Source organism: Lepidochelys olivacea, assembly GCF_965140295.1.
Source record: "Lepidochelys olivacea isolate rLepOli2 genome assembly, chromosome: 2".
Lineage (NCBI taxonomy): Eukaryota > Metazoa > Chordata > Testudines > Cheloniidae > Lepidochelys > Lepidochelys olivacea.
Window position 1 is genome coordinate 56,477,459 of NC_140412.1, and position 144,179 is coordinate 56,621,637.

General features: G+C 40.4%; 1 long non-coding RNA gene across 1 annotated transcript; it reads right to left on the reverse strand.

Moving 5' to 3' along the window:
- Positions 1-214: 214 nt before the first annotated feature.
- LOC311517154 lies at positions 215-95,301 on the reverse strand. The gene is made up of 5 exons (XR_014710617.1): positions 95,255-95,301; positions 76,479-76,530; positions 5,736-5,835; positions 937-1,024; positions 215-400 (listed from the first exon to the last, which is right to left on the reverse strand). It is a non-coding gene; the product is annotated as an uncharacterized lncRNA (long non-coding RNA).
- Between the last annotated feature and the right edge of the window lie 48,878 nt (positions 95,302-144,179).

A 144,179-nucleotide genomic window follows, 5' to 3' on the forward strand; every position in this document is an offset into this window, starting at 1 on the left:
CTTCATTCATCCCTATGTTAGAAACACTCCCCCTCAAACTTTGAGTTCATAAACATTCTGATACCATAACTAACAAATGTGGCAGATGTAGGTCAGGTAGGAGCACAAAGTGGGTCCATAGCAATGGCAGACAACATCATATTTTATTAAAAGACAGCAAGTTAGTGAACTCATTGGCAAAATGTCCTATAGGGACACATGTAATGCTGGCTAAACCTCAATAAGTTTAGAGGTTCAAATTCTGACAAGCACCCACAACTTCTCTGAGGCTCTTGGGGTCATCAAATGTTTTAAAAACATGCTCTCTTGTAAAATTTCTGCTCTTTTTGCTTCGAGTCAGTCCAGAAATGCCACAAGAGGTGCTGTCTCTCTCATCAGAACATCTGCTTCTGTCTGTAACCTGGAAGTGGAGAGGGGAATAGAAACACAATAATGAAAATAATAACGGGGGGATTTAACTATACATTTTTGAATCTGCAGAAAAGATCTGTTTCATGTTTCAGGTGAGGATGTAGACTGACTCTTACTATATTTAAACACATTTGCACCTACCTAATTAAAATCTTAGTATTCCAAAACATTAATAAGTATTGTAGCTAATCTGGGCCCAGTTCCTACTCCCACTAAAGTCAACGACAAAACTCTTATTGGTTGTATGGGGGGCAGGATAAATTCTTTTTTTCTGTGTGGAGGAACCTGAACTTGTCACATTGAATGCACTTACAAATTGTTTGCAGGCATATATTTCAACACATCAGCTATTGGTTTTTATAACCCAATCCTGAGGAATAAATCAAGGCGATTTGGGGCCTAATAAATCAAGGCGATTTGGGGCCTAATAAAAAATATTGGAGAATATGAGAATGTAGGATGTGATTTTTAATGTAGCCAAAGGGGGTTAGGCACCCAACTCCCATTGCAATTCAATGTACTCACCTAACTTCCTTAAATCTCTGCTGTAAGGTATCAATATCCATATTTCAAAAGCCTTCGGAGACCATAATGGTGAGTGTGGTCTGAAAGTCTAGACAGAGAGAGACGCAGTTAATAGGAATAGAAATAACTGAAGCTATTAAATAAACCTGTTTTCTAGGAATTTCAGTGTTACAGTCAGGATGGTAGAAATATAAGGCACCATTAAAATATGTTCACAGTCACAGAAAAGCTATGAAAACACTATCAAATGGTAAATAATGTTAGTGAAAAGAAATTGCTGAGCTGTATTTCTCACAATAAGCACTAGATGGCCATATGGGCTTTTTCTTGCCTTTGTCATCTTTTAGAAGATAATGATTAGCAAGTCTTCAGGACGACCATAAATAATATTGTATTAGGAAATTCCTCTCAGGACATATAATGCCTGTTGTGCTGATTGGTGATATAGCAGGAATTATACAATTGTATACTGGAGCTGAGTATTACATACTGTGTCCCACATGAAATCGAGCAGAAATCATTCTTACGAATATCCTAATATGGAGGGAAAAAAAAAGTTTAAAGAAATATCTATAATTAACCTTCCAAGGTACATCTTGTGCTGAGACATGACTGAGAGATAGTTTTATGGCATGAACAAATGTCCATAGCATATTGGTAATCTCTCTCCTGAAAGGCATCTTAGAACATTAACTCCATATCAGGAGCATGGATGCACTATGGTCATTGTAGTTCAAAATTAAGGGCATTCTTAACTGGTTTCATTATGCTTTATCACATTAAGCAGCCTGTATAATAAAACCAGCTTGCCCAACAACTGACAATACAAATTGGTTTTATTTTGAACGTCTCTTTTTTTTTTGTTTTTTCACAAAGACTGAATTCAATTATTTTAAATATTTCAAATGTCTCGCGTGATTATGTACTATGATCTTAAATATAGTTTTTAAAGTTAATTATTTTAAGATTAATTTAACATAACAAGCTGAAATCAAACAATGTCCTACTACTGTATCTAGAATTTCTCATAATGTTCAGTAAAAAGAAAACTGTTCCCTTGAGCACAAGGAAAAAGGTATCTAATCTGACATTTGACCTACTGTTATTTAACTCATAAAAACCAAATGCAAATAAACACCAAATAAAAACTGATTTAAAAATAAGGATGTATATCTATGAGAAGAGGAAATTAATGAAACGTGTTTTTTAAAATTTCTAACACACTGAGGGATAACAGGGAGAAAACCACCATGAGCTAACCTCCTGCTCCACAGAGTTTAAACAAGTCCTCAAGACATTAAGAAAGCACACTCGGTGTTACAGTTGATGGTTTATTTTTTCATGGGGTAACTGAGCTGTAGGGAATACTCAGGGGATGAAATTGGTTCTGCTGCACTTTTTTGTTTCTTTTATAATCAGGAAAAGAAGCATCATAAAATGCCATAACTTTGACCTTAGACTGGTCAGAAGCCTGGCTGCTCTAATTAAAAAGTGAATGTTCCCAATGTTTTACCGAATAAAGCCCTTTTATAACAAATAACCTTTTGATGGGGAAACCACACTGTTTGTACACCAAAAAGTAATTTCAAGGCTTATGTTGAGTCAGGGCCATGGTAAACACATGCTGGAGCTTCTTGCCCTTCCCCTCTCTTTACCAAAGAATCAAAACAGATGTATTTCAACAGCTTGTACAAATATTCTACTGTACATTTAACTATCGTTTGGAGAGACAACATCTCTTCTAATGATACATTTTTAGAAGTACTACACATGCTTACATTCTGGTGCAGTAGTTAAGAACTCCATAAGTAAGGTTGTGACACATTTACCACTATTAACCCAATTTTTTCACCCCTTTGTGTTTAAATTTCACAGAAAATCTCCCTTAGGCCTAAAATGTCTCATACTTATTCTTAAATCAGAGAGAAGCAATTTTTTAAAAGTTTGAGGTTCCTCAGTGGAGTTATTTTTGAGTTAAGAAACTCAAAAAATACATGGCTATAATCTTTTTTGAAGAAACAAACACACAAACAACTAATGCTAGTAATGGCTCTGGTCCTGCTCCAAAAGAAGCTAATGGAAATATCCAAACAGTATCAGTTCCTAGGTGCTGCTGTATTTATCCCAGTAACCAGGACAGTGCCAGTGCATTGTAACAAAGATTTCAATCCTCTGTACCATAGAAACTGCAGCATAGCAACTTGCAAGCCTTAGTAATGTAATATATATTATATTGCATATATTAATATAATGAACAAGCAAACCTATTTGAAATGGCTAGCCATGACTCTAGGTATTTTATACCATTAAAACATATTAATTTTTTTTAAATATATAAAGTTCTGTCTATAGTTTATTGTAATGGATATGTAACCCACACCCCTTCTGGGTGTGGTGTTCTGTCCCATCTAGTGGCACCAAGACCACTTAGAGATTAATGAGTGTGCTCTATACTACAGCCTTAGCTAAAGGCAATATAGCATTTAGCTCATGCAGTAGACAATAGAGGCACATGTATTTAACTGAAAAGTTCCCAGGGTTGATGCCGACAACTGGGGGTCTGTTGGTGTTACAAGTGCGGGCTGGTCCTTGTTATATTCAGCCCTGGGTTACACCAGAAAGAGCAAATACACCTCTCCATACCAGCACAGCTCCATCAGCTGATTTGGAAGAGCTCTATTTCTTTGTACCACATTTGAGGAGATGCTGGGATCTCCTGGAACTTGTGCTCTGGGAGGGCAATAACCAAGGACTGGGATTATAGTTAACCTCTGTGCAGAGGTGCCAGGGAACTAAAGGGTAATGCTGCATGTGTTCTTTCTCTACTCGTGCTCCTTTGCAGTGCATGGCAAAGTATGACATTTCAAGCCCCGTTCCACAGACATTCACCCATTTGAATTGAATGAGACTACACTTGTGTGTAAAGTTATGGACAACTTATAGGTAAGCATTTGCAGAACAGGACTTACAGGCAAGGAACTATCACTATACATGGAATGTTATCTGTGCTCCTAAACTCCACTCAGTGGTGGGACGTCAGCCTTTCAGCTTGTAGTCCTCATTCATTGTAAATGTTGATATAATACATTGGGGATGCATGCAGACTTGTACTTTCACTGGGATCAGAAAGACCCAGAAAAAAATGATCCAGAAAATAACTAAAGAACAAGAAGGATTGTCACTGAAATTATTTTTTTTTCTTTTACGATAAAGTTCTCATCCCCTAGCAAAGGAAATTGAACACAAACTAAATTGTTAAAATAACAGTAAGGACCTTACTTAAACATACACACATATGCATAAAAATCAGAGTTAAGAAATTTGAGACCCTGTTGTTTGACCTTACATGCTATGTTATATGTAATCTTATTTTAATACTTGGAACAATAGTGTTAATTAGGGGCAGCTTGGGAAAATGTAACTACATTTCCTGGCTTATGGGAGACTTAAAATCAAATTCAATATACTTTCAGCTTTGTTTGCCTCTGCATATACTTGAGCTTAATTGATAGAAATGGTACTTTATGAGTTTTGTATATGAAAAGTTTGTACAAAGTAATGTAGTGGATCGCTGAAATACAAATATTTTAGTTACAGGCATTTACTAATGAGTATAGACATACTGTATAAATAGACACACAGATTGCAACTACAGAGACTTAACATAAGTAATTATTCACTAAATAGACTTTTATTATAATTTTAGGGCTCAATTCTGCTCACTTTATGTACACTGAATAGTCTCATTGACCAGATTTCTAAAGGTATTTAGGCACCTAAATATGGAGATAAGAGCCTAGTGGGGTTTTCAGGTGTTAGAGACTAACTCCCACTGAAATTAATGTTGCACCAATGCCCTTCTAGGCGGTTTTCAAAAGCCTAATAGGCACCTATCTACACCAGGTGCCTAAGTACCTTTCAAAATCTGGCCCTTAAACTTCAATAATTTCAATGAAACTTGTGCTCATAAGTATTTTGGGCCAATTTTTTAGACGTATTTAGGTGGATAGGAACCTAGTGGAATTTTCAAAAGTGCATCGGCACCTAACTCCCATCAAAATTGATAGAACTTATATGCTTAGGTGTTTTGTTTTTTTTTAAATCTATTTAGGTCTAGCCGCATCATTAGGTACCTAAACACTTTTAAAAATCTAGCCCTTCGGAACTTATGATAATTTCACCTGTAGACACCTAAATATGGATTTAGGAGCCTAAATTTATGCTCCTATTTTTGAAAAATTTGGCCAGTATCAGGAAATACCTCCTGAGAGTGAGATCAATAAGACAGTGGAATAGTTTCCCAGCTGAAGTTATGCAATATTTAAAATTATATTGGGCAAAGCACTGTTTTGTAAGGAACAAACCTTTATCGTTAGGGGAATGGACTAACTCTAGAATTTAGAGATGGAAAAGACTGATGAGAGTGGGATAGGAAGATGTCATGGCCAACATTTCTCTTGAATGTTTACATTTGATATCTTCAATATTCTATGTCTCAGTTAGCTGGATATTATATTCTTTGTCCTTACAAGTTAGCAAAAGTGTAAGGGTCCAGTCAAGGTACTGACAGCCTCCTTGAGGTCCATGGAAGTCATCATCTTTTAAGAGGCACTCCGCACCTTGCAAGACTGAACTCTAGGTTAATTAAGGAGAGCAATGGTCATACCACTAAAACAGACTATTGCTAAGGTCAAGTGTACATCATTTCTAATTTGGTATGTTGGGGATACACTGCGAAGGTTTGGGTAGACCCAGACTTAGAGGTAGCCCACAACTCATAATATTTATATACTTCTCACCTTTCTGAAGAAGAGGTCCATTTCTCTTACAGAGCTGTAATGTAATTCCCAGAAACAAAAATGCAGTAGGCAATAGCGCCAGTGATGTTGATTTGGCAGCCTGGTGAGTACATGGGTATAAGGGAAGAGGTTGCAGCAGCAAGTATTTTAATATCCACACATCTTTATATGCTATTGGATTTCACAGGCTATACTGCACATTAAACTTCTGATGTCTTATTATCATGACAAGACAAAAATTGAAAATAGCACAGAACTGCAGGTAATCCATTTTCATGACAAGTTTGCAATGTGAATGAGGAATAGCAAACATGAGCCATTCTCATTACTGTCCCAAGTCTGTAATCTCGTTGTCCTCCATAGATGTCATACCTGGGGCAATCAGCTTAGTTATTTTTTTAAAAGGATCATATTTCATATTTCTAGATGTTCTTGAGCAGTCCAGTTATCAGTTCCAGCTACTTCAAAAGTGAATGTAAACTATTCTTGCCCAGACTGTTCAAGAAATGCTTGTCAACAGTGAATAACAGTTATGAATATTTATGATACATCTAAATACACCAGAAAAATTAAAGCTATTCTGTAAAAGTTAGATTATTCAGATCACATTTTGATGTACATGCAAATAAGTATATATCGATGCTATTGTAAAGCATGTTTTTTTTAATGAATTGCAGAATATACATATAAGCCATAATTAGAACTCTTGGGAGCTTCAATACCTAAATCTAATTTGCTGACATGCCAACCATAAGGTCAAATGAGTCTTTAAAAAAAATCCTCAAGTAACTTGAGGTCAGAGACTTGAATATTTTTTTTCAATTTTATACAATTACATATTCAATGAGACTTTGAGAAAGAAACTTATCACTTTTTTAAAATGACAAAGGTGGCTGCAAACACAAGTAAAACCACTGGCTGATGAGGGGTTTTTCATAAATTAATAGATATTTTAAATGTGGTCTTGGAGTTATTTTTGTCAAAACCCTAAAGAAAAATCAATTTCAGGATAAGAGAGAGAAACCTATAAATTGCTAGCTAGGCCCTGCTTCCGATCACTCTTCTGCACTGACAGTTATGAAGTAAATAATTCTCAAGGACATTTCTCATGCAGCTCTATTCAGTTCATAAAAAATTACTCATTTCCTTCTCCTTGTGGTTGCTGTTTATACAGGTTTGTGTTGATAGTGATAACAACTATGGCTATTGAGTATGTAGATGCCTATGGCTATACTGTACAGTGACCACTTTTTGGCAGAGTTGCTTTTTCTTCTGATTGTGGGATCTCTTACTTCAGAAAACAAAACTTTGCAATGTAATTTTCCTTGATTTCCTGTGTGTTTTGCCTAACAAGTCTCTAGGTAAAGTCTGGAAAATTCTCTTTAGGAAAACATTAAGGAATCTAGGTCAAAAGTCTTTAAAAAAATGGTATTTTCCACAAACAATACCACAGAGGGTTGTAGTTCAATTTAGCAGCTGAAAAGGGAGCTCTGAGGTAAAGCATAGAATGCAATTACACAGAAATACTGCATGTTAACATTCCAATTGCACAACCAATAATTATGCTGAGAAATGCTGAGCTGGCTAAAGTCTAAAAAGATGTCAATAATACAAGTTTAAGATTTGGGATTAACAATAGTTCCAGATAGTGGTAGTGAATAAAAATAATGGACCCTTATGTTCTGTTGTTGAGGTATTCACAGCAGAAGATGTTCTTGATAACACATGGAATCAATTGGGTTTACCATTAATTTATTTATCTGGAATATACCGTGTAAATATCTGACATTCAGAATTCATTCACAGCCCTTTTGAATTTGGCAATTGTCACCAGTTTAGAACTTTAGTTTAATAGTTTTCTTTTTAGCATTTTATTTGTTTTACAAGAGTGCCTGTAGGGTCCAGCCAAGATCAAGTTCCCATTATGTAGGGACTGTACAAACACATAGTAAGAGAGAATCCCTGTCTCAAAGAGCTTACAATTTAAATTGGCAAGACAGACAATAGGTGGACGGAAGGAAGATAGTACTACCCCATTTTACAGGTGGGTAACTGAAGCCAAGAGAGATTAGGTGACTTACCTAAGACCACATAAGAAACTTGTGGCAGAGGGGGAGGCTGAAATGTGGAGACTAGCTCAGAGGTTCGAGCAGCCAGCAAAGCACCCCACAGAGAACACAAACAGTCTGGTAAGTTCTGTAAGGGATGTCTATTGTTTGTATTTTAAGTTTCATGGCTGAACATGTTAGCCAGTTGGGATAAAGACATTGCGAGCACTGTGATCTTCCCCATGTGGTCTTGCAAAATCCATGTATTATTTCATCTTTATTTAAAGGATTTTCTGTACTGTGAATGGTTTTTATTATGAATAAACCCCAATAAAAAGCCAATGATAAAGTTTTAATGAAACCAATTAAAAATAATTATCTTTATATTTGGAAATACATTTAACTAACCAATTGTGGTGGATAATCCTGCCCCACACTAGGCTGGAAAGGGTTAACCCCATACTAAGGACTGAGCAGGTCACACCCTTCTCCCCTGTGGGCATACTCCAAATGGAATCCAGTATAAAAGGGAGCAGCTCAGCTCAGTCCGCCGACTAGAGAGGAGAGAGAATGTATGTTGCAGGCTCCTGTCCAGGAGCTGTCAGAGCCCTAGACCACAGAGACCAGACACGCTGAGACCCAGGTGAATACCCAACTGTCCATGGAAACCCACGAAGGGAAGGAGTCGTCAGGAACTTTGCCTTGCGACTACCCCAGAGAACTAGAGGACCTGCAGACTACAGAGCAGGAAAGTAGGGTAGGAAGTTGCCCAGGGGAACCAGACATTGATCCAGTTGCGGTTCTGCGTACAGAGTCAGTGCGTTTCGGAGGGATCCCCACTGACCCAGTGGCAGCCCACCCCCTTTTTGGCCACTAGGCCATACTGCCCAGTGCTGAAGGGCTGGCCTACTGAATCTGGCCAGTAGGCCATACTGCCCGATGCTAAAGGGCCACCATACAGATGTAGGCCATTAAGCCTTGTTGCCCTGACTCTAAGGACAGACCCTCTGTCTCTGACCATTAGGTCATACCACGTTGAGGAGAAGAGCAGTTATTTGGAGTTGGCCGCAGAGCAATAATGACCCACAGGGGTGTTGGGGTATACCTAGGGCACAACACCAATCTATAAAATAACCAACTATATACAAACTTTTAATGAACACAGCAGTGCAAACAGAACTCCAAGTACAACAGTAAGAACATTTCAAATACACCATTTTGGGTGGGGGGAGAGTGGGGCATAAAGTTACAGGTGAGTTTACACCCTGCCTTTTCTTGTCCACATGGGTTCTGGGATAGAGTGCCATGGCTCAAAATTGTCAGGCGCACTGCAGAGCTCAAAGGAGCTGGACTCCCACATGCAAGTGTCCTCAGTGCCCAGAGGTTGGATCTGAGAGGTGAATGGGAGCCACTGATAGCACTGCTGGGTGTATGTGGCAGTTAGGGGTTGTTGCTGGTTCCAGTAGCTAGCATTGTCCAGGGGCTGAAAGACAAGTCTGGGCCCCAAATTACAGGGCCTGCTGGCCTTGCAGGAGCATGTTTTGCAGGACGGCATTCTGACTGAGGGTGGCATCCATGAGCTGCCTCAGCATCTCTCTCCTTTTCCATGCGCTCCTTCACCATGATGATGTTCTTAGTCACTGCCATGCTTTCCCTGTCCATCTAAAATTTTGGATACAGACCAATAAAGGATCACTGTAATAAACAGAGCATGCTGAAGAATTCTCTACCCTCCCTAAAATTAATCACATTACAATATCACTCAATCATTTCACATTTTGCAAGCTTGGCTGACTTTTACTTTGCTACCCCTGTAGCTATAGATCTAAGGGCAAAGTATTTCAATGGTTAAGGCACTGACCCAAAGCAGACTGGAATGAATGGGAGACTTTCCATTGCCATCAGTGAGCTTCAGGAAGGCCCATGTTATAACTGTCCTGCCTACTATTTCAGTGTTTCATTTAACACGCTCACAACTTCTTGAGTGAAGCGCAGTTCCTTACTCTAATGTGTAGAAATATCTTTTCAAATCATGGAAATATATATAAGATGAGACACAACTTAGCAGTCTAAAAAGTTTTGACGATCAAGAAGAAATTGTTTTTAGATGGAAATGCTATCCCAAAAACAGTGTGGCTGCCTAATGAGTTCCTTAAGAGTAATTTTGACGGATTCAATTTGATTAAAACCAGCATTGTGAAACTAGCCGCATTGCTGAGATAATCACAGTGGTTGAAAGCTGCAGGCTTCCTGTTAAATTACTGTTCATTATTGTTACATAAAATATTTAGAAAAGGAATGCTGCTGAGCCACAGCATGGACCTGGGAATTCTCTGCAAAGCAAAGGTAAAATTCACCTCACCAACCCACAAATCTCCACCACGGTACTCCTCATTTCTTTATTCCAAAAGTATTTACATTAGCTGCACTGTATTTACTGGACTTGGGTACAATTAGGTATTTTTAAAATGGGTAGGCTGATGTGCTGTTTCGTTGAGCTGGTGTGTGCTGTCAGTATGTGGCTCCAAATAGTACCGAGGCTATTCAGCTAAAGGAAAAACTGACAAAACTCCCAGCAAGACAATTGGGACACTTTTCCATTTCTCTCCTCCTCCCACTGCCATCAGCATAACTGCTTTTTACACATGGTTTCAGGAGCACTGGAAAATTCTCCTCGCATAACTCCTGGCAATTGGATTCTCTGGTTGGTAGCATGGATAATTCTATTTGGATTGTGAACTCTGAGGCACTCAAGAAGATTCTTGTGAGGTGCTGTCAGAAGAATCTAAGGGAGATCTTGTTCTCAAAGAGAAAGTGGGGCAAATGCGACGTAGTACCTGTGATAGGACTAATATGGAAATCTATGTCTCTCAACAAAATATGGTGGGAGGAATAGTTCTCTGGGTGTATTTCAGAGAGTCCTTGTAGCATTGCTATAAATTTGGTTTATGCTTTACAGCAAGGGTGGTGGAGGTGGGAAATAAACTTTCTGGAGTTCTTTTTTTGTAAAAACTTACTGAAAAGAGAATTAGTGGGGGGCAAGTAGAACTTTGAAACGTTACTATGGACCATAAAATAAAGCACCATTCTAGGCCCCAATCCTGTGAATACTTACATATGTACTTGCCTACTGCGAACAGTCCCTTTACCCATGTAATCTGTGGGAGTAGAGAGTGTGCATTAAGAGGGAAGAATCTGACCTTTAGTAAGTATTATTTTAATGACATAATTGAAAAATGGCTATATCTTTAACACCGACATCTCTGACTTTTGTTTATGTCATTTTTTTTTATGGCCCAATCCCATCTCAAGGTTGCAGCAGCAACCCATGCATGACTTTCCTGGAAAACAGAACAAAAGTCCCAGATTTGCAGTCCTGTAGGCCAGCTATCTGAGGTGACAGTCAGGTTAAGTGTATTGTTTTAACAGCTTTAGTCGGAGAGAGAATTGTTTTATTAATAAACACAAAAATAGAAGTTTTTAGCAATTTAAAATGAGAATATTTCTGAAAAACAATCCTTATTCAGGGGGAAAAAGTACACTATCTGTTATACATGGCATATAACCTTAGAAAGGATGCTGTCAGATCAGGCCTGATAAAATATAGTTTATTATTCTTATTTGTTAGATGCCAACACTGTGCTTTTGATAGAACAAACGAAAAGGACACATAAAGATCTTACAGTTTAAACATGCAGACAAGATCAATCAATCCCAAAATGCACTCGGATATCCACAACAAAGATCTATCAAAGTATGCTAGTTATTATTTGAGTGGATGACAGGATTTTTACTGACATGGATTAGCATTAATGGACTTCCTGACGTGAGTTTTAAGAAGGTCACTGAATGAAGAGAAGCAAAATGGCACACAGGGCTAGTTCTAACGGCAGATGGCTGCATGGAGGGTGCAAAGAAGATTATACAAGCCACTGCCTTGCACAGAGATATTAAGTCAAGTCTTCAATTGTACCCTTGCATGCAAAATGGCACCCTCTGTACAGTGTGACTTTGCGTGCACCATATATGCGAGAACATGCTGTGTGGAGAACACCATTTTATTTGTGCAGTTAGGGACCAAACAGCATCATTGCATGTGCACAGCTAGTCCTGGGGCATGAATGCATGCCTTGCATATGATGACGGCATGCCACTGATGCAAGGGTGGTGAGGATTCACAGGTGAAACAAAGGAGCTGATATGAGTTACAAGGGAACAACAATGGAGAATAGGGTTGATGTTGAGGCTGAGAAGGTTGAGCTTGATGTGAAAGGCAAGAGGAAGCCAGTGAAGGGAATCCAAGGGGAGAGTGACAAGGGCCTAGATTCACAAAGGTACTTAGGATTGTGACACTCAGGAACATACTGCGATTCACAAAGCCTGAGTTGGGCACCTAAAATGAATGTGGAGAGACAGACATCTTAAATTGTGATTCATAAATACCAACATGCTTAGGGAGCCACCTAAGCTAGCTAGTGGGAAGAGTATTACCTAAGCCCCACTCCTGTCAGAGCTAGGTGTCTAAATCTGGGCTGCAGAGAGGCACCTATCTTTGCTAGCAATTCTCAACTGCAAACCCTCTTTGGAATGGGCACTGAAAGTATATTTTGCAAGAAGTCAGTGGGGAGGAGGAACTCCATCATCACTTTTATCCCAGTGGCCAAGGTACTCACCTGGGAGGTGGGAGCCCCTCCGGTTCAAGTCACCCCTCCACCTGATGAGAAGGGTGCTCTGCCACCTCTCAGATAAGAGCCCTCGCCATCAGGCTATGGGATATTCTGATGTGGGATTTCCTCAGTCTCTCCTGCTGAAACTGTTCCACTGTGGATAAATCATTGTAATGTTATTGGGGCAGGGAGACTGGATCCTGGTCCCAGGTGAGTGCTCAAACCATCAGGCTACAGAGTCATTCTCATACTTGTTCTCTCTCTGACCCAAAGGGCCAGTGTTTGTCCACAGAGGAACAGCTTCAACACGAGAGAGTGATGGGAGCCCCACATCAAAATATCCCATAGCTCAGTAGCTAGTGCACTCAATAGCGAGGTGGCAGAACTCTGTTCAAATCCCTTCTATCCCCTCAAGAGGAGGGGGGAGTTGAGCCAGAGGCCTCGCACATCCCCAGTGAGTACCCAAATGTTTGGGATAAAAGTTCTGATGGAGGGCCTTCCCACTCCCCTCAGCTGTTTCGTGTGACCCGAGGGGCCTGATACAGTGGATGGTCTCTGAGCACACCTTCTGGATTTCTCCCCTCTCCCGCCACCAGTTAGATATCCAAACACCTATCCTTCTCTGGTTCCTCTGGTTTGTGTTAGGCAGGTGTTAGGTGTTTAGATACCTGGAGTGAGGCAGCAGTGCACATGTCCAGAGGCAGAAACATAAGCACCTACAAAAATTTAGGCGCAAGTTTAGGCACCTACAGTGTTCAGCAGAGAGGAGCAGTGGCTCTGTTTGGGGTTCTTGCTCTGTGTTCCCTGATTTTCAACCTTTGACCTCACTCTCATTCCTATTTTTCTCCTCTGTTGTGCCCACTAATCAATAGTAGCCTGGGATTAGTGGTTCCTTTCTTTTAACTGAGGGGGCAGGTCTTTAGTCTTGGGTAGGCCTCGATCCACCTGACCCAGTGCTTCAAATAGTAGAGAGTGCAGCAGGAGTTCTGTGAATCACAAGGTAACCTAAAACTGGGGCTTAGCCACCCAAGTCTGGGGTTTATGTGAATCCAGGCCATAGTCTTTGTGCTGGATGAGAGATCTGATTTTAGTCACTGGATTCTGGATAGACTCGAGGGGAAGTTTATGGGGGAAAGAGAAGAAAGAAAGAGTAATCCTTGTAGATATTACCAAAATTCTCTGTAGATTTTGATAGTCTCTGGTAACGATCAAGTTATTTGAAGAATCGTGACAGTATAATATAGTTATAGGATGGTTAGCAGATGGTTTCTGTGTCAACAAGGAAGTAAAGTATTTGTTTTGTGTACCCTGTAAAATAAAATAATGCCAAGACATCTAACCTACGGCCACAACATTACTTAGGTAATGTTAGAAAAATGGCAGGGGGTTGTTTTTATTGGCTGCCATCATGGAGTGGTTCATGAAGTTATAATAAATTCTATCCCCAAATGCCTTGAAAAACTGAACTGTGGCTTAATCTAGTTTAAGGCCATTTTTCACTCCTGGTACATGAATTAAAACATTCTTCCAATTAGATAAATCTATTCCTTTTACTTTTCTTATGGAACCATAAGTTATAAACCTCCACTGGTTTTAATAATTAATATTATCTTTGAAAAGCTGCAGGTGAGCAGTCAAATAAAGCCAGTTTTATTAAGAAGAGAATTAATGATCAGTGATTACCACTGTTATAAACTATATGCCTGGGTCTATGCCATAACAACTATCATGTATTAAGTTTCTGTGGTATGACTAAGGCACCTAGTTTAGAAAACAGATTGTTCCCTAGCTATTAATAAACCTGGGGCCACTCTAATTGTTTTTGACTGTCATTACTGTAGTACTGAATGCCTGCTGTGTTACAGTCAATTTCATTTTAAGAACAAAACTACAATTGCTTAACTGAAACCCCAAAAGAAAACAGCAGTTTCAGGCTGAATCTTTGTTCTTAAAAAGTGGATTAAAAGGAAATAGCATGACATTGTACCACAATGGTGTAACAACATAGTGGGTTTACATCTATGTTGTCATGACAGATGAAGAGGATTTTCCCTGTCCAAATTAATGGGGCCAAACGAACTAACCCTTGCTCAGCTGAGTAGTCTAACTGAAGTCAATAAAGCTCCTTGTGTAAAGATTAAATCATGTGAGTAACTGTTGGATTAGGTTCTAAATTTGGGATTTAACAGTTTGCAAGCTTCAGTCTAGGAGAGTGAAGACAGACCAAAGTGTTGTAGCAGGCACTTAGTAGTGCCTGTTATATTTCAGGTTTCAGAGTAACAGCCATGTTAGTCTGTATTCGCAAAAAGAAAAGGAGTACTTGTGGCACCTTAGAGACGAACCAATTTATTTGAGCATAAGCTTTCATGAGCTACAGCTCACTTCATCGGATGCATACTGTGGAAAGTTTAGAAGATCTTATTATATTATCATACACAATGTAAGGAGAGTGGTCACTTTGGATAACCTATTACCAGCAGGCGAGTGAGTTTGTGTGTGTGTGGGGGGGGGGGTGAGAAAACCTGGATTTGTGCTGGAAATGGCCCAACTTGATTATCATACACATTGTAAGGAGAGTGGTCACTTTAGATAAGCTATTACCAGCAGGAGAGTGGGGTGGGAGGAGGTATTTTTTCATGCTTTGTGTGTATATAATAAGATCTTCTAAACTTTCCACAGTATGCATCCGATGAAGTGAGCTGTAGCTCACGAAAGCTTATGCTCAAATAAATTGGTTAGTCTCTAAGGTGCCACAAGTACTCCTTTTCTTTTTGTTATATTTCAGATTACAGAACAGTTTTTCATTGTAGTTCCCTATATGAAACTTTCATATTAGGGGCCAGATTCTGATTTCACTTACACGGGTGTAAATCTGGGATGACTCAAATCAACACAGCTGCTTCAGATTTGTGGTCATGTAACTGAGATCACAATCTAGCTTTGCTCTCTGGTGGAAGGGAACATCTGTAGAGATGTTTAAGTTTCAGGAGGCCAGGCTGAACTATTTTTGAATGCATATTTGTATAGTGTTTATCATTGATTTCATTGCTGTCTTCTCTAGATTGTCAAATAAGATTTGGTTTATTAAGGTGCTTTTGGACCATTCCCCCTCCCTGGAGTGGAAGACACACTTTTGAGGACGCCACCAGCAGCCTACTTCTCCACTTCCTGTGGTGTGGGATGTCAGTGGCAAACATCTTTCCTGCTGGGAACCAGGTTTCTTCCTGCAAGATGCTCCCTGTAAATATTCCAATTAGAATGCTGCATTTGATTTCATTTTGTAACAGGACATTTTTAGTGTGATTTAATATTTATTAATTTTATCATCCTACATTGCAACTGCTGGTATTGGTTTAATTAGTTCTCTGAATGTCTGTATGTGAAATATACTTAAGCAAATCATCAAGTCCTGTGTATATTCTGGATTCAAAGGGGAGGATACTAAATGTATGAGTTTTTTGATAGAATGTAAGTCCTGAACTTATATCAAAGTATAAAATAATAAATTATAGAGTCAAAAAAGACTACTCGGATCAACTGTGTTCATCACTTGCATTTAGAAGGATTAAGTCCCTTTATAATTCCTTCTAATGTCTTCTAGATCATGTATACTAAGGCAAAATATCTCTTATGTCTTTGAAGTCCAGGGAGGACTTTTATGCTAGTTTGACTATCAAACTTCATTTTGTATTTGTTGCTATAGCTATATTTTCAACTAACGCTAAAAGCTTGCTTTGTCCACCTGATGCTTAAGGGTTGTGTTACCCTTAAGTGTGTGACCATTGCCCTACATAGTTTCTTTAAAAGGGTTTTTACATATGGTGCACATCTGAATCATCTGTTTACAGAGGTTTCACAGTTTAACCTGCTTAAACCCAAGAGAAACAGAGAGGCATTGTGGTGATGTGTGGCACAGTGTTATCAACTGAAATTTTAATCAAATCAAAGGTCATAGAGTTTCATTCCCTTATACGTATTAATTTATTTGGAAAGGGTGATGTCAGTGCTACGGAGCATGACTGCAGTGTTGAAAAGAAATGTAGATTGAGTGAAATATAATAAACCAACTATGTAACTTAAATATTTACAAATTAAGGGTGAATTTTCAAAGGCATATGATGTTGACTTAACTCTGGTCTCATTGATGGCAATGGTCAAACTCTGCTTGATTTCGATGAGAGCACAGTTAGGATCAATGCTGAGTACTTTTGAAATCCCTATGCTTAGGAATAATTACTACAGTTACTTTATAAATTCAAGCTTTCTGCTTTCCTAATTATTACATTTTTAGTTATTTAGTGCCTCATTGCCCACAATGTAGTTGGTTACTCATTTTCCATCTTCACTCTCATTTAACTAAGGGATAAGTCTGCAAATAGCAATCCATTATTTTCAGTTTTTTAATCTGGGGCTGAAATTTCCCATGCTTGAACTCAACCCAAAAGTGATATTTTGTCAAAAAAATGGTAGTATATTTTGAGGAAATATTAAATCATGCTGTTAAAGATCACACTGTAATGCACACATGCAGGGGGCAAGTGTAAAGACTGAACAAATGTTCATCCTGAAATCTGTGTTTGACTTTTGTACATTCAACTGTACAACCTTAATTTTATGTTGTCATTGGGTTCTGATCTTGCTGCTGTTAAAGCCAATGGAAACCTTATAATTGATTTCCATGAGAGTCGGTGGATTTAACTGAAGGCAAGATTTGGCCTAATGGGTTAGGAGTGGAATAAGTGTTGGCAACAGTAATCAAATGAATTAGTACTATGCAAAGTGCAAGTAGATAGAATCATCATGCCTAGCATTTTCAGTGCTGTGTATAGACGGTATTAGACAGCAAAAGTGTGTTTATATTTCAACACCCAAATATTAAACATACATAAAAAGATTGCTGCTTTTCTTAGAAGATGACATGTCATTTATTTTCAAAGTTGGTGCATACACACTTTTATGAGGCACTATTTGGGACAATTCACATTTTATTTTTTAGCTATACTCATTTAGTAGAACCATTCTTGGTGTCCAATAGAACACAGAATTATAGGGTTTCCAAACTAATATTTACTTTTCTCCAACATAGATTTAAAAAAAAAATCCTCACAATATTATTGTACAACCTATGATTTAATTGGGGATTGGTCCTGCTTTGAGCAGGGGGTTGGACTAGATGACCTCCTGAGGTCCCTTCCAACCCTGATATTCTACGATTCTATGATTCTATCTCATGTAAAATAAATATTAGGTAATGAGCTACACTGTGGGGTACACCTAACCAAGTTTTATACTAAGAATATATATCTTGGGTCAAGAACTTCATTATAAGGACACCATATGTCAGTAGAGGATTTATTATCGCTTTCATGTTAGGAAAGGTTACAAATCAAGGTCCATCCCCAAAATTTGTTCTCACTTGCTCATAATTTTCTTCAAAATTTTCCTTTTAGAAAAAAGTTTCCATGGTTGATGTAAGCCCAAAGATGAACATTATTTGAAAGTTTGAGCAAAACTGAGTTAGTTTTAGTTAGCTGGAAGAGTACATTTTTCCAAATACATTTTTTCCTCCCACAAGACTTAAAATTAGTCCACATAAATAACACTAAAACAGCTGAATTTAACATCTCAAACTTTGTATGTGGCCTGCCATCAGTGAAGAATAATCATATGAAAACTTTGAAAAAAATCCATCCATCGATTCCCATAGGGCCTGATCCTGCATCACCCAGTGGAAGATGATGAGATTTTTGCCATTGTTTTCAGGTGAAGCAGTCACTCTGTTGTATGTCATTACTCCCAGATAAGGCCTGATCCTGATCCTGCTAAGTTTTAAACAAGCGCTTAACTTTAAGCATGTGTATTCTCACTGAAGTCAACTTTAAGTATTCTAAAAGTCCTATTGACTTCAGTGGGACAACTCATGTGCTTAAAGTTAAGTACCTATGTAAGTGCTCACAGTATTGGAGCCTACATTTGCACATAAGAGCTCTCTTTGTTGTCAAAAAGGAGGCTATGACACACAATAAAGTGGAATGAATGTTTTGAAATGCTTCAATGCCAGAGTCTCTAAATACCACAGACCTTGTAAGTGCAGGTATATCTGGGGGATGTGGTTCAAGTACTTTGTTCCCAACATTGTGCTGCCAGCAGATATCAACTTTTTTTGTCCTTTAGCTTATATAAAAATTCATGTACCATCTTCACATTAACAGAAAAGTGGAGTACTAGACTAGTCAGTCAATCTATCAATTTGCTTTCCTGTTAAACGAGAAGCACTCTCATAACTCTGATCCGGGAAGAAGGTTCCTTAAAAATATAGAGTTTATTGATAGGACAGCACAAGGGTCAGCTTGTATAATTTGAAATGGGGAGTGGAAGTGTAGATCTTTTAGGGGATCAGACTGTACTCTCCCCCAAGTTATTTTTGATAATATCATTCAGTACAATCTGGTGCATTCCAAAGGCAAAAAAAAAAAATTTTTTTTAGAAGAGTTTTTATGAGTATCAGGGACCAACTGCTGGTAAGAATAGTTTTTACTATCAAGGGAGTATAAATTCTACTGAAGCCAGTAAAATTGTCCCTATTTTTCTCTTCAATTTAGTGGCAGAATTTTAACAAGTTGCTTCCAGGAACCCCTGCGAGCTCCCTTCAGTCCACCATTCTGTTAAAGCCTTGGATGTATCCAAGCATGGACCACTGAATTTAAAAGAAAGTTATAAGCAATTTAAAATTATCCTTGGTGCATCCTCAGTGTACAATTTCTATTAGTTTTTGAGTTATGTAATTGCCCTATAGCACCATGGAGTTGCTTAATAATAAATTTGCCATTCTACAGTGCTCAGGGAGGGGATAAGGCTGAGAATAGTAATATATGATAAAACTATATTCAATTGCTTGTTACTTTCTTAGAAAGTTTCCTTTTTGGCCTGTGTTGTTTTTCACATTAAGAGCAAACAGTGCTTGTATTCAATAGTCTTTTTAGTCAAACATCATATAACTTTAACCCCATGGAAACCAGAGCTACCTGGGAGTTGCAGCTCTCTACTCTGCCTCTGCTGCATGCAGCTCCCTCTTCTAATATGGAGGGTGACCTTTCTGTCTTCATGTTCAAGGCCCTTCATGGCTATCCCCATGCTACCTGTTATCTCTCACTGTGGAGATGCTGACATGTGCCTCTGATTTGTCAATTATGCCAGCTTTCGTTCTCCACTTATTACATTTTCCCACAAGCACCTTTGTGCTTTCTCTCATGCATGGTAGAAGTTCCAGTAAATTTACAAAGGGCCACCTCACTGTCCTCGTATAAATCCCTCCTTAAAACTTTCCACTGCTGTGATGCCTATAAAAGGGTTTGACAATGGTTAGGCAATTGATATCCTGAGACCACTGCAGATCATTCTGACCAACATTGTCTCATTGTGCTCTGCTACCTGTCTGTATCCTCCTGGTGTCTTGTCCCAAACTTAGATTGTAAACAGAGCTGTGCAGAAAAAGGGAACGTTGTTTCAGATTTTGATATTTTTGAAATTTGGTTTTGTTCAGCATCTGAATGAAAACCAAAAATTTCAAGTTTTCCAGGAAACAGAATGGAGCCCTGGCTCCAGAATGGTCCACTTAGTGAGCTACCCACAGTCACAGCCTTTGGAAGCTCTGGAATTCCTAACTCTGGGGCAATCCAAATACTGGACTGTGTAAGAGCTATGGATCCTGGAAACCCTGGGGTCTCTGAATCCAAGGCAGTATGAGGGCTTCCGTGAGCTGGCAGGAAATGAGTCAGGTTTCCAATGATAATCTGGGTTCCAGAGGAACTTTGTTGAAAATGAATCACCTCAGCAAAAACCTTAGATTTTAAACAGATCAGCACATTTTGACAATGTTTAGTCAGAATTTCTCAGACCAGCTCTTGTAGTAGGAACTGTGTTTTATGTTTGTGCAGTGTGTTGCAAAGTAGAGTGGTTCTTTGTTCATGACTGAGGCTTACAGCGATTACCTGTCATATCTCAAATAAATAATTTTAACCTCTGCAGCCATGCCCCACATCCTTACATAATAATAGCTGCTCCCAACACAACCTAAAAGTGACATTTCCTGGGAAGGTTGAGAAGAATTTGTTGTATACTTTTTGCATGTTGCAGTGATACATCATGTTTGCGCATGCACAAGTAAGAGAAAACACAAGGGAGTAACTGGCAGGTATTGAATGGGAGCTGACGTTATGCTGCCCAATTCTGAGGCACTTTAAATTATGAATCTTAATGTCTGCCTTATTTATAAGCAGCGGATAAGAGGTATCTCATAGGCATGTTGAGGAACTTGACTTATTAATGTCTAAGATGCTTTGAAGCCTTTGGAGGAAAGTTGCTAGAGAGGACAGATGACTATCATCATGCCTAGCTATGTAGATAAAATGTTCTCTTTGCTAAGATAAGAAGGATTACTTATAAAGGGAAATACCTCTTACCTACCAAGTAAAATATAAAAGAAAACGTTGGGAGCAGATTGGCAGTTGGGAAGGAGGCATATACTGACTCTGTAACGGGATTCCTCTAGGCTGGGGAACCCCCAGCAGGGGCTTGTGGATGGCTTTCATTTCAAGTGGAGAGAAATGAGGCAGAGAATCTTCCTCATCAGCTATTCCCACTGGACAGTCATGAAGACATTATGAATAGCCAGGGTATATAGCCCTTCAGATGTATTGTAGTGGTCTAACGTTCTCGAGTTGTGGACGTCTTACTGTTTCTTAATCTTTCACTGGTCTGAGTAATAGTAAGAGCACACATAACTTTTTAGTTTAAGAGTTGAATTAGTGTCAGGATCAGAACTGCATTCCTTGTGCAGTTAAAACTTACATTTAATTTGTGGTACTTCGGTGCTGAAGGAATACCATATTAGCTCCAATGATGATAAAATTTGGACAGCTGGCAGATAAGGTTGAGGGCATAGAATTACATACTGATAGGTTAGAGAAATGAACTGAGGGAGGGGCAAGGAGAGGAATTACAGGCCAAGGAGGCAAAAATTGAGAAGGCCTTTACAAATGTTAAATGCATACTAAAAGAAAAGAAAAATCCTCAAGTCAGACTGGAATTCCTGGAAAAAAATCAGATTCAGGCTTATGTGTTGGTAGAGTGGTCCTTCTGCAGGGTGAAGAAGTTGCAAATCCATACAATTGGTGAGGTCAAGGCAAGAAAGAATGGCTTCCAAAGCTGGTGCATTCCAGTGTTATTATAGATACACAATTTGTAGAGTAGATAAAGAATTGGTTATTTGAAAGGATCTAAAAGGAGCTAGCAGAGCTATTATGTTTTGACTGTCAGATCTGAAGGGTACAGACAGTTCTTTCTAAAGCTCAGAAGAAAAAAGGAAGTCAAGTGTAAGAGGAAATCAGATATTTTTTTCCTGCAGTCTGGCCAAACATCCAGTTGAAGGGGCAGAACTTTATTCCAGTAAAGATTTTTTTCCTGCCAAAACTGGAGGTGGCTACCTAGCTCCCAGCCAAACTGAGGATGAATTATGAAAATAAAAAGACAGTATATCTACTGGGACTCTATGAGTCATTTGAAGATCTGTTGCAACATGTTGAAAGCAACTGAATTCAGGAAGATCTGGTTTCTAGCTCATGCTTAGAAGGAACCTGAGGACTTTATGGTTTCCTTTTCCCTGACTCCCAATCAAGTTTTATAGCCCCTATTCCTAGTAAAACAATGTTTTTTTAAGTTTGTATGTTTCATGGGAGTGTTGCCTTTAAGAAGCTATTTTAGTTAAATGGCAGCAGACAGAGTGTTCAGTTTGTGACAGGACTCCATTGTTTAGTTTGAAATTATGTTCTTCATTTGATGGCTTCATGGTATCAACAACTATTCAGCAGGCATATCTTCTTGTGCTCCCCCTCAAAAAAAAAAAAAAAAAAAAGAAAAAGAAAAAAAGCAGGCAAAATGCATCTTGAATTGATTTTACAATTTACTAATATTAGATATCAACAGGAAGAGTTTCTTCAACCTGATGTTTATTATTATAGACAAGAGTATGACTTTGGCCCCTAACTGTGAAAACATTGGCTGGCTGGGTCCTTTTGACTATGTCACAGCCATGCACAAACTTCAAAGATGCAGGGGTAGAACCTCATCACAAAAAAAGGCTACATTTTATGAAATACTTAGTGTAACAGTTTGGGACACCTTTTAGTTTATGAATTCTTTTGTGTTTTATGAAATATAATTTATGATTATAACCTTTGTTTTTATTAATATTTCCATTATGTAGCAGAAACAGACTATGGCTGAAGATGACATGGGGCCATCTTCATTGAATAGTTCTACCTTGGAGAGACAGCCAGGGTTCTATCAGCAGAACTATTGACTTAACAACTCTCTGCTCAACAGCTGATGGGGGGTTGGAGCATGGAAAATCTGTTATGGAAGAAGAGAAACAGAAAAAGGTGTTAGACTGCTTTTAAAAGTAATATGCTCTAAACGGAAGAGGCAGTCAATCATCAGAAGTATAAGACACAGCTGAAGGAGTTTGTTTTGTATATTTTTGTAACTTGCTTGTGCTCTCGAAAAATAAAGTATGTGTTTAAGAAGTTCCTTTGCAAAGTCGTGTGACATAAGGGTGACCATACTGGGTCAGACCAATGGTCCATTTAGTCCAGGATCTTGCTTTGACAGTGGCCAATGCCAGACGCTTTAGAGGGAATGAACAGAATAGGACAATTATCTAATAATCTACTCCTTGTCAACCAGTCCCAGCAACTGGCAGAGAGAGGCTTAGGGATGCCCAGAGCATGGGGCTACCTTCCTTACCATTTTGGCTAATAGTCATTGATGGGCCTAACCTCCATGAACATATCAAGTTCTTTTTTGAACACAGTTATCATTTTGGGTTTCACAACATCCCCTGACAATTTGTTCCACAGGTTGACTTTATCACATGAAGAAGTACTTCCTTGTTTGTTTAATTTCATTAGGTGACCCGTGGTTCTTGTGGTATATAAAGGGGTAAATTACACTTCCTTATTCACTTTCTCCACACTATTCATTATTTTATAGACTTCTATCATATTTCCTTTAGTCTTCTCTTTTCTAAGATGAACATTATCGATTTAATCTCTTCTCATATGGAGGATGTCCCAGATCCCTAATCATTTTTGTTGCCCTTCAATATACCCTTTTGAAGTCTGATATATCTTTTTTGAGGTGAGGCAACCAGAACTGCACGCAGTATTCCAAGTGTGGGAATACCATGGATTTATATAGTGGCATTATAATATTTTCTCTTATTTTCTACCCATCTCCTCATGGTTCCTAGTATTCAGATATTAATTTTGACTGCAGCTGCACACGGAGCAGACGTTTTCAGAGAACTATCCACGATGACTCTAAGATCTTTCTTGAGTGGTAACGGGTAGTTTAGGCCCCACCATTTTGTATGTATAGTTGGAATTATGCTTTCCAATGTGCACTAATCAACATTGAATGTTATCTGCCATTTTGTTGCCCAGTCACCCATTTTTGTAATTTTTCACAGTCTGCTTTAGAAAGACAGCTAAAGCAAGGCACATAGGTCCCTGAGGCGCTAAACTGATTAATTAGAGAAGCTATCATCAGGTGTGACTTGGGGAGGGTGCACAAAAGCAGCTGGAGAGGCTTGGGAGGTCTCAGCAGTAGCTTTGGGGCCTACAGCAGATAGAATGGCAAATCTTTCATTCCAGAAGGAGTGCTAGACAAGACCCTAGGACAGTGCCTTAGGAGTCCCACAACTGGAAGCAGTATCTGGACTCTGTCAAGACCGAGCTGGCTGGGATACATGTGGGAACACAGAGGTTGGGTCTGTTCAACACAGTTTGATGACTGTCCACTAGGGGGACTCAGGCAGGGCTTTGACACCTTTACTTCAGACTAGAGCCCTGCAGCAGGACTGAGATCCCATGGCTCCTGCAGGAGTCCGTCCCTGCCATAATAACGGGAGCGGGTAAAATATACTTTGTTGTGGGCAGGATTGGGTGGGCAAAAAAACCAGACTGGTAATTTGTGGGAAAACACTAAATCTTTTTTTTTTAAATAAAGGTATTCATACTTAAATTTAAGTGAGAGATAGAAAGATCTGATGTCTATTATAATAGGAGTTAAAGTATTTTTACGTGGTTTAAGCAAGATTTATTTTATTATTTTAGTGGTAAAAATTGTGTCTGATTTCCGTTACTATATATAATATATTAACCGACTGTTTTTTTTTTGTTTGTTTGTTTTTGTAGCATGGGGGAATCTGTCTCTCTTGTGGGATTTGTGGGATCTAAGGTTTTTGCAAGTGGGAGCAGGATACAAATGCAAGCAAAAATGGAGGACTGGTGGGAGCGGGTATTGCAGGGTGGGATGGGAGCAGAGGGCTCTATGTCAGAATGCTTTTCCAATATAAAGCAATCCTCACAAATCCCACTCTGCTGTACAGAACTATTATTAACCCTATTTTACAAACAGAGAAGATGAAGAATAATGGTTAAGTTATTTACATGTCCAAAGTCACAGAGACAGGATTGGAATTTAGGAGACCTTGTCTTCCAGTTCCAGAAGTGCTTCACTTAAACAAATGAGGTTGAAAAGCTAATAGATTCTCCCCCACCCACCCTCATTGATTTCAGTAGGAGTTAGACACTTAAATATCCTTGATGATCTGGGTCTTTTACCTTGCAATGTTGAGTAGAGCAATGCCTAAATGCCTTTAAAAAATCTGGGCCTAAGCCCTTTACGTCAATTTGAAAGTTCTACCTCGAAGCATTTGGGGCTTTTTTGAACAAAAACTAAAATTTTGTTTTGCAAGCAGAAACAAATTTGGCACAAGAAGCACTCTGAACCAAGTAAGCCACTGCATTCTGCAATAGTTTAGCTCAAGTTTCCAAGTCGTTTTCAAATGTGGCCCAATGTAGAGAGCAGTATTTATATGAATGTGTGACCGAGTTGCAGAAGTAGTTAACTTGTTTCTCTTCAGCTGTCTCCTTCTTGTCTCCAGGACCCTGTTTACATGTAAATTGAGGTAAACACACATTCCTTTGTTAGAGAGACCTGCCTAATCAGGGCTAAGTGGGTTTGAGCATGTGCTAGCAACATGATAAGGGGGAATTCATAACTTTACATATAATGTTGCTACATACATCTTACTATGATATTATTGGCCAAGTTATTAGTTGTCAAATGATACTTCATAAGGCATGTTTTGCTCAAAGATAGTTACAATAGTGTGTAGGGTGTAAATACACAAGTTCATTGGGTCACAATATCCTGTCTTTTTACAGGTATCCCTTAGCAAACCTACAAGAATCCTTACTGCAATGAAACATCATGGGAAGGATCTCCATGGGAAAACTGCACAGTCTGCATAATATTCTAGACCAGTAATTCTCAAAAGTTCTCTGGGTGGAGCACATTTTTATTGTGAGATTGTGCAGTCATGAATGGGAGAGGGAGGCTTGCCCTGTCATTCACTCTCACGTAGTATCCCTGTGATAACTACAGCAACTGCTCACAGGAGCATTGGAAAGTAGGTTTCGGAAAGTATTTCGAATATTTTAAACTATGGTTAAATGCAATATAATGGCTGGAAACAGAGAAGGAGCCACTACCATGTGACAACCTGCTGTGACCACAAGGAAGTGCTCCATGAATCACCAGTGGTCCAGAGACCACAGTTTGAAAACCATTGTATTAAATCAAGTCAAAGTTTTTCCAGCTACCTTTGAGGTAGCCCTTTCTGTTCAGATAGGAACATCAACTTATTAATGATTTATTTTTCAAGTTTAGGAATTTTTTAACCAATCTTTATTACTCCTGTTTGCTTTATTCTCGGCCATTCACCCGCATTGCATTCTGTCGTCTTCTGGTCCTGGAACTATGCACTGATCCTGTACTGCTTTCAACATTTTCTGGGTTAGGTCCTGACAGCCTTCCTTGGCTATCAGATTCTGGGAGTGTCTTTTCACCATGAGGTGGTACTGAGCCTTTCTAAGATGTTCTTTAAAGTCAGGCCCATTATAGTATTACATCAGCATCTACATGATAGCCATATACTGTACTATATAGGTAAATGAAAACAGTGGAACTAGAACAAATAGCACTGCTTATTTTATGTATTTATTGTTTACCATTCCCTCTTTTAATATCTCAGCTGTTTTTCCTCTTTCTTGCAACATAAGTAATCACCTTTCCCCATCTGAAACAAATTAACTCCTGGGGAGGAGATGTTCTGAGAGCTTTCTTATGGTCCCTGTTACCAGGGAAACTACTTCTTTTGTCAGTATGTGTTCTGTAGCTCACAGACAATGTAGATTGCTTTGTAACATCAGATGACAAGAGACAGCAAGGGCCAAATAGTTTGCATGTGGTTTTTGAGTGAAAAAAATAATTAAAGGATCCCACAACACAGGACATTACATATCCCAGATAGCTCTTCAAAACAAAGAGGTGTACAAAACAGTGTGATTTGTCTATGTATTCTGCTTACTGTAGGTTGGGGAAATAAATGTTTTCCTAATAGTATGCTGTGCAAAACATTGCCCAGTGCTGTGGGACCTCAGCTGGAGGATCATGTGTCATGAAAGTCCTGGGCACAACAGGGTGGAACTAAGGGTAATTTGGCAGCCCTCCTTTCCGCCCCAACAGGAGTAGTATGAAAGCAGCATGCCCAGATCCTGGGGGAAGATGGAGTGCCTCATCTCATTCATTTGAGCATAAGCTTTCGTGAGCTACAGCTCACTTCATCGGATGCATACTGTGGAAAGTGTAGAAGATCTTATTATATACACACAAAAAGCATGAAAAAATACCTCCTCCCACCCCACTCTCCTGCTGGTAATAGCTTATCTAAAGTGATCACTCTCCTTACAATGTGTATGATAATCAAGTTGGGCCTTTCCAGCACAAATGGCCCACCTTGATTATCATGCACATTGTAAGGAGAGTGGTCACTTTAGATAAGCTATTACCAGCAGGAGAGTGAGTTTGTGTGTGTGGGGGGGGGGGGTGAGAAAACCTGGATTTGTGCTGGAAATGGCCCAACTTGATTATCATACACATTGTAAGGAGAGTGATCACTTTAGATAAGCTATTACCAGCAGGAGAGTGGGGTGGGAGGAGGTATTTTTTCATGCTTTGTGTGTATATAATAAGATCTTCTACACTTTCCACAGTATGCATCCGATGAAGTGAGCTGTAGCTCACGAAAGCTTATGCTCAAATAAATTGGTTAGTCTCTAAGGTGCCACAAGTACTCCTTTATTTTTGCGAATACAGACTAACACGGCTGTTACTCTGAAACCTGTCATCTCATTCAGTAGCAGCTTCCCTTGTCAGTTAAGGGATATCATTTACTGCTAGATAGGAGAGTTCTGTCAAGCCCTGGCAGTAAGGTGTCTTAAGGGTGGTGCAGATTAAAAAGATTGGGCAGTGGGGGAGGTGTGTGAAGAAAAAAAGACAGATGTTAGTGTATGAACTTGATGTATTGATTCACTCAAGAACTTCTGCCTTGATGTGTTTAATTTCAGAATTCTTTGCTGTTGTCATCACGATTAAACCCCACTCTTATTCATCTGTACACCAGTTTTCATAAAGAAAAAGTTGCCATATTGGGCTGGTAGAACCAGCCAGATTTTCTGATCTGAGCTTCAGTTTAAATCCAAGAAGACCATTAGATCATCTAGTCTGACCTCCTGTGTAACACAGGCCATTATATAGGGGTATCTAGATGAAATATTAGTCTAACAAAAGTCTTTGATCTTAAGGCATTTCAGTCCTCATGAGACTGAACTGTGTGCCGCAGGCAGAGAACAGGAGAGAGCAAGGTGTAACAATGGCCATTGAGTGGCAAGGAATTAGATGTCTTGTTTATATGAAATATACAAAATATTGCTTTTTAAAGTTCTGAACTATCCAGCAGAAACTACATAGTCAAGATCAGGTTGTTGAAGCCCAGTACTAGAGATTAGGAAATCTGGATTTTGTTTCCATGACACAGACAGCAGTGTTGCTATTGACTTGAATGCAGTCAGGATTTTTCCCTTGCTGTGCAACTTGGGGCTAGTCACTTTCACTTCACAGGGCCCTGGTGTACACTACAGAATTAAGTCAATGCAAGGCAGCTTATGTCGCTCTAACTCTGTAAGTGACTACACTAAAATGTTGCTCCTGACGATGTAACTGGCCTGCTTCGCTGACTTAATAACTCCATCTCCATGAGAGGCCTTAGCACTTAGGTCGATGTAGTTAGGTTACCGCAGTATCAGTGTAGACACTGCGTTGATTACATCGGCTGTTGCTGGCTTTCAGGAGCCTTCCCACAATGCCCCACACTGACAGTTAAATTGCTGCAAGTGCTCCTGGGGAGGACACGCACTGCTGACACAAGAAGTGTAGTGTGGACATGCAAAAGCAATTTAACTAGTGCGGTGGCTGTATGTTGATGTAACTTAGCTCAACATAATTTTGTAATGTAGACATACCCTAAGTGTTGCATTAGGCCAGATGTCTCCAGAATCATTCCACTCATGTGGTGGAACAAGAGAGTCAACAACAAAAAATAGGTTAAAAAAAGAAATAAAAATCAGTCAAAGCAGACCTAGCAAAGTAGGAAGTGGATAGCCATGCTGAATGGTACAAAGCTATCCTACTAATAGCAATATTCCTATGTTTTGCTGCTGCTGAGGCTTTTGAAGCATAAGGACAGCAAGATGGCTCCTGAATGTCCGGGAGGCATTAAATTGAGAAGAGGGAAGCTGTTAGAGACAGTCAGCTTTCCTAATCTGTGCCCGCCACCCCAGTTAATGGGAAGCAGAGAAGTCCTTTGCCCAGGCACATTCCCATGTGGTTTTTGAGACACAAATAGGGTCTAGCATGTCTGAGCATGAACTCTCCCCTCCCCCCACCCGAGAGCTGACCCACTTCCTGCTGGTCGGGCTAAACTTCTCCCCACACTGAAGTAGGGAGAGACATTTAGAGGGCTTTGTATCTGGATTTACACCACATGAAATTAGCTAGGTGAAAATGTCAATGAATTTGCAGTGCAAGCTTCAGACTCTCTATTTTACTTCCTAACCAAAAGATGGTGCCTCCACTAGAAAAATAACCCCTAACATCATACCAGGGTATTGGGTCAGAACTGAGTGAATGCAGAGTGCCTTCCAGTCAGTTATCAAAGTCACTGCCTGAAGTAACTATAGGTTCTTTAGAACACCTGCCCAATGCCCTTGTAACAGCAAGAGGGTCCCATCCCTCCTTAGCTTGTGAGAGCTGTGGGGAATCATCAGAGCACCGGGTGGCATGACCTGTCTGTGCACAAGTCTATGAAATAGCCATGCCAGGTGGGTCTGCTTTGGTGATTTCTCACTGAAAATTCAATAGGAGCCATTCCACTGCCATTCAGTAGGTGCTGGATTAATATTGTATATAAAAGAACATAACCTATTTTACTCTTTTGGCCTTCTAAATGTTTTCTCCAAAGAGTTACTTAAAGAAAATGGAAGAAAAAAGTAAGTGCCAACATCATATGAGAATTAATACAAAAGAGAATCAAAAAGTTGTTAACAGTGACTAATTGTGCACTATTACCTCTTCATCAAAATATGGCATGGAAATCAGTGCAGAGAAAACCAAGCTGATGATAAACAAATGTGATGGCATCAGCTCACATATCACTGTCAGTGGACAAGAGCTGGAACTGGTGAAACAGTTCAATTATTTGGGAGCAATCATCACTGATGAAGGATCCAAGGCAGAAATTCGGGCAAGAACTACACAAACAACAGCAGCGGTGGCAAAGCTAAAGCCAATTTGGAGGAATAAGAATATCCCCCTGGAATCCAAACTGAAACTGCTGCACGCATTGGTCATCTCCATTTTTCTGTATGCGTGCGAGACATGGACCATTATGGCAGAACTTGAAAGGAAAATACAGATAGTAGAGACGAGATGCTTCTGTAAAATCCTGGGCATCTCCTACTTCAACCATGTAACTAATGAAGAGGTCCACAACATCATCACGCAATGCGCTGGGTCATATGAAGACCTCCTGACGACCGTGAAAAAGTGCAAGCTGAAGTGGTATGGCCATGTAACAAGATCATCGTCCAAGGGACAGTACAGGGGAAGAGAAGAAGAGGCTGAGAGAAGAAGAGATGGATTGACAACATAAAAGAGAGGACAGGAATGGACATCATGGAGACTCAAGCACTGATACACAATCATCAGAGGTGGAGACAACTGGTTGATTGCTCATCACTGATGGTGCGCCAACAACCAGTGTGGTTGTGGGAGTGATGATGATGATGATGACTTCTTCATCAACATTAACTTTGTCTTGAAAGAAACAGGAAAAAAAAGCAAACATGTTGCTCCAAGCCATACTTTAACAAATAAAGTGACACTGAACTAAATAAAATTAATTCTAAGAAGTCTTCTGAATCCCCGCCCCCCACATACTTTACCTTTTTGGTTTTTGAAAGTATGAACATGTAAAATTTTAACCTTCTCAAGACAGAAAAAAAAGATATTTTTCCCCTATACTTTTTGTTTTGCAACTGGATGACAATTGTGCATCAAACTCATGTATAATATAAGGGGGATGTATGTTTTACTTCCTGATATAATTTAGAAATGGTTCTTACATTTCATTAAAGTCTTCCATTTTATCCCCTATGTAATTGTGAAAGTGAGCCACCAACCAGGGTCTCCCCTGGTGGCTGGGCTTGGCATTGAGGGTCTTCTTGTCTGGCATCCTCTGCCTACAACTGCTCAAGCACAGAAGTGGTCGACTACTTCTCATGACTCGGCCCTCCAGCCAGGTCATGTGCACTGCTTCCGTGGTAACAGAGTCCCACAAAACAATAGCCCAGTGATCCAATGCCATGTCCACAGCCCAGTTCTGGGATAAATGGTCCTTATGCTCATACTTTCATGGCACCTTCCTTGGTGGCAGTTAAGGGAACCTACCACAAGGGACCCCTATAACAAGTAATTAAGGTCTGCTCCCTCATACTCCTTGCTATCTCCCTGGACTACTTCCTATCTCAGCCTGTCTCAAGGCCCTTTTCTCCAGCTGCTTCCTAGGCTTACTCCTTCTCAGACTCTTTAACCCTTCCTAGACTCTACAGAGTTTCTTTCTGCTCTTGAACTGAGCAACTCCTCCCAGGGCTTTCTCCCTGGAAACCCAGTTCCTACCTGCCTCTCCCCAGGCTCTCTGCATGTCTCTTTCCTCCAGAAACCCAACCCTGAGCTGCCTCACTGAGGTCTTACCCTGTTATCAAGGGTGCTTAATCCACTCCTTTGCTCAGTCAATCACAGGTACTCAATCCACTACTGTGGCTTCCCAGTGTCTCTCCAAGGCCTTTGCCAACACTCCCTTTGTGAGAGAAGACCCTCCCACATCATACAATTCTCCTGAGCATCCTTCCTCCCTTCCAAACCCCTGAAGTCACCCCTCTTCTCTCATGTGAAATCCATCCTTAACTCAAACATTCGTCTTCTCCTCAACTGGGTCTAATCCAGTCTCAACTGGGCCTGGCACACCCTCCAAAAGTACTGGATGAACTAATTGTTCTCCAGCTCCAGGTAATTCTTTCTTTGCCTGTGTGGAGTACACACGCCATCACAGCTATGTATTATTTTTTGCGTGATGCAACATTTGTTAGATCGGAAATGTACTCATTCTCTGTTATTTCGTTTATGTCCTTCCAGCATTCAAGGAAAATTCTTTTTGCCATCTTTAATGCTAGAAGTGATTCTTTTTTCTAACAAGGCTCTGCAATTTTCTGTTTAACAAGAAAAAGTAACACCCTGTAAGCCCTTACTAAAAATACAAACTTGCCTTATTTCTAAAATATTTCCTCTTCATAGCACTGTACTTTTGTCACTTTAAACTGCAAACATTCTCGCACATTTGAACAATTTTCAGAGGCTGTATCTGCAACAAAGAATAACTTCAGTGAATTAATGTAAATGCCCATTTATTGTATAAGCTATTTCACCACTGGTTCTTATACACCTTGCTAAATATTTTCAAATGCTTTCAAGAGCCCTGTTTAAGGGCTTGATCCTGCATTGTAAATATGGGAGTTTAAAATTAATTTCAGTGGGAGTAGGACATGCCCTTTAATGCTTCCATACAACCTTAAGCCCCTTTTCTGCCTTGTGACCCATACAAATTGACAGCTTCATCCCCCCACAGATTCATGGACTGCAGGGAGGCTCTATTCTGGTGCAACAGTACACCTATATGGACCACAGTACTGATCAAGACCTTATTTTTGGAGTCCCAAAAATCTGACTCCTTTGTTAAAAGCAATCAAAAAAAATCTCCCCCAAAACAGCACAATCTCCATGCCATATAAAGATGTTGCTAAAGGAGGACAACTCAATATTTTCCCTTATTTCAGCCTGGATGGTAACGACACAATGAGTATATGTAGTATTTCTGAATAGCACATATGGGTTACAGGAAATAAACCTATTCTAATTGTACAGTAGCTTGTCCAAAGATATACCTCTATAGTTATGTGATAAGCAAAAAATGATCTACTTCTGATCTGGTCTTCGATTTTCTTGCTCACAAATCAGTTAGCTTCAAGTGACTCTCTTGCAAATAAAACAGTGGTCCTGACTTTGATCTCACTCCCACCAGTGTAAATCAGTGGATTTAGACTTACAAAAAGGAGAACAGAATCCGGCACTTAAATAAATTTAGTGGGAAATCTTGGCTCCATTGAAGTCCATGGCAAAACTCCATACAATGGGGCCTGGATTTCACCCAGGATCTAGATGTGTAGATCTCATTAAACTCCACTATGTTTTATCAGCATTTGGTAAAAAAATGGCAAGTACTATCTGTGACATTCTGTTCCTTGGGGGAGCACCTGTAACCCCCACATTACTCATTTATATACAATTGTGATATTGCATATAAAGCGTGCCATGTGAGGTATCAGGGGAAAGGTCATGATCTGCTGAAAGTCACTGTTCTATCTAAATATGTATATCATTAATGTATATGAAATTATAAGAATGTGTTGTGTGGTTGCCACTAAAATATGTTGTGAGTTTGGGAAGCCCCCAGATACTAGGTCTCCAGAGAAAATGACAAGGGAGGGCACCAATGCCTGGGTGGGTGCTGAACAGACATCACCAGCTGTTATCCAGGAGAGGAGTTACAATTCAGTGATTCACTCACAGGAGACACGCTGAAGTATTGTATCAGGGGATAGCTGTGTTAGTCTCTATCCACAAAAACAACAAGGAGTCTGGTGGCACCTTAAAGACTAACAGATTTATTTGGGCATAAGCTTTCGTGGGTAAAAAAACACTTCTTCAGATGCAACTGGAGTATTGCTTCACCTTGTGACTCAGCAATGCCCACCAGACATGCCTGGACTTGTGTTCTCCAAGCACATTGACTAAAGGTATAAAACAGAACACTGTGGCCCCACGCTTGGCCTTTCACCCTTCCCCACCTTTGCTGCAAGCAACAAGGATGCTCAGAAGACTGAAGACTCCAACAGAGGAGACTGGCCCAGGTTTCAAGGGTGAAACCTGTGTACTCTGAACTGCAATATACAGTGGGATGAGAAAAGCCGCTTAATCTAGATGTTGCCCAGTCTAATAGGGTTGAGAGTTTAGACTGAGTACTTATATTTTATTTTGGTAACTAACTCTAACTTTTTGCCTATCACTTACAATCACTTTAAAATCTTTTGTAGTCAACAAACTTGTCTTACTGTTTATCTTTACCAGTGAGTTTGCCTGAAGTGTTTGGTAAATCTTCTCAGGTTTACAAAGGCTGGTGTATATCCACTTTCCATTGATGAAGTGGTGAACCAATTAATAAACTTGCATTGCTCGCCTTGAGCAGTGAAAGATGGTATATTCCTGAGGTACAGTGCTGGAAGTTGGGGGAATTCAGCTGGTGCCTTTCTCTGTGTAATTCATGAGTGGCTCTGATAGCATTCATGCAATCTAGCTGGGTGTGGCGCTCCACTTGCTATTGTGCTGAGTGGAGGGGTTTGCTGCTGTCACTAGCAACGCATTGTGAGAGACAGCTCAGGCTGGAGAGTTAAGGTAGCACAGTGGTCCCAAGGTCCAGGCTGCACCCTCGGGATCCCGTCACACTGTCATAAGGAATGAGTACCTACTCTTTGTATTTTTGGTGCTCTAGGAAAGACTTATTGGAAAGAGAAAAAAGGGTATTTTTTAAAATATTCAACGCTGGACCTATCCTTGCAACAAAGCCCGTTGCCAACTGTGTCCACATATCTATTCAGAGGACACCATCATAGGGCCTAATCACATCAGCCACACTATCAGAGACTTGTTCACCTGCTCATCTACCAATGTGATATATGCCATCATGTGCCAGCAATGCCCCTCTGCCATGTACATTGGTCAAACTGGACAGTCTCTACGCAAAAGACTAAATGGACACAAATCAGACGTCAAGAATTATAACATTCAAAAACCAGTTGGAGAACACTTCAATCTCTTTGGTCACTCGATTACAGACCTAAAAGTGGCAATTCTTCAACAAAAAAACTTCAAAAACAGACTCCAGCGAGAGACTGCTGAATTGGAATTAACTTGCAAACAACTTAGGCTTGAATAGAGACTGGGAGTGGATGTGTCATTACACAAAGTAAACTATTTCCCCATGTTTATTTCCCCACTCCCCTCCCGACTGTTCCTCAGACGTTCTTTCAACTGCTGGAAATGGCCCACCTTGATTATCACTACAAAAGGTGTCCCCCCCCCCCAGCTCTCCTGCTGGTAATAGCTCACCTTAAGTGATCACTCTCGTTACAGTGTGTATGGTAACACCCATTGTTTCATGTTCTCTATGTATATAAATCTCCCCACCGCATTTTCCACTGAATGTATCCGATGAAGTGAGCTGTAGCTCACGAAAGCTTATACTCAAATAAATTTGTTAGTCTCTAAGGTGCCACAAGTACTCCTTTTCTTTTTGCGAATACAGACTAACATGGCTGCTACTCTGAAACCTGGTTTAAGATTGACATTGTCAAACTTCTGCTGTATTGAAAAACAAATTGCAATCCAGTTATGAGCTAAAGGAGTTTGGATACCTTTAAATGCTTACTGTACTGAAGAGAGGCTGATCACCAATAGTTACCACATAGTGGTATATGAGATATTTCAGTATTCCCCTAATTTAAAAAATGATATAACTGTGGTGTCTCAGTGTTTTGCTGTTGATTTCATTGGGTGCAGGATCAGGCTTCTGTGTAGTAACTATGGGTAAATGTTGACTTCTTTATGGTGACTACTCTAGGTTGAGTCAGATTATGTTCTGCATGAGAGAGAGAGTGAAAGCGAGAGAGGGAGAGCTCATGCTTTGCTGAATTTTAAACAGGTTCCTAGCCTATTTGTACAGTCCATACTATATTTACAATTTTTGTGAGCTTTGTCATTCTACCTCCCAGCCCTTTGTGAACTTTCCACAATATGACCGTTGGTTTCACTTACTCACTGTGGGTCAGACATCCCAAAGATATTTTGTTGATGTTTTCTTAGGTATGTGGTCTAAAATTTCACTACCTGCCCATCTTTACTGTACCACTGCAGTCTAACCACTAACACTAGGTGTCAGTATAGGGCCATGCATCGCAATTATATCCAGTGTGATAATGCAGTAATTAGGCAAATGTTTTTTAAATTGTTTTTCTTTTCCTTTTTAATGCCTTTGCACCATTTTCTTATTGTTCTCCTGCCAACCCCAGTCTTCTTTATTTTCAGTATTCAGTACTGATGCAAAGTGGCACCCATTGTGTTTTTCTATGTCCCATATGTTGTCAGAGGCAAAAGCCAAGTTGCCAGTGATCAGACTTTCCTTTCACTTGAACTGTATTTTATTACATAAAACTTTCAGCAGTAGGACATGAAAAGGAGACAAGTTAAGTAGACACAAAGAATCCCACTGAAACATATTTCCTGGAAAATATAGGTATACATTCTTCTTTTTTGATTTGGTGTAATAATCTGTTATCTTTTGCCATTCATGTTAAAATGATTTTATGCATGAAAGACTAGATGATTTATTAAGGGAGCTCAATTCATCTTGCAGAGTAGGCTTTGGTTTGAAATTGACATGTTTTTTAAAGAAATACAAATATTTTAGATCACAGTTGTGAAAATATCTGCCAGGTTGCAGCTTTATTAATGGTACTCTTTTAAGAAAACTACAAAAGACCACTTAGTGCTGCTTTATTCACATACTACATAAAAGATTACACTAATGAATGATTCAACCAGGATCATTTTCTGTAGCTCCTGTTCCAGCCTTTGTATTGATTTCCATTATTCAACTGTAATTATGGTACAGAGCATTATTAAACAAGATTTGATTTTGAAACATTGCCTGAAACTGTCTACCCTTCAAAGTTTGAAAAAGTGAGAGTCAATTTAACTACATCAACCTGTCATCAAACTTTTATGTAGATATTTTTGTAGAATTTTTAAACTCATTAAAATATTACTATATTGTGACACCTATGGTTCTGCTCTAATTAACTCCCTTTGCAGTAATGATAAATCACCATTCAGTGCAGTGGTGAGGATATTTCTAAATTGTTAGCCCTGAGTAATTTGAATGCTGCTGCCAAGATACAGCCACACATATTAATGGAAAGCTGATTAATGATGCTTGCTCTGAATAGAAATGGTGAGAGTAGTGGCACAAACCTCTGTGAGTTAATGAGATGGCCTATCTTATTTCATAAAAGTCTTACAATGCCAAAGTCAGAGGTTTTCTCAAGGAACTGGTTAAGATGAAAATAGTGTGTTCCTCTTAAAGAATAGGTCACTGTAAGACGCTAAAACTTAATCCAGCTGCTTTTCTTTTCCTTTTTTAATATTGGGTAGATTTCAGAACAACATGAGTATGAATTGGAAGCTCAAGTGGAAAGGTTGGGTAGTTGTTATGACTCACCCAACCTATACACTTAATTTGTCTCCGTGGGTGGTTGGAAATCCTCAGTCCTCACCTCTACTGCGGTGAAATACAACAGCTGAACTAAGGAAAAGAAACTGCTTTTCATTATTCTATATATTGGACATAGGATGATATTATTTCAAACCCATTTTTGCAAAAAACCAAAACAAAGACTGTTTTTTTCCCTTTCAGTGCATCTAAATTAATCCACAAAGATTTCAACATTTTAAAAATGGCAGGTTTTTGAAAAAAGGATATTTAAGCCAAAGGGAAAAAAAACAAAAATTCTAGGGTTCTAGAGTATGAGCTTTCTAGGATTCCAAAACCCACCCATGAGAGCTCTGAGTGAACAAAGTGGAATAACTGTAAATAACAATAATGGTAATGAATGTAGTGTCTAACAAGTTTTATGAAAGATCACTTTATATAACTGAATTCTTTTTCTAACTTGACTGTTCAGATGTAAGAAATGTTTAATTTATATTTATTCACTGGATAACTGGAATCTGATGAAAATCCAGCTGTCTGGAGTCCATCCCAGCAGGCCAAATTCATCCTTGGTGTAGGCCCATACAAGCTTTAATTTACTTGCACCAGAGATAAATTTTATGGCACCAACATGACTTTTACAGCATCAGCATGCCTTTCATTATTAAATATGATCAGTTCTAAAATAGAAAAATATAAGCCTTTAATCTTAAAGGCTTTATAACTCCACCTCATCTTATACACACACAGACCTATTATCCTACCAATTTAATTGATCTACAAGACATTCAAAAGCCTTTCCAAGGAAATACACCTGGAGCATGCCAAGTGTGAGTCCTGGAAGACTGCTGGAGGGAGCAGAGGCATGGGTCCTGTTCCACTGAGAATATCCTGCCATCAGCCCTAGAGAAGTCCACCTGAACTGGCAGCGAGAGTGATCCAGTGGTTCCTAACTCCTGAAATGGGACAGAGTCAGAGATGAACTTTTACATAACTGGCAATCAGGCAACTGGGGTTTTTAATAACCAGCATCTTGAATTGCGGTTGGACATGAACAGGTGCCAAGAGTACACCACAGAACATTTGTGTTTTACACTTATAGTGAATTGCCCCAGTGAAGAGAAGGGTCACTACATTCTGCGCTAGTGGAAGCTTTTAGATACTTTTCATGAGTAGTCTGCAAATAGGGTGTTTGCAGTCCTCTGGCCTGGAGGATATAAAATCCTGGATCCAAGTGAGGTTAGCATCGGAAAGGTATGGTTGAAGTCCCTACACCAATGATATATTAAAAAAGAGACACTGTGCCACAAGCTGATACTTGAAGTTTCACTCTGACCTCAAGGTGGCACGCTGAACTGACAAAGGCTGAATATACACTATAACACAAGGTGTATGCACCCCTGAATGCAGGTATAAAGGGTGTAGCTGCTCCCAACCACCTTCAGTTCCTTCTTATTGGATAGACTCCAGCAGAGAGGGGAAGGAGGGAGGGCCACGGAATGGACATGTGCAACACTCCTCGAAGAACAACAGTTACAGAAAGGTCGGTAAGCATTTCTTCTTCCTCAAGTGATCATACATGTCCATGCCACTGTAGGTGACTCAGAAGCAGATTGATCTGGTGGTGGTCCCTTTGTCTATTTGAACAACACGCCCGAATCTGGCATCATCCCTCGATTAATGGGCTATAGTTTAAAGAGAAGCAAACATGTGCACTGACAACCCAAATGGGTGCTTTGTAAATGTCCAGAACAGGAATTTGAGCCAGGAAAGCTGCAGATGATGAATGTACATGAATGGACACAAATCAGATGTCAAGAATTATAACATTCATAAACTAGTCGGAGAACACTTCAATCTCTCTGGTCACGCAATCACAGACATGAAGGTCGCTATCTTAAAACAAAAAAACTTCAAATCCAGACTCCAGCGAGAAACTGCTGAATTGGAATTCATTTGCAAATTGAATACTATTAATTTAGGCTTAAATAGAGACTGGGAGTGGCTAAGTCATTATGCAAGGTAGCCTATTTCCCCTTGTTTTTTCCTACTTCCCCCCCCCCCCGACGTTCTGGTTAAACTTGGATTTAAACTTGGAGAGTGGTCAGTTTGGATGAGCTATTGCCAGCAGGAGAGTGAGTTTGTATGTGTGTGTGTGTCCCCGAAAAAAAAAAGGGGGGGGTGAGAAAGCCTGGATTTGTGCTGGAAATGGCCCAACTTGATGATCACTTTTGATAAGCTATTACCAGCAGGAGAGTGAGTTTGTGTGTGTATGGGGGGGGGGGGTGAGAAAACCTGGATTTGTGCTGGAAATGGCCCACCTTGATTACCATGCACATTGTAGGGAGAGTGGTCACTTTGGATGGGCTATTACCAGTAGGAGAGTGAGTTTGTGTGTGGGGGGGGGAGGGTGAGAAAACCTGGATTTGTGCTGGAAATGGCCCAACTTGATGATCACTTTAGATAAGCTATTACCAGCAGGACAGTGGGGTGTGAGGAGGTATTATTTCATGGTCTCTGTGTGTATATAATGTCTTCTGCAGTTTCCACGGTATGCATCCGATGAAGTAAGCTGTAGCTCACGAAAACTCATGCTCAAATAAATTGGTTAGTCTCTAAGGTGCCACAAGTACTCCTTTTCTTATTTGAATGGGCTAGCCCTCTAGCTGATGGAGTGATATTACCCAAATGGTAACACAAACTAATACACGAAGAAATCCAGGAGGTATACCAGGTGACCTTTCATTCTCTCTGCCACCACAACGAACAATTATGATGATGACCTAAATTATTTAGTCTCATTCAGATAAAAGGCTAAACCTCTTCTGACATCTAAAGAGTGGAGCTTTTCTTCATGTCTTTGAGCATGAGGTTTCGTGATGAAAGTCAGCAAATAGATTGTCTAATTGATATGAAAGTTGGAAACCACTTTTCTCATGAACTTTGGCTGAGGGCAAACGTAAACCTTGTCCTCATAGAAAACCATATATGGAGCCTCTCTTACCAGAGTTCTCAACTCACCCATTCTCCTCACCAGAGTAATTGTGATAAAAAGTGCCACCTTCGCAGAGAGGTGGAGTAAAGAACAAGTCATGAGTGGTTTGGAGGGTGGCCCCATTAACTTTGCTAATACCAAGTTGAGATCCCACAGGTTCTTATACTTCTGAGTATATTCTGTCCAGCCCCTTCAAAAACCTGATAGCGATGAGGTTGCAAAAAGGAGATCTGTTATTCACTGATGAATGGAAAACTGAGAGAGCTGCCAAATGAACCTTGTTACAGCTCACTGCTATACCTTCATGCTTTTTCAGTACAGGAGATAGTCCAACATGTGAAGGATGGGGGCTTGCTCTGGATGAACACCTTTCTGGCAGAACCAGGTGGGGAAAAGCTTCCATTTAGCCAGGTATATACTTCTAGTTGAAAAGGCTTCCATTTAGCCAGGTATATACTCTCTACTATTTAGAAATACTTCTTGCTTGTCCTATTAGCCAGGATGGGCAGGGATGGTGTCCGTAGCCTTGGTTTTGCCAGAAGCTGGGAATGAGCAACAAAGAATGGATCACTTGATGATTACCTGTACTGTTCATTCCCTCTGAAGCACGTGGCATTTGCCACTGTTGGAAGGTAGGATACTGGGCTAGATGGACCTTTCGTATGACCCAGTATGGCCATTATAATATCATTATGTTCCTATGTTCCTTGAAGCAAGCCTTTTCTAATAGTGTTAGCCAAGAGGCATCCATGCTGTCAATGGTGGGACTACAGGCTCAGGTGGAGGAGGCGGCCATGGTCCTGGGATGGACCCATCTGGATCCAGTGGGAGAGAGTGGAGATCTTACTGACAGGCGAGGAGGGTTGAGATCCAGTGCTGCTTAGGTCACACAGATGTTATAAGTATAAGGTGAGCATGGTTTTGATTGATCTTAGATAAGACTCTGGAGAGCAACAGGATCAGAAGGAAAGCTTAGAGTAGGGTGTTCTTCCAGGGAAGCAGGAATGCTTTTTTCAGTGAACCTGGGCTGACTTTCTGTTCATCCTTGTTGTAAACAGGTCCACTTGGGGAATCCCCCACAGTCGGAAAATGAATCTGGTCATATCCGGATGTAGTGACCATTCATGGTGATTGGTGAAGGACCTGCTCAACTGAGATTCTGCATACTTTGTGCCCCTGAAAGGCAAGCAGCTCTGAGGTGAATGGAGTTGACTATGCAGAACTCCCACAGGAGAATTGTCTCCTGGCACAACTGGGTGGAACACACTCCTCCGTGTCTGTTTACATAAAAAATAGTTGCTGTGATGTCTGTTAACACTAGCAGATTTTTTTTTACTCGATATGTGGAAGGAAGGCTGAACACACAAGATGGACAGTTCTCAGTTCGCCGACATTTATATGAGCCTTCAGATACTGGGAAGACCAAAGACCCGGAGTCTGCAGTGACCTCATGTCTGCACCCAACCAAGGGAAGGAGGATACACCTGTGACTAAAATGAGCATTGGTTGCAGGGGAGTGAAATGAACCCCCATACAATCTTTCAGAGGGTCTGTTCACCAGTCAAGGGAGGACAATACTAGCATTGGTAATTGAACCACCATGTCTAGGCGATGTCAGCCTGGGGAATACACCTAAACTAACCATCCTAGTAGCCTTTTGAGGTGCAGTCTGGCATGCTGCATTACATAGGAGCATGTTCCCATGTGCCCTAGGTGCTTGAGGCAGCTACATTCTGTGATGACAGGATGTGTTTTTTGTTCCCAAATTAAGCCCCACAGCATTTTGAACCTTGATTGTGGCAGAAATGCTATAACCTTTGTAGATGCCAGGACTGCTCCAATAAATTATATTCTCTGTACTGGTTTCAGAATTGATTTGTACACATTCACTACGACAGGGGCAGTCAATAGGCAGACCAGGGCCAAATCCAGACCACCAGACACTTTTGAATGGACCATGAAATCTTTTTATTTACGTATTATTATTATTATTACTGTTATTGTGGTGTGAAAAATGTTTCTCTGGATTCTGGACCCTTTACTATACCTTGACAAAGAAATCAAGACTTGAGAAAAAATAATTGACTACACCTAGAATAGAAGCCCCAGATTGTAGAAGGTAGACTGGATCATGGCTACACTGGACAGTACCTGAGACTTGGACCAGCCTCTCACCAGCAAGTCTTCAGGTAAGGAAATACTTCAGGTAAGGGCCTGTCAGCAGCTCCTTATATTTTCACCAAGTGCAGGGATGCTGGACATTTGAAGGAACACTGTGACTACCACCATGCACTTGGTGAAAATATAAGGAGCTGCTGACAGGCCCAAAGGAAGCACTGTAAATTGGTTGCAGATCCCCATTGACCATGAACCTGAGAAACTTCCAGTGGTTCTGGTGGATTGCCATGTGAAAGTAAGCATCTTTTAAGCTGAGGGCAGCATACCATTCCTCTTGCTCCGGGAAATGAATAATAGAATCTAGGATAACCATAAGGAGTTCTATTTTCTTCAGGAATTTGTTTCACTCTTTTAGATTGAAGATAGACTTGAGATTGCCTTTTGCTTTCAGAATAAAGATTCCCCTCCCCTAGAGGAACTTCCTCTATGTCCCCCACTTGAAGGAGAGATTGGCTCTCCCAATGATGGATGGTCTTATGAGATTGGTCCCTGAGGAGGGATGGGAAAGAGGAAAAGAAACAAACGACTCCGTATCCCAAATCCACCATACTTAAGACCCACTAATCTGACGTGATGTGGGACCAAGCACTTAGAAACTGGGATGAATAGGGGGGTAGGAACAGATAGTAATCTGTGGACTGGTAGATTGGATTTGATCTATGCATCAAAACTCTTGTTTGGATGAAGTCACTGGATGGGAGGAATCTGCGGTTACAGAAGAGGAGGGAGGTGGTGGTGACCTCCTATAATTTCTGCCCCTTTTCTCAACAGATCTTAGGATCGAGGTCTAAAACCAGATATCAGTGGGTCTACTGTGGCTGGAGCTTCTTGCATTTTGTCAATGGTGTATAGATTCCAAGCATTTCAGCATTTCCATGGAATCCTTTAGACTATGGTGACTATCAATTGTCTTGTCTGAAATAAGAGAAACATTTTCAAATGGGAGGTCTTGGACGATCTGCAGGCCTTTGGAGGTAGGCTGGACAACTGCAGCTGTGAACTTCTTCTCATAGTTATGGCTTGAGCTGCTGACTCAGCTGCATCCAAGCTGGCTGGAAGAGCTGTTCTGGCCACTAGCTTGCCCTCTTCCACCATCGTAGTGAATTCCGGTCTGCAATCATTCAGTAATCTGTCCCTGAACTTCAATACGTTATTGCACAAAGGGAAGTCATAGTGACCAACGAGTTCCTACTAATTTGCAATCGGAAAATGCAATCCCCATGTAGAACAAAGTTTTCTACCAAAAAGGTCCAGATTCTTTGAGTCCTGTTCTCTTGGTGCCAATGCCTGGTGCCCCTGCCTTTCCTGCTCATTAGCTGTGGCAACTGCTCAAGAGCCCGGAGGGGGATGTGTATATATGTGCTCAAATCCCTTAGAGGAGACATAGTATCTCCTCTCGCCCTTTTTGCTGTGGTGGGGAGGGAAGATGGGGTCCCAGTACTGAATCTTATAACTACTATTACCTTAACTATAGACTATCTAAAACTCTACCTATGAGACTACTCTAAATAAAACTGGGTATATTTTACAAGAAATGAGGAAAGACCTTGCAGTAACAAGGCTGTAATTACTCCAACAACTGTTCCAGGCTGTAAGAATGAACTGAGGGAGAGCAGCAGGGAGTGGCTCCACCCTTTATACCTGCACACAATGGGACACGGAAGCAGATGGCACTCAAACCATCCTGATGGGTACCTCTGAGGGAAAAAATCTCTGACAACCATCCACTGGACATGCACTCACTTGCAGTGGAATGGACATGTGCAATCACTCAACGAAGAATTTGATATTCACTGGAAAGCCACGGCAGTGTGTGGAGCACTGTGCTGATGTGCTCACCTAGACAGGTGTTGCTTTCAAGGAAGACCACAATCCTGTCTGAAACCTCTTCAGGGACATCACATTCATTCCAAGATACACATTAAGCCTGAAGATCACAGAAGTGTTAGACTCTGTGACCAGGTCAGAGTCTGTTAGGATGAGGTGCTGTCTTTTAGCTAGCCTTAAGTAGAAGGCAGCATTTTTGACAGCTTTTGCCAGATGGTACAGTGAAGAGTTCAGAAGAACCCTAACTGCACCCTATCTTGAAAATGGAGGGAGTCTGTCCCTTAATCAAGGTTGACATCATAGTGTTTTCCTTTGCCTACCAACATCACCTTCGTTCTCACCATGTTTAGTTCAGCCAGCTGTTCCGAGTCCTAGTGTGAATCTCTCTTAGGCTCTCAGACAGATGAAATGATACTATATTATTGTATGAAAAGTAGATGTAGAGCTGAGTGGCATCATGTCTTGCTAGCATTTCACAATTTCCCACAGCAGTTTCCCATAAATGTTGAATATAACAAGAGGGAAGACAGAGCCTTGCAGATTTCCACATGTGAAAGCTCTAGAGATGCTTCTGTATTTCCACTCCACCATCTTGGAACTGATGGGCAGTTGCGGCTATACTTCTGGCAGACAGTGATGACTAATAGATTGGCAAGATTTTTGGCATCTTCCTCGTCTGGTCCCAGAGAAGTTTCATATGCTGTAGCATTATTTAATTAATTATCCTTCAGTTTTTGTATTTACATTGATAACTAGAACGTATAATATAATTACAATAAAATAGGCTTCTTAAATTTCCCTGTATAAACACAACTTAATGAAAGAACATTCTCTAGATGGCACATCAAGTCGATAGAGGTTAAGTGCCAGGGAGGTTTAGCATCATCACTAAGAAGAGATTTCTGCTTTCTTCATCCACAGACGCAATAAATTCAGAATTAACAGGAGATGAATTGCAATTCCTTCACATGCCATCTAAATTACATCATCAGCTTAGGTTTGTCCTCTCCTGGCTCAGGATGAGGTCTGAACCCAAGCAGAGTAATCTTTAAACATGACAGAGCCAAGAATTGCCCCCACTGTGTAAGATTCAGTAGCATTCTCATAATACCCTGGATCTGAAACTGCCTTAAAGATAGGTTGCAATTATCTTGCTATGAAGCCTGATTTCTGTGAAGGAATTTGGTGCTATGACAAAACAGTATAATACACCTCTGCCAACTCCCTGGTATTGAAACCTTTTACCTAGTTGTTAAATTGTATTGCCTGTGCAAGTGTATGGACTGAACCATGTCACTGACTTACACTGATTAGCAAATGAAAACACTCCACGGAGTTGCTGCTTCTTTTATTAGCGAACGCTTTAAGTCACTGTGCATTCTTTGTTTAGCTTTGTTCTTCTCTTCAAATTACGCATGAAATGTAAAGCTGCTATGCAACCAGATATATTCTGCAAGACAGTGTCCTGCTTATAGCTCTGTGCAACCCAGCGGGATGATGTAATGTTGTTGGATTGTCTCGTTTCACTAGAGTGAGACAGGCTGGAACTGCCCCAGCTTTCAAAGATTTTTGGCCCTTTGAAATGCACAGACAGGACAGATTCATTTGGAGACCAATGGCCAGTGCCTCAGTATTGTCTGGAACAATTTGTTTCAGTTGTTTGACGAGCAAAAATTAATAGCTACCCAAATTCTAAGTGTAACCAATGCCTCAAAACTATATGATAGTCTATACTAGCAGAAAAAAATACTGGATAAGGGGCAGTGCACATCTGCACAGCCCCAAGAGTGGACTAAGGTGAGAAAGCAATTGTGGCTCTGAAAGTGGAGGAAGTAATTTGCCACCGATCTTTACCAGTAACGGATTCCTTCCCCTCTGGTGCTGGCTCAGCACTCTCTAGTCCCTGTAGATGCCCACTCCAAATCCACTTCTGGGGGTCAGGGATTAGTGGCCCCACAGAGGCTGCTCTCCCTTTCTGCCTGTCCTATGACCTATAGTGAAACTTTTGCCCCCTTACTTCCCTCCACAGGTGAATAGGCCATCAACAACTTTGCCCTTAGACACTGAATATATGAAACCACTATACACTTCTCATCTCCAAGGGGAACAAGGCATGTGGATGGGAATTCTATCAAATGGTATTTTCAGAGAAGCAGGTAAGTAACTATTCCTCTCAAAGATGCCGTATCAACTGGATTCAGATTGTTGGAGGCAAGAAGCTAAAGGGGAGATTCCACAAACCCACTGGTAATCTCCAGTCATGGAGGGAGACAAAGTTACTGCAGAAATCTGAAGTTTATTCTAAAAAGACTTTACACGAACAAATGATTAGGATCTTCAAGAAAAAACTATAAGAGCCATGGGCTGTGTTCCATTCTCCAGTCCTGAGTGTTCCATTTCCAGGTGTCCAAAGTCAGCCTGCCAAATATCAGGAGACATAAGAGACTGAGAGACGCCGTATCAGAGATTTGAAAGGACTGAGACACAACATCAACAGCATACTCAGAAGAATTTGCTTGTCTGGCAAATGTAAAGGGAAGCTTCTAGCTTTCTCTCTGGATCCCAACAATAATGTTCTTAATAATACACTGTGAGTGTATGTTAACTTTCTCAGTCAGTCTCTCGAAGAATGGAGGCAGAGGCTTGTGTCAGCAACAAATACGAACTGAATTTGCTGGAATAAGCACATTTTTAATAATCGAAAGAAAGGCTGTGTAGAACAGTTTATGCCATTGTTTTGAAACTCAATAGCATCTTATCTATGTTTACATTTAGGGAGCATAATGGCTACCTGCTAGTCAGCTGGAAAATCAGTCCATGAGCATAGCCTACTGGATTTTAGAGAAATTGCACTGAAAGAAATTGATTTTTAAAAGATTTTTGGTCTATAGACACTGATATGAAGTGTTATTTTTTTCCCTCTTGATTCATTTTTCACGTTATCCTAATATAAAATAAAAAATGAGCTGCCGAACACCCAATTAGCAAGCCAGCTCCATCAATAATTACTATACCTTAAATAAAAAAAAAAGTAAGTGTGGTTTAAATGAAATTTGCTTGTTTTATTAGAACAAATAACAGCATGATTTGAGTAATGCATCTATACCAAAGCATCTTCCAATGACCCTATGAGCTCAAAGATCAACTCAACTGTTCTGTCACAGTGCCTATTAAAATAAACTAAGAATGGTAGAGTGATCCACAAACCAAGATTCAGGATGAGAGCAGTAAAAGTCAGACCAATATAATCTAAATAAATTCATTATTAAAGGGAAGTGAAATTGTTAACGGAACCCTAATTCTATTATGTGGCCAAGACTGTAACTAAATTCACTGTCTATGATACTTAAATACAAACACAGAGTATGGAATATAGTGATGTTAGTTCAGAAGTTAGGGATCTGCCAGGATCAGCCTTTGATTTAGAAAGACCCCTTTCTTCTGTGCATGTTTTCTGGGATCCTTCAACTTTGGACATTTCTTAATTCATCCCCTGGGTGAAGCTTGCACTCAGGTAGAGCAAGCTTAGAAATTAGCAAGAAAAGAAACTTCCTCTGCTTTTGAGATGCAGTTTGACCCATCTTGCCTTTGTGATCACGGGTCCTTGTGTTACCCACTATTATCTCTCAGTAACTCCTTGTTTCTGTCTTAACAAACACAATTTAAGGGCCCTATTACCTGTAAGAGATTCCATTGTCTGTTTTAACACTTCTGGAAATTTCTCAGGTGCATCTCAGCTACTGTTTAATGAATATATTGTCTGCTGAGGTGGACATCGTGTACTGTGGGAAGCACAGCCTCAGAAGGCATGCAAATAAAAAGGCAATGGAGGCAGGGGCGATGTGGGCCTCACTGCACCAAACACTAAGAAGACAAAAGAACAGGAGTACTTGTGGCACCTTAGAGACTAACAATTTTATTTCAGTATAAGCTTTCGTGGGCTACAGCCCACTTCATCGGATTTATAGAATGGAACATATAATAAGAAGAAATATATATACATACAAATAAGTTGGAAGTTGCCATACAAAGTGTTTTAGAGTAGCAGCCATGTTAGTCTGTATCCGCAAAAAGAAAAGGAGTATTTGTGGCACCTTAGAGACTAACAAATTTATTTGAGCATAAGCTTTCATGAGCTACAGCTCACTTCATTGGATGTATTCAATGGAAAATACAATGGGGAGATTTATATACACAGAGAACATAAAACAATGGGTGTTACCATAGGCACTGTAAGGAGAGTGATCAGGTAAGGTGAGCTATTACCAGCAGGAGAGTGGGGTGGAGGAGGGAAACCTTTTATAGTGATAATCAGGGTGGGCCATTTCCAGCAGTTGACAAGAATGTGTGAGGAACAGTAGAGGGGGAAATAAACATGGGGAAACAGTTTTACTTTGTGTAATTACACATCCACTCCCAGTCTTTATTCAAGCCTAAGCTAATTGTTCATATGAACTGTGAGACGCTAATTAGTTAAGATGAGCTATTATCAGCAGGAGAAAAAAACTTTTGTAGTGATAATCCAGATGGCCCATTTAGACAGTTGACAAGAAGGTGTGAGGATACTTAACTTTAGGGAAATAGATTCAATATGTGTAATGACCCAGCCACTCCCTGTCTCTATTCAAACCCAAGTTAATGGTATCTAGTTTGCATATTAATTCAAGCTCAGCAGTTTCTCATTGGAGTCTGTATTTGAAGCTTTTCTGTTGCAAAATTGCCACCCTTAAATCTTTTACCGAGTGGCCAGAGAGGTTGAAGTGTTCTCCTACCGGTTTTTGAATGTTATGATTCCTGATGTCAGATTTGTGTCCATTTATTCTTTTGCAATAGAGACTGGGAGTGGTTGGCAACTTCCAACTTATCTGTATGTATATATATTTCTTCTTACTATATGTTCCATTCTATGCAGCCGATGAAGTGGGCTGTAGCCCACAAAAGCTCATGCTCAAATAAATTTGTTAGTCTCTAAGGTGCCACAAGTACTCCTTTTCTTTTTGCGGATACAGACTAACTCGGCTGCTACTCTGAAAACTAAGAAGACAGTGTAGGCTGAGGGAGCCAGACATATCAGGGAGAGGAGGTATGTGTGAAAAGGGAGACCCATCCTATGTGTGGGGGTTATCAAAAGGTTTGAATAGCTCATCTAAACAGCTAGATGTTTGGGGTGGTTGTCTGAATTGAGCTAGTTTAACATATGACATTTTGTAGAGTTACTAATGCTTAAGCCTAAGAGAGCTATAGTGAATTTTATTTCATTCACAGAGTACTTACTTGAACCTTAAAGTTGTTCATATACTATAGAAGTAAGGACATATGCTTATAAAAATAAACCGTCTCTAGATGTTAAGGGACAGAATTACATACTAACTAAAGGACATTCACAGCTTATCAAAACTCTCAGATTGGATGGGAGGCTGATAACATGCTGGTTGTCTCTGGCTTGTTTTATTTTCCTTAGTTTCAATCTTGTCGCTGATCTCCAGCAGCTTCTCTGCTTGCAATTCTTATTTGACCTTTTTGTTGCGAAGTTATTGTGGAGGCTTTAAATAGTTCTTTATGAGATCTCAGTGGGCATTTCAATCTGAAATTCAGGAAGAGTTCTTGTTATAATCCTAAGAATCAGCATATACAAGCTGACCTGCAGTTTAGTGTTCATTTCAGTCCCAAATGTCTATTGTCTCTCACAGCAGGTACAGAAGAGCACAGTATAAGGAAAAATACTGTTTATTAAAACTGCTGTGAAACAAGAATTAGGGGTTTAGCATGAAACTTCAAATTCTTAAACCAAGATGTCCTTGCCATCATTTTAAACTTTTCAGCTAGTACTAATGCTGTAAAGATGAGGATTCTTTCTTTCAAACCTTTTGCCTATCTCAATTAATACGATATATTTTAAATCTTTTATGCAATTGTTTCTAAATCCTTGCAATTTTGGTAACTGAAAAACATGAATGGATCCTGATTTTGCTTATAGAATAGGGATTATTCTGTATATTGAAAATGAATTTGTGCTAAGTGGTAAACTAAACATATCCACAAATATCCAATAAGAATCCTGCTTTTATTTTATTTTGCTCACAGTGGGCCAGATTCTGTCCCTCGTACTCCCATTGAGTAGTAATTTACTGGGCTTGATTCTGAGATTTTTACTCATGTTCAGTAACACCTTACTCTGTCCTCACTATGAACAAGGTTATTAGAATCTGGTCCATCGATTTCAGTGGGCCTACTCATAGAGAAAGGTATTACTCAGCCTGAGTAAAGGTGGAGGAAGAATATAATCATAAATAACAATATCAAATATTAGTCAAAGAAAAAGAAAAGACACAAGAAGACCCAGATATTGGTCTACATTTTCAATGGAGACTGCTAAAATTAGCATATATTGTGAGAGTTTGTTCTTTTAGCAAAAAGATTCTGAAAACCCATATTTCTGCACAGCAAGGTAGATGAGCTCTGTTATACAAATAATTGTTGTTGTTGTCACTCTCACCATGTTCCCACTTTTATTTTTATTTTTAAATTGACACCTTTGCTTTTATGTTTCATTCTGTTTCATCTACAGCTCATAATTGCTTCCAATTTAACAGAAAGAGAGAGAAAAAAAATTGTTGTCCATAACAAAAAGTTAAGCTACAGGGATTTGTACTTCTGTTTTGCTCAGTATCGCTTAGACAGAGGCTCAAAGAAATAAAACACAATTTGTATAGAAACATGTATTAGCTCAATATCAGGATGGGATGCAGTAAATATGCTTTCTTAAAGAGCCTTTAGTTCCAGTAGCAACAATGTGAGGATTTCCTTTGCTTTAAAGACCTTCTGCTCTAAGTTTTTCTTTTAGAATTTCTCCCACATATTAACTTAGAAGAGTAAAAACCTTTATTTAACGATTTGCAATGACACAGTGGCAGTGACCCAGGTGCATTGCCCATCAGCTGTGAAATCTCAAATGATTTCAGGGACGATGATGTAATAGGTTGTATTAGCAATGGTCCTTTTTTCCCTGATAATTCATGCTATCACACTTTAAATAGCATTGGGTTATCCAGTGGCAACCACACCCTTAATCGCCATTGTTTTAGCTGCTACAAGTAGGGGTTCTATAACTTTACCAACCATTTCACTTTGTGTTCAAAGAACTCACAGCACTCATCTCATAGTTAAGACCCTCTGATCTATAACCTGGTGCCAAGAAGTTTGAAACTGAAATGCATGCTGCACCCCTTCCCACACATTGTCTTCCTTTCTCCAAATGAGATTGAAAGCACCACCTTTGTGACTTTCTCATTTCTAGCTCCAGACCTGAATTTCCTGAATGGCAGTGCATAATATTATCTGATAGACTTACAGGACAGATTTTATATAGTCTTTAAAATCACTGTACTTTGCAGTTCATTTCTACAGTGATGACCAAAGGGCTCAAAACAGTCTTTGTATACTATAAATTAGCACAAGCTGCCCAAATTTTGGTGCAGAAATGTATGACTAGCAGTAGTGTTTAAACTGAATGACATAAATCACTGGGGATGAGCTTATCAAAACAGGACCATGTGTTCTGCATTATTAACTAAGGGCTGTTTACTCTGATAAGTCAATAGGTAGAAAAAATTCTAAAAACATTTTGTGACATGAAAAGACTTGAACTGAAAATATATTCAAGCTTTAGCTTTCATATTGGTCAACCTTTTGTTTTCATCTTGCATATCAGCAGGGTGGTGGAAATCCCATTTCCCAGATAGCACAAGCTGGCTGAGAGAAATCATTTTCTTCATTTCATTTAATTTCTTGTGCAGAGTGGGCTAAGGATATAGCCTGGAGGCACCCTAGGGTTCAATGTACTAAGATGCCAAAATTGAACAGGAAATTCAGAATGAAAACAAATAGCCACAAAAAAACTATGTGAAATGCACAGACAGTAATTCAGGTATCTTGGAGTACTCAATATTATCTTCTTTCTACCTGATAATAATGTACAAAAAGAAAACATTTCAGCAGCATGAAGGTGGTGAGTTACACCAATCAAAATAATTAAAGATAGTCAAAGGTTATGCTGACACTCACTACTTGTTCTGTTAGATCTACATATTCACCTATATATCAAATAAAATCTCCTATGCTTGGAGATCTCTGCAATCATAGAATCATAAAAATATGGGGATGGAAGGGACCTTGAGAGATCTAGTCCAGTCCCCTATGCTAAGTTGGGACCGAGTATACTTAGATCATTCCTGACAGGTGTTTGTCTAACCTGTTCTTTAAAACCTCCTGTCATGGGGATTCCACAGCCTCCCCTGGGAGTCTATTCCAGTGCTTATAGTTTGAAAGTTTTTTTCCTAATATCAAACCTAAATCTCCCTTGCTGCAGATTATTTCTTGTCCTACCTTCAGTGGCCATGGAGAACAATTGATCACAGTCCTCTTTATAACACCCTGTAAAATATTTGAAGATTGTTATCAAGTCCCTCCTTTTCTCAGGACTAAACATACTCTTTTTTAATCTTTCCTCATAAGTCAGGTTTTCAAAATCTTTTATAATTTTTGTTGCTCTCATCTTGACTCTCCAATTTTTCGTACAATGTAGCACCCAGAAATTGACATAGTACTCCAGATGAGGCCACACCCTGGGTGGAGAAGGTGGTAAGAAGGCACCTTACTCACACTGCTACCCAGGCACTCACTCATCAGCTCCTTTCCACCAACTGTCCTATCACCACACCCCACTCCTCTCCACCAGTCACCCTGCTGACCAATTGCCAGGATGTCTTCAGGTTCCACCACTTAAAACAGCTCTCAGTGACTTCAGCTGTTAGTGGGGAGCCTCACTGCTGTGCACACTAGGCAGTCTCTTGCATCAGAGACACTGTCCCAAAGCAGGTCCAACACTTAGACCTAGATATCAGTGATTTCAGCTCTGCAATGTCTCAGGATGAATCATAGAATATCAAGGTTGGAAGGGACCTCAGGAGATCATCTAGTCCAACCCCCTGCTCAAAGCAGGACCAGTCCCCAATGTTTGCCCCAGATCCCTAAATGGCCCCCTTGAGGACTGAACTGTGTAACAAGACTCTCAATTGAGTCTAAATTAGCTCTTATATTATATAGTGGAGATTGAAATGGTCAAATAGTATCTAGGGCCCAAACATACAAGTACTTATCCCGACCCTCTCTCAACTCACTGGGCTTTAGAAGCAATGTCCCCTGACTAGCGAGTGCTGTTTACTTGAGGGTGAGTCCCTCAATAAGGGTATGCCAAGTACAGTTTGGTTATTAATGAAGATATTGAATAGTATCAGACCCAGGACAGAGTCCTCCCAGATCCCGCTTGATATGTCTCCCCAGTTTGACAGGAAACCATCAGTAACTACTCTTTGAGTATTGTCTTCCAACCAGTTTTGTATCCACCCTATAGTAACTTCATCTAGACTGTATTTCCCTAGATGCTTACACAAATATCATGTGGGACCATATCAAAATCATTTCAAAAATCTATATCACATCTACAGCTTCCCCCTATCCACTTGGCATGATTTGTTCTTGACCAACCCATGTTGGCTATTACTTATAACCCTGTTATGATTTAGATGCTTTCAAACTGATTGTTTCCAGTATCTTTCCAGGTATCCAAGTTAGGCTAACTAGCCTATAATTCCCTGGGTCCTCTTTGTTCCCCTTTTTAAACACATGTACTATATTTGCCCTTCTCCAGTCAGCTGGGACCTCACCCGTCCTCTATAAGTTTTCAAAGATAATTGCTAATATTTCCAAGATTGTTTCAGCTAGTTCCTTAAGTACCCTAGGATGAATTTCATCAGGACTTGCCAACTTGAATACAATCTGAATTTTTAAAAATATTTTAACTTGTTCTTTCCCTAATCTAGCTTCTGTTCCTCCCCCTTTTTGGAATATTAATTGCGCTAAGCATCTGGTCACAGTTAAATTTTTAGAGAAGACTGAAATCTCCCTGATGTCATCCATTACTAGCTCTCCTTCCCTGCTAAGTAGAGAACAATGAGAACATTTTGGCAGAACAGGGATGGAGTGTCACCTTTAACTGAGGGCCTGATTCTCTAACTCTTTCCACCTGTGCAAAATGAGTGTAAAATACTACCAGATTAGACCAGTAATGTTTTACACATACTTTGAATTCATTTTTCACAATATAAATGATGACACGAAGTGTATGGCAGTGGAGAAGCAGGCTGTGAGTGTTCTTGCTTCCATCAACTGGTGTCATATAAACTTGTACTATGATGTAGTTGTGCATTTAACAGTAGCCCTTGCAACACTACCATTTTCTAGGTAGATGACATTTGGAAACAGTGTATTCTGAGGCCAGTCAGTGTATTGGATGAGGGCTCACATCATGGATCTATTGGATGGTTTTGGAAGCTAGGAGGAAAATATTAATCAGGGCACATGTCCAAAGTAGGGGAATAGAAGATGGTTTTGGCAGCTGTGTGGTGGGTGAGATATACATGCTTGGGAAGACAGTGCAGGGACTGGGAAGTTCTGAAGTGGTTTGGGTGCATGGACATTGGAAATCTTTAGCACAGACCAGTCAGGTTACAGCCAAGGGATAAATGAAGATTCCAGGATCTGGAAGTCAGGCAAAATAGGAGTGTATATTTGGGCTGGTAGAAGGAGAATTCTAGCAGCTGAGATGACACCTGGGCCAGGCCAGAATGCAAGTCTATAAAATAGGCATGCTCCAGCAGGAATACACTTGCTGTTTATTGGCATGAATTCAGACAGCTAGGAATGGTCTCACTCACCTATTGGAAGTAGAAGTAATTGGAAATAGGAGAAACTGGAAGATCAGACAACTGAGAGGGAGTGCTCTATGTAAATTTATGATTCTCCTAAGGTGGGAATCCTTAGCTTCTTTCTCATGGTAGCTTCAGAAAGAGGTCTTGAATGGGTAGAAAAAGATAATTTAAAATTGTTTTTTCCAATGTAAAATGATTCGCTCATCAAAATGAAAATGTATGTGGAAAGTCAATCTTCAACTCTATTTTTGGGTTTTCATCAAAAACTTTTGGACCTGGGCTTTTCTGACACAAACCCCCAAAACATTTGAAGACATATTTTGATGAAAGCAAAATCTTCTTTGTTTTCTTTAAAACATTGCACAGGAACAAATCATTTTTTTCCACATGGCTTGATGTAGGCCCCAGTCTAGCAAAGCACTTAAACAAATGCATCATTTTAAGTGTGTAAGGATTCCCATAGACTTCAAGGGGATTTTTGACATGCCTAAAGTGACGCAAATGCTTTAAGTGCTTTGCTGGATCAGGGCCTTAGCATAGACTAGCTTCTGGCCTCATAGTCCACAGGGGATCCAATATTAGTTGAGAACGGATTTCTGATGTATTTAATCTATGTTGTCATTCAATAATATAATGTACTGACAATTAGAATATTATCTATGATTTATTAAAAATATGTGCAATTCCTTCAACAAATCTGTTACAAATATATTGAAAATACATGGTTTTTCATATGGAGGCTAAACCAAAATGTTCTGACAATGTGTTTTTGTTTAAAGGTTTAGCAAAGTTAGGGTTTGTGATAGTAAGTACATCCAGGTACTTTTCAGACAACCATTGCACAAGCTTCATCACACAGCTGTACCAATGTACATCTACCCTCAACACCACCCCTGTTTTACTTCTACACTGGTGAGCAGTTTCTCACGGGAGTAAATGGAACTATGCTTCTGAGTAACTGCTCACCAAACCGATAAATGTCCTAGTGCTGTGGTGGTGACAAGAGCCACCTTAATTCTGAATTCTCTGCTGCAATACTCAAAGTTGTTTCATAAAATTTTCTTCAAAGTTTGCTTTTCTTTTTCTTGGAATAATTTTAAATAATTTTTGTGGCACTTTGTTTGGTGATTTTTTCCTGTTATTACAGACAAATTTTTGAAACAAAATTTTGTTGTTTTATCAATGCGAAAGGGAGCAAATCTAATGGCAAAATGAAATCAAGAGGTTTTCATCACCCTTCTTGTTTATTTTCTATTCAATGTCTCAGCATTATTCTAGTAATAAACACTCCCCTAGTCCCTCTTCTATGTGGAATATACGTTTCAACAAATAGTGGATATGAATGTCTCTCTTTGTTTCTGTGAAGTTTTTGTTTCTTGATGTTTACTTTTCCAGTAAGTTATAATTTATTACCATGGTCACGACTGTACAAACCATTCATCAACTAAGAAAGTCCTATTTATCATAGCAAGAATGAATGTTGAGGTAGTTATGAATGGTAAAGATGAGAAGAATTTTTAGAAAGCATGGAAAATAACTTATTATATCTTATACACATGAATACTCTAAGGGTATTCGATGAGGAAAGCAAAAATCGAGAGACGACAGGGATTTGCATGGGGTTGTAAAGGAAGAAATGATTAACTAGTTCCACTCTGTAAGGAGACTATGGAATATGACACTTGCTTACTCATCAGATCTGTTGCCTGTGTGTATGCAAAGTTGCACCTGCTATCTTTAGGGATAATTATCCATTTTTTGCTCCTCCTAGCCCTGTAGACCCAACGCAGCCATGACAGTGTGAACGGGACACAGAAACAATTCACTAAGTAGTTATTTGCTGTTCACTGAATGCACTGGGAAGCCTTTTCAGGATGCAAAGTCCTATATAATTGACAAACAATGCTTTCAAAACTTAAAAGGTGTGCATTAGTAACAGTATTCATTTAATTACTAATGACCCTGTGATGTGATTTCATATAACCTAGCTGTGTCCCCAGCCATCTATACTCAGTGTAAGGAAGTTAAATTAGAAAGAGCTGACACTGGGGCAGACTAGTGTTGTTTTCCCCCTGCTGATTTGCTATGCTTATCTGAGCTAAGGGCAATAGGGCTCAAATAGCAGATGTAGCCAAGAATGGCTTTATTCAATGCACTCTCAGTTCTCATAGCCGCATGAACCATTCAGGGAGAAGAATTAAATCATGGGCAATAACAAGTGTGCTGCGCTGCTTTGAAGTCTTAGGGAAACAGAGGACTTTTTACCTTTACGTTTCCTTGTTTGATTTTTTTTTATTCCTCCCCATCCCTACAGAAAGGCTTCATAAAGCACACAGCATTTGAAACGTTTCTGTGCTTTACAGCCTAAATCAATGCTAACATTAACTGTAAAGTATTATGTCAAGCAAATTCTTTCTAACACCCTTTAAAATTTCTAGAACTCCGGAGCTGTGCTGTCCCCATCCCAGCCCACCCACCCCCACCCTCTTAGAGAGGGAGGTTGGGAAATAAGTACAAGGTAACTGCCCCATGACAGCTTGACTCCTGAAGAAGGACAAGGGAGGGCAGAGAAAGAGTGCAGAAGGGCCAGCCTCTCTTGGGGCAGAGTGTTCCTTTCCCTGGAGGCCTCCCCAGATGCCAGTCAGAGAACACATATTGTGCCACCTTTATGTCTGTACAGCATAATGGAGTCCTGACCTGTTTGGAACTTCAAGGTCCTACAGTAATACAAGTAACTATAGTGAGGCATGCACACTCATTACACTCCCTGGAACTAGCTGAAGGATTGTGACTTGGAAGCACAAATCCTTCCACTGGGGAGGGCCTATCACATGCTGGTACATCTGCACTGGCATAATTCCTTCTGCACTGACTGTATGAAGTAAAATGTATATTGCACACACAATACTGATAACAGAGAAATAGATTCACACAATGAAAAGACTTACTGGATTGCAATTACTATGTGAGGGTTTAGCTCTTTGCTGCTTCTGACTCAGATTATGTTGTGATTTACCTTAAATGATAGAGGAGAAACAGCTGTCCAGTGTGTGCCCACACATGTCATAGAAAGGGAGGATTCGAACCAAGACTGATTTTTTTCATATTTGCAATTTAATACCTTCCTTGTAAAAATAAAATGACCTTTGGTATAATTGTAAAGGATATAAAGGAACTCACTCGTGGATACTTTTTCTTGGATGTGAGAACATTTCAGAAGTAGGAAGATTTCTTGATAGCCATACCCATGGTACTTGTATTCATTATAGCTGCAGAGATTCAAACTGTGGTGAACAAGGTTTCCATCATTTTCCATCTTTTTCCTTGATTTTTTTCCCATTTCCTTTTAAACCCCACCATGCTCAGGGAAGACACTGTCCTCCAAAAACCAAACAACAACAACAAAAACCCCACCCTCTTTTCTGGTACAAAGGGTAAAAAGAATATTCTGTCTCTGTGTGTCTAACCCTTGTAAAATATATGTGAGAAGATTCTGCCCTGCCATGCACTTACCACCATTAAAAATAAGTCAGTGTTTGATGAGAGAAACCACATCATCCTAAAGAGAATAACATGGTTATATCAGATATCACTTGGTGGTTAGCTGTTAGAAAGTGCTCACTTTTTTTTTTTTTAATTAAAGTAACTACACTGCAGATTCTGCCACTGGAAAAGTAGCACAACACCATTTACTCTATGCTACCTCTGAGGGGAGCAAAGAGGATCAGACTTAAAACAAAGCTACTGCTGAAAGGCAGTGACTTTGGGCTCAGTGCCTTGGACTTACAGGCAAGGGGTGAGGAAGAATATTTTCTCTGAACCCCTCTCCAGTGCAACAAAGTAGGCATGTCGCTCCAGGGCCCTTTGCTTCAGGGCCTATAAGTGCCATCCAACTTCTGACCTCCTTCACTGGGAGAAATGCAAAGAAGTAGCAGTGGCCCAGTGACTTGGAGTGTGGGAGTGCTGACAGCTTCTCCCTGTAGGTACGTGTGGGAGTTAAATCAGTCATATAATCATTGCCAAGGAGCATACAAAGGGTTTTAAGTTTATATTAAAGTTTTGTTTTAATAAAAGATATTTTCAAGCTATAGGTGCACTGAAAAAAAGATGGGATCCTGTTAACATTTTTAATCTAGGCTATATTTACTTATCTCTACCACAAACATTTTTAACCAATTTCCTTCAAACTGAAGGGAAAAAAAATCTCCTTGAGCTCAAGAATGATCTTGCCAATTTTCAGTCCAAAAAGAAGAATTCTAGCCAAAGTTATACTGTATGGCTGATGTAGGCCTTATAAATAGGACCTGAGCTGTCACCTTAATTATGTTGCTGTAACTGGAGTCTCTATTACTTTGGTCTAGATTGTGCTTATAGCTTTTATGTACAGCCCAGAGCAGGAGGTGGTGTCTAAGATGACCCCCCACCAAGGAGATAGCCCTCTGAGACTTTGTGACTCAGAGACAATTCCTCTTCCCCCTCCTTTCTTGCCTTGTCTGCAGATTTTATCCCCATCCACTTTCTCAACCTCAGCTCTGGGAAATATTCAGTAGAAATGTAACCCATCATCCAAGCTCTCCTTTGTGCCAGTTTTTATTTTCCATAGATACCAACTTGTAAAAACAATGAGCAGGGGGTATAACCACTAGAGCTGGCAGAAGGATGTGACAATTCAGTTTCACAGCAACTTTCACAGCTTCAAATTGGTTTTAGTTACACATGGTACCAAAACCAATGCCTTTGAATGTTGTGACAAAAACAGAATTGTGTTGAAATACCCATTTTTGGACCTACGTGTGTGTGTGCGCACACCTGGGATATGGGAGATCCAGGTTCAAATCCCTGCTCTGCCTCATTCAAAGCCAAATTTAGCATGTGATACAATTTTTTCCTCTCTTCCTCTCTTTTTTCCTGACTAAAACGTTGTTGAAGCTGATGTGTTTCAGCAAAACACTGTGGCTTCAGTGAAACAGTATATTTCAAACCAGGTCCAAGAACTACAGACATACCCTAACTTTTGTTGAGCTGCAATGAACTATTTAAGCCTTTTGTGAATCAACATTTTGACTTAAAAATAGGGAACATGCCCCCTGGTTGGTATACATCTGCTGTACCTTCAGAGTAGGATTAGACCAGATCGGTCAGTGCTTAAGCAGTGTCGCTGCTGTCACACTTCCGTTAAAATGATAAGATAAATGTAGCTAAAAAGTCCAAAAATGAGCCTTGCTTATCATGAAGTCTTCCAAGGGCTTCTTCAGTAGAGGTCAAAAATCTAGTCTTGCTTTTTTTTTTTTTTTTGCTACTTGTGATCTACCTAGTCTAATCTATGTATTTATACCTTGCTTATTTCAGTGGCATGTGGAGTGGACTACTAATATAGTAATATTTATCACCTTTACCACTTATTTATCACTTTCATCCAGGAATCTCAGCTTTTTGATAAACATAAATTAAGGCTCACCTGTTATTTTTGGTTATATATCTAACAGATGCATAAGTTGAGGAACAGAAAAGTTTGCAGGGTTGAGATTTATAAAGCCAAATACAAGAGGATCAGAGTTGTATAGAAAAATCCCTATATCAGCTTTGAAAATCTCAGCCTGGATCACTTGCCCAACAAACAACTGGTATACAACCAGAGCCAGGAATAGACCCTACCCCAAATCCACTATTCTACCCCCCAGAAAAAATTAACTTCTCATACAAAGTAGAGGTTCAGATTTCATAGTTTACACTTTACTGCCTTCTATAGAGTTGCAAAGGGTGTAATTCAGCATGGAATTTTACTGAATCACAGAGTTCAAGTTTAAGGCCAGAAGGGCCACCGGATCATCTAGTCTGACCTCCTGTATATTACAGGCCACCAACACTACCCAGCACCCACACAATAAAGCCAACAACCAAAACTGGACCAAAGTATTACAGCCCACAGGATGGAAGGATAGCACACACGCATAATTCATATTGTACGAGGCTAGTGAGGCCAATGCACAAAATAGGAGGATATTTTTTCTACTAAAAGCAGGCAGAGTAGATAATTGTCTGTGAAATATTTTTACACTCCTCAGAGGTTGCTGCTATCACTTATCACTAATTAGGCTATAATGACCAATGAACTAGCAACAGACACATAATAGAGTGGCATATGAGCATGTTTGTTGAGTTTCTTAGCAATCACATTAAAATAGAAATTATGAAGTGACATATGGATGAGATTCAAAATACATAACTTATTGGTTAAATTAGCATATGCTTACTTGACAGGTTTACTTGACTATGTTTACTTGACAGGTTAGCACACACGGTTATATAAGAAAATATATCAAACCCAAGTTGGCAGTATGGAGTCTAATTTGTTTTGACTAAGCAGTAATGCATAATGCTATCAGGGAAACCTTCCAAAACTTGACCAAAATACCACTACTAATACAAGTCACCAGTTTTGTTTCAGGAGAAGTTGAATGAATACAAATGAGAGATATAAGATTCCTTTTTTGTTTAGTTTCTAGTAGCCAAGATATATTTTTCCTCAACCTATCTTAAAATATTGTGTTTATTATTCAGAGGAAGTGGCTTTGAATCTTTGTGTCCAGGCAAGATTCCAGATGAATTTCAGCCTTTTAATATAGTCAGTCAGTTTTACAAACCAAAAAGTTTACGTACTGAATTGTTTTTGTGCCCAGATTTATTTGATAAATATGCCTTGTAACTATAGATTATACTGTCACATTTCTAAGCATTATTTGTTAGTTACAGAGAAGAGTCCTATAGTAATTAAGATGTAGTTATGCAGTTTTAAGAAAAATGAATTGGTCATATAATATAGGGCCTTTTGTATGCAGAGGAGCCGATTCAGTATCTTTATTTATAAGCCACATATAACAGTGTACTATCTTTTAGACTATAAGCTCTTTGGCCCGTGTCTTTCATTTACTATATGTTTAAAGAACATTTAACAGAATGGGGCCCAAGACCTGGCTGGCCACTAGGTACTACTGCAATATAAATATTAAAGAACAAAAACAGTAAGAAAATACATATTGCTTTGTGAATATTTTCCTTCATTTGTAATGAATTTCAGTTCTGGTGCTGTTTGGCCTTGACGCTGCAGTCCTTCTACAGACTGACTGGAATGTGAGTCCCACATTCAGAACAAATGCACAACTGGGCCCTAGTGAATTCTGGAGAGAGATGGATCTAGCTGCCCGAAGGAGCAAAGGGTACCGGGGACAGAGCAGTGCTGGGGAAGGGGCAGGCTGAGCTGGGGAGCTCAGGCCTGGTGACTTCCAGGCTGTGGCCTGACAGGAAGGCCTTGAGAGGAACTGGGTTGCAGGGAAAGGCAGCAGGTCCAAACACTCTTTGCTAGTGATGAGTGGTTTATAGATTGCAGTCTGCCCCCGTGAGCGGGGGCTAGATGATGACTAGCAGTAGCCCCTGAGGCAAGGTGGGTTTAGAGGGTTGGGGGCTCCCCTGGGAGGGGAGACCCAGAGTGTGGGGCTACTGCTGGGGCAGAACCCCAGGGCAAAGGGCACTGGGGTCTGGGAGGGACATGGGGCCAGCAGCAGGCAAGACACAGGCCAGTAGGAGGTGCTCTGTATGCTGGAGAGCTAATTCCTGAGACGACCAGCAGGAAGCGCTGTACCGGTGAGTCTTCGCGTCACTACCTGAGACATGATGGAATATATAAGCATTGGACACAGACCTCTGATTTTTTTTCTATTGTATGTAGTGAAAATGTATACATGGAAATGATGCTTCCATTTCAAACTGATAATTGAAAACATTTTGCAATATTGTGACAGTCTGTACCACCAGGTTCACCCCTTGGTTAAATTTTGTGCAAAGCATACACAATTTGAAAACTCATGATTTGCTACGTAGGGCTGGTATAGATTGGGTATGCCGTGACTCAGGAGCAGCAGCACAGTTTTATTTTGATGCTCTTTATTTTAGGGGATAATATTGTTCAGTGTTTTTAGGGTTATCAGTCTTTAAAATCAACAAGTTGACTATTTAATTAAGGGGTTTAGATCAGTTCAAAGCTAGTCTGGGATTGTCTCCAATTTTGGACCATTCAATATTTAATCTTTATATCCTTTAAACTACTGATATGATTTTCTTCAAATTTGGACTATTTTATAGAACTTCATCATTCTGAAACTCACGTCTTATCTTTTGGTCTTTAGACTTTTTTGTGTACTCTGGGCTGACTAATGCCATAGCATCTATATCACCTTACGTAGGGAGCTTGAGCCTGAGCCCAAACATCTACACTACAGTTTTTTAGCTTCACAGCCAGAACCCTGCAAGACTGTCACCTGATACACATCAGCCATGGGTGTTTTATTGCAGTGTAGACATACCCTATATTATATGCCACTGTAATCCCCAGGTCCTTTTCTGTAGAACTGCCGCTTAGCCAGTTGGTCCCCAGCCTGTAGTAGTGCATGGGATTCTTCCTTGAGGACCTGCTCCATGATTTTTCTGGGGACAGAGGTGATGCTGACTAGTCTGTAGTTCCCCGGATTCTCCTTTTTCCCCTTTTTAAAGATGGGCACTATATTTGCCTTTTTTTCAGTCGTCCAGGACCTCCCCCAATTGCCATGAGTTTTCAAAGATAATGGCCAATGGCTCTGCAATCACATCAGCCAGCTCCCTCAGCACCCTCAGATGCAGTGCATCCAGCCCCATGGACTTGTGCATTTAGCTTTTCTAAATAGTCCTTAACCTTTTTCACCACTGAGGACTGCTACCTCCTCCCCATACTGTGCTGCCCAGTGCAGCAGTTTGGGAGCTGACCTTGTCTGTGAAGACTGAGCCAAAAAAAGCATTGAGTACTTGAGCTTTTTCCACATCATCTGTCACTGGGTTGCCTACCACATTCAGTAAGGATCCCACACTTTCCCTGACCTCCTTCTTGTCACTAACATACCTGTAGAAACCCTTCTTTTTACCCTTCACATCCCTTGCTAGCTGCAACTCCAATTGTGCTTTGGCCTTCCTGATTACGTCCCTGCATGCTCGAGAAATAATTTCATACTCCTCCTTAGTCATCTGTCCAAGTTTCCACTTCTTGTAAGCTTCTTTTTTGTGTTTAAGCTCACCGAAGATTTCACTGTTAAGTCAAGCTGGTCGCCTGCCATATTTGCTATTCTGCACATTGGGATGATTTGTTCATGTGCCCACAATAATGCTTCTTTAAAATACAGCCAGCTTTCCTGGACTCCTTCCCCCCTCATATTAGCCTCCCAGGGGATCCTGAGGGAGTCAAAGTCTGCTTTCCTGAAGTCCAGGGTCCGTATTCTGCTGCTCTCCTTTCTTCCTTTTGTCAGGACCCTGAACTTGACTATTTCATGGTCACTGCTGCCCAGGTTGCCACCCACTTCTACTTCCCCTACCAATTCTTCCCTGCTTGTGAGCAGCAGGTCAAGAGGAACATGGCCCCTAGTTGGTTCCTCCAGCACTTGCACCAAGTTGTCCCTAATACTCTCCAAAAACTTCCTGGATTGTCTGTGCACTGCTGTATTGCTCTCCCTGTAGATATCAGGGTGATTGAAGACGCCATGAGAACCAGGGCCCATGGTCTGGCAACTTCTGTTAGTTGTCTGAAGAAAGCCTTGTCTACCTCATCCTCCTGGTCTGGTGGTCTAAAGCAGATGCCCATCACGACATCCCTTGTTTCTCTTGCCTCTAAACTTAACCCAAAGACACTCAACAGGCTTTTCTCCAGTTTCATACAGGAGCTCTGATGCTCACTTCTCTATAGTTCTGTGCCTGTCATTTTCTCTCTGCATCTATCCCTGACGTCTCACATCAGCCCCTTGCATCAGGTTCCCTTTTCCATTGGAGGCTGCTCAGGCTATGTCTACACTACAGCCAGATCGACACTCTGGTGATCAATGCACTGGGGGTCGATTTAGCAGGTCCAATTTAGTGCCAAATTGACTACAGATTGCTCTCAGGTTGACCCCAGTTCTTCACCCCGAATGAGAAGAGTAAGAAAAGTTGACAGGAGAGTGTCTCCTGTCGACCCAGCGTGGTGTAGACATTGCAGTAAATCAACCTAAGCTACATCGAGTCCAGCTACTTTATCCACGTAGCTGGAGTAGCGTAACTTGGGTTGATTTACTGTGATATAATCTCAGTTACTCCTCCAGGTTCTTTTTATGTGATCAGGTATCAACTTGTTCATAAAAGCAGGAAAGCTATGGTTAGCATTATTGTATGAAGAATAATGTTTATGCAGGAGTACTATTTTGGGTAGTGGACTAATCTATGTTCCTATCCTGGCACAATTGCAACTTGAGATCTACTAGAATGATAGGCTACCTTCCAAATTTTACTAGCCTGTAAAACTTCCCTGTAGTCTTGTTGTATGTGGTTGGCTGCCTTCCCCACAGAATGGTTTCTTGCCTGCTGGGTCTGCTTTAATAAATATTATTTAACCTAGATGGAAGTTTGTTTCTGTTTCTTTTCCCATCCCTCCCAAGGTGACTGCCTTCCTGCTTTGTTAAGGGACCTTTCAAATGCTAATTAGGTGTTCTCTGTCCTGGCTTAAGTGTTAAACAAGATACAATTGTTCAGTATCTCTCTCTCTGTGGGTCATAGTTTTATAAAGGACTGTACTTACTTAACAATTCTAGGTTTCAGAGTAACAGCCGTGTTAGTCTGTCTTCGCAAAAAGAAAAGGAGTACTTGTGGCACCTTAGAGACTAACCAATTTATTTGAGCATGAGCTTTCGTGAGCTACAGCTCACTTCATCGGATGCATACCGTGGAAACTGCAAAAGACATTATATACACAGAGAGACCATGAAACAATACCTCCTCCCACCCCACTGTCCTGCTGGTAATAGCTTATCTAAAAAGAAAAGGAGTACTTGTGGCACCTTAGAGACTAACCAATTTATTTGAGCATGAGCTTTCGTGAGCTACAGCTCACTTCATCGGATGCATACCGTGGAAACTGCAGCAGACTTTATATACACACAACTCACTCTCCTGATGGTAATAGCCCATCCAAAGTGACCACTCTCTTCACAATGTGTATGATAATCAAGGTGGGCCATTTCCTGCACAAATCCAGGTTCTCTCACCCCCTCACCCCCCTCCAAAAAACACACACACAAACTCACTCTCCTGCTGGTAATAGCTCATCCAAAGTGACCACTCTCCCTACAATATGTATGGTAATCAAGGTGGGCCATTTCCAGTACAAATCCAGGTTTTCTCATCCCCCCCCACCCCCATACACACTCAAACTCACTCTCCTGCTGGTAATAGCTCATCCAAAGTGCCACTCTCCCTACAATGTGCATGGTAATCAAGGTGGGCCATTTCCAGCACAAATCCAGGTTTTCTCACCCCCACACCCCCATACACACACAAACTCACTCTCCTGCTGGTAATAGCTCATTCAAAGTGACCACTCTCCCTACAATGTGCATGGTGATCAAGGTGGGCCATTTCCAGTACAAATCCAGGCTTTCTCACACACCCCCCGCGGGAACACACACACACAAACTCACTCTCCTGCTGGCAATAGCTCATCCAAACTGACCACTCTCCAAGTTTAACCAGAACGTCGGGGGGGGGGGGGGTAGGAAAAAACAAGGGGAAATAGGCTACCTTGCATAATGGCTTAGCCACTCCCAGTCTCTATTTAAGCCTAAATTAATAGTATCCAATTTGCAAATGAATTCCAATTCAGCAGTTTCTCGCTGGAGTCTGGATTTGAAGTTTTTTTGTTGTAAGATAGCGACCTTCATGTCTGTGATTGCGTGACCAGAGAGCTTGAAATGTTCTCCGACTGGTTTATGAATGTTATAATTCTTGACATCTGATTTGTGTCCATTTATTCTTTTACGTAGAGACTGTCCAGTTTGACCAATGTAAATGGCAGAGGAGCATTGCTGGCACATGATGGCATATATCACATTGGTGGATGTGCAATTCTAGTCTATCAATTTTCCAAGCCAGGGTGAACTATGATTCCTGGGTGGATGACATTCTATCCATTCCCTTACTGTGACTTAAAAATCAAGCCAAAGTCTGAAAAGTGTATTATGTTGTAATAACTGGGCCTAAAAATTTACCCTAACTGTAAATTCAACTGTAAAAAGTATGTATAAATTCATAAAATGCCCCAATAACTAATAATAAATGTTAATGGAAAAAAGTACAAAAAAATCCCCCAAAAAGCAAACCCCCCAGATTAAATTAGTTTAAACAAAAAAGCATACTAATAACTCAATGTTAAAATCATGCTTAGTGATTTTTGGTTTTAATCTTTTGTTTACTAAACCAAAATTAGCATGCCAGAAACTAAGCCTAATTTATGAACAAAATAATAAGGTGGATGGGCTATTCCAGTGGTTCTCAAGCAGTGGTACGAGTAGGGTTGCCAACTCTCCAGGATTGTCCTGGAATCTCCAGGAAATTAAAGATCAATCTCTAATTAAAGATTATGTCAGGTGATGAAACCTCCAGGAACACGTCCAACCAAAATTGGCAATCCTAGGTATGAGTACCTGGGGGCATGCAGCGGGTCTTCCAGGGGATACATCAACTCATCTAGATAAGTGTTTCTCAACCTGGGGGGTCACAAGATGGGTTTAGGGGGGATCACAAGTGCAGGGGTGGCATTAGGGGGTGGCAAGCAGGGCTACTGCCTGGGGCCCCACATACAGGGGGCCCCATGAAATTAAGTTATATGCTTCAGCCCTGGGCGGCAGGGCTTGAGCTTCAGAATTCTGAAAGAGGTACAGTAGTCTGGAAAGGTTGAGAACCAATGGGCTATTCCACCCACCATTGCCCTTGAAGAAAGAGACTTCAGGGAGAAAAACTGGCTCCTGGAGCTAGTTTCAGCATTATGGCTGCCACCCTCACCATCTTGGGTGTCTTGGGTCTTTGTCATCCTGAGCAGACTAGGCCAGAGAGGGACCCAAATGACATCAACTAATGTCTGTTTTCCCCCGAAAGGACAATTATTACCATCTTTAGTACGGTCTAAAAAGACTACCAGAGGACGGAGTTTTTCCTTTTTTAAAAACTCTCTCTAACTAAAGAGAAACAAACAAGGGAACAAATACCTTATTTAATATTTTAAATTTCAAATTATTTAACTGTTTTTCCTCGTTAAGCAGGGTGAGATCTCTGCTTGTTTAATGCTGAACAGTAACAAAATCATGTCAATACCTTTGGCCCATTTACTCCATCTAAATCACATACTATTTCTGGTGCCCAATGAAAAAGGAGCAGTCCTGTACTGTGACTTACTGTATGCAAAGCTAATGAAAGAAATTCTAGTTTGGATTATAATATATATGTATTAGATGTCAAATAATTTATGATATAAAGAGAAACTATATTTTAAGGCATAATCACAAGAGGGTAGTCTGAAGGTTAAAAGCTCACCTTAATGATATTTGAGTACTTGATTTCTCAATCGTTGTTATTTCTAGGGGTTTTTTGTATGATCAATTTTTTGTGTTGACAGTAATTAGAAAAGGAATGAGATTTTGGCTAGTCTCATCTTCTCACTCATCTGTGTTATGTATGCTGTTCCTAATTTGGATGTATTTTGTTAATGGTATTCTTAGTTTATTATTGTGGTTCACTTTATTATTTAGTCAAAAAATAAAAACTTATTTATTATTTGCAGGGCTCCTATCTTCCCATGCCACAATCTGTTTTGTTGGGCTATATTTCCATTTACACATGAGCCAATGGAAAGTTCATTAACCAGTTTTAAAAAATGTATGTATACAATGAAACCATCAAGATTTGTATTTCACCATATTGGGAAACTCTATTGTCTTATTACACTTAACCCTTTTCTTTTTTCTTCTTTTACCAGCCCCTCTCCTTTATTTGTTCCTCTCTCATCAAACCCACAATTGCCTTGTAATCTGTTAGGGACAAATACTTTGGATCTGTTTGCCCTGTACACCAGTTTTGCATAAGTGCAACTCCATTGACCTGAGTGTATACTTTGTTTACATCATTATATGTGATATCAGAATGAAACAGCTGGTCTTTTAGTCATACTGTAAATTGACTAACACTGTTGGCTGCTGTAAAAAAGAATAATATCATCATTACTCGTAATACTTTGAAGGACAAGCATTGGGCACATCTGAAATAACTCCAAGGTTCATACTGGACAACTATTCAAATTTCTTAAATTGCAAACTGGCTGAACATTTCACAAGAACAGGCTCTGTCATGAGATTTCTGGTATTTCCTGATTACATTTGGGCAGCCTTTCTCAGCATGTTCTATGAACAAAAGAGTTCTGGGATCATGATTTACAAATATTACAAAGAGAGCCACCTATCCATTGTTGTGCTACTGCTGGAGATATAATGAAGACCCCTATGATTGCTGAAAAAGACACCTACAAATTAGTCCTTTCTTATTCCATAGATCTAAAGAATTTCAGCAGCAAAATAATTATTCAACGTGTGAGCTACACCGAATCACGCCCTTTTTCTTAAGATGAATTCAGTTACAATTAACATCTGTATTAAAAATACACAGTACATTGTAATGATTTAGTTCACCCACAAAAAAGTGCAGGCTTCCACACTGAATAAGTCAGTGGAAGAAACTTTATTTGGCTTCTGCAATCTCTGTGGTGCAGAGATTAGGGATTTTTCCCCTCAACTCAGTTCCTAAGAAATTAAATAGCCCTCAAAAATTTAGACTCACTTAGCTTGTTACTATAAAATTTTGACATAAAATGCCACCTGAATTACTCTCCTATTGCAGAGCATTCAGCAAAATCAGCAACATTTTCCTCATAAACGTTACTGAGTATTTTTATAAAGGAGCACATTTGCTTTTTACGTGAATTCTTAAACCAGAATGATAGGTTTTTTTCAGAACCAGTGATTTACCTCAAGTATAAGCAAAGAACATAGAAACTTGACATGATCATTTAGAAAGTTTGCCCTGAGAAACTTAAACCAGTCCAGAAGGTATGGGCTTGATGCAAGAATCATTGGGTGAAATTCTATGGCTTGTGCTATGCATGGATAACACATAATGGATCATCATAATGACATTGTAACATCTGGATTATCATAAAGACATTGTAACATCTGGCTATAACATCTTAAAATCTATGAATCTATACACTTTCAGAAGTGCTGGGTGACAAGGTTGGTGAAAGGGGTATTGAGATAGATATTTTACATGGTGCTTGATGAGGAAGGGGTTAAAACCCTCTCCTGAAATAAGGGCTTGATCCTGCAACATCCTGACCCTGATCCAGCAAAGACCTTAAGCATATGAGCAGCCACACTGAAGTCAGTGTTTTTTAATGGTTTCAGCACATGTGCCCTTCTAACCTAGAGATCAGCCGAAAGCTACTCTTTGCTCCTGCCAGGCAAAGAGAAGAAAACTAGTTGCTCATTTGACTGAAGACTTGCCATTCCCATCCTATATTAAAGTCAAACCAAGAAGTAGAGAAGCCTCCCACTCTCCCCTTGACTTTGCAGTTATGTGGGGGAGAGGCCCATATCTAGATACAAAGAGGTTCTGAAGCACATGCTGAAATTTTAGGTATATTAACTGTCCCACTGGCTTCAGTTTAGTCATAAGTGCCTTATGGAGTCAGGGCTCTAGCGATCAAGGCAAGGAACTCACCTTTCGATTAGCCTCTGCTCTTTCAAGTATTACACAAACCAAATACTTTTGAATTAACCTGCCAATGGTTCAGGCTTGAAATGTTTCTTTTTTACCTTTTTAAGACTTGCCATTGGAATTACTTCCACCTTTGGGCTGTACAAACACACATAGGCTACAGAGTCCTTATAGACGGATATTGACTGAACCGGAATAGGGGTCTGAGGGTCACCATGACATAAAGCAGAGACAAGAGTTCTTCTTTCCAAGAACAACTCTGCGACTCCCAGCCATAAGCATTCTTTCTTTCTCCCCCTCCCATTCTCCTTGGCACACTCTGCAGCCAGCATCCATGGCGTTCCAGGGTTTAAATGACATCGAAGGCCACAGATATTTTTTGTTGGACTGGGCCCAACATTTTGAAATTTATTTTAACAAGGGTATTGATCATATAATTCAATAGAGAGCAAATACCTTGGAACTTTTTTCATTTAATTGAAATAATATGTTTTCTAAATTTGCTAAAGCCCTCATTCCAACATCCAGTACCATGCTACAGTATTAAGGCCATCTGTATTTGTTTATATTCCATATGAAGGAATGTCAAGTTCACAGAGTTAACAGTCAACAGTCAGGAAATGCCAAGTTAAGTTCCATGCATAAACCAAGATGTCTATTCATTATGTTTGTCTTTAATTTCATGATCACACACTATTTTTCAAATAATACAGTATCATATTTTATCTATATCCTTAGATAAACATGTATAGTGAGGTGAAACTTTTTTCATTGTTTTATGTTTACACTAATTTCATTGTCATAAATACTGGATATATCTTTACTGACTTAGGTCAAGATTTTCAAAGTTGGGTGCCTCAAGTTAGACACCTAAATCCATGTTAAGGAACCTACATGAAAGTGCCTGATTTCCAAAGCTCTGAGCATTCACAGCTCATACTGGCATGCCACTTCAATGGTCTTAGTGGACTAGGCTGTGCACATATACATTTAAAATTCATGAATACTTGTGTATGCAGTTTTGAAATTTGCAAAATCAATAGGGCCATGAGCACAGCTGAAGCAAGTTCATTTAAAACTTCACAAGGATATTCAGTTAAAATTGTGAAAAGTCATCCAGTTCTGGTTATTATGCAGCTGTTTTAAATCATACTTTTATCCTATGTGGCTACATGCATTAGTATCAAAGCAAAAGTCTGTACAGAAAGGCTGCAGTGGTAGTTTACCTATTTATGCCTGCCTGTGCTTCATAGTTAGAAGTGTTTAGTGTTTTATGTCTCCAGTTGAAAGGGCCCTCTCATACATTTGCATATTGCATCATTCTGTCTAATTACAAGTTAAGGAAGGTCAATTGTCCTTAGCAATAAAATATGTGGGAAAGAAAGAAAAATATCACACACAAGCAAAATTCTTTCTTCATAAGATTTTACATGAGTCATCAGAAACTCTTTAAAATTCATTCCAGATTAAAACTCGTAAAGTTCCCTTAAAATGTTCAAAAGAAGGGCAATCCCTCTGTCAGGGTAGAAATTACACACTCAGATATATAATTCACTTATCTCCACCCAAATTCCAGTAGCTAGAGGCTTATTGGAAATTTTCTTTTTTGTTAAATATTGTGTTGTCAATGCACTCATCCAGCTATAAAGAAAAATGATCTGTCAGTGGCAAGATGTTCACAAAAGTCAAATAGTTGTGAGGCAAATCCTAACCCCACACTCCGCTCTATGGCATGGAGCTGTCTGGAGTTCCGTAACCCAGTCGAACTCTCTGTTCTTGGCCTGTGTCACATAACAGTCTAGTCTCCTGAGGGCTGTAATACTTTGGTCTAATTCTGCCTGGTGGGCTGGCTGTAGGGGTAGCTGGATGATTTTAGTGGCCTGTGATACACGGGAGGTCAGTCTAGATGATCTGGTGGTCCCTTCTGGCCACGCTTCTATGACTCTAACTCTGCATTTAAGGCCCTGTCTATACAACAAACTGGTATCATGTTTCTGACAGGGCTAGGGGACAACTATACAACGCCATATTGCCCATGTGCAGTAATTTGCTAATTTATGAGAGATGCACATGCAAATTATTTGGACAAACATGTATCCGGTAATATTTTAGATAAGTGGTTCCAACCTTTCTAAAATGCCATCAGGCAGATCATAGATTGTATTAATCTCACACTGGTATGAAAGAGTGTTTGTATTTCTTGATTTACTTTTCCTCATTTATTAGCTGTGTCTAAATTAGAAGAGTTTCTAAAATGGACTCTATGGGCTGATCCAAAGCCCATCAGAGTCACCTGGAGTCTCTCTATTGACTCCAATGGGCCTCGAATCAGGCTCTAAGTGAATTAAGTTTGATTTTAGTAGAATGTGGCCCCTTTAAAAATTCTTTTTTTTATAAAATAGATTAAATAGTTAATAGTAATTAGTAAATAATGGTAAAACATGAGGTTACTCCATTTCTTTCCCCTCGCCTTCAGGCATAATTACTTTAAATCAATGTTCAAATCTAGGATGGCAACTCAAGTCTACTGGCATGTACCTCTTAAATCTCACTTAAAATAGGGTATAAGTGGGATTTACTTGCTGGCCCTCTGCCCAAGGATGAATTTAATCTCTCACAGTTAAGATATTGTAATATATCTTCATAAGAAAACAACCACCTCCGCCCTCAAAGAACTGAGAGAAAACTCCTAAAACCTCTCTCACTCCAGTTTAAGTTATTGGAATTTTTAAAGCAGAACATTTTTCAAGAGACATATTAATTTATCACGATTTGAAAAAAAATCACAATCTTAGTTCAAAATCTCTTCCATTCTAGGAAAAGTCATTCCTTTTAGAACATTTCTTGTAAGCATGATGGGAAAACTGAAAGGCAACTGGCAGCTTGATATAGTTCCTTATATGTGGAAATATTTCTGAATCAGCTTTTCTTTTTAAACTTTGAAACTGAAAAGCAAGCCTTTTGAGCTATATTTTAACACTGCACAAACAAGAGATAACAAAAGTTAACTTTGAAAAAACAGCTGCAAATAAATTTAAAATATTAAAAAGAAACATGATCATATATGGAAAAAGATTATATGCTAAGACTTTTTTCAAATCTAAGGGCCTGATGCTCTTCTGACTTATACCAGGCTGAATAGGAGCAGTCAATGGAGGTATCAGTGTAGAACTGGTGTAAATAAGAGGAGAATCAAGCTCAAAATGTGGTACATTTGCCAACTTCTGATGTACTACGATGTTAGCAACAAAAGCAACATGCTTTTAAACTGTTAAAGACTCAGTTTCCTTTATCTACTTTATGCTTTCCCGAGGATGAAGTAGTCCTAAGAATCCCAAAACCGGAGTCTTTTTCTTTTGATCTTCTGAGAGAGGTAGAATAGGTTTGTTGTAGGCTTTTCTATTGCAGAGCTCGAACAACAAGCCAAAATACTCTCCAGTCTCTGTTTCTTCAGTTAAAGAACTCTAGAAGCTAGGCAAACAAGGTATCATTTTGGAGGTAAATGATTTCCTCATTAAGAAGAAAGCCCCCATGCCAGCAGTACTGAGGTGAGAAATTCTTCTTGGAATGATGTTCTGATTCTGCTGGCACTCAGACTATGAACCCCAGGAGAGAATCACAAGCCTGGCAGTTTTTTATAGGAACAAAAAAAGATGCTTGTCCAACTCTCACATATATTAATAAACAGTCTGTTTGAGAAGCAGGAAGAAGAAGGGAAGTAAAAGAGAAAGCCCCATCCTGGATGCAAAGGTTGCCATGAGAATGGATACATTTTCCAGCCTTTTCTGTATTGGCAACTTTTTTCACAAGAATGAAATCAGGTTTTGGATACATATTAAGTTGACAGAGTGCACAATGCAATCTTTCTCCTTTTCATAGTTAGTGTTTGCATTGGCTGGTGTTTCTCCACCTCTGTGTTACAAGTTCTTGACACTGTACTGCAGTTTTGAGTGGAAAGGTCAATCAAATGCAGAGTATTGTAAGGCTAACATAACATTGCACATTATAGTGATACAATGGGGATTTGGCAGGGAATTCAATTCCTGCATCCCATTCTTAGTTCTTTTAGTACAAATCCTAAGGACAAATTGGAAAATCTGCAGACTTAACTGACTCCCGTAAGAAATTTCTGAATTGAGAGCCTTATCCTCCTCCCATGGAAGTCTTTGGAAAAAACAACAACTGACTTCAATGGTTTAAAACTAAACCCTCAATGTTACTGTTCTTTCTTTCTTAGATGACCATCTCCTGGGTTAAGTTCTTTATGCAAACAGGAGATGTCCTGTTACAAGAATATGGCAAATGAATTGTTTTGATTACAGATAGGTTCAAACTTTTCCATCACAGAGTTTGGGATAGAAGCAGGACTGGTGGTCACATCAATGGGTTTTGACTTGACCCAATTACAGATGGGGGCCAGATCAAGATCCAACATTTTCCTAAGTTTGGGCAATTTAGACTGGGGGCTTCGGTTGGACCCTCTCTCTAAATCCTCATGATCAAGGGGAAAATTAAGGAATACTTTAACCTAACTATTGGCCCCCTCACTCTTCCTATCTTAACCTGGGCAACCTGCAGTTTTCCAGATCTGCGGTCTCATACTCACATGCTTAATTTTAAGCACTTATCTTATAGTAGGATGGGGCTTAGAACAGAAGCTAGCATTGTGGCATTCTCAGAAGCTGTTCTGTATGCAGATCCATTGCTTTTGAAGTTCTAGATACAATATATTTAGGAATAAAAGGTTTGGGAAACAAACAAGCAAGAAAGAACAGGGAGGATGTTCTGAATGTTTTCCTGGTTCTATAGATTGCTTTGTGCATTCAGTTACAGCACAGAAGTTACAGTTTCTTATGCTACTGTAAAGAATAACGGTTGTAACTATTTAGAGTAGACCCAAAAATATACATTGACAGACTGGAACTGTTTCCAGTGAAGGAAAAATGGCAATTTATGCCGCAGTTACTACACCTACTGTAGGCTATTACTGGAAAAAAGTAACTTCTACCCTATTTTCCTTCACTTCTTGTTAATTTTCTATTTTTTAAAAAAATCTATTTGGAAGCAAGTAAAATAAACAAGTTGATCAGCCAAGCGAGGTTCAGTGTTCCTGCTGACACTGGCATATGGAGGAAAAATGATGGAAAAACTAAAAAGGCTAAATGCTGTCTAAAGCAGCACAGGGAAAATAATATGGACAACTGATGTACTTCAAGTAGTTATTTAACATGTGCACCAGTGGTAAGTGTATCGGTGTCAATTAATACTACAAAGAGAGAAGTGTTCAGATCCTATTGATTTTATGTGGAGGGCACTCACATATTACAGTGATGGGTGGCAGTGTAAAACCAATAGATAACACCTAGAGCTTTTCATCAGAGGATCTCAAAGTGCTTTAGAAAAGGAGGTCAGTATCATTACCCCCAACTTGCAGATGGGGAAACTGAGATACAGAGAGAGGAAGGTCAGGCTGCAGGCCAGCCTGCAGGCCAGTGGCAGAATCCCAGTCCTAAGACCCAGTTCAGTGCTTTAGCCAGTTGCCACAGTGTCTAGATTTATCAACACATAGATAGTTAATTTTGGTGATATCATTCATAATGAAGGCAATGGCTTCACTCATAGCAAAAAGTTCAACAAGAATAGCCATTCTTACCTTTTAGAAAAGTGAACCATGACAGTTGTGTCTACCGTGGAGCTATTTCTGTCTGAAAAGGAAAATGTTATTAATATACCATTTGATATTTTCATTAGTTACTTTGAGAATGCAGTGTAGCATATGCTTACAAAATTTGCAGATGACATCATGGTGGAAGGAGTGTCAAGCACTTTGGAAAGCAGGAATAGAATTCAAAATGACCTTGACAAATTGGAGAATTGGTCTGGAATCAACAAGATGAAATTCAATCAAGACAAGTGTAAAGTACTATATTTAGGAAGGAAAAATCAAATGTATAACTAAAAAATGGGGAATAACTGGCTAGGAAGTAGTAGTCCTGAAAAGAATCTAGGAGCCATAGTAGATCACAAATTGAACATGAGTCAACAATGTGATGCAGTTGCTGAAAAGGCCAATATCATGCTGGGGTGTATTAACAGAAGCATCCTCTGTAAGATACACTTTATTCAGCACTGGTGAGGTTTCAGCTAGAGTACTGTGTCCAGTTGTGGATGCCACACTTGAAGAAGATGTGGACAAATTGGAGAGCGCCCAGAGGAGAGCGACAAAAATGATAAAAGATTTAGAAAACCTGACCTATGTGGAAATGTTTAAAAAAAACTTCTCAAGACTAAACATGCCAAGAAGACTGAGGAGGCAATCTCATAACACTCTTTAAATATGTTAATAGCTGTTATAAAGAGGACTGTAGTCAATTGTTCTCCATGTCCACTGAAAGTAGAAGAAGTAATTGGCTTGGTTTGATATCAGAAAACTCTTTCTAACTAAGGATAGTTTAGCTCTGGAATTAGGCTTCCAGGGGAGGCTGTGGAATCCACCATCACTGGAAGTTTTTAAGAACAGGCTAGACAAACACTTATCAGGGATGGTCTAGGTTTACTTAGTCCCACCTCAGCATAGGGTCTGAACTAGACACCTCTCATGGTCTTGACCAGCCCCATCATTCTATAGGTTTTATATGTTTGTTTGAATTTGGCCTTCAGCCATACCACTTTGAGCTCAGGTTGCATCCATTCTCAAAAGCTGAATAGGATGGTTCTTATGTTTGGACTGAAGATCTCCAAGGAAAATACAGGTGCTGATGGTGATTCAGTAGGTGGCACCTTTCTTTTGAGCCAGTACTGAATCAATACCCCAGCAGGGCATTATAGACACAGTTCTTGCTACCAAACCCTACATTTTAAAGGCTAACTTTGCAAGAAAATGAGCTAGCAACTCCCCGCCCCGCCAAAAAAAAAAAAAGAGTGTACTAAGATTAGGACTGAAGGGGGCAAAAGGGGTCAGGTGCAAGTTTTCAAAATTGGCCTTTAAGTCTATTTTATTTTTTGGGTGCCCAAAGCCTGATTCCCTAAGTATCCACACGTGGCCTTGATTTCACTGGAATGGTAAATGCTCTGCACCTCTGAAAATTAGGCCATAGAAGTCAAAAGTTGGACACCCAAACACTGACCCACCCCACTGGCTAGTTTTTAGTGAAATCTTTCCCCGCCAGAGCTGCTCATATTGAGCAAGTGATTTCACAAGAAAATCTTTAAATACCTTCTAATTTTTAGGGCAGTCAGCAGACTATGTTTTTTGAGACAGGGACTGTGCTCATTTCATGCTTTGTGCAGGCACAAGCATATTGTCAGCACTTAATAATGAAATAATAATACTATGGTTTTGTTCAAAACAAGCCTACATGCTATTTTTATTTTATTTATTTATTTATTAGGAAAGTTTATATGTACTTGAGAAGACTTAACTCAGAAAACTAACCTATCTTTTAAGGTATAGAACCTCCCCCAAAAAAGTTAGACCTATTTGCAGAAGTCAGCAATAGGTTACATTTTCACTGCCCTGTAATTCAAAAACATCTGGGCAGATTTGCTTGTGGAAATAAATCCAAGTATACACATTCACACGGAGATAACATATGTTTTTTTTATTAGCAGAATTCCAGCAATTTGCTCCACATTCCAACAGCTGTTTTCTAGAATCATTTTCCATAGTTCTGGGGTTCTCAGGTTACAATGTTCAGATAGCCTTACATGGACATATCAGTACATTCCTCCTGGAACGCTTTACAAGTCCATCAAAGGCTAACAAACAAACCACTCCAGTCTCATCGTCATAAAAAAAATAATCATCATCAGGTTTTACAGTCTTGTAAACCTTCCTCACTGGTCGTCTTCTTACTGCAATTACATATCCTCTTTTATCTTAAATGAAGTTAAGGAAGCCTGCTTTTTGAAAGTTTCTAATGGACTGCTACGACTTGAGAACATTTTTAATATCAGCACTGTCCCTGGAATTTTGGTGTATCTATATTAAAATATCTAGAAGGCAAGATATATTGGTCTTTTCTCCTTTGTTATACTGTCAAAATGCATCCGGAGTTCCTCTGACAAGTTTAATTTCTTCTTTGCCTGTGTTTGCCACCAAAATTCCACTTGCTATTTGAGTTTCACCATTTTTACTCCTTCCTTCTGTAAATCCATCAGTTCGTTCCTGTGCCTTTTTTAAACTTCTTTCAGTCATTCCTTTTCAGTCTCAACTGCTTGAAGTCTTGACTCTGCTTTTGCAGCATGTGTTCCAGCTTCCTCACTTTGGCTGTTAGCTACCTCCTCCCAGCATCACATTTTGTACAATATTGCACAATTTTCAGGTTGATTTTATGATCCAAGTCATCCAACTCAGATCTGAGTGCCAGCTGGGATAATCTTGCATTACAGCTGGTCAGTGTTTCAGCTACTTCCTGCACCAGTTTTCTGAAGACAAACGTTTCATTTATCACATTTTTTAAAAACAAAAAAAGTCAGAACAAAAAGGGATTTTTCAAATGGATCTACGTCTCTGCTGGGTTATTTTTAGGGGGCAGAAGCAGTGAATCAGAAGCATAATTTACTTCCTCACCCACATAGTGTAGCTGAACAGCAACTTGTCATTTTAAGTTTCCAGTTTCAAATACAGCCAAAAGATTTCTGACTCTCCTTGACCATTTTTGCCCCTATTAAACACCTTATCCATCCTCATGGATACTCCCTCACTGGGCATACGTGTAATGCAAACACCCTTTGCACTTGCACATGTGTGCTCTTTTTTCGCTTTGTCTTTTTAAATTATTGTATTTTTTTTTACTAGCTGTTCCTGTACATTCTTTTCTTTCAGCTTTTTATCTAAGTTATGGCTGCTTTTTCCCCCCCTCTCTTTCTCTATGTACCTTTATTCCAGCAGATTTTATGATCTATTCTCCTTTAACTGTTTCCAGTAACTTTAGTATATGCACTATTATCTACAAAGATGGCTGCCTCATATTTCCTGTTAGTTTCTCTTATTCTCAGTAAAGATGGCCACTGCACTTTCAGCTCTGCCATTGGAGACATACAGCAGGAAGCTTTTCTTTGGTATTGCAAATATAACAAGCTCTGTGTAGCTCAAAAGCTTCTCTCTCTCTCTCACCAACAGAAGTTGATCCAATAAAAGATATTAGCTCACCCACCTTGTCTCTCTAGAAAATGTACATATTGCACAGAACAGCTAGGAGCAATCAGTGCAGTTCAACCAATGCTGAGCACTGCATAGTTGGAAATCCGGGCAAGGCCAAAATGCATTCAATGATGGTTTCAGAAAAAGTGCTTGTTTCCTCTCAGATTTTTATTTAAGTAATGGATGCTTTTCTCGTTTTAGTTCCAGGAGCCTGTGTCACTACAGTTTTATAGACTATCGGTTTTGAAATGGTGCTGAACATGATTTGTCCTGGGCTATGCATGTGGTGCTTCACCCAAAACACTTCTAATTTCCCTGCTCAAGGCACTCACTCATCACCCACACTCACCTAACAATTGCCCAAGGCAACCTCTTTCCCAGTCCTGCTAGTTCTCCAGTTCAGCAATCTCGGATACTCATTCCTTCACACAGCTGTGCCAGGCACCCTGTTTCTACCACCCTTCCTAGAGATAACTTCTCTATGGGCATGGCAGCCCTCCCACTGGAGGGAATAGGCTGCTGTGTCTCACTGTCATCCATACTTGCTTCCAGTGTTCTGGGGAGAAAGGGGTGTAAAGCCCTCTCCCTGTCAGCTGCACAAAATCTCATCTATAGACAGTTCCCCCTCTGAGGTAGGTAAATATTATTAAGGACTTAAATATTATGTTATTTATGTAATAGTCAGACACAAGAAAAAACTCCTTTTCACTTATTTATGTAATAGTCAGACACAAGAAAAAACTCCTTTTCACTTTAATGAGCATTTTGTTTGAGAAAGGGCTAAGAAATATTACCATTGATTTCAATGAGCCCAGGATTTCACCCTGAGTGAGTATATCAGGATTCAGCCTGTAATGCCTTTGATCCAAAGCACTGATTATGCTTGACCCAAAGTGATGAGTATGTGAAGAACACAATCAAACCGATCATGAAAAATAACCAATCAATAATTCAAAAATGAGTGGTCCCAAATAAGAACAAAAGCTGACATGTCAAAAAAGAAGCATCGTATTATTATAAGAACAGGAGGAATCCGGGAGAAAATAACATGCTACAATATACTTATTGAAAGCGAAGTTCATTGGGGGAGCAACAACTCTAGGGATATATATATATTTAATGGGTATTCTCACTTTGTCATAATTCTGATACTCAAAGGTCTGATCTCAGAAGTGCACAACTGGCCAACGAATTACACAAGTGTAAGCAAGAGGGAGATCCTGGACCAGTGGCTATAATTATTTAAGAATGATAAAGAAAGAGCAGTTTTATTAAGCTCAGTTATTCCTTGGAAGTTGTATTATCATCATTTCACATTGGATTCTTTAGTTTTGTTTTTCAGTCAAACCTGAAGTCCTAAGGTAGGTCATTTTTGTTTGGCCAAAACTTTGCAATCTTTGCAGATTTATTGTTCCAATGCATGTGGCAATGCACCAAAACAAAACTATTTTTGATTAGATATTTAATTAAACAGCAAGTCCTCATCAACAATGTGAACTACTATATGTGCAGAAAGCCATTTGTTTGCATAAGCAAGAAATAGTCTTTTGAATTCAACACTGCCCAGAGTACAAGTCACCTAATCACACATGAAGCCAACCCCTACAGGTCAGTTTAAATCCTTGCCTTTTTAAAATATGTGAAATGTCTGGCTCTAGTACAAACTTCTAAAACTAAATTTAAAACTGCTGAAAAACAGCATGAAGTTTTGTCTCTTCATTTTATATTTCTTGTCCCAGAGTAATGATTGAGTAGAAGGTCGTGAGGGCTAATGAACACATGGTGGGACTTTATACAGGATATCAAAGCTGAAATGACCCACATACATCTCACTGTAGTACTGTAACTAAGATCAGAAAAGATATTTGATGCTGTCTTGTTCAATAGCTATAAACGTAAAACTCAAAAGCAGTCAGTGAAAGACTCTCTTCTGCTCTCTAACAAAACAGCCTTTCTGTACAGATGACTGTGCATCTGGAAATGTCAGACTATCTGTGGGAGATTCAGATAACTCTAGTCATAGGAAATGTGGAGTATCAATATGATCTTCACACTATTATAATGTGACAACTCTTTCCTCAGTAGGTCACAGTAGGTATGTTAAAAGATTAAAACTTTGTTTCAAAATAATGTAAATTTTACCATCCATTTGACTATCTACTGTATAATTCTGAATTTGGTATTAATGGTTAGCATTCATCTTCCTTAGAAGAATCTTTTGATCCAGCAAGGAGTGCTTCCACTATCTTCAGGTAATGGTGGGTTTCTGCCTATAGAACATGGGCGTGTGTCATGGTAGCTTGCAGAGGACAAAGCCCAGTTTGTTAACACAACACATTAGGGTCTAATTGAACTCCACTGATTGCAATGGGAGTCTCTTCACTGTCTTTAATGGAACTTCCCTGAGGCCCTCAGTTCTTCGGAGCATTCTTATAGTCATCTCAGTGTTTTTCTCTACCACCATTAGCTGATGCAAACTGCGGTATATTTGTATGAGCTTCTCCAAAAGCAGTTGCTGTTGCTAGCTGAAGTTAAGGTAATGAAGAGACAGCTCCTCCATCTTCCAGTAGAAAATGATGTTTCATGGGAGAAAGGTCCAGACTTTGGCTATGTTCAGAGAGAAACTCAGAGAAGGGGGAAATGCATCAGAAATGTAAGGTGGGTTGAGATGTCATCAAGTCCAGCCCCTGGAGCTGAGGCAGGACCAAGTGAGCCTGGACCATCCCTGAAGGGCATTTGTCTAACCTGTTCTTAAAAACCTCCAATGATTGGGATTTCACAGCCTCCCTTGGAAGCTCTCCTCTGGACTCTTCCAATTTGTCCACATCTTTCCTGGAGTGTGGATTCCACAATTGGACACAGAACACACCAGTGTTGAGTAGAGCAGGACAGTTATCTCCTGTGTCTTACATACAACATACTTGTTAGTAATCCTCACAATGCAATTTTTGCAACTGTATCACATTGTTGACTCATATTTAAGTCTACGAATCTGTCACGGAGGTCATGGGAGCTGTGATTTTACGAGACTTCTGTGACTTCTTGAAAATTCCAATAATTTAGCCTTGGGTAGCAGTGCTTGGGCTTGGGCTTCAGTCCCAGGCAGCAGGGCTCGGCCTTTGGCTTCAATAGATCCATGATTTATTGCTTGTTGCCCGCATCCTGTCTGTAATTTTTAATAAAAATATTCATGGCAAAATCATAGCCTTACTCATGTTCAATTTGTGATCCACTATAGCCCCCAGATCCTTTTCAGCAGTGCTACTGCCATGCCAGTTATTCTCCATTTTGTAGCTGTGCATTTTCCTTCATAAGTGAAGGATTTTGCATTTGTCTTTATTTTAATTTCATCTTGTTGAATTCAGACTAATTCTCCAATTCATCAAGGTCATTTTGAATTCTAATCCTGTCGTCCAAAGTGCTTGCAACCCCTCCCAGCCTGGAGTCATCTGCAAATTTTATATACATACTCTCCACTCCATTATCTGTTTAATTAGTACATTTAAAGAAAAATACTGAATAGTACCAGACCAGGAGTGACTCCTGTGGAAGCCCACAAGATACGCTCTCCCAGTTTGACAACAAACCATTGATAACCACTCTGAGTATGGTCTTTCAACCAGTTGTGCACCCACCTTGTAGTAAAATCATTCAGACTGTATTTCCCTAGTTTGCTTATGAGAATGTCATGTGGGACTTCAAAAGCTTTAATAAAATTAAGATATGTTATGTCTACTGCTTCCCCCATCTGCTAGACCAGTAATATTGTCAAACCTCTCCTCTGAGGGAGGGATCTCAAAGTTTCTTTCAAATTCTTCCATTGTAAGTGTGAGTTAACCATCATGGCTCTCACATGCAGGGATTTGACAACCCAAACTCAGGAGATCTTCAAAGAGACTTGTGGAGGAGCCAGCTGGAGGCTTCCCCTTTGCCCCCCCCCTTACCCCACCCCGCACCCACAAAAAACCCACTAATGAAACAAGACAGAATTTTATGTAAAATGCTATACATTCTCTAAGGACCAGTCCTGACTCTGGAAAGCTTTCATTGGCATTGGGAAGTCTTTCCTTAATATAGGCTGCAGGATTGGATCCTAAGGCACACTCAGAGACTTTAAGATCAGAGGAGACCATAATGATCATCTAGTCTGACCTCCTGCACAGTGTAGGCCACAGAGACTCACTGACCCTTCCTCTATCTGATTTAAAGACTTCAAGCTACAGAGAATCCATTTAACATTAGTTTAAATTTGAAAGTGACCCATGGCCCATGCTACAGAGGAGGGCAAAAAAACCCCAGGGTCTCTGCCAATCTGACATGGGGGAAAATTCCTTCCCAACCCCAAATATGGCAATCAGTTAGACCCTGAGCATGTGGGCAGCACTGACCAGCCCGACACCTGGGAAAGAATCATCTGTAGTAACTCAGAGCCCTCTCCATCTAGTGTCCCATCACCAGCCATTAGAGATGTTTGCTGCTCGCAGCCACAGATCAACTACATGCCATTGTAGGCAGTCTCATCATATGATCCTCTCCATAAACTTATCAAGCTCAGTCTTGAAGCCAGTTAGGTTTTTTGCTCCCACAACTCACCTTGGAAGTCTGCTCCAGAACTTAACTCCTCTAATGGTTAGAAACTTTTGTCTAATTTCAAGCCTAAACTTGTTGATGGCCAATTTATATCCACATTTTGTGTTCGCTTTGGCACTTAATTTAAATAACTCCTCTCCCTCCCTGGTATTTATCTCTCTGATGTCTTTTTAGAGAGGAATCATATCACCCCTCAGCCTTCTTTTGGTTACATAGGTGCCAACTCCAAGGGTGCTCTGGGGATAGAACTCCCACGGAAAAAAAATTGTGAGTGCTCAGCACCCACCAGCCACAGCAGTTCGGTGGCTGGGGGAAGTGCTTGGGGGAGGGCAGAAAGCAGGGAGTGGTGAGTGGGCAGGGCCATGTGGGAGGGGGTTGGAGCAGGGCAGGAAGAGACAGATTGAGGGTGGGGCCCCAGGGTGGAGCAGGGGTGAGCACCCCTGGGGAAAATAAAACTCAGCACCTATGTTTGGCTAGGCTGAATAGGCCAAGCTTTTGAGTTTCCTCTCCTAAGGTAAGCTTTCCATTCCTTGGATCATCCTAGTAGCCCTTCTCTGCAGCTGTTCCAGTTTGAATTCATCTTTCTTACACACAAGGCGAGAACTGCACACAGTATTCCAGATAAGGTCTCACCAGTGTCTTGTATAATGGTATTAACACTTCCCTGTCTCTATTGGAAATACCTTGCCTGATGCATCCTAGGACTGCAATAGCCTTTTTCATAGCCACATCACATTGGTGGTTCATAGTCATCCTGGGATCAACCAATACACTCAGATCTTTCTCTTTCTCCATCACTTCCAACTGATATGTCCCTAACTTATAGCAAACATTCTTGTTGTTAGTCCCAAATTCATGCATGACCTTGCACTTTGCACTATTAAATTTCATCCCATTTCTATTACTCCAGTTTACAAGGTCATCCAGATCATTTTGTGTGATATTCTGGTCCTCCTCCATATTGGCAATACCTCCCAACTTTGTGTCATCCTCAAATTTTATTAGCACACTCCCACTTTTTGTGCCAAGGTCAGTAATAAAAATGTTAATTGGTCCCAAGATCAATTCCTGAGGAACTCCACTAGTAACCTCCCTCCAGCCTGACCGTTCACCTTTCAGTATGACCTGTTGTAGTCTCTCCTATCCACCTTTCAATTCTCATATTAATCCTCATCTTCTCCAATTTAACTAATAATTTCCCATGTGTACCTGTATCAAATGCTTTACTGAAATGCATGTAGATTAGTTCTACTGCATTTCCTTTGTTTAAAAAGTCAGTTATCTTCCAGGTTACTTTTGGTTTGTTTTTTGTTTCTTGTTTCTTTTCTGCCATCAATAGATGGCTGATTATTGATTTACACTTGTTCCTTCCCATCCCTGTAGTTCTATAACCTCAAATATAAATCTCCCTGCTCTCAAAGCACTAGGGTTCATTTTCTTGAAAAACTGTTAAATTATTATTATGGCCTCACTAATTGTCAACATACTTGTATGTGTAATTGAGATTTTGGTTCCTCTCTTCCTTCTGTTGGCCTAGGCTAATAGAAAGCTGTTGGATAATTCATAACCTAGATCAGTTAAGCTTTGAATTGTGTGCAAGAAAAGCTAAGGTGAGTCTGCAAATACTAACAGGATAGTGTAGAATCAAGTCCCTGTTTTGATCTGAATTGAGGCTAGATCATGGCTGGTCCCTGCACAAGTCCAAAAGGGGAAGTGGGAGCATACAACGAATATCCACACACCTACTTTTGCCTCCCCCCTATAGGCTGGTCACAACTGTGACCCTCTGATCCCCTAATTGTAAGGATGGCTCGAAACTAGGAGCACTAGTTAGGTGAACTATGGTCTTGCCCACCCCCCCCCCACACACACACACACACTATGTTTTCAGTGGTAGAAGAGGTAATTAGTGGATAGAAACCTCAGATGGGATTTAAGAGACTTGCGTTCAGTTCCTGCTTCAACTACAGATGTTTTGTGACCTTAAGCAAATCACAAGCTACACAGTGCCTCAGATCCACATTTGTAAATAAGGATAACTTCCCTACTGCACAGGGATTCATAGATATTAAGGTCAGAAGGGACCATTATGATCATCTAGTCTGACCTCCTGCATAATGCAGGCCACAGAATCTCACCCACCCACTCCTGCGATAAACCTCTCACCTATGTCTGAGCTATTGAAGTCCTCAAATCATGGCTTAAAGACTTCAAGGACCAGAGAATCCTCCAGCAAGTGACCCATGCCCCATGCTACAGAGGAAGGCGAAAAACCTGCAGGGCCTCTTCCAATCTGCCCTGGAGGAAAATTGCTTCCCGACCCCAAATATGGCTAACAGCTGAACCTTGAGCATATGGGCAAGATTCACCAGCCAGATACCCAGGAAAGAATTCTCTGTAGTAACTCAGATCCCACCCCATCTAACATCCCATCACAGGCCATTGGGCCTATTTACCATGAATATTTGAAGATCAATTAATTGCCAAAATCATGTTATCCCATCATACCATCTCCTCCATAAACTTATCGAGTTTAATCTTAAAGCCAGATAGGTCTTTTGCCCCCACTGTTTCCCTTGGAAGGCTATTCCAGAACTTCACTCATCTGATGGTTAGAAACCTTCATCTAATTTCAAGTCTAAACTTCCCAATGACCAGTTTATATCCATTTGTTCTTGTGTCCACATTGGTACTGAGCTTAAATAATTCCTCTCCCTCTCCGGTATTTATCCTTCTGATATATTTATAGAGAGCAATCATATCTCCCCTCAATCTTCTTTTGGTTAGGCTAAACAAGCTAAGCTCCTTGAGTCTCCTTTCATAAGACAGGTTTTCCATTCTTCGAATCATCCTAGGATCTTTAGTTAAAATCCATTATGGTTTTGAGGTGTTCAGATACTATTTTGATGAGGGTCAGAGGATAGCTAGAGAGGTAGATGACTAGCTGTCGAGCACATATTCATATTCATGGATTGCAAGGACAGAAGGGACCATTGTTACAATCTCATCTGACCTCATGTATAACACAGGCCATTGACCTTCCTCAAAATCTGAATCTTCTTAGAGGGTGGTGCTGTCATAATGTTTGCTTGTGTACCTCTCTACTGTCCCAAATGCACTGCGGTTACTTAACTGCACTCTTTAGACATACATAAGGCAATGAAAGGCACATGTTTGTAACCTAATAATTTCACTCCTTTCCTGAGTTATGGTGCTGCACTAGTTTGTTTGTTTTTCCAGCTAGGAGAAATATAACACAGTTACATGCAAACCCCTATATAAATGTAACATGATGGCTGAAACTTTAAATGCACAAGAGTTAGGAAACAGAGTTGCTGTGAGAACATAAATTCAACACTTCTCTTATTAATATGTACAGTATATTGTATTACTACATGTTGTGATAACTTTTATTCCTCAGTATAAAGTGTACGTATAGTATTGGCCAAGTTATAGCTACTGTGAAAGTGAATAGCATTGAATTTCCTGACTTTTGTGGGTACAAAACATCAGATATAACACTGCTTGTCTTTAACATAGCTTTTGGATTTCATTTCCTTAGCAGAGGAAAAAGAAAAATGTGATTGATTTTTGTGCAACCTTCAATTAAGATAGGCACATGGGCCTTTTTGTTTGAATATTAGTGTATTGAAATACAAGTTAATATAAAAAACCTACTGTTATGAAGAGCAAGATTGAGTTAAGCTCACTGAGCAATAATGTTTATGCTTTGACATATGTAAGATCTGTCATTTAAACTAAGGCAGTGTTTCCTAATGGAAAGAGCACTAGACAGCCTGAAGACCTGGGTTCTGTTCCTGGCTCTACCACTAGCCTGCTGGGTGATCTTTGACAAGCCCCGTCACATCTCTGTGCCTCAGTTTCTCCATCTGTGAAATGTGGCTAGCAATACTGACTTCCTTTGTCAAGCATTTGAGAGCTACTGATGAAAAACATTATATAAAAGCTTGTTTTTTTCACAATAATACCTATCTGAATATTATTTATTTCTGAAGTAAGTACTTGAAATTGAAAGTACGTGTTTTGCTCTGTGTATATAGGAAAACATAACAAAAATGCCTTCATATTCCTAACTCTAGTAATGTTAAATTAATGATCAAATGATCTGCGTGCAGGGAGTTCCACAAGTTACTTATTCCTTTCCTTCAGAGTGCCAGATCCTACCCGCTGTTCTACGTGGGCAAGTGCTTGTATCCACACAGAGCCCTCTTGATGTCAGTGGGTTTCCACACAAGGGCAGGTGTTTGCCCACATGAAAAAACAAGATCGGGACCCATGCAAGATCGGGACCCGAATCATCATCCTTCTCTATCAACTAATACCCCTCCTCTGATTCTCCTGTCACTCATTTTCACGCTTTCCATCTCTTACGTTAACCCTTCTCCCTCATTCTATTGATATATGTATACCAGAGCACTATTGGACTGGCCTACTCCCACAGAGCTGATTGGACACTTTAAGAAAGCCCTGATCCTAACAGATAAGGTTTCCTTCAGCGATAGGTGGGCTCAAGAGAAAAGAAAAGGCCAACAATTGAGCCTAAGACACAACTTCAAATTACATAAATGTGAAACTGCTAACGTGATGGTTGAGTGGAAGAGTATATACAGAATTAGAGTGCAATTTGCCATTGAGCTCTCTCCATAGCATGAAGTACTTACAAGGGACAGTATGATGCCAAAAAAATAAAAGGAATGACAGAAAACAACTCTGTTTTTAAAAAGTTATTTAAAACTCTTTCAGGGAAAATCTTAATATTTTTCTCTTGAATAAATAATGCAATATGGCAAAGGAACCTCAAAACAGAAGTAAAACTATAACCAACCAGAAAACACATCCTGCCCCATCAAAGATACCCATCCACAGACAGCAATAGTAACAACCTGTAAAACAAAACTTGGGCTCATAAAACACATAATTTCAGTCACAGTTAGTTATAGAAGTTGAAACAGAAAAAATGCTTGAATCAGGGCAGCGAGAACTTCCATTCCCTCTCAACATATGTGTTATAAAAGGCTCCCACATACTAATTAAATGCAGTATTTCTATGGTTATTTTCCATACAGGAGAGGCTCATTTCTTTTGTAAGCTGTATTTGGTCCCTTTGGTTCAGCAATCTTATGAATGAGCCAATTTACCAGGTACCCCTTCACTGCCACAGTAGTCCAGCATATTGTTTATTATTTTATATTTTCATCTAGAAACATGGTGTGGGTGGCATGATACAGAGGGAATAAAGACTCAGAGCTAGTTTCAGATGCAAGTCTAAGGAACACTAAAGCTGATGTAATTTACAACTTCCCCAGCCCTTACGTGTGCCACACATTATAACTTTGTTTTCTTCCCTTAGGCTTAGACTCACACTCACTTACCCACAGCCACTTACAAACCACCTGAGAGTGCAACTGAGGCTAACGGAGCCTAAAATGTGATTATTCTCATGTCAAGGTGACAGAATAGAGGAGTGCTGTAAGAAAAGGAACTAAGAGGAGGGTGTAAGAATGTGAAAGTAGCTTCACTTCCTACTTTACTCCTCCTTACCCCATTTTCAGGCTCTTCATGTGTGACTCACACCAGAGCCAGATCATGACCCTGGCTGTACATTCATGCAGGACACTAATAAGGAGCTCCCTTACTCTTCTGTGTTTGTTACCTGCATATAGCAGCACAGGGGGTTGGGCGAGATCAACCACCACAGGGTTGATACTCACCCTCCTGCATAGTTTTGACTTCTCCCTAAATGCATTGGTCAGTACAGCTAAGCTAGCACTAATAGTGAGGGGGAAAGTAAGTTGCACCAGGAAAAGGGCTAGCACAGCTCAATCCTCCATCAAGCAATGGGGAACCAAAAATCAAACTGTGACTCTACATCAGAGTTTGGTCCTTGCTTAACTACACATTGCCCCTTACTCAGGGAAGACTGTAAGTTTCCATTGCCTTGCACACTATACCATCTCTGAATTCAGGGCATGGTTCCTGCCTCTGACCGTCCAGGAGCTCATGGGAGTTGTCCCTAGTGTGCTATATGGATGAAAGCCCACTTCGTATCTTAAAATAGGGGTACACCACTTTAAATTTTCCATCAGGAGTTATAGCATTTTGTTATTAAAATGCATGCCATTGTTCCATTCAGCATTGAAAATAAGATCCCTATTAGCACAGTAGGTGGAATATTCCAAAGTAAACTTTTTTTTAAAAATTGAGACCTGCAGTATATTTTGTAAAGTTTGCTTATCCTGGCTTTCACTAAATGGAGAAAGTGGTTGATGAAGCAGTGGCATGCTATTCATGGTTTGAGCTTGTTACACAACAAGAAGCTTGATTTAAAACCATGCAACTGCCACTAAACCTAACTAGAATCAAAGCTATTAAATATATTATGGCTAACAAACTTACCATGTTGGTTATTATTCCTCCTTTCATGTTGCTTATTCCTCTTTGCCATTCTATATCCCTTACTCCATTTCTAAAGGAAAGCAATCAAGCCTTAGACAATAACTGTGGATTCCTGTATTCTCAAATGTAAAAACCTCTCTGCCTCTTCCAGAGCTAGCATGGTTAAGTGATATGAACATGGAAATGTGAGATAGATTTTACAAATGGAAATATTTTTCATAAAATCAAGAACACTAGAAATTTGCTTGCCTCAATTTTTTTTCACAGTAACATAATGCTATGTCTACCCTTTGAGCTTGGGGTTGATTCCCAGAGCAAGGAGACATACTTGTCCTAGATCTGATCAAGCTAGCACATTATAAAGAAAAAGGGTAGTCATGGCAGCACTAGCAAGGGGTTGGAGTGGGGGACTAGCTGTTCAGACTACCTGCTGTCCCAATGCTAGGCACCTCCTTTGGCAGCTAGCCAGGATGCCATTTCAGATTTTGGTGAGGGGGGGCAACTTTAACCATGATTCCCAGAGCTATTTGCTACTGCGTCAATAGTCCACAGTCACTTAAAAACTAGCCCAAAAGTAGCCCAATCTATTTATTTAAACAATTTTCTTTATTAACACTATGGTCTATACCAGGGTTGGCCAACCTGAGCCTGAGAAGGACCCAGAATTTACCAATGTACATTGCCAAAGAGCCACAGTAATATGTCAACAGTTCCCCCGCATCAGTTTCCCTGCTCCCAGTGCCTCCTGCGCACCAGCAGCCCCACTGATCAGCACCTCCCTCTCCCTCCCAGATCAGCTATTTTGTGGCAGGCAGGAGGCTCTGGGGAGGAGGAGGGAGGAGCGAGGGCACGGCAGGCTCAGGGGCGGGGGTGGGAAGGGGTGGAGTGGGGGCAGCCCTGACCCTGCTCTTCCACCTCGGACCCTTCCCTTTTGCGGCAGGACCCTCCACCAGCACAGGGGGTCCCCCGCTTGCAGTCACCACTCCTGCCCCACGCTGGGCAAGGGACAACCCCATCCCTCACCTCAACCCTCTGCCCTAGCCCTGAGCCCCTCCCACACCACAAACCCCTCATCCCCACCCACACCCCACAGCCCTCACCCCTGCACCTCAACCCTCTGCCTGAGCCCCTCCCACACCCCAAACCCTTCATCCCCAGCCAGAGCCCTCATTCCCCTGAGCCCTAGCCCTGAGCCCCTCCCACACCCCAAACCCCTCATCACCAGCCCCATCCCACAGCCCTCACATTTTTACATTATTTTAAAAAATATAGAAATTGGCTTACAAGGCAGGCGTGGCGGGGGGACAGGACTTGGACCTGTTCTGGGCACCACCAAAAATTATACAAACCCCCCGCCCCTAGGAGCCGCATATTAACTTCTGAAGAGTCGCATGTGGCTCCGGAGCCACAGGTTGGCCACCCCGGTCTATACTTTTTAGAAGAATCACTATTTAGAGTATAATTAAATGACAGATGTTAGCAGCATAGATCTATAACAAACAATTTTTGGCAGCCAAATCATACAAATTGTTCAAATTGGCTTAGGTTTATGTTCACTGAAGGCTTTATACAAATAGTTATGATAAATACAAAGGATTAAGTTGGAAGGAGGTTTCTAGTGTGTTGCTATAAGGATTGGTAGAGTAAACATCACCTCCATGAAATTCACTGATCGTACTCAAGTTTGTGATACTCTGCCACACTAAGAGATGTTAAACAGTAAGTACCATGGGAGATAAGAATATTTACTAGCTGGAAGAGGAAATATAGGAGAAAGCTGAAAAATGGCTGCTTGAGGGCAGCAGTTGAGGGGCAGCAGCTCCTCAAAAGGTATCTGGGAAAGAGGTCCTAAAAAAGTGCAACCCCACTCTGGGGAGATTTGCTAAAAATCCAGGCAGTCACAGAGGAATTGGTGTTTCTGTGTCACAGCCTATGGACCTGACCCAAAGCCCACTGTTGGCAAAGGAAAGACTCCCACAGACAAGTGGGACTAAAAACGGTAGAATAAATGGCCACACTGTGTATTGCCATTCCCTGCAAAGTTAGAGAGTTGGAAAAAAATGTAAAGTTTTAAGTGTAATTTAAACAATATTTGTGGTGGTGGCAGCTCATGCTTGTTTCTTCACAGCAGGGAAAAGATTACAAGTTTTCTATTCTGCAGCACTGCTCTTGCAGCCTGGCTGTGCTTTACTTTCTCCATTTATCTAAGTGTAGACACTGACAAAAAATCAGTTCTACAACTTTTAATTCATTTCAATGTAAATATCCTAGTGCTCCAATGTTTGGCTTTCAAACATTGCCCAGGAATCTTGGTCTAAGAACTATTTTCTATCAGATACATAGCCTTTTTTAAAAGGTTCTGGAACCTTTTTTGTAGTCTATGGTTTTATAACTTAGTTTTTTAAAAAAACTAAGTTATAAATGCTGGAACCAGGGATGCTGGGGGTGCAGCACCCCCTGGCTTGAAGTGGTTTCTACAATATACAGGGACACACAGTGGTTGCATGATCTAGATTATTTTTGGGCAGGATATTTTTGGAGATATTTCTAATTCATCATGAAAGAATTTTTCAGATTATGTGTTGTAACTTGATCTTTCACCACTAACATAAATGAGCTGATGCTCAACTATAGGTGTTAAGATGAATATTTAAAAGTTTGTCAAGGGGGAAAGTAGTATTAGAGACAAAGTATGTGCATAAATTAACAAATGAAGGGGGGATGAAATTAATGATGGCTCAAAAGGAGCTGAGGTACCAAATTTTTTTTAAAATCTCTTAAAAAGTCACTATATAGCATGTAATTAAAGGATGGATGTTAGCAGCATGGATCTATAATAAATTTTGGGTTCCAGATTGTTCAGACTGGTTTGGCTTTATGTGCACTGAAGGGTTTAAACAAATAGTTATGATAAATATGTAACCCTTCTGCCCGTCAGACTTGGCAGCAACAAGGGCCGGGTTCAGTATCTAGGGGTTCCATTCCAATACACAATGCAAAACCGGCTCAAGCCCCCACCCAGTGACCTGGGACAAATATATACCATCCCCGCTGGGCGCCTCTAAGAGGCAATACTTTCCCTCTTGCAAGCACAGAGTCTGAGTGTAGGAAAAGCCTTTTAATAACAGAAAGAAACAATGTGGCATTATGTTGGGGAAACACCACCAACAGGATTCATAACACAACCCATGAGCAAAAAAACCACCCCAAGCAATTTGGGGTGTGTCCTTTCCCTTTAGTTCTTGAGTCCAGCAACCCAAAGTCACCCAAAGTCCAACAACACAAAAGTCTCTGTCCCTGGTCAGTGAAGCACCAGAGCTCAACAGTTTATCTGCAGAGTTTTACCTCCCAACCTGGGTGGAGATGGGCGAGGGGGTTAAGGGGCACCTTACGTGGTCCAAAGTCCATTGCCCCACCTCTCCATGGGGCTCCACTCCACCAGCCATCCCACAAATCGCTCCTCTCTGCCAGCCATGCCCCATGACCTGCTCCAGCCATCCCACAAACCACTCTGTTCTGTCAGCTGTCCCACAAACTGCTCCACAATATATCTTCAGGCTCCCCCACTACTTAACAAAACACTCAGTGATTTCAGCTCTTAGTAAGTTTAGCTCTTTTGTGATTTCAGCCTGTAGTAGGGGACCCTCAGTGCTGGTGCACCATTATCCCAAAGTGAATTCAGCTCAGCAGCCTGTAACTAGACTCCTAATAGAATCAAAACTAGCTCTGAGATTCCACAGTACAAAAGGAGACAATGCAATTAGCATGTAAAACCCTCCCCAGAAACCCCATACCTGCCCCCAGCCTCTCTCTATTCACTGAGTTTAGGAACCCATGTCCCTTCCCTAGCGAGTGCTCCGTAGTTGATGGTGAGTCCCTCCATCATAACGAAAGGCCAAGTACAGTTCCACTGTCCTTGATTCACATAATCAGGATAATTACAATTTATTCTTCCTGCCCCAATAACAGAGAAACTGGGGATCCCACAGCAGCCAAAGTGACCATTTGGGCAGCTATGGGCTCATGCTAGGTGGGGTGGGTGTGCCTATGCAAATGAGATCAGCCCTGAAGTTCTTTTCCACAACTTGCCACAACTCACCACCAGATGTCAGGGTGGAGCTCATCCTGACTACTTACAAATACAAAGGATTAAGTTGGAAGGATTTGAGAGAGTAAACATCACTTCAGAGAAATTCATGGATGACTCTCAATTGTGTAAGACTCTACCACCCTCAGAAATATTAAAGAGTAAGTAAACAGGAGCTAAGATTACTTACCATTGCGAGGAGAAGGAGATACAGCCCAGCAGAACACAGCTATAAAATGGCTGCTTAAGGGAAGCAGTTGCTTGTATCATTCTGCACATGTAAAGGAGCAGCAGCTCCTCAAAAGGTTTTCTAGGGAAAAGATCCTAGAAAAGTGCCACCCTGAGGAGATTTGGTATAATCAAGGCATTCACAGAGGAATCAGCATTTGTGTGTTACAGCCTATATGGCCCTACCTGGTAACCTGACCCAAAGCCCATTATAGGCAAAGGAAAGACTCACAGACAAGTGGGACTAAATGGTAAAATAAATTGGCATACTGGGGTACTGTCATTCCCCCCAAAACTGGAAAAAATGGGAAAGTTTTAAGTTTAATTTAAACAATATTTGTGGTGTGACAGCATATGGTTGTTTCTTGACAGCAGGGAAAGCTCTCAGGTGGTCATTCTCCAGCACTGCTCTTGCAGCCTGAAACTTCCAAAGCTGGGCTATCCATGGGGATAATTATCCCGAATGTGCCTGAGGCAGCAGCAGCCCCCTCCCCTTCCCAAGCAGTCCTGTGTCTACTGGCGTCACACGGGGCTTGCTACTGCCTTTGTAACATGTTACCATGTGAAGGTGAATGGCAGATCGTGATGAAATCTTTTTTAAATATGTTTCAGAGTAACAGCCGTGTTAGTCTGTATTCGCAAAAAGAAAAGGAGTACTTGTGGCACCTTAGAGACTAACCAATTTATTTGAGCATGAGCTTTCGTGAGCTACAGCTCACTTCATCGGATGCATACCGTGGAAACTGCAGCAGACTTTATATACACACAGAGATCATGAAACAATACCTCCTCCCACCCCACTGTCCTGCCAAACTTTGGATGGGCTATTACCAGCAGGAGAGTGAGTTTGTGCGTGGGGGGGGGTGGAGGGTGAGAAAACCTGGATTTGTGCTGAAAATAGCCCAACTTGATGATCACTTTAGATAAGCTATTACCAGCAGGACAGTGGGTGGGAGGAGGTATTGTTTCATGATCTCTGTGTGTATATAAAGTCTGCTGCAGTTTCCACGGTATGCATCCGATGAAGTGAGCTGTAGCTCACGAAAGCTCATGCTCAAATAAATTGGTTAGTCTCTAAGGTGCCACAAGTACTCCTTTTTTTTAAATATGTCTCCAGGAATGTTTAGGGAATATCAGTTAAAATATACCACCTCCCCAGAATACACCATCTCCCCAGTAATAAGAAAAGAAAAGCATAACAGATTCCAAGTAAAAGAGACAAAGATGCAGCCAGTCAATGCAAGTTCCAAAATTGTCGTTTTAGCACCACAGCTGCTTGGCTCTTCTAAATTTAAATGGAAAACCCCAGAAAGGCATGCAGGATGAAAATTTCCTATAAGAGGGAAACCCTGCACTGGGGAGAGCTAGTAGGTACCAGGAATTCACCACATGCTCCTGGGGAAGGAGCTGCTTTAGAGTTGTGTCTATCCTGGTTGTATCACATTTGTATTTCCCTAAGAAGAAAACGTTTCTCAAACTGTTTGTAAAATTGAACTGAAAAAAAAGAAAGGATGTCACACAACTTTCCAGAAAAACTGACTTTAAATTTGAACACCACTTTCTGCTCTCTGAACTATCTTTAGAAAGATATAGAAGAGATGAATCTCTTAAGTTATTTGTAGTTCAGTTTTTTCCTTTCCTACAAACATACCTTTTAAACAAACAATGCCAGAAACATAGACCCAAACATGATCTTTCTTAACCCTATCATGAACTTTTTAAATTTAAAGTGTCTGCTATGGGAAGGGCTCAGGATTTCTGACTAAAGTTTCTGCAACATGAGAAAACAGATATTGTGTTGGAAACATATGGTTAGCTTCACCCATGACTGTGAAATTCTTTGCTTTCATTGTTCTTTGTCGGAACCTTAACATTCTTTTCAAATTGTGTGTGTGTGTGTGTGTGTGCAGATTTATTTTTTTCTTCCCTTTCTAACTAAAAGGATTCATTTTAAAAAAAGAAAAGAAAGGTCAAACTACAACCTGTCCAAACATTACCTTACTTCTCAGTGTGGACATATATATATATATATATATAATTGAAAAATGGGGTATGGGATGATTCTGAGGGTTATTAATGGATACAGAACTTTTCCCTACTGGCTCAAAAGCTAAAATTCTACTCCAGATTAGCAACCAAGTGTTGTTACCATTTAACAGATGTCAAATGGACCGCCTAAAGTTGGCACCAACTCATTTCTTGGTAGACTAGTGTTCATATCACCATAACTGGCAAGAACTGACAGTTTAGTACAAAACCCAAGGACTGAATAGATGTTAATTGAATTAATTACCCTACAACTCCTAAATATGAGGCTTTCCCCCCATTCTTCCTTCCCAGAAGCACATCCTTGCATCACTGGAAGTCTCAGCTGCTTTATGGCTTTCCTGTTCCTGAGCCTCAGCCATTGTCTTCACTGTCTAGTAACCTAGCAGGCACAGCTGTCAGCAACCCTTTCCAGAATCAATACATCAAGCTTTCTGGACTCTTCCTCCCAGCATAGGAAAAAGATTTAAATCCTTCCTGGTTCAGTCAGACATAGGGGATACACACCATATCACAGGAAGCAAATTGGTTAAGTAACCAGGACCTGAAAGTGGGGGGAGGGGGAAGCATTTTTCAATGAGGCCAATTCTTAACTGAAGCCTAAATCTAACTGAAAAAGGAGAGAAAAATACTTACCAGGCTCTCAAGGAAATCAGAGTTAATTGCAGTTACCAGGGGGTGGAGCACAGCACTAGTTAATTAAAACTAAAGAGTCCTTAAGTTCAACTTCTGTAGAATCTATTGTAACCTGACCTCTAGACATATTTAAAGAAAAAAACACTTAACTATGTTCTGGAATCTTTCTGTGCTTGTACCTCTTGAGACAGAAGTTATTTAAAAAAAAGTGAAGTGGGGATTTAAAATTGAAATCTGATGGGGGCCTCAAGCTTGGTTCTAAGGGCCTGAGTATACTGACATATTCTGACCAAATTGCTGAGGTAAAACTTTTGTTACCTGGTGTGACAGAAAGTGATTGGTATAGATCCAAGTCTATGTAGCATTCAAACTAACAGGCAAAATACCTGATATATTTATCTGACCACTTGAGCCACAACAGCTTTCATTCACTAGACACATTATTTCCAAATAACTTGGCCCATTTGACTAAAATAGTTTTGTGAGATTAAAGTAGTAAATCTTTGGTCTTGAAAGGTCTAGGTGAAGCTGACACGTGCTCTGTACATATGGACCTACATATTGTCCTTTCTAACACAGAAAACTGAGTTTGCAATACTTCAAGAATCAGGAAATAAAAACACCTGGTTACAATTTATCACTGTTTTCTTTGGCTAGGCTAAATTGCTAGTCTTGTGATCTTTTATTACTGTTGAATTCCCTCATTAACTCTTTCAAATATACTTTTTATTGCATTTTTTGAAACCATGACAATATACGTCTGATATTATACGTCTGATATTATCACTGATTTATAAGAGCAATGTTTATTATGGGGGACCAGACACCCCAGTTTTTCCATAACAATATTCTAACCAAAAACAATATTCCAAGTAAATTAGGCCCAGGCTGTGCATTGTCCAGTGTTGTTTCTTACTGGGAGGTCATATACAATGGGATTGTGTTTTTTGAATACCAGGGGCAAAGAGAGCATAGTCCAAGTGACCTCTCTTTTTCCCAGGGCCTATAGGAAACTTTGAGAAACAAAGCGTAAGTTAAAGCAGACCTGAAGCTACTAAAATTTACATTGGGTATTAGGCAGACCCCTGGCTGCTCCAGAATATCGGGAAATGTGAAGGTGGCTTACCATTACCTTGCCCTCCTCCCCCCCCCCCTGCTTGTTCCTGCACTAGTCGCAGAATTGGACCATTGGCATACTGGACGGACAGTCAGTCTAACCTAGTTCAGAATCAGCTGCTTTCAGATGAACGTGCAAGATAACCCAAAATGGACAAACCTGGAATTGTAGTATCTTATGGATGCAGACTGGTTTCATGATAAGCCTTGGCTGAGAATGGAAGCTACGTACAGAAGTAAGGTAACAGAACTTCCTACTGTTCTCTAGCTGTAGCCTGTGACCATCCTGTTTCTATCCCAGGATGCACCACCCCCCAGGAAACAAATAACTACATTAAAAGAAAAGGAGTACTTGTGTCACCTTAGAGACTAGCAAATATATTTGAGCATAAGCTTTTGTGAGCTACATGCATCCGATGAAGTGAGCTGTAGCTCACGAAAAGCTTATGCTCAAATAAATTTGTTAGTCTCTAAGGTGCCACAAGTACTCCTTTTCTTTTTGCAAATACAGACTAACACGGCTGCTACTCTGAAACCTACATAAAAAGAGTACAGGAAATGTGGCATCTCTACACTTCCTGAAGAACTTACTCTTAGTAAACGGAATGACCAGCCCATAGGAGTACTTTCTTCCTAACCTCATCATTTAGCAGTTGCATTATGTTCTGAGGTCTAAAGATTCATAATCTTATCTGGTCTAATGTAACTGTAGATCCTCTCATTATCTATATACCACATATACTTGTTCATAAGCCGAATTTTTTTGGTAAAAAAGTGAAGCATCAAAGAGTGAGGGTCGGCTGATCAACAGGTCTACACCAAAATTTGATGATTTTAAGCTCTATTGAATTGAATATCTAATACATTGTCATTGTAGATCAGGGGTCAGCAAACTTTGGCTCCCAGCCCACCAGGGTAAGCTGCTAGCAGGCCGGGACGTTTTGTTTACCTGGAGTGTTTGCAGGCATGGAGCCCTCAGCTCTGAGTGGCCGCAGTTTGCCGTTCCCAGCCAAGGGGAGCTGCAGGAAATGGTGCAGACTGAGGGATGTGCTGGCCGCCACTTCCCGCAGCTCCCCCTGAAATATAGGGTCAGTTTATGAAAAGGTCATACAGTTTTTGCCATTTTTACCTATCCATCTTCGGGGGTTGGCTTATAAACGAATGAGCTAATGAACGAGTATATACAGTAAATATCACGTCCTTTTATGAATCTTACTAAGGTCTCAGCCTCAATGTAAATCATATGACAGTGAGTTCCACGGGTTAAATATGTGTTGTATAAAAACTATTTCCAAATTTTTCCCTACATATTTCACTGAATATGTCTTCCTTCTTGCATTATGAGAGAGTAAATATGGAAGCAACTATTTATCTTTCCTATGCTATTCATTATTGTGTATAACTGTTATGTTCCGTGTCATTAATTTCCTGTGTACACTAACCAGTTCCAACCTTTTCAGTTTTTCCATTATTCTTATCGTCAATCTCTGGACTCCTATTTTTCCTATATTCTTTAGAGACAAGAATATCAGAACTGAACATAGCAGTCCAGGTGAAAGCACACCATTTATTATAGAATGGCATAAAATATTTTCAGCATTTTCTACCTGATTTTTCATATGTATATAGAGCTGCCCACAATATCGCCTTGTTCTTTTCCCTGAAAGGTTATATATAATTTAGAATCCAGCAGTGTGGAGGCTAATTCAAATTATTCTTCTCAATATGCACAATCTTGCATTTCTCAGCAATGACACTGAATTCCATCTGCCTTTATGTTATCTGTTCACCTAACTTTGTCCCTCCGCAGTTCCTCACAATTAGTGCTGTCTTTTATAATGTAAATACTTTTGGGTCATTGACAAGAGTTGCCAACTGGCTGCTCTCCTTGTTTTCCAGATCATAAATATATTAAACAACCTCAGTCCGAGTACAGAATCTTGTGGCACTGCACTGTTAACGTTTTGCCATATTGAAATTTGACTATTTATTCCTCCCCTTTGTCTTCTCTCCCTTAGTTTCTAATCTTAGATGTTACTTTGCCTGTCACCCCATGACCCTGGTTTCATTAACAGCCATTTATGAGGATTTTATAACACCACCCTCCATCTCCAAAAAGACTAAGTAAATTACATCAACCAGTTTACCATTATCAACTCTTTTGTTTAACTCCTGAAAGGATTCTAATAGATTACAGAAACTGTGATGGTTTGTCCCTATCATATCATGTTCACATTGGTGTTTTACAGCTATAATATTAGTATATACATATAGCTAGTATATTATTGCACCAAGAGGGTGCAATGCACATTATAGCATTTTAACTCCTTAAAATATCTAAGCTTATATCAAATAATATTTTTCCTCATGAGTAACACAAAAATAATGCACCTTGCAATGAAGTTAGTCTGTATACAATAGTCTGACATATTCCTTACAATTATATTTTCCCTTACATATGACATGCACTGAAGCCAGCTGGCAATGCACTTATTTGCTATTGGGACCTCTGAAGTTCAAAGTTAGCTTTGTATGTTTCTCCACAATGGAAGTTCTCTCCCACTTCTGTCTAGATCTTATAATTACCACTGTATCATTTCAAAACCTATAGGCTCCTTATTAAGGAGATGGAGAGTTCTCCTACCAATAATGATCCTTGGAGTGAGTTATCTATCACATGATGAATGGGGAAAAAGTGGCCTTATTTTACAGAAATAATTGGAAGTAAATATAATGCTGTTTGGCCACTTATGGTAAAGTTGCATTCCATAAATATTTTGCTGCACATGATCTATTCCGTTTGTTTCCAATTATGTTCCTGAGGCCCGGCTTACCTATATTTTATGGAGGTTGCTTCAGAGAGTCCCTAAATAATGCTTAATAAATTATTTTCAATAAACCTAATTTGTTTTTGTCAGTGGGAAGCCAATTTGATATTGAGAAACTCTGTTTAATGCTCACTTGATTTTCACATGCAGAATGGTTTCTGGTGTAACCCTTCTGCCAGGGCCGGGTTCAATATCTAGAGGTTCCTTTTCAACAAAACAACACAGAACCGGCTCAAGTACCCACCCAGTAACCTTGGAAAATTACACACCACCCCTGTGTGCCTCTGAGAGGCAATACTTCCCCTCTCGCCAGCAGAGTCTGAGTGTAGAAAAGAAACTTTTAATGAAAGAAGGGAAGTCAACCAACATAAATTAGAGAAAACGCCACAAGCAGGATTCATAAATATAAAACTGTGAGCAGGGCACCCACCTCAGAGTGCCTGGGACGGAGTCTTCTACCTCATGTTCTTAAGTTCTACAACCCAAAGTTCCTTTACTGTGTCCCACTCTGCTCCCTCACCACACCCCACTCACAGTGGTGGTCCTCAGTCAGTAAGGATCCGAGGTTCCAAGATGCATATGTGTGAGTTCACCTCCCACCTGGGGAAGAATGCACCTTGCTTGCTCTGCCATCTGAGCACTTGCTCTGTTCCTTGCTGCCTGTCCGCCCCACCAGCTGCTGTTCTTTGCTGCCTGTCCGCTCTGCCAGCTGCTGTTCTTCGCCTCCTGGCCGCTCCACCAGCCGACTGCTTGCCAGTTTCGCCACCTGCCACTCTGCTGTGACCTCTGTAGGTCAGTCTCTTAGTGATTTTTTTGACAGGTTTCAGAGTAGCAGCCGTGTTAGTCTGTATCTGCAAAAAGAACAGGAGTACTTGTGGCACCTTAGAGACTAACCAATTTATTAGAGCATAAGCTTTCATGGGCTACAGTGATTTTTAGCTCTCAGCAGGCTGGGCAGAAACACGGCCCTCACCACAAGAGAAATCACTTACTGAGTGCTTGAAATAACAAAGGGCTCCTAATAAAGCCCCTTTATCTCTATCTTTGAACAGTGGGGAGGAACAGGTTAAACCCGACCAGGGACTCTTAGGGAGAGTCCACACCTCCTGGCTGGGACATCTGTCCCTGTCCCTGTCCCGCCCTTACTTTCACAGGAGTCTGGCATTCGAGCCCCTGGTTTAACAAGGTCCTTTCAGCTGAGGGTGACCCGCTCATTTGGCACAGATTAAGCACAGTTCTGCTCTCCTTTATTCATACAATAAAGACAACAACACTGATAACAACATTTCACTACCCCTGCATTCAGTAATTTGTAACCCAACAGCAGCCAAAGTTGATCAATTTGAGCAACACCGCTCTATCTGCTGGATATCCTGGCAGAGTAGGTGTGTTTGCTCCTGATGTCTCTCCCCCGCCCCAGCTAGCTGTCAGAGGAGAGTTCATTCAGGCCCTGCTTACACTGGTTTGGTAGCAAAGGTTACAGTTCAAAGGCATAGCTCTCCCCCGCTAAGAAGCTCAGCAAAAGCATCTGAGCTTGAACACTGTCAGCCACCCAAGCAGAAGTTTTTTTCACTCTGTTGTTTCTCTCAAGACACTGTTGTCAAAATTGCCGTGTATCCCTGTCTCTTACCATCACCCACAAATGTCAGACTCTTCATGTTAAAGCTGTCACTCAGTCACTTTGCTTATCACAGGCCCTGGGGGGCTCAAAACCATCTCAGTGCAGGGCCTGATTCTGTGTTGCCTTGCACCCGGTATAGATGTTTGCACAAGTGCAAAGTGGAAACAAAACCTGTGTAACAACTATGGTGGGAATGCCCTAAGATAACAGTATTTTGGAGGAAAATAATAAACAGAATAATAAAGGTTATTGTCTTGGGAAAGGAACCATTGATATCACAATTCCTAATCTCACCCCTCCTGACTTCCTGTCTCAGTTTCCTCCCACCTCCAGTCTCTTTGCCCAGCTAGTCCCAGTTCCCCTCTTCCCAGCTCATGATTTTATTTTTCTATATCCCCCAACCTGGCTTCTAGCCTCTTCCTCTCCCATCTATGTTTCCCATCCCCACTGGGTCCTAGTCCCAATCTCAATGTCCCTTCAAGATCTTTGTCCCTGTCTCAACTCTTTGCTTGTACTCCGACTTCTCATCAAATGTATCTCCCCTTCTTTCTACCCTCCCCCTTCCTCACTAGTCCTCAGTCCTAGTCTCTGCCCAGCTAGTCTAGGCTCTCCCTCCTCAGCTTCTCATCCAATCTCAGACTCCCTCCCCCCTCACCAATTGGCTCCCAATCTACCCCAATTCCCTTAACTTTCAGTCCCACTTTCCCCCACCCTCATCTCCTTGCCCCAGTCTGCTCTCCTATAGGTCCATAAGTTTCTTTACCTTTTTTCTCAGAAAGGGCTGAACTCTTTTGGCTAAAATTTTTCAAGGAAGCAACCAAAAAATTCAGCCTGTGTCAGACCATCCAGCATGGAAAGTTTCAGCCCAAACAATTAAAGGTTGGCAGAGTTATATGCAACTGAAAACAGGGCCTTACCATGGGAAGAGTCAGGCAACATTTATAATAGGCCGTGCTATTAGCCCCAACTATAATAACCTATGAGAACACCTACTGGACCAGATACTCGCTTATATAAATCAGTGTTGCAACATTGACTTCATTAGCGCTCCTCTGATTTATACCAGTTAGGAATCTGACCCTTTAAATCTAAATAAAATTATTCTTTGAGACCTTTATTTGAAAGTATATCCTGTAAAATTTATTCTTGTACTTTTTGAGAGTGCCAGTGGGCTTACTAAAGATAATACTCATAGCAATTCTCCTTGGACTGTAAAGCAAGTCTCACAAAAGGCATCATAATCCATGTCGTTATTGTACTTCTCAGTCCTACCATGGTGTAGCCATTAAAATATAAAATAGTGAAATACAATTTTATATACTACATCCTGCAAATGGAGAATGTTTTTTTAAAAAAGACTAAAGAAATTCTCCAGAATGAGCTTCTTAAATCTATGTATGGCTATTTTTATGAAAATTAGACCTGTAAGGTCAAGAGTACAAAAGCTGAACTGAAAATATTCAATTTTTAAAATCTAAGCAAGAGAGTACAACAGACTTCTCTTGCTGGGGGCATATAGTCTTTTATAAATTATACGGAAAAACATCCCAAACAAAAAGATTTAAAAAAAAATATTCACACATTTTGATCTAGTAACTTTTGTACAAAAGATGGTCAAAGGGTTCAATCTATGGACACAGTCCTACAAGTATTCATACCGAAATGGAGCGCTCACTTGCTACCTTCAATAGTCCCAGTGAAGTCACTGGGCTCAGGAGCTGAAACAATAAAATCACAAGTGAATGAGTTGGGGCCCCAAACTCTTAAGCAGACCAACCATCCATTACTAATGTAGTAATTACTTATTATTCACATTGCTAAGGTAATAGCAAGATGCAGTAAGGGAGCTGAGGGGACAGTATTTAGTTAGGGGTCAGGAATGGGAGCTCCATACTAAATATCACAATTTAATGTGTTCTTAGAACTTTTTTCTATCTCATTATTCAGTTATACTCCCTAAGCAATTCCCATCCCTCTTTATTGTTTACAACTTTCAAATAACTGTAAACAGATTCTGACATACCTATACTGGTAACTCCCCATTGTGCTAAGCACTGTACAAACAAAGTGATGGTCCCTGCCTTGAACTGCTTGCAGTCGAAGTATAAGACAAGATATCTAACCAAGATTTACCCATTGTATACAATTTGATTTATCATTTCCTGTTTTAACATAAATGACTATTTTTGAGGGAGAAGCCAGAGTTTTTCATGACACTGGACTATCTCTGAAAATTCTAAACAAAGTGCAAAACTTGTTTGCACACTTCAACTATCCCCTTAGTGTTGGTAGCGAGGAACTGGTTGCTTGTGAGCTTCCCTCCTCCATTTGGATTGAGGCCGAGGTGCTATCTGCAGAACTAGATGATTACTGCCAAAATTATTCAAAGCATATTTTAAATGATTTCACTTCAGATATGATAACACTTCTTTGGTCTTTGGCTTCTCTGAGCATTTGTGCAATCGAAGTTGACAAACCATGAAGACTGAATTTTAAGTGTGTGCTCAAATACTCCTGTTTTCCATGAATATTCACAGCAACAGTCTTGTTAGAATGATGCTCATCCAGTCAGAGAACAAAAAAAATGCCATACGAGTTATGTAACTGTCCCCTAAACCCACCATCAGCTCTCAATTCTTTCTGGTCATGTTGGCATCTGTCCAGGTGTTTGCCCTTTTGTAACACATCTCATTGAGCATGCATCCCTTTACCCATATCTTATTGACTGAGATGAGCTAGGGTGTCTAGGTCCAGAACTCTTTGCCCTTTAGGTCTCTCTTTGAGGTCATCTGGGTGCTTTTCAGTTCTGAGATGCGACTAAACAAAACGTCTACATTCACAGCCAGTCTTACAATAAAACAAGTGTAATTAAAAAGTAGAGAAAAAATATTTAACACAAAATAAATGGTTGTTTCAACACACTTGGTAAAAACTAAACTGGGTAAGATACAGAAAAGAAAACTTACATTTTCTTAAACACAAATTCCCTCTTTCACACTAGTCCCAGTTCTGAGCAGCCCAAGTTGTCTAGGAAGTTAGGCCTTGTCTACACACAAAAGATGTACCACAACCCCACTAATGTAGATGCAATTATACTGATATAAAGGTGCTTATACACTAGAGCTTTTCCAAACAGGAAAGGAAATAAGCTATACCAGTATAAGCATATTTATGCTGGTATACCTACAGCTAGGCGTTGTACCAGTATAACTGCATCTGTAAAATATCATATCCCCAACCAAAATAGCTATAGTAATACAAAAACTGTGTGTAAACTACAGTTGAGTGATATTAGGAATAGCCATTCCATGGGAAATTCTGATACTTCAACATTTTTTGTCCTAAATTAGGATGAAAAGTTGAAGTATTAACATTTTTCATGGATTGAAATTGTCACTAGGCAGGGCTTCTCCACAGCCTCTAAATGCTCGCTGCCACACGCAGTCTCCTTTAAGGAGGTTTATTCTCTTAAAAACAGCCAGGTAAACAAAGAGAAGAGAGTCTTTGAACTCACCCTTTTTCTCCCAGGCTTCATGGCCACTACTCCCTAGGGTCTTTGGCGCTCTTGCTTCTGGCAGCTTCCTATTTCTATTCAGCTCTGCTTTCTTCCTGAAGCAGTAGACCCAGGACTGCTTCCCTGAGCACCTGCTCTCTTGCTCCAGGGAACCATCAGAGGAGTCAGCCTCACTGCACCCCGGCTTCTCTTCCCCAGGCACAGCCTGTCCCAATCACTTCCTTCCATCTCCCATTTCCTACCCTCTGGCAGTCCTTTATAGGCCCAGGAATACCCCAGGCCCTTCAGTTGGCTAGATTAACTAACTTGCTCTGACACAGGGGAGATGGGCTCTGTTCTACTCACAAGAATCAGCTCTCCTTAAGGTTGCCAACTTTCTAATTGCACAAAACCGAACACCCTTGCCCAGCCCCCCTTCCCTGAGGCCCCACCCCTGACCCCACTCCTTCTCTGAGACTCTGACCCCCGCTCACTCCATCCCCTCCTTCACTCACTCTCCCTCACCGTCACTCACTTTCACCGAATTGGTGCAGGAGAGTGTGAGGGCTCCACCTGGGGGGTGCAGGCTCCAGGGTGTGCCACAAATGAGGGGTTCGGGAAGGGTTCCGGGCTGGGGCAGGGGGTTGGGATGTGGGCTCCAGCCGGGCGGCGCTTACCTCAGGCAGCTCCCGGAAGTGGTTGACATGTCCGACTCCTAGGCAGAGGGGTCATGAGGCTCTGTGCACTGCCTGCACCCACAGGCACTGCACTCACAGCTCCCATTGGCCGCAGTTCCTGGCCAATGGGAGCTGTGGAGCTGGCGTTTAGAGTGGGCTTAGCGCGGAGCCCCCTGGTTGCCCCTGCACCTCAGAGCCGGACATACCGGTCCCGCTGCACCGCTGACCAGACCTTTAGTGAAGCCACCAGGGTCCCTTTTCAACCAGGCGTTCCTGTCGAAAACTGGATGCCTGGCAACCCTTGCTCCCCATGTGACAGAAATATTCCAAAAAAATTCACTTTGGACTGTCAAAACTTTTCAACATTTCAAAATAGATAAGTTTTGTTTCGGTTTGTTGAATTTACCTGTAACATTTTGTTTTGAGTCAGTTTGCCATTAAACTGCATTTCCTTATGGTGATGCATTGTCTCTTAGGAACTGTAGTTTGGGAGCCCAATGCTCCCTTCTCTACTATGGGCTGGGTTCCCTGGACAGATTCCCGTGATGCACCACAGAGTGTGGTTTTGGTCAGTGGGGAGCCTGCACTACATTACATCAGACATAGTCCTCCAGGAAGCCCAGTACATAGGAGAGAATGGAGGTAAGAACTACCACTCCCATGAGGTAATGCATCACAATTGGATATGCAGTGTAATGTTGAACTGATACAAAATAACCATTTCAGATTAGTTCAACAAAATGAAATATTCTGACTGAAGTTGAACTGATCCTAAATGAATATTTCATTTCAGTATGCTTAATGGAAAAATGAAATTCTAGCAAAATCCAACTTTTTTCATGGAAAATTTTGATTTTCTGGAAACTGCATTTTCTGTCAGAAAATCATTCCAATGGAAAATTCCCAACCAGTTCTAGTATAGCCCAGGCCTCAGTCTGACCTCTCTCCAAACTGTCTTAACCCTTGTCTTGGGATTCATTTTCCCATTCTGAAATATTGTTCACCACCCTTCATGAAACCATTTCCCACCAGCTTGGTAAATTCCATCTCAGCCATCAAAGTGTAATGGTATCAATGATGGCTAATCCATTGGGTTTGATGGCTCTATTCAGAGTTCTGATGGTTTCCCTCTGTCTCCATAATATCTGTGTGGAACTGGTAATTCTAGTGTTTGAATCTTTAGTTTATGCACAGGTCAAGCTGGACTTCCTTGGCTTGCTGAATTTCAGGTTCATTCACTGGCATGATTATGCATATGTAAACTGATGTTTAGGGAGATCAAAATTTAATTCATGTGACACCTGAATGTTATGGATTACAAAGCATTTTACAGAATCGCACTGAATGAGGTGACATGCAACTTTTTGTCCTAACACTTAAAACTCAGAATGAGAGAGAATGATGACATGTAATTATAGCTAGTCAATGTGTTCTTTACTTAGAAAGTTCAGCCTTATTGTAGAACCAGATTTTTTCCCCTCAGGTGTATACATAAGCAGATGTTTAGAGGAATAGGTGTAAACAGTATTCATGAAGATGGAAAGTATCAAGGCATTTAATCTTCCTTGCCTAAGCTACCAGAACTGCAGCAGTGATTTTTTACATTGAAGTTCACAAGCAGTGTGGTGTTACCTTAGCTTCTACAATGTGAGTGTGAAAGCATAAACTTAACAAATAGAATCAGTTTAGAATATCATTTTACTGGCTCATTTGTTTGACACGTCCAATACTTTCCTTTGGAGATTACAATATACTTTACAAAAACAGTGCTCAGAGGATAAGGTGAATGAAAAGATAGAAGGAAAAGTGACACCATGATGTTCAGCATAGAGTAGAGCATTATCTATTCAGTGCTAATTAAATAGGGCTAATAAGACACTCTCCTCAATAAGTCGGTATGAAGAGGAACACTGTCAGAAAGCAGTATTCTCTACCATATCCTGTGCACTATGGGAGGCTTCCATTTCATAATTACTTTCCTGATTAAAATTCAGAGTACAATGTATGCTTTTAAGCCTTTTTTGTGTGAGCCTTTCAGTCTCTTTTGCACATATTAAGCTTCCTTTTTCGGCTGTGTGAAGATAACTCAGCTTGAGATATTGCAAATAGCGCAGATGTCGAAACTTTAACAATAATAGAAGTCACATATACGGTCATCAGGAGGAAAAGAAATAATTTGGACCAAATTATCTGCTCAGTTATAGCAGTGCAGCCCATACAGCCTACTGTCTTTGAAGAGCGTGAATATACACAAATGGTGTGCACGTGAATTTCAAGCATGCCTTTTTAGAAGACTATTTGAAAATTTGGCCACAATTACACTACTTGGGAAGGAAAAACAAGGCAATTACTATGAAGATAGAACTTTCTTTAACATATTAAATTGATGTTTTTCATGTATTTTAACAGTTGGAATATTTTCTACCCATCTATAAACAGGCTCTCCTTTCCTCTCCAGGAAAGCCCTAGCTGGTAAGCCGTCTTAGTGAATTAAGCAGCATACAGGTCCACCAAGGTATCTTCACAACATGTGGTTATTGTTTGTCTCCTTCTTAAGCTTCAGGTACAACACAATCATATAACAGCAGTTATAACAACCACTTTCCTGCTCCCTGGATCAGCCTTTTACTCCTGAGGAAATTCTGCTTAAAACAAAACAAAACTGTGCACAATATTTTAAAATTCTGCAAAATTCTGCATATTTTATTTGTCAACAAATAAATATGGAGACTCCAGCATGGCAGTAGGGAGCACAGGCCACTGGCTGGATGGAGGTGGGAGATCACCCTTCAGCCTACCCCCCAGGACACAGACTTGGCAGTGAGGCTGCACATGACCCTGACACAGCACAAGGGCCAGGCCTGCCCCAGAAATAACCCGCGGCCCTGCCCCTCCATGCCAGGCACATCAAGATAGGAAGTCAGAGGGACAGAGTCTTGCACACACACCCAGCCCTGGCCCTGATCCAGGTGTGGGGCAAGCAGGCTCAGTTCAGTAGAATCCAAATGTGGAGGGGCTTAGTGTGGGGATTGGCTCAATGTGGGGATTGGGTTTGGGGGGCATCTGGATGCACAGGGGTTCATTGGAGGCTTGTGGGTGTAGGGAAAATGGGACTCTGCAGTGGGGTCCAGGTGAAAGTGGTTGGGACTTATCAGGGGGGTCTGGGTATAGGGGTCTGGGTCTCAGTGGGGAGTGATCTGGGTGCAAGGGTGGGGGACCAGATGAGTGGGAGGGGCTCAGCAGGGAGGTCTGGGTACAGGGGGCACCTGATGCCAGGGGTGAGGCTTGGCAGGGTGGGGTTCTGGGTGCGTATGGGGGTGGTAGGGTTGGGTGGATCAGGGAGCAGCTCCTCACACAGTGAGACCTCCTGCCATGGCTGAGGAGTGATGGGGGCAGGAAGCATTGTTGTGGGGTGGGGTGGAGCTTCCTGCAGCTTGGGGAGGTTTCTGGAGCTGGGTCTGATCTGGCCCTGGCTGCTCCTTGCATGGGAAGAGTAGCTGAGCCCGGCGCAGGGTAGAAGCCACCAGACGGGGCATTCCCAGCAGTGATTTAGTGCTCTGCTGGTTGCTCTGGGTGCCCAAAACTGCTGGGGAGGGGCACATAACTGCTCTTGCAGCTTCTCTTTGCTTTCCCATCAGAAAGTAATTTTCTGGGTGCGGGGGGGGGGGGGGGGACAAAGAAATCTGCAGGGGACATGAATTCTGCACATGCATAGTGGTGCAGAATTCCCCCAGAAGCAGCCTTTTATACTGCTGGCTTTCTTCTCAGAGTTATCCAGCTTGTCAGCTAATGACCTTATTAGCTCATCAGGCTCTCTACAGGTGCAAGTGATCCCTTCTACCCTTCCAAACCCCAAATACCTATGTCCCTCCTACTCTAGCTACATCCAAGGCCATAGGTGTTCTAAGTGATCAGGGTGCTGGCTTCCACAGGGCTCAACTTATAGCTGCTAACAGCACCCTGGCAAAGCATACAACTCTTAAATTGCATAAAAGATAGGGACAGCTGAGCACCAGCAAATTTGACCCGTTTGTCTGATTGTAATTCATTTATTGGCAAAGGCCGCCATTTTAAACCTGAGTACTGTGACCCTGGGAGCCCATCAATGCCCACTGGCAGAGAGCCCACAATTCTATAAATCATATCAGCCCTGACACACTCATTATCCCCAACACACTGTATCTAAAAGGTGTCATGTAAAATATCATAAGTAAACTGATGACACGCTGTCCTGAAAACCATTATGTGATGTATGTACGAGCTGAGTAAAAAGTGTTCCAGACTTTTGCTGGAAATATGTTCTTAAAATGAGTTTGGGAGGCAGTACGTACACCCAGCCTGCTCTAGACAAAGGAATGTGTATTTACCTGTCTGACCAACTTGATTACTGGCAGAGGACCATGGAAGCACATTTACATATACAACAATAAACAATATACACTATAAACAGGGCTATCAAGCTTACAAGCAGCAGCTTAGTGAGCACACCAGGGGACAGATTCTTCATCCCAGGAAGCCTTGAGTTGGAGACAGTGGATTTTGGGTAATAAAAGGGGATCAAAAAGTCATTTTAATTATCCATCACTTAAAGGGAACAGCACCTTTTTGATTCTGTGAACATTGGGTCACCTGGCTGGAGGGCTGAGGATGCTGGTAACTTGATGTGAGTAAGAAAACGGCTTAGACAAAGATTGTAACTTGTTAAAATTAAGTTTTAGTCACTAGAATGTGTGATTTATTTTGATTTGTTTGTACCCATACCTCTTTTTTTCTTGCTTAATATCACATAAATCTCTGTTCTTTGTTAATAAATGTATTTTTGTTTTATTACAAAACCATCTCAGTGCTGTGTATTAAAGTGACGTGAGCCTTCAGTTAAGCTAACAAGCTGGTGTGTGCTCTGTCTCTTTGGAGGCAGCAAACCTAATAATTTCTGAGAGTGTCCAGTGAGAGGGACTGGACACGGCAGGGAGACATCTCTGGGGAACTTGGGAATTGGGGTGCACTGATTGTTACCTGTGAGACAAGGTTTAGACTGGCAGTCTTGAAGAGTTTGCTAGGAAGGCAGACAGGGAGGTGTGTCAGGAAGCTGACACACTGCTCAGCAGCAACAAAGCTCTCGCTCTTGCTAAGTCAGAGGGTAACACAGCGGTTCACAGGTCTGGGTGTTCTGAGCAGGATGTCACAAGTACCTATAATTAGCCTCCTAATATTTCAGCATTTCCCAAAGTCCACTGGGGGAACTGTGGTTGTCCAGTTCCTATGAAAAATCAGGCCCTCTTTAGGTGCCTAAATATAGATTTAAGAGGCTTTAGATTTTAGGCTTCAGATTTGAAATTTTGAGACAAAGTGTCCACATGCCAAACTAGTCTAAGAACTTTTGGAAAGGTACATGAAATTAGTCTACTTAAAAATGTCATGGTAGACTGTAAAGCAATTGATACAACATATTACTGAAAAGTCAATGCCCAGCTCAGGAAATGGGATTTTTATTTTTCAAAAAAAATTCATGAGATCGAAATAAAAATTTTATTGGATTTCTTTACTCAATTGGTTGTAAAAATATTTGCATTGTACATTGGTATGTTAATATTATCCATATATCCTGATGTGAAGTTTGGGCTATATACCAAATTATTAGTTGAAAGAGTAGAACGCACCGGCTACATTTTAACAAAGAAAAACAAAAACAAAAAATCCCCTGCATTTATTGAATCTATCTTTGAGATTTCACTTTTGGGACAAGTCTTGTGTTCATGAACTTTACATCTTTCCTGCTGCAACATAGCTGGAGCCCATTTGAATGAATTAAAACCACTTTATGAATGCCAGAATTGGGCAACACATTCATTCATTTTCATGCTCTTTTGACACTTTGCAGAAATATTAAAGTAAGGGAAAATAGCCCCGAATCAACCACCAAGGTCCTGTAAAATTAAGTTTGTTTGCATACTTTGGCTTTAAGATGGTAATTTTTAAAAGAAGATTTATAGAACAAAAGCAACATGAGCTACTGTGCAGCAAGATATACCGGGTTGCAGATAGGTTTTCTTCAGCAATAAATTTAATTCTCACTCAAAAGGTGTTGATGATGGATATGTCATAGGTCAGCACTTCTTGGATATTTGAGTGGACAGAGAAATTTAGAAGTATTGAAACTGGAACATTTTGGTGATTTTGATACCAAATCAAGTATTATATTTAGAAGTGTGCAGGGGATGGCTGCATAGGGTTCTGGAAAGGTTTGATATTTAATTAAGGGCCTTGATAGTTAACCCCCTGTGTTGTTCTACGTTTCTGGGATGAATGTAGGAAACCTTGTAACATAAATATTGACCATTTATTTTAATGTAGGAAATCTGTTTGTGAGGAATGACCACAAGCCAAATAATATCAAAGCAGTGGATTTTGGCACTCCGAAGTTGGAAGTATGTCTGATGCATGAATGACAGGTCAAGATTCAAGGGGGGAAATGTACTTTGAAGCAGCACAAAAAATATTGTGTTTCTAGATATTGACGTACATCCCTTTTTTTGTAACAATTTTCAAAGAGGTCTCAGGGTCACTAAATGCTTCTGATTTTATGTGAAAACAGGACAATAAAACAGAATTATCCAATCTGTAACCTTATGATGAAGCTGCATAAATGATAAATGGTACGGCTGATGTAGAACAGTGGTTCTCAACCAGGGATCCAGGGCTTCCTGGGGGGCCGTGAGCAGGTTTCAGGAGGTCTGCCAAGCATGGCGGGCATTAGACTTGCTAGGGCCCAGGGCAGATAGCTGAAGTCCTGCCACATGGGAATGGAGCCCGGGGCCCTGAGCCCCACCACCCGGGGCTGAAGTCGAAGCCTGAGCAACTTAGCTTCACGGTGCCCCCTATGGTGTGGGGCCCCAGGCAGTTGCACTGCTTGCTACTCCCTAACACTGGCCCTGGCTTTTATATGCAGAAAAAGAGTTTTTGTGGCACAGCTGGGCTGTGAGTTTAGGGGATGGGGGGAGTGGGCTCAGAGAGAAAAAGGTTGAGAACCCCTGATGTAGACCACCCCTTTCGTTTTCCTGCTAGAAAAACACAGGGCACCTGCAACTCACACTGGATTCAATGGGAGCAAAAGATGCTTGCTCAGTATCTTGTTGGATCAGGCCTATGAGGTGGTGCATGCAGGAGCACTTTGAAATGACTTTGAAATTTCTCAAGTTCCAGAGACCTTCTTGAATTACTGCGCTAAGACTCAGCATTAAGGTAACTATCCGCTTCATTGAACGCATTAGGGAGCATCTATAGTTTATAGTACCTCCTAAAACTCCCAAAATCCTGTCACAGCCTGCAGTAGTTCTTATCTATAACTGGGATGGAATATTTGGTTGCAAGCCTCTTCTCCACTTGTTCCAAAACCTCAGGCAAGAATCTAGAAGGAAACTTCTCAGAAAACCATCGTCCGTATTTTAAAATGTTGGAAACCACTATTAAACTCTTAAATCCATATTTAGGCATCTAAATAAATGGCCTGATTTTTTCAAAATTGCTATGCACCCCATTTTGAAAATGTTGGCCTAAGTGAATAACCTGAACATTGTAGTGTATGTTGTGGATCAATGGCATATCACTTATGTTAAAATGTCCTTCGCCCAGTCAGAGTATACTTTCCCTTTTTTTCAGATCAGAATCAGATTTGCCAAGCCCCCATTTCTGTCTATTATCAGGCCAACCTAGACGACTGTAGACAATGTCTGTAATAAAACTGCCTGCTATCAGATGATTATTAACAACAGTATTGGGAAGGACTCTCCATAGCTAGTGCGCGGGGGGGTGGGGGGTGGAGGGAAGAGACAAATAGAATGAAAGCTGAAAACCAGAACCTAAAATCAGGAGAGTGAAACTCACCACTCCTATGAATGAACAGCATATACAGACCCCACCATTGTGACACTTACACCTGCTCTGAAATTTTCCATCAATTTATTTATTTACCATGAAATGGCCTACTTTTCCAACAAAATTTTTGCAGAAATATTTCATTTTGTTCAAATTTTCCAGTTTCTCAATGGAAAACCAAAATCCCCCAATTTTATTTATTTTAGATATGTGTGTGTTTGAAATTTTTTGTCTACCAATGATCAGATTTTAAATAATTTTATTTACTTCAAGAAAAATACTGAGGTTTAAATGTCCAGGATTCAGCACCACAGTGACCTTAAATCCAACCCCAGAAGTGAGGTCACAGTATATCCCAGGACTCTAATTATTACCCCCATTTTATACATGAGGAAACTGGGAACGAAAGAAATTAAATAATTTACCCAAGGGACACACAGCAAGTAGGTGATAGATCTGGGATTAGAATTTAAGTGTTCCTGGCTCCCAGTCCCATACTTATTCCACACTGTCTCTCTCAGTGGGCTGTTAGTGTCAGGAGACTGACATTAATATCTTGGCCTTAGTACTCTTCCTGTTCAACTTTTTATTTTCTTAGCATGTAATAGGTAGTTTCTAAGTATAAACCCTGGTAGAATTCCAGAACTTGAACTCACAGAGGACAGCATGTTTTCCTTTTTGTTAATGCTCCTTTCATAATTCATATAACTGAAAATCCAAATGCAGATGATCCTGTGCGACTCTTGCTTCAATAATACAAGCTATCTTCAGTTGCAGTTTGGTTTATGCAAGTGTGGTTTAAAAATAAACTGATTTTAAAGAGAAACGAAAGAATAAATGTTTTGTGGCACAAGTTCAAACCAGAGTGCTCTACACTCTGAACCTTCTGCACGGTTTTTCAGATGCGTCAAAATGGAGCAGGCTTTTTAATTTAAATCCAGGGATTTAGCAACACTTCCTTCTGAATTTTAATGTATGTTAAAAATAATTGTTTTCCATGACCAATATTAAACTGTGAGATTTATAAACAAGAGTTTGTTTAGTGGCTCTTCCTCTTGCTTTGTTAGGGGACTGTAGTTGTGCTATTTCACCTCATTCATCACTAGGGAAATGAGATGCTGTTTATAATTCAGCCTGGGATTTTATTATTATTTTTGGCTCAGTGGCGCCTTTGTTATGCTTTCAGCCATGATCCCTATATAATATGCTATGACTGGCTCAATTATTTTTCTTCCAATCTATACCCCCAAATATATAATACATTAATAAAATATCAGAGGGGTAGCCGTGATAGTCTGGATCTGTAAAAGTGGCAAAGGGTCCTGTAACACCTTATAGACTAACAGACATATTGGAGCATAAGCTTTCATGGATGAAATACCCACTTCGTCGGACGCATGTAGTGGAAATTTCCAGAGGCAGGTATAAATATGCAAGCAAGAATTAGGCTAGGGATAACGAGGTTAGTTCAGTCAGGGAGGATGAGGCCCTCTTCTAGCAGTTGAGGTGTGTACACCAAGGGAGGAGAAACTGCTTTTGTAGTTGGCTAGCCATTCACAGTCTTTGTTTAATCCCGAGCTGGTGGTGTCAAATTTGCAAATGAACTGAAGCTCAGCAGTTTCTCTTTGAAGTCTGGTCATGAAGTTTTTTTGCTGCAGGATGGCTACCTTTAAATCTGCTATTGTGTGTCCAGGGATACTGAAGTGTTCTCTTACAGGTTTTTGTATATTGCCATTCCTAATAACTGATTTCTGTCCATTTATCCTTTTACGTAGGGACTATCCAGTTTGGCCAATATACATAGCAGAGGGGCATTGCTGGCACATGATGATGTATATTATATTGGTGGACGTGCAGGTGAATGAACCAATGATGGTGTGGCCAATCTGGTTAGGTCCTGTGACGGTGTCGCTGGTGTAGATGTGTGGGCAGAATTGGCATCGAGGTTTGTTGCATGGATTGGTTCCTGAGTTAGAGTTACTATGGTGCAGTGTGTAGTTGCTGGTGAGAATATGCTTCAGGTTGGTGGGCTGTCTGTGGGCGAGGACTGGCCTGTCTCCGAAGCCCGTGAAAGTGTGGGATCGTTGTCCAGGATGGGTTGTAGATCACTGAGATGCATTGGAGAGGTTTTAGCTGAGGACTGTATGTGATGGCCAGTGGAGTTCTGTTGGTTTCTTTCTCGGGCTTGTCTTGCAGCAGGAGGCTTCTGGGTACACGTCTGGCTCTGTTGATCTGTTTCCTTATTTCCTCGTATGGGAATCGTAGTTTTGAGAATGCTTGGTGAAGATCTTGTAGATGTTGGTCTCTGTCTGAGGGGTTGGAGCAAATGCGGTTGTACCTCAGCGCTTGGCTGTAGACAATGAATTGTGTGGTGTGTCTGGGATGGAAGCTGGAGGCATGAAGGTAGGCATAGCGGTCAGTGGGTTTTCGGTATAGGGTGATGTTAACGTGATCGTCACTTATTTGCACTGTGGTGTCTAGGAAGTGGACCTCCCTTGTAGATTGGTCCAGGCTGAGGTTGATGGTGCGGGGGAAGCTATTGAAATCATGGTGGAATTCTTTCAAGGTTTCCTTCCCATGGGTCCAGATGATGAAGATGTCATCAATGTAGTGTAGGTAGAGAAGGGGCGTGAGTAGACGAGAGCTGAGGAAGCATTGTTCCAGGTCAGCCATAAAAATGTTGGCATATTGTGAGGCCATGCGGGTGCCCATAGTGGTGCCATTGGTCTGGAGGTATATATTGTCACCAAATTTGAAATAATTGTGTGTGAGGATAAAGTCACAGAGCTCAGCAACCAGTTGTGCTATGGCATCATCAGGGATACTGTTCCTGACAGCTTGTATTCCATCTGTGTGTGGGATGTTTGTGTAGAGAGCCTCTACATCCATGGTGGCTAGGATGGTGTTTTCTGGAAGATCACCAATGCATTGTAGTTTTCTCAGGAAATCAGTGGTGTCACGGAGATAGCTAGGAGTGCTGGTGGCGTAGGGTCTGAGTAGAGAGTGCACATATCCGGACAGTCCTTCAGTGAGAGTGCCAATGCCCGAGATGATGGGGTGTCCAGGATTTCCGGGTTTGTGGATCTTGGGTAATAGATAGAATAACCCCGATCGGGGCTCTAAGGGTATGTTGATTTGTTCCTGTGTTAGTGTAGGGAGTGTCCTGAGCAGATGGTGCAGTTTCTTAGTGTATGCCTCCGTGGGATCTGAGGAAAGTGGCCTGTAACATTTGGTATTGGAGAGTTATCTGGCAGACTCCTTTTGGTAGTCAGACCTGTTCATGAACAGCATCACATTTGACAGAGGACACTAAGAGTTTGCTGTATTTTGATATTAATTTTTATCAATTGTTGGATAACGTAGTGAAATGTAGATTTACTATTTGCCCCAATAAAGCTTGACATATCCATTGTTCTCTATTAATGTTAACTGCTAGTACAATACAAGCTTGTGGTATAATTATAGCACCAAATAAATAAAAATTCCAAGAAGCTATTCAAACAATAAACCAAAAAAACAAAAAAATCGATTAAAGAAGTAGTACTGAATCAATGCAATTATAAATGTACGCATCAATCACACTCCACATAACAGAGAAGAATAGCATTTTCTTAATCACAAAAGATGGCTACAGAAAATAGGAATAAGCAATCCTGCTATTGAGACAATTAGTGGTGAAAAGTCTGTGCTATTCCTGCTGGTAATCCCGCTGCTACGGAAAGCAGTGATGGAAACGGAGTTTGTGGGGGTCTCAGCAAAAATTGATAATTCCTCTGCAGGATGACTAGTTCTAATATTACCTCTTCAAATCGAAAACCTAAGAGTAAAAGGAATATGTGCAACACAATACTGTACAGGCAGTAAGGCTACTGGCATTCAGGACTGCATCAATATCTCATGCAACATATGCCTCAAATACAAATCAAAACATATGGGGTTAGATCCTCAGCTGATGTCAACTGGTTTAGGTCTATTAATGTCAATGGAGCTATATCAGTTGACACCAGCTGAGGATCTGGCCCTTATTCTCTTCTTAGAAATTAGGATCTATGGGGGAAAAGTGTATGCAAGCCCCTGAAGCATGACAGCCAATGCTACTTTCTACATGAGGTGTTGTATTTGCTTTAGGCCCAAGTGATTGCCAAGTCTCCGAAATATGAGACCTCAGAGTACCCATCAAGAGTGTGGAAAAGAAAAACTTTTGCCAGAAGCATACAGTGTATCGTGTCTGGAGTACAGTGTCCAGTTTAGAGACACTTCAATATAGGGCAGCAAAATAAAAGGAAAAAAGAACAAAATTAGTCTTTAAGGAGGAATCGCACTGATCTAAATGACAGCAAAATCTGACTCAGTGTTTGGAATTGGATCTTTGAGAAAAATGTCCATAGATATAACCATCATATATCTCGTCTCTTAGAATTGGGGCATCTGCCACAAAGCTCTTGTGGGAAAAGCAGAAGAAATAGCTTGCTGTGTTGCAGCAATCAATCCTGGATAGGTTTTAACAGTCAATTCAGGTCCTAGGCAACTTTAATTATGTTGATTTATGTTGCCCTCTAACCAGAAGGGAGCGATGGGAGGAATATACAGACAGAGAAACAGGTAAAAAGCTGAACATAATTGTATTGCAATAAGACTAAGACACCTATAGTAACTTCTCCTGGTTCGTCCTTAACATCTCTGGCTCTGCTTGACTCTCCTGGATGTCTAGAGCACTTCCAAACTCTGATTTGCAGACTCCAAAGCATACTCCCCACTCACCATCTTGTGTCCCAGTGTGGTGCTTCTGATTGGCCAGACAGCAGCCAGAATGAGTATCCTCCCACAATGGTCTAGCCTGGAACTATATCACCATTTTAATTTTCCTTCTAGGATATGAATATTCCAAACCTCTGTGTATACAAACACCAGTATTGAACAGATGGTCTCATTCTTCCTCAGCAGTTACAGTTACCTTCCAGCAGCTGGTTACGTAAGGACACAATTACAGAGGAAAGACTAAGGTGACATAGCTCGCTCCAGACTTTGAGGACCGCATTTTTAAAATGTCAAGGTGATTTGTACCTGCCAATAACTTAAACCAAAAATAAAAGAATGATTTGACGAAAGCATGGTCATGAAAGCAAATGGAGAGAATGGGGCAGGCACAAATGAAATAAAATACTGAAATAACTTAGTGGACCTCAACTGTAAAGAAACTATATGGATTTTATGTGCTAAAAGTTACAGTACATATTAGTGTTGTTACTGGAAAGGTCCAATGGTTTATTTGTCATGAAACAAATTCTATACTGATCTTTCTCTCCTCTAGCATTTTTGGTCATTCTGCATTGTTATGCTTTATTGCAACTTTAATTTAAACATTGCTTCCTTAATTAAAATGTCAAAGCATATTTTCCAGCCCCTAAAATGGTCCTCATTACCCCCACCCCCCCACCCCCCGAGATGTAGACTTTATTTGGAAAGTTAGCAGGTGTTCTTCAGCTGCACAGTGTATTTCATTTTGTTTTATTTCTAAACTATATTTTTGGGTTGACAAAAACAAATAAGCAATTTAGTCTCTTGAATTCTTTTGCTTAGCTTTTCCTTCATATTATTATTGCTCTTTCATCAATGAATATGCCATCTAAAATACAGTGTAGACAATCATGACCCATTCACTACAGGAGACATGATTAGCCAAATTTCATTGCCAAATCTATTTACTAAGAGCTTGATCCAAAGCCACTGAAGTCAATAGAAAGACCCCTATTTGACTTCAATGGTTTGTACAGTGCTACTGTAATTCGAACAATGAAGACATCATTACGTCTATTATTTAGTATGACAACTGTGTTGATAGTTGTACATTTACTACTTTAAAGTATTTTATTCAACTAAACCATTCACTTTTTCAGATGGCATACATATGTCAACACTGGCTTGCCATGGTTTCTCATTTAAAATGGCAATTACATATCTCCAAAATTCATGGTTTTGATGGAAGATTAAAGTTTATCCACTGAGCAGGCAGATGACAACTATTTTCCTTGCTTTAATTGTTCTGTAAATAAAAGCTTTAAGTAAGTAGATAGAAAGACAAGTCAGTTGTAAGACACTCTTATGGGTGGTGTTGGGATGATATAAAATTCTTGCCAGTTGCCCAGCTTAAGTTTCCTATTAGAAATTGTGAAGCTTGCTATGTTCCAGTCACAATGTTTATACTACATACATAAATTTCACATAGTGCTACTAAACTTAATTTTAGAAGCAACATAATCTACCAGCATATTTAGAATGACAAAGGAAACATTGTGTATAACTGCTACTGCAATAGCCACTCTATAAATAAATAAATGTGCTAGGAAAATAATATCTCTTGCAGTTTCCTTGGTAGGGTAACTGAATTTATACAAATTAAGGTTCTGAAATAAATAAATACATGTAGGTGCAAATATGCCCCTTCCTTTGAAGTTGCTGATAATCTCTTGGGAATAGAAACCAGCATGATTCCACTGCACTGGGAAAGGAAGGATTTCAGAAAGCCATGCAAGCGATGTTTACCTCCTACGAATACCAGAACTCAGCTCCATGTCTGATTGCTATATGCAGATCCTAGAAGATGGCTGGAGGCAGAGCCTGGGTTCTGTGCAGGATGAGACTGGAATCCTCCTACTTTTCTTCAGTAGGACTTCTTCTGGGATATGCACCTCCTTCCTGGTGTCACTGAGTTTTATTCTTGAAAAGTAGTGCCCACTGAGTTCTTCTGAACATCACTTCACAGCACTGAACATTTCAGACCATGTGGTTCCAACCACCTTTTTTACTGGACTGGCTGGGAACTGAAGGCACTCAGCATCTACCAGGAACAGGTCCTTAGAAAGGATGGCTTTTGGCAGAAGTTGTTCTGTATGTGTGTTGAAAAACTGACTCTGTGTTCATACTACTTAACATATTAATCAATTAATGAAAAAGCATGCAAATATCTTACAATTTTCTGCTGAATTTTTTTTGCCAGAATATAAGGATATGATACTGATATTCCTGAATATAATCTTAGTTATCAATGAATACGAGATTGTCCAGTTGCTTTAAGAATAAGTGGATCATGTTATTACTGATTTTTAATCTTGTTGACTTCAAGTGGAAGGAAGGTTGAGGTTTTCCATTATCCGAACTTTATCCTTAAGCTTTCTTCCACATATGAGAACTTGTAGAGTTAGAAGAGTGAATGCTTTCAATATTCATTAGTAAAAGTAATTTGTTAATTTTGCTTAAGAAACAAAAAGGACAAAATGTATCCTGTGTGTAACTCCACTGAAGCCAACAGCATTACATCCAGAATGGATGTATCTTTTTGATTACAATAGGCTTACTACCAAGGATCAATTTACCCAAAGTCTTTACAGACATTATTAAACAAGTATATGTGTATTAATCTTGCATTTTCTTCAGATAAATGAATTGAGTTTAAAGCAGTTTCCATGACACCGTTATTAATCATCCAGCTAGCAACCCGCTGTTCCACTGAGATTGATGTGTAAAGTCAGGAACATTAATTTGAATGAGAAAATGAAGCCTTCCTGACTGCAGATGATTGGGAGTATAGTGGGACTTTAAACTTTGTGCCTGCCTAGGATTATTTGGGGTAACAGCCATTATAGCAGACCATATTGCATTTGGGATTTTATGATTATTTAACAATTTGTTATTTCTGCTACTTCTACAGAGCGAAAGGACACAAACATGGAGATCCCAGCTCTGTCCCAGCTGCTCTTCTATTCTACTTGCAACCCAGTGATGCAGGACTGCAGTACTCTAGCAGAGATCAGCACAAGTGAAAAACTTGCTGGGCCACAAGTAGAATAAAATTCTGATCTCATGAACTGGAACTTGCAATACTGGCAAAGGGTATCTAACAACTGGAAATAGAGGAATGGGCACTGCTGAGGGAGTAACAGGACCACCTTCATATTTGTTTTCTTCAGATTACTCACCTATGGGTGGAGAGACAAAATTACTAGGAAAACTTACAAACCTAGTCATGAGAATGAATGGACCAAATTCTGCTCCTACATACACCCCGAGCAACCCATTGATGTCAAATGGGAAACTATCTGAATTTAAATTGGTATGTTGGAGAGAAACTTAAATTCACATAGTTTTTGAATAGTACTTAAATGGAACAAGCTTAGTTATTTACATCTAGAACACCAGGGGTAACTCCAGGTTGTTCTACTTCCCTAATTTTCCATGACATGATGAAACAATAATCCAAAAATATATAAGAAAGACAGTTTTATATGCATTATTTTTGGCACATTGGTTTAAAATCACACCATACAAAATGTTACATGAAGGAATCTGACAAATTATGGTCTTCCACTTTGAAAAAAAATAATTTTGCTAACTAAAGTACTGTACAATGGATAGCATTACAAAATAGATATGCTGCACTATGAAATTTTCACCTACTCTGTTATTTATGATATTCTTTATACTCAGAATGGGAAACATCAAAGTATATTTAGCAGTTAAACGTTGCAAATATGTGGCTTTTTAATAGTGTCCACTCTGCATTTTCAGAGTCAACTGTGGTACTCCATAGCTTAAGCTAATTTCTATGCTTACTTCTGGGTCCCTATCAAATGGTTTACAGTAGGTATATCAGCATAGAAACTGTAAGACTACAACGCCTGCAATAAAATTCTGCAAAATAGGGTAGCTTCAGTTTTCAGTAGTTTCTTTGGTTTTGATTCACATGGACCCATATCTGCTGGGGTTTTACTTTGAGTTTTAAGTGGGAACACACTCCAACTCATTCAAATCCACTTCTTCCACCTAGTTTCTTTGTGAAATTGCAGATCACTCCAGGTTTGCTCAGGCCCACTTTCACTTGAAAAGATTTTGCAAAGTTTAGTGAACCTGGGTAAGCTGTCAAGTATGTAATGAAGCCAGGGAAGTTTCCAGTATCTTGGGGTTTCTCTCATTATGACATCATTCTGAGCCTGGAGGAGCTGGGAAGACTAGACAAGGGGCAACTTGCTGTTCTTTTGGATTTTTCTGGACCCTCTAGAATTTTATTTTTGAGTTTTCAATGGCGCAAACTTTGACAGTTTGCAAAATATTTCCCACCCTTAATCTGAAGGATTGTTTTTTCAAAGGAAATTTTCATCATCATCTTCTATGGACCTCCGTAGCATATTTTATCCAATATAGGTGACAAAGTACTTTATAAGCATTACTGTAAGTGTCATTAGAAAACTAAGAGCAGATTTTCCATTGCAATGCACTGCATGTAGTCATTTATACAAGGGTAAATTGGATGCAAGGTAAAAACCCAGATTAAGTTTCTTCAAAATTTAACTAAAGCAGTGTTGCATAGTTGTGAATGATTACATTAAGTCACATGATATTCTCCTTCCTAGTTACCTCATTCCCCTGTCTTTGATACAGTCTAGCTCATTCTGTAAGTCTAGCTCATTCATATCATTGATACAGTCTAGCTCATTCATATCTTGCTCTTTTCAATCTCTATTTCACTTTGATATCAACAAATATAATCCAAGTCCTTTCCATGTTAAACCTGCTGTATGACATGATGGAATACTTCTGGAGCAGAAGATACTTCAAACATCAGGCATTTGCACCTGTACAAGCGCTTAGGGAACACAAAAGTAGGGATCCCCTTGGATGGGGATGTTGGGTCAATCTGGTGAAAATGCCATTTTAAATTAAATCTACTAAAACAATTATTGCATTCACATTTGGAAGGAAGTCTTAAAATGTAGGAATCAGGTGTCACTCCCAGATTATTGCTTTATTAGCCTAATGTACAAGTGCTCATCTCTGACCCTTCTAGGACTAGCTAGTATTTTAATCTCTTTATTGGTTCCAGGGATACTCTCTCCTCAAGTCAGTCAATTTATTTCCTACTGTTTCTTTATCCTGCAAGGAATCCTGCATACACTCTGTGGTACTAGTTTTATACTGGAACCTGCATGGATTTCAAAAGGAAAGTCTTGTAGTGTTGTTAATCCCGCAAATAACTCATTTAAATTCCTCTATTATAGCACTTGAGTTTCCTCTTTGAAGGAACTTTCCCTACTTTGAAGAACTCTCTTTTGCACTGCTGTTTCCTGTCCCAGAAAAGCTATTATTTTCCTTTGTAGTACAAGGAAATGTGTCTCACATGGAATATCTTTGTTTCCAAAGCCTGTAATTTGCTTAAAATTCCCCTAGCATAGGCTTTTTATGTACTGTTGTCAGCATGTGTTGTCAGCAGTGACAAGGACCAGGTTCAAGTAGATAGGAGTCCCTCTGAAAATGAAAAAGCATCATTGGATTGAGCCCCTACCCAGAATTTCTGGGACCTCCAATAGGGAAATGTTCCTTTACCACATCACTTCCCCCTTCCCCATTCACGAAACGCCACTCTCATTTCGGTGTCAGTGGGTAGCACAGTCTCTAAGTCCTTTGTTTCTTGACTTTAGCAAAGCTTTTGACACGGTCTCCCATAGTATTCTTGTCACCAAGTTAAGGAAGTATGGGCTGGATGAATGCACTATAAGGTGGGTAGAAAGCTGGCTAAATTGTCAGGCTCAACGGGTAGTGATCAATGGCTCCATGTCTAGTTGGCAGCCGGTATCAAGTGGAGTGCCCCAAGGGTCGGTCCTGGGGCCGGTTTTATTCAATATCTTCATAAATGATCTGGAGGATGGTGTGGATTGCACTCTCAGCAAATTTGCGGATGATACTAAACTGGGAGGAGTGGTAGATACGCTGGAGGGGAGGGATAGGATACAGAAGGACCTAGACCAATTGGAAGATTGGGCCAAAAGGAATCTGATGAGGTTCAATAAGGATAAGTGCAGGGTCCTGCACTTAGGACGGAAGAACCCAATGCACAGCTACAGACTAGGGACCGAATGGCTAGGCAGCAGTTCTGCAGAAAAGGACCTAGGGGTGACAGTGGACGAGAAGCTGGATATGAGTCAGCAGTGTGCCCTTGTTGCCAAGAAGGCCAATGGCATTTTGGGATGTATAAGTAGGGGCATAGCGAGCAGATCGAGGGACGTGATCGTTCCCCTCTATTCGACATTGGTGAGGCCTCATCTGGAGTACTGTGTCCAGTTTTGGGCCCCACACTTCAAGAAGGATGTGGATAAATTGGAGAGAGTCCAGCGAAGGGCAACAAAAATGATTAGGGGACTGGAACACATGAGTTATGAGGAGAGGCTGAGGGAACTGGGATTGTTTAGCCTGCAGAAGAGAAGAATGAGGGGGGATTTGATAGCTGCTTTCAACTACCTGAAAGGGGGTTCCAAAGAGGATGGCTCTAGACTGTTCTCAATGGTAGCAGATGACAGAACGAGGAGTAATGGTCTCAAGTTGCAGTGGGGGAGGTTTAGATTGGATATTAGGAAAAACTTTTTCACTAAGAGGGTGGTGAAACACTGGAATGCGTTACCTAGGGAGGTGGTAGAATCTCCTTCCTTAGAGGTTTTTAAGGTCAGGCTTGACAAAGCCCTGGCTGGGATGATTTAACTGGGAATTGGTCCTGCTTTGAGCAGGGGGTTGGACTAGATGACCTTCTGGGGTCCCTTCCAACCCTGATATTCTATGATTCTATGATTCCTGAGGTGCAATCAGGCAGGCTTGTGTCCAGTTCTTGGGAAGTGGTACCTGGTTCTGTCTTGATGCTCCACTACCTAGTCTAGCTATACTGATTTCAGTTTTATTTAGGAGATTTGGTAAGAGGGGCCTCACTAGACCACCCTCAGCATCTTTAGGAAAAGCCTTCTCTGCTTTGCATCCCATCAAAGAGTCTTCTAAATGCCATAGGCTCCTCAGTGGAAGGGAAACAGTAGGATACAGAACCTTTGAGCAAAGTCTTTACCACAAAGTGCTTCTATTTCTCCTGCCCCTTTTCAGTTTAGTTGCACTATCAAACCAATTCTGAGTTCGTAAAACAGTTATGGTGACTCCCAAAATGTCACTGAGGGAATTCTGGATACAAATTTATGCAAATGAAGCACCCTCTGTGGCTGTACTTTCTCCTGTTCACCAAAAGATGGAGGCAGAGGGCTCCTTCCTCTCTAGAGCTTGTCCATCTGTAGTTCTGGGGAAACAGCTTAGGTAGATGAAGCAGCTGTTTGGCTATTCTTCCCCCCATCTACCAACAGATGAAAGCCAAGAGCGTCTTATGCTCTAGAGCTTCAGGCTGTAAGGCTCCATGTGTACACATTTCTTCTCTGCTAGATCTCAGCTGCAATTTTTTGGCACCTTTATGGTATCCTGTGATTGCTTGTCTATATTACAGCCTCTTTGATCTGTAAGACACAATGTTCTCAAAATATTTTATACCAGAGCATCCCCCTAATATGAATGGGGTTTTTATCATTTGACTCCACTATCACATCATATTGATTTTCTTTTCCTCTTCCTTTTCCAATTCTCTGGCTCTGAATTTTCTTTTGCCTTTTACCGTTTTTTTTGCAAACCATTGCAAACTGCAGTCTTTCCAACGGCATTACAATATTGCCTTTGTGCAATTTTGACTTGTGTGCCTTTTAAGCCATATTTGTAACAATTCTGTCATTGTGGGATAGACGGATCATGCTGAACCTTATTATACTCTTGAGCTCTTGACTGCTGACCCACATTCCTTTTTAAAGCATTCACTGAGATCACCTTCTTTTCTATGAGCACCAAGCCTCACGAATCGAACTCTAACCCTTGCAATCTGGAAAAAGTGAAGTTGTTCTGCTAGTAATCATTGTCTTAACTGGGATGAGCTACAATTACCCATTATTTCATTTGCAATTATATCTTCTGTAAGTGTCCCATAATCACATTTTTAATCTTTTAATTTTGTCTCAAAGGAATCTAGGGACTTTTCCTCTCCATGAATTGCCTTTCTAAAGGGTATGCTTTTCAAATGCAACCTTCCTTTATGCCAATCACGCTCCTCCCTAAGTCTCTTCTACTGTTTGAAAAAAAAAATCTGCACTTCTGAACCAAACACAATAAGTTATGGGCCAGTTTCTCTTCAGATTCTACTCTCCAGTAGCTGTAATATAAAAAAGAAAGACCTGTCTCAATTTTACCAGTGCTTGGCTGATACTAGTTTGATTTCTAGAAACAAGGGGTCCAGTAGAAGATAAATCCAGGAGTTTGGCTACACTTACCACCAATGCAGGATTTATAGCTCAGAAATGACTGCACACACATGCACAAAAAATTGTCCCTAGCATCTGCTTTAGACTAAGCTTGGCGTGGCCAGGATCAGGTTGCAAACGAGTGGTAGAGCACTGAAGTATTCAGTATCTAGTACTCTACAGGAGTCCTGTGGCTCTTCCAGCAGCACCAGAAGAACAACCCTGCTGTATGCAGAACTTGCCCTGCCGGAAGTATGGCAATGCAATCATGCAATTTAGGAGGAACTCTACCGTAGCTCTACAACAGGGGTGGAATTAAGAGCAGAATTTGACCCAGAGTCTTCTTGTGAAGAGTCTATAAATCATGCAAAAGCTAAAACTTTTCCTAGGGGGTGTTTTATTTTGTTTGTTTGTTTTGGCATACGTATGTCAACGATTGTGGAATATCATGCAGACACCAAGCTACCAGCCTCCATATATCAGTTAGGCAGAGCAGACACAAATGGGTAAAACCAACTTAATCCAAAGGCCATTTCTTTGAGAAAAAACCATGCCGTGTGTATTTTCCTTGACTTAGTCAGCAATAGGTATTGCTGTCAATAGTGTGCGAGCCAGTTTTGCATAAGTTGCTTTCAAAAGAGTACCGTCCATTAAAAGGGCTATTTGTTTCCATTTTGGAGGTAGCTATATAAGCATTCTTTTAATAGTATTTACTTATTAATGAAAAGATACAGTCATCTTAAAACTGACTTTTATATATATAAGTAAAATGTTGCTGGGCAAAGCTAATTTTCAAACATAGAGAAGGCCAAGGTCCAAAACACCTTAGATCCTGGACTTGGAAAATTTGTGTTAACTTATTATTAGCTGCCATAAAATTAGCAACCTGTATTTTCCAGTCTGGCTTCCGAGAAATAGAAATGCTGCCTTGTAGCTGAACAAGTCACCCGCAAACATATATATATATATATGCCAATGAAAGTTAGGGGGGATGTTGTTGATCTCCACAATAGCATTGGGATTTACTGAGGATGTGATTAGTTCTTTATATCATGATCCAAAATGTCCAGATCCAGTGCTGGAAGATTTCAGATTTTGATCCGGGTTTTCTTATTTTTAAATTCAAGCTTTTGAGCCTTAAAAAAAAAAAAAAAGAATTGGAACATGGTTGGGGAAACAGAATCTGGCTAGCGCTAAAAAAGGTGTCCTAAGTGCCAATTGAAACAGGGAAAGTTTTTGAAACTTATGTTAAAAACATTTCCTTCCTCATTAAAATTTTTACATTTGTACCAAAGCAAAACACTACTTCTAGAATGGGTTAAAAATTAAATTAGTATCTGTTATTACAGATTGCAGCTTTGTTCCCCAAAACAGTTTTCAGATTAGCTTCAATCAAAGGCCCTACACATTCCAAAGACAATATTTTCACTTGCACATTTCTTTAGCAGTTTGCAAAAATGTCTAGACTTATATTTCAAATATACTACTTGCGTTCCAGCTACATGAACAAGCAGAATTTTTTGCTTGTACTAAACATTTTCCAACAAATTAGGCATGTAGGAATGTACAGTGTTCCACATTGACAATAAATATCCCATTCATAACTTCCTAATACAGTAATTACACTAATAATGTATTGCAATCCTTGCTTAATATCAAATTATAAACACTGACCCAGAAATAAACACTTAAAATAATTGAAAACAGGCAGAAGAGAAAGCCCCCAAAAGGAATGTGTACTTTTTACACCAACATTAATGTATGTACACAAGCCATTAGAACGGACACCATTAGCAGGTGAAGCCTTATTCACCACCCTAGATACTTGCAGTATCCCCCTATGCTTAGTTAGGGAAACACCTGCAGAAATACTGCAGAGTGGTGAGCACAGGTACAGCACAAATGGAACAATGACCTCAGAACCACCAGGATGAAATTCTAGCTCCTACACCATACTGGTAGCTCATTAAGATAGGTCCCTGAAAAGAGAGACAAGGTACTCCTGATATGTTGCATTCTTCACAACCTAGCTTTCCCTTACAACCAAGGGGAAGGATGGGGGAGGAGTGGTATGAAGAGCAGCAGGAAGGATTAATCAGACCAAGGGAGCTAACCCAATAGTTATGTAACCTGAGCCCCAGGACTGTCAGGGAGTAGCTTTGCAGATGGGCTGTATAGAATGTTCTTTGCAGAAAGTGCAGCAGTAATGCGAAGGTGCAAACCCATGGACGCTGTGAGTACTGTGCATGTCTATTAAAGAAATTAAACATTGATCTAAAGCTGATCATCCTGAGTGTCTGTGAAAAGTGAATGGCTTTGGGTTGGTAGGTCAGGATAGCTCTACCCTGATTGGTAGTGTCATTGCATCAGAGCTGGGTGAATAATTGATGTTTTGGGGGCACTGGCAAATGCAATTAAAAAAAAAGTTCATGTCAAACCAAATCCAAAAATTGTGAAAAAAAATGGTGAATGCCAAAAATCCATTGCAGGTCAAATAAAACATGGTTCATTTGACTGAAAATGGATTTTTCCAGGTAGAAGTAGAGGATGATGACTCCCTCTTGTAACCTTTAGCTTAAGGCACACACTTGGGATGTGGGAGCCCTGGATTTAGGTACCTCCCCCTGCCTGATGTGGAGAAGGGATTTGAACTTGAATCTTCCACATTGTAGGAGAGTGAGTGCCATGGGGTATTTGGAATAGGTCTCTTCTGTTGATGCTGTTCTACTTTAATTAATTAAGTAGTAATTGGAGCAGGGACTTGAACTAGGTGAACACCCTAACTACCAAGCTATAAAGTTGCCCAATGCCTTTCATCATCATTATGTATTGCCACTGTGAAAAATTCTCATGACCACAAGCTACTGGAAAGCATGTCCTTACCTACAACTCCATTCATTTATTCTTACTGACTCCTTTGTTTCCTGTGTTCTTTCCAAACCTTTCATTTTACAGTTCCTTGTCTCCCACTTGCAGCCTCCCTCCTTCTGTCTATCATTAAGGCATCATATGAGTGCTACCTTCTCACATAATAAATCATACAAACACCAGAACAATCCTCAACTCCTTATTCAAACCACCTCTCTCTCTTCCTTCAGATCCTTCCTTAAACGAGTAGCAATTCTTCTAGTCAATCTCCTTACCCTCCCCTCCTCACTGAGAGTCTTCACACTGTGTTGTGTATGAACTGTTGTCCTATGTCTTGTCTTAGTCTTGTCTCTCTTAGTCCCTGCTCAGGCAAAACTCGCACTGCTATCAATGGGAGTTATACCTCAGTAAAGTTAGAGTAAGGACTGCAGGCCTTGGTGTAATGATAACCAATAAGTGATTGGTTTCAGAGTAACAGCCGTGTTAGTCTGTATTCACAAAAAGAAAAGGAGTACTTGTGGCACCTTAGAGACTAACCAATTTATTTGAGCATAAGCTTTTGTAAGCTACAGCTCACTTCATTGGATGCATACTGTGGAAAGTGTAGAAGATCTTTTTATACACATAAAGCATGAAAAAATACCTCCCCCCACCCCACTCTCCTGCTGGTAATAGCTTATCTAAAGTGACCACTCTCCTTACAATGTGTATGATAATCAAGGTGGGCCATTTCCAGCACAAATCCAGGGTTTAACAAGAACGTCTTGGGGGGGGGGGGGGGTTGTAGGAAAAAACAAGGGGAAATAGGTTACCTTGCATAATGACTTAGCCACTCCCAGTCTCTATTCAAGCCTAAGTTAATTGTATCCAATTTGCAAATGAATTCCAATTCAACAGTCTGTCGCTGGAGTCTGGTGAACCATTTGATGGTTTGTTAATAGACAAAATCCAAAAATCAGTCCTGCAAAGCTCAGAAATGGACAGCAGTTTATACAGTATTCATTTAAGCTGAAACATGGTAATGGCAGGAAATTATTCTCTACACATAGAACTGTGTATATTGCTACAATAGGTCAAAATAATATACAATATACTCCTCAGCTGGAATTTAAAACTCTTGGGAATGCATCAGGTAGCACAGGTTTCACTGTATAAGGGAGATATCAGTTTTCACAAGGAGGGTGAATATGGAATGTTTACTGTGTACCAATATGGAGAGGGAATATATATATCTCCTAGTAGAAAGAATTTTAACACCACAAAGTACCCTGCCCCTACCCACCCACCATTTCTTTCCAAAGCTTATTAACTTGTTTTGACTTGCTATTTATTTTCTGACATTTATGTGGTTATTGGTGGCTGAAGCACCTCTACAGTAGTGAACAGAAGGAACACACCCAACACATTTTCTGAGTGCGGTTCTAAAAAATTCAAGACTTGTGCAGATTTTTAAAGTATTAGTTACTCTATAATTTCCTTCCTTCCCCCCCATTCCAACCCTTTGTCTAGAATGTATCCATGCCAGACCTAATTTTCAGTAAAGAAAGCATAGAATTTGCTATGGGAATAACTGCACAAGAATATAATATATATTGCATGTAATTGGCCAAATATTTAGCGAGTAGCTGAGGATCACTTGCAAACATATTGGTCAGTTACTCATGTAAGTAAATACTGTGCAGAAAATTATTCAGTTTGCACATGCAATGAGAGTTCACATACATTTGCTACATACAAAGCTTTACCTCTACATTTACAAAGTGCAGTCCTATAATAACCAGTAATACAGATACGAGTTCTTTACCTGGAAAGCGCTCACCTTTTTTAAGAAATGTGCTGAGCATGCTCATTTCCCACTGACACATTCAATACCTTGCAGGATTGGTCTCTGGTCAACAGGGACTAATGAGGGCTAAGTCCCACCAGTAATGTGTCAGATAGGTGGTGTAAGAAGAGGCAGCACAACTTACTACCAAAGGGGATTTTTGGTGAGGATGGGAGTGGTCCAACCCCTGAAAGTTAATAAATTCATATAGTTTAAGGCCAGAAGGAATCATTAGAGCATCTCATCTGGCCTGTGTATCACAGGCCATTACATTTCACCCACTTACAGAAGGGTCTGGGCCCAATATAGAGGTCTGACTAAAGCATATCTTCCAGAAAGGCATCCAGTTTTGGTTTGAGGACATCAAGAAATGGGGAATCCACCACTTCCTTTGGTAGTTTGTTCCAATGGTTAGTCACCCTCATTGTTACAAATCAGCCCTTACTTCTAATTTTAATTTGTCTGGGTTCAGCCCTCTGCTGCTGGTTGTCATTAGGCCTTTCTCCACAAGATTAAAGAGACCTTTAGTACCTGGCATTTCTCCCCATTGAGGCACAAATCAAAGTCACCTCCCAATTTTCTTTCTGATCAGCTCAGCAGATTGAGCTCTTTCAGTCTGTCACAGGGAGGTATTTTCTCCAGCCTTCAAATAATTGTGGCTCTTTTCTGCACCCTCTTCAGTTTTTCAACGTCCTTTCTAAAATGTGGACATCAGAACCATATACGAATTCCAGTAAAGTTCTCACCACCAATGCCACATACAGGGTAAAAATCACCTCCCTACAACTACTTGTTGCGCCCCTGTTTATACATCCAAGGGTCACATTAGCCCTTTTTGCCACAGCATCATAGTGGAAGCTCATGTTAAGTTGCTTGTCCCTAAATTCTTTTCAGAGTCACTGCTTCCCAGGTACAGTCCCCCATTTTTAGGTATGTCCTGCATTCGTTGCTCCTAGATGTATAACTTCACATTTGGCTGTATTAAAACACATTTAGTTTGAATGGGCCCAGCTTAGCCAAGTGATCCAGGTATATCCAGAGCTAGGGTATGACTGCTCTGTCCTTATTATTTACCTCTCCACCAATCTTTGTTTCAGCTGAACATTTTTATCAGCAGTGATCTTACATTTACTTCAAAATCATTGAGGAAAATGTTGAATGAACATGATGGAAATGTTTAATAGAACTGAAGGTATGTGAGTGCCGTTGAGTCAAATCAAGTGAGAGCAGTATGAAGCAGATGTGACTGGTTCTGATATACTGGCCTCCATCCTGCTAATGAGAGGGACACCTCAGTGTGAATTAATTTATTAAGAATATTCTGATTATCGTCCACAATATTTATGTTTACTTTTGAAATACCATTTTTTTAAAAAATGAAACATCCTTGTTATAGTGGATTGTTCTATCACCTCACTGTTTCAGATTCCCTGGTCTTTTCATATATATTGGTACATAGCAGGTCACACTTAGCAAAACTGGAGTCGTTCTGAACTCTGGGGATGCTTGATGGCCAAAGAATGGGTGAGAAATGTATAACTAGGACTTTACCACACTTCTGAATTGCTTTCAATGAAATAACACAATGAACCTGAAACAGGATGTTTTTTTAATACTGACTCTACTGTACCAAGTTATCAGAGACTGCAAAGAAAATACAGTTTCATGTGTGGGATTAAAGATCATTTTAAAACTGAATGGCAAAGGACAGAATTATTTTTGGTTTGTTTCAAGTGACTGGCCTGGGATTAGTGTTTGGAAAAAACTTAATTGGACCAGAAAGTTTTTGGTGATCCATGACAGCTTTTATTTTTAGTTCTGGAAGGTCCAATGCTACTTTTTCTTACAAGAAAACCCACATTATTCTGATAAGTAAGCTTTGCTATTTTATAATCAGGGAGGACTAGAAATACAGTTAGTAGCCCTTAGAAGCCAAGAAGCCCAGCTATCAATTGATGTAACACATTCATATAGCCCCTATGATTTGAGGGCCATTAGAGTTCCCCACTCCCCCTTACCTTGATATAGCAGGGGGAAAAACTAGAATGTTTGGCACACTGAAGCCCTCAAATCCTCCTCCCGCACCCTTCCCCAACCTCTCCAGGAATGAGGGGATTAAAACAGTCAGTGGTCCCTTGGTCCTACAGTATTTTCTGGCACTGGTCTAAGGCTGAATGTAGCAAGTCTTTGACAAGTGTAATTTTCACCTCTAATAGAAGTTTAACCTAAACTCAGCATTTTCTATCACGAAGAGGTCTAGTTCACAGGGATTTCTGTGAATGTTTTATTTTGGACTCATGAAAGGATGAGTGCGTCGGAGGAATTACAAAGAATACTCCATGTTACACAACATGGGGATGGGAAGGGTTATTGGAATAAAAAAGTTCATGACTCCCTAGGCGACTGTAAATTATGACCTTTCAAACTGAAATGTGTCCTGTAGGACCCCAAAATTCAACCTATTTCTCCTAATGAGAAGGGGACTGCTGTTGCTACTAGCCAGCAATCATCTGATGTGTGATTCTATCTTTTTCTTTGATGTATGTGCATTAAGTTATATAAATGGAGAATATCCCTGAATAACATGAGAAAAAAAATCCCTTATATTGCTGTTATTTGCCTCTAGTATAGCTAGTTATTTAATAGCACTTTAGAAAGAAAACTATACAATTGATATATTTCTTTCATGTTCCACATTCTTGATGTAAATAGTTCAGAGCGAGGTTATGTCATTATCAGTCACTAAGAGGAAGGATCCAATTTCAATCCAAACCAAAAACAAAACAAACAAAAAACTTAAAATATTTAAAGGGAACAAGAAAGCAGGGGAGAGTGTGTGGAGAGGAACATAAGAACATAAGAATGGGCATACTGGGTCAGACCAAAGGTCCATCCAGCCCAGTATCCTGTCTACTGACAGTGCCAATGCCAGGTGCCCCACAGGGAGTGAACCTAACAGGTGATGATCAGTGATCTCTCTCCTGCCATCCATCTCCACCCTCTGACAAACAGAGGCTAGGGACACCATTCCTTACCCATCCTGGCTAATAGCCATAAATGGACTTAGCCTCCATGAATTTATCCAGTTCTCTTTTAAACCCTGTTATAGTCCTAGCCTTCACAACCTCCTCAGGCAAGGAGTTCCACAGGTTGACTGTTTGCTGTGTGAAGAACTTCCTTTTATTTGTTTTAAACCTGCAGCCCATTAATTTCATTTGGTGGCCCCTAGTTCGTATATTATGGGAACAAGTAAATAACTTTTCCTTATTCACTTTCTCCACACCACTCATGATTTTATATACCTCTATCATATCCCCCCTTAGTCTCCTCTTTTCCAAGCTGAAAAGTCCTAGCCTCTTTAATCTCTCCTCATATGGGACCCGTTCCAAACCCCTAATCATTTTAGTTGCCCTTTTCTGAACCTTTTTTAATGCCAGTATATCTTTTTTGAGATGAGGGGACCACATCTGTACGCAGTATTCAAGATGTGGGCATATCATGGATTCATATAAGGGCAATAAGATGTTCTCCATCATATCCTCTATCCCTTTTTTAATGATTCCTAACATCCCATTTGCTTTTTTGACTGCCGCTGCACACGGTGTGAACGTCTTCAGAGAACCATCCACGACGACAACAAGATCTTTCTCCTGATTTGTTGTACCTAAATTATCCCCCATCATATTGTAAGTATAGTTGGAGTTATTTTTCCCAATGTGCATTACTTTACATTTATCCACATTAAATTTCACTTGCCATTTTGTTGCCCAGTCACTTAGTTTTGTGAGATCTTTTTGAAGTTCTTCACAGTCTGCTTTGATCTTAACTATCTTGAGCAGTTTAGTATCATCCACAAACTTTGCCACCTCACTGTTTACCCCTTTCTCCAGATCATTTATGAATAAGGTGAATAGGATTGGTCCTAGGACTGACCCTTGGGGAACCCCACTAGTTACCCCTCTCCATTCTGAAAATTTACCATTTATTCCTACCCTTTGTTCCCTGTCTTTTAACCAGTTCTCAATCCATGAAAGGATCTTCCTTCTTATCCCATGACAACTTAACTTATGTAAGAGCCTTTGATGAGGGACCTTGTCAAAGGCTTTCTGGAAATCTAAGTACACTGTGTCCATTGGATCCCCCTTGTCCACATGTTTGTTGACCCCTTCAAAGAACTCTAATAGATTAGTAAGACATGATCTCCCTTTACAGAAACCATGTTGACTTTTGCCCAACAATTTATGTTCTTCTATGTGTCTGACTATTTTATTCTTTACTATTGTTTCAACTAATTTGCCCAATACCGACATTAGACTTACCGGTCTGTAATTGCCAGGATCACCTCTAGAGCCCTTCTTAAATATTGGCATTACACTAGCTATCTTCCAATCATTGGGTACAGAAGCTGATTTAAAGGAAAGGTGACAAACCATAGTTAATAGTTCCTCAATTTCACATTTGAGTTCTTTCAGAACTCTTGGGAGAATGCCATCTGGTCCCAGTGACTTATTACTGTTAAGTTTCTCAATTAATTCCAAAACCTCCTCCAGTGAAACTTCAATTCCTCAGATTTGTCACCTACAAAAGATGGCTCAGGTTTGGGAATCTCCCTAACATCCTCATCTGTGAAGACTGAAATAAAGAACTCATTTAGTTTCTCCGCGATGACTTTATCGTCTTTAAGTGTTCCTTTTGTATCTCGATCGTCCAGGGACCCCACTGGTTGTTCCTGCTTCTGATGTACTTAAAAAATATTTTATTATTACCTTTTGAGTTTTTGGCTAGCTGTTCTTCAAACTCCTTTTTGGCTTTTCTTATTATATTTTTACACTTAATTTGGCAGTGTTTATGCTCCTTTCTATTTACCTCATTAGGATTTGACTTCCACTTTTTAAAAGATGCCTTTTTATCTCTCACTGCTTCTTTTACATGTTTGTTAAGACATGGTGGCTCTTTTTTAGTTCTTTTACTATGTTTTTTAATTTGGGGTATACATTTAAGTTGAGCATCTATTATGCTGTCTTTGAAAAGTGTCCATACAGCTTGCAGGGATTTCACTCTAGTCACTGTACCTTATAATTAGACCCATTCTAGACCCATTATGTCATCTAATCGACACCTATAATAGGGTAGGCTTCTTACTACATTTTCTAGTGCTTTGTTCTAGCCTAGTTTAAAATGCCAAAAACAATAGAGCTTCCACTACTTCCCTTGAGAGACTGTTCCACAGTGTAATACAGATTACTGATAGGAATTTATTCCTTCTTAATTTCATCGAATTACTTATTTCTCCTTGTGCCACCATAAACAATTTCTCTCTATCCTGGGAGTGAAATCCCAGCCCCACTGAAATAATGGGAGTTTTTGTCTTTGACTTCAATGGGGCCAGCATTTCATCCTTGGTTTTACATGCTTGAGATACTTTTAAAAAGTTACTATCAGTTATCAGTCAGCTAGGTGCTACCTGTTTATTTTAATCAATTGCTGAAGAACGGATACAAGAGCTATGAGAATTGAAATTTTAAGTCAGAACAACTAATGGGAAAGGCAGAAACATCCATCCAATTCCCTGTCCTGTTGTCACGTGATTAAACAAGTGAGCAAGAAAGGACCGCCTTGCAGGTAAAGGCATAAGAAGGTGCTGGCCCTTCATTAGAAACTCTCTCTCTCACACACAAACACATACACATCTCAGAGCATAAAATTCAACCCTATGCTGAGGGACTGTACAATGCCTGGGTACCACTTATATGCCTCTTAAGCTCTTACAATAGCACAAAGAAAGATGGGTTAAAAAGAAAAAAAAATTAAAAGTGGAATAGAAGAGAAGAGAAGAGAAGAGAAGAGAAGAGAAGAGAAGAGAAGAGAAGAGAAGAGAAGAGAAGAGAAGAGAAGGATAAACTAAGTCCCAAACTTTCCTCTTCATGGCCCTAATCCTGCTCCATTAAAGTTAATGGGAGCTTCTCCATTGGCTTCAGGACGCATAGAATCAAGCCCCGGAACAGGAGCAAAGGAAGAAGAAGCAAGTTACAGAAAGGGAAGGCAGGTTTTCTTCCCCTTTTAAGTCCCCAAAGTCTCCTCCACTGTCTTTCTCCTTCCTCTGCTCCTATCCTCAAACATTTGGTTCTAAACATTTATAAAAAATAGAAGCAGAAAAAAAGTGAGAAGTCACTTGTTTTTTAAGGTTTCACTTGTGACACCTGCACTTCCTACTTGCCTACTCCTTATTGGGGTCACACTGAGTACCCTGTATTGCTGATCATATAGGTAGGATTTATACTGAGACCATGTAACATTGTAAGTTGAATTTAGTGTTGGACCTTCACTACCACCACTCACCCAATGCACACACTTCAGTTTACTATGTGAACATTTACAAAACCACCGTAAAATTGTTTACATAGGTGAAATCCTCTTCTGTGTTGAGGCCCTACTCTTGAGGGCCTAAGTGGTTCATAAGTCTTCTTCTAATCATCACCATTAGTCCTTAATGCTTTTCTCACAGTCTGTTCTTTTTCTAGGCTTTCAGACAAGAAGTTCTATCATCAAGAAACATGGATTACGTGAGATAACACAAAGTAGATGGAGATTACCTTAACATCTGCTGATCAAACTCCTTCCTAGATGATGATGATGCCCTAGAAGAGCAGAACATCTATGTCAGAAGAACTTCTTGGTTATATCTTAAAAATAGGCTGCTTTGGAATTGAAATTCAGTAAAACTCAGATCCATGATCATGTTTTCAAATCTTTTGTTAAGACTAAAGACTAATGAGAACTTTTATGTAAACATCTGGATAAACTCAGAAATCACTGAAGACCTACTGTATTCAGCTTTTGTTTTTTCTTTATTACTGCTAAGTCATTCTAAGAGAGCTTCATGTAAAATGAGTATATCTGATCTATTTCCTTGGAGTACTTCCCAATTGCTAGAGCCAAGCAAATCTGGAAATTTAAAATTTGGCAGAAAAAAAAGCTAAATATGCCACCATTCAATATTATGATGCAAACAGATAAAGTTACACAAAACTTGGTAGACCAGCTTGCCAATTTATAACCACTGCCAACCACAATAAGTAAAAACTAACCATATGCCAATATGCCAAGGTATACAGATGAAGGTATTACAAGGTTTCTATTCAATATTTTTATATGAGTCATCTCTACCCTTGTCCCTATATAAACAACTCATTTTTTCAGACCATGAAGAACTTTAAATTCAGGCTATTGAATTGGTCAGGCAGTCATTGGCTTGGGAATGCAATATTTTGTGTTTTGTTTGTAAACCTGTTTATGCTGTGTGACACTTTTGCTGACAGTAGTTATTTTTTCTCTACCCACTTTTTAATTAAGTTGAGTGAAACTGATTGAAAAGTGACATTGTGAAGTTACATATTTGTTATCTCCCTATATCACAATCACTATTTATTTGTACTGCAGTAGTGCCTAGTGGGATCTAAAGGTCCCAACCAAGTTCAGGGCTCCTCTGTACAAACAGAGCGAGAGACATGAAGACAAGACAGCCAAAGGCTGGGAGAGTAAACAGAGGTAGCAACTATCTGAAGATCATACAGCAGGTTAGAGGTAGACTCTAGGATGAGACCCCAGCTCTCCTGACTCCCAGCCCAGTCTGCTACTCTCTACTTCCCAGGTGGGTGCCCTAACCAGTGGGCTACAGAGTCATTCTTACTCTCATTCTCTGGCCCAATGACTGCTCCAGTGTGGGGCAGGGTGGGGTGGGGGGAGAGGAGAGAGAGAGAAAAAATGAGAATGACTCATTTGGAGACGAGGACACAGTATCCTGCAGGAGGAGCTTTACACTTTTCAAAAATGGCCAACTATCTGTTAGTGCTACATTAGCAGCCTGAGACCCCAATCAAGGCCCCCCAGTATGCTAGATACTGTACAAGTTTGCAGTAAAGGGACAGACCTTGGCCATAACGTTAGCAGTGACCATTATTTAGAAACAAACAAACAAACAAAAAAACACTAAAGCTTTACTTAAGGAGTTAAATTCTCAGGCTACTCTCATCTTCCAGAATAGTCAGCTCTGTATACAGTTTTAAATCTACCCTTAACAACAAGTTGAATTTCAATTTAACTATGTTCTAAAACACTGAAGCCTTTGGACATTCTTACCTCACAGACCCAACCCAGTGGTCCCCCGAAGAACTTTCTTGACTACCTTTTCCAGCTTTTTAAAAATATTCTAGATATATCAATGGGCAACATTAACAACAATAGAAAAGAATGAAATTAAAACAGAGCATTAATCTTCGAGTTTTTACAGTGCATCCAAGAGGGAATTGCAGCTGTTTCTATATCTTGAAGTCCCTCTGAATATTGGTAGCAGTGAAAACTTCTTTTTTCATCATGCCCCCAACATGAGACTTTAGTCATAGTCTGAAATACTGAATCTTCCCTGGACATAATGGAAGTCAATAGGCAGATTTCAATTGATTTAATGGAAGCTGGATCAGGTCCCCCAAAGAGATTCCAGCCAAGAAGTGTGTATTTCAAGAATTACAATGAAATGCATTTCAGTCTAACAGATTTTCGTCATGGTCTATAAGAGTTCTTTCCAACACTGACATACAAGTATGTTTTTATATGAAGTTAGGATGTAGAGTAAAACCCATGTAACCTTGAATTTTAAATATCTCCAATTAACATTAATTTGTTAAAGCTAAGAATGCAGTAAACCAAACCTAGTTTTCAGGTTCAAGCCTCTAGTCTGGTTACAGACAATTTATTTTACTAGAGGATGTTGGATGACACTTTGCACGATAGAACCAAATTTTAAAGAGAAATTTGATGACTTAAGCAAACAGGCAAACAATTACCATTGACATCAGTACTACAATGATATTCACATGCATAGATGGAATGGGGTTTCAATGAGTGATCAGTCCACTGCCAACAGAATGAAGTCTAGTTTTATTACCCTTTAACCTAACAATACCCTTTTGATGGCAATTCAAACACTCCTGCAATTTATCAAGGCTACTCCTTTTATAGCCTCTTATAATACTCATTAACATTAAATCTATCTATTATTATAGTCACATTTCCACCACCCTCTTTACTGGCTCTTTACATTACCCCTTATATAAATTTACACCCACACCAGTGGACTTCCTATGCTATCAAAAAGATAGCATTTTACCAAAATATTCCAAATACATTAATTTAAAACCTCTGCTAAAAATCAGTTATAATCAAAAGATAGCCTGGGTCATGACCTAGCTACATTCAATTTTCCCATCTTACTGCCTCCAACTTATCGTTAACTTTTGCTCACACTAACTCATTCAATTTCTCCTACTCCTCTGCACTACATAACTGAGGATAAAGCTCAGTTTCTACTTACACTTGAACATAATTCTACATAACATAACTAAACAACCGTCCTATAGGCTACACACATCACCAAGATAAATGATCTTTTGTGTATTTTTTATGAAAACATTCACCCAGTGCCGGCTTTAGGGCAAGGTGATCTGGGCGCCTGCCCGGGGCCTCATAGTCAGTGAGCACCGTGGTGCAGCAGAGGCAAGAGGCTCACGTTTCCCTTTGCTGCCTACAGAGTGCAGCCCGGCGCAGCAGGAGCATCTGCTTGCCTGTTGGGAGAGGAGGCCCCCTGCTTGCTACTCCACATGGTTTCCAAGCCCGGCTCCAAGTCCCACCTCTGCACTCTGTGAGCCTGCAGGCACTTCCCCCGCTCCCTCCCCCAGGACAGTCTGAGCCTGGTCATTCCTTCTTCCATCTGCAGCCTGAATGAAAAGCAATGCCGCCCAATGGAAAACAAGTGTGGGATTTGGTCAGTCTGGGAGCTGGCAGTTGCCATCATCTTCTGGGTTGGGAGGGGAAGGAAACTAAAACTGAAGGACAAAGAGACCAGTAAGTCTGGGGGTCCTGACCCTGTGTTCCAGCTCCTGGGGGGGTGTCTCCCTGTGCCCCGAGCTCCCAGGTTTCCAGTTCCCAAGCCCCCCATTCTCTCTAGTTACCAGGGTGTCCTCCACATCTTCAAGGTCCCCCACCCACAAACCACACTCTGACCCTCCAGTTCCCCACACTCCCCGGCTCTCAGGGGCTCGCTTTTTGTTGCTTATCCCAAAGGGAGGTGTCAGTGCAGGGAGTTGTGGATATTTTGGCAGCGAACCTTCCACCATCACCACCCTCCCTAGATACCTTCAGTGCACTGGAGCGTATACATTTTAACCTCCCACAATAACCCACCTTCCCTGGGACTGTGACACTTGAATACTGGGGATACTCAGTATTGGGGTGGGGAGAGATCTGCCCTTCTGGAGCCCCCATGTCACCTCCCCCCCACCCTGAATCCCCACACCAGTGAGACTCTCTATACTCAAGTTCCCTCCCCCCTTTCTGGGGCTCTCAGGTCACTATGCTGCTCTGCCACCATTACCCTCTGGTGCCCTCCTGTCACTGTGCCTCTCCTTGGGCTGCTGACCCTCTGGAGTTCTGGCAGAGAAGCTGGCTGCTGTGTTGAGAGAGTTTGGGAGGTGCAGGAGAGGTACCACTGTGCCCCAGTGCCTGCTCACCCGATCAAAGTGTGGAAGACCACCTACTACACCTACACTACACCTACACTACACCTACCTACACTACACCTACTACACCTACACTACACCTACTACTACACCACTACACTACACCTACTACACCTACACTACACCTACTACACTACACCTACTACACCTACACTACACCTACTACACCTACCTACACTACTACACCTA